Source organism: Natrix helvetica (assembly GCF_964273705.1).
Source record: "Natrix helvetica genome assembly, chromosome: 1".
In the NCBI taxonomy this organism is placed as follows: domain Eukaryota; kingdom Metazoa; phylum Chordata; class Lepidosauria; order Squamata; family Natricidae; genus Natrix; species Natrix helvetica.
In genome coordinates this window covers 258,176,646-258,320,824 of record NC_138548.1, presented here as the reverse complement: position 1 = coordinate 258,320,824, position 144,179 = coordinate 258,176,646, and the positions used below count along the sequence as shown (strand labels likewise).

The following is a 144,179-nucleotide window of genomic DNA, read 5'->3' as shown; positions in this document are numbered from 1 at the left end:
CGAACAGCCCAGACTTGGGCAGATAACAGTACTCGATGTTTTTGGTTCCCACTCCTTTCTACTCTTTCCCCACGGGACCTAACCAGTTGGAGAAAGGATGATGTTAAAAATAAAGGAGAATGGAAGAAAAGGTCAGAAGGGAGCAATGCCCCAAGTCGTGGGACGCAAATAAACGAGAGGACCAGTAAGGGAATAACGCCGAACGGTATAAATAGCTCTGAAATGCAGACGGTTCCCAGCATTTCAGTCCGTTCTTGTACCCACTACTGAAGGCTTCCGGTTAAGCTCACACCAGTACACCCCACCGGGTCAAGTTCATGGCATGGCCCCAATAACAGCATTCCTTTCACTTCTGGCAAGAGATTCAGGATAAAAGGTCTCCTCCCCCACCCCCCCTCCTGGTAGGTCTCACAATTTAAAAAGACGTACGCAGAGCTAAACCTTAGGAGACCACAGCATGGGTTGTGAAGTTCTCATCGTCAGTGAAATTCTAAGATTGATGTCTTAATTCTGTGGCCTTGTTCTATTATATGACTTGACTTTGCCTGGACCCTTTCACCCCTTCTTCAGTCTAGAATTTGTGATTTCCAGCTCCCAAGGTCTGTGCCTATATGCGCAAGCCTGTGTCTACAGAGGTGGGTTGCTACCGGGCGAACCGGTAGTTGAAATTGGGACTGGGTCGCCAAACTGGTAGGGAAGCAGACTGGCCACGCCCCCGAACCGGTTCCCTGGTCACCCAGGCCATTGCTGGCAGATTTTTTTTAGTAATTTTATAACAGGCAACTGCGCATGCACAAGCAATGTGCAGCACACACATGCACGAAGCAGACTGGCAGTAATGCCAACAGCAACCCACCCCTGTATATCTAAGTATAAGCATGCATGCACACATTCTTTTCCTAATACCAGTGAGTGAAAATATTTATTTTAATATTTTGTCCTTAGAAGATGAGTATTGGTTATAGCACACCAAATATGTTATACAGGTAGTCCTCAACTTCTGACCAGCAAAGTCAAAGGGGAAGTCAGATTCAGTTAACAACCATGTTACTAACTTAACAACTGAAATGATAGCACACCAAATATGTTATACAGGTAGTCCTCAACTTCTGACCAGCAAAGTCAAAGGGGAAGTCAGATTCAGTTAACAACCATGTTACTAACTTAACAACTGAAATGATTCACTTAACAACTGTGGCAAGAAAGGTTGTAAAATTGGGCAAAACTCACTTAACAAATTTCTTGCTGAGATTTTCTGTGGCTGATAGAAATTTTGGGCTCAATTGTGGTTGTACATTGAGGACTACCTGTGCACATACAAATGTATAAAGGATAAAAATGTTATTGAATTTATTTCAGATCCTAGTGACTGATACATTCATGAAGTTTTCTTGACAAAAGGATACAAATATTGTCGTCTTTTCATTTTTTTAAACTTTCAATGTAATCTATCAACTTGGACCATAGATCTGGATGACTCTCATCCAAGTGCTGGCCAGTCCCACTCCAGGTTAACCTTTGAACCCATAACAAAAGGCATATCACTCTCAGATAAGCTCTTGCGCAGCTACTGCAAATCAGGTGGAGGGAAAGGTACAAATATTTCTGAAGATACAAAAGGCCAGTTAGCCTTCTCTGAATATGGAGAGAAAGCACAGCAGTTAACCATTGCTAGAGGAAACAACTTGGAGCAAACTACTTGTAACTATACAGAATACAAATTGGTAATTTTTCAGGAATATAACTAAGATAAGAAATTGCAGTATTTAAGAGCCAGTTATTAATTAAGGAATGTGGTTTCTTGGGCATGTGTTGAAATTGTTTTAAATTGTTGTTTCCTAGTCATTTTTGTGATTTGGGTTCTTTCCTTGGGCCATTGCTGTGCCAGTTGCTGGATTTCCATTCTTGTGTAGATGAATTAAATTCACGGATAGGGAAGCCCTTTTTTTTCTAAAAAAAAGAGAAGGTTCAGTGTTATCACTTTGGATACGCTGGTCTTTTACACCTAAGTGGACATCCTATGACCCTAAATCAACTATCAACTAAATGTAACTCCTGGCCTAGATTGAAAAACCTGGGGAAGCATTCATCTGCAGACCTTTGGGGAGAACAATCTGTATTTTCTTCTAACAGACAGCGAGAAGGGGAAGGAGTTTCAAAGGAGAAAAAAGTCACGACTTGACTTGAGCCACATTGTGAGTGGTTTTCCACATCCTGTTTATTTCAGCCCATTCCATCACCAGTGGGTGACTCTCAGAACATTATATTCAAGGGAGTAGACTGCAGTAACAAAAAATGGCCAACCCTGTTCTAAATCCTGACTGCGTGGGTGGACCATTGATGGCCTTATGTCTGATCATTTTCTTAGTTACCTGGTAAGTGCACCCACCTCTTGGACTAGCTACCTGGCCTCTATTTGCAAGGCACACTGTGTATCCATCAAGGGATCACCCTTACCACTCCCTGACTAAAGCCCAATGGTCAGGAGTAGTGTGGAATCTGCTTTCTCTTGCTAACAAGATGGTAACAAGGTATGGAAAAAATCCTACCTGTTTTTCATGCACTGGCAAATGTAGAAAAGGCAGATTGAGCATAGCTGGGTGAATTGCACAACCCAGCTGGATCCTGTAAAGCAGGGGTGTCCAAACTTGGGAACTTTAAGACTTGTGGACTTCAACTCCCAGAATTCCCCAGCCAGCCATGCTGGCTGGGGAATTCTGGAAGTTGAAGTCCACAAGTCTTAAAGTTCCCAAGTTTGGACACCCCTGCTGTAAAGCAAAGATGGCTGACCAAACCTTTCAGTAAGGCCCTTGTGCCACTGGCAACACCATAATACCATGTTTCCCCAAAAATAAGGCCGTGTCGTTTTCTTTTAGGCTTGAAAATAAGCATTTGGGCTTATTTTGGGGGAGGTCTTTTTTTTTAGCTGTAGGAGGCGGCAACAGTCACCCCATGGCTGCTGAGCCCCTGAACCGTGGCCCCCAAATCAGCTGATCCAGTGAGGGCTGGGAGTTCTGTCTCTCTAGGTGCCTGGATATATTTCAGCGCACTCTTGCTAGCCCATGGCACCAGGCAACCTTGCAGCTGAGGGCCCCTCTTTTCCACACCTCACCTTGTGGCTATGTAACAGGCAGCGAGCATGGTTTGCGCTCCGCCAGGCCTGGAGATTGGGTGTTGCTTAGGCGGCTGTTGAGGTAGAAAGCCATGCGGCCTGTCGGAATTGGCTTCCCCCCGCCTCTACCCTGCTGCTGTTGAGAAAAGGGCAGGCAATTGTGGAAGATAGTGGGAAGTGTGTGCCTACCATAGAAGCAAAACCCAGCCTGTCCCTTTCAAGCGATCAAATGTCTCTGTATTTGTGAGTGAGAATGAGAGAGAGAAAGAGAAATGACGGATGGGAATTGCAGACAACGCTGTGTGAAAGGATTTCCTCTCCACCGTTTTTCTTCTCCTCTCCACCAGCCTGCTCACCCACCACACCTGGGCCTGCCGGGGAGGGGTAGGCACTGTCTTCCCAAAACCTAGTGCCCATTGCCCGCTCGGGTGTGGCCTATACAAGAAGTGTGAGTACGGGTTGAGTTTCGCATTTCACCTTCCTGCTTTTTGCGAACTTTGGCTGCATGAAACGAAAGCAGCAGAAGCAGCAGATGTCTTTCTTTCTCACCCTCAAACTCCACCAGAAATTAGTCTTTGTGAGACTCATCATGCCGCCACAGCCTCTTGGAGCAGGACCCTGCAAGGCTTGTTGTGCTGTTGCATGAACGGCAGCACCACCGCGAGGTTCAACGTACCAGCGCAGCTGAGAACAGCAGGACACCGGCTGCGCCGGTGTGCTGCTGTTCAGCTGATCTGTGGGCCACAGTTAAGGGGCCCAGCAGCCATGAGGTGACCTGGGAAGGGAAGGGCTGCCTCCTGTGCTCACCACACCCACCCTTTTCGCCAGGGCTTATTTTGTGGGGGTAGGGCATATTGTCAGGAAAACACGGTAGGAGAAAGAGGAAAGGTGTGTGTCTCACAGGGGTAGAGACTATATGGTTTGCTTGCTTGTTATGGAGCTTGGCAGGATGCAAAAATAAGAGTTGAACCCTGGCAATTTGGGAACAGCAAATCTCAGGCCTGACATAACCTAAACATTAAACAAACTGACATAATTGCTACCTAAACGTTAAAAAATCCAGATGTCTCCTATTCTCAAAACTGTGAAAAGAATAGACAAAAGTTCATTCATTCATGAAAATAGAAGGCAAAGCCCAGAACTTAAATCTTGCAGGGGAGACACACGAACACTGAATGTTGTTTTTTTTCCAGCAGGCAGATCTTATGATTCATTTGTTTTCTGCAGCAAAAAGTGATGGATGCATTAGTTGGAACCTGACACCCACTTACCGAACTGAAATTTCATCTGTAAGGAAGTTGCTGAGCAGAGACCCTCAACTGAAAAAAGTAGATCCTACAGGTAGAAACCAGTGGTGGGATTCAATTTTTTTTACTACCAGTTCTATGGGCATGACATGGCTTTGTAGCCGTGGCTTTGTGGGCATGGCAGGGGAAGGATACTGCAAAATCCCCACTCCCTCCCCGCCCCACTAACCTGCTTTCCAGCTCCATTCTCCTGTTCAGGGCAACAAAAGAAGATTGGTTGGGAGGCAGTGAGGGCGGGACCAGCCTATTTACCGGTTCTCCGAACTACTCAAAATTTCCTCTACCGGTTCTCTAGAACCTGTCAGAACTGACAGAATACTACCTCTGGTAGAAATCCTGCAGAAATATGTCAGAAGGTGAAAAAAAAGGGCGAAGAAGTAATTATAACTACTACCAGCTTCCCCCATGAAACCAGTCTGTGAGAAAGTCTGTGCTGGTATACAGCTAATTTTTGTTTTTCAATTCTCTTCAGTGCCTTCCAAAAGCGTGTTAGAGTAGAAGCCAGTCTAATGTCTAACGTAATATAAATATATTAATAGTATTTAAGAGATTGTTTTTAATAGTTGCTGTGCATATTTTATTCTTTATTTGTATTTTTTTAATGTTTCTTTGGGAGAATAACACAGTTTAAAATGATAAAACTTTTATTTTTGTATACTGCTTCCAAAAGAAAACATTTAATATTCACCTGGACTTCAAAACATAATATAAAGTTGAATAAAGCAGATTATTTCCACATCTAATTCCATGAAATTATATATTTAACTAATCCTGAGGTAAATGCTCCCCCTACTGGACAAAATGTATCATTGTCCAGCCAAACACCATTGTTGGTAAGCTGATCTTGTCTGAACTCCAAAAACTAGCTAGGGTCAAATTGTCTTAGTACACGGATTGGAGACCACCAAGGCTTACTCGGTCTCTAGACTAACTTGGAAAATTTAAAAAACATAATGTTGAATCATTTCTGTATTAATACTCAATAAATGACATAATGTGCCCATGAGGAAAAAAAAACATGGAGCAAAATAGCTGTAGTGGAAGTAGAAGATAGAAACTGGTTGTTTGCTTGTCATTAACCATGGTTGATTGAATCACATAGGACTCAGCCCAATTTCTGTACACTTTGAACTCTAAATTATTTGCATGAATTAATTCATGAAATTGAAAATCATGCTAGACTTGGTTAATCAGTTTGCAGTTCAGAGTGGTTACCATACTGTGGTTGCAAAAATATTGAGTTTTTTTAGATGTTTGCCGCCAAGAATGGTAACAGATATGTAAAGAACAAATTCTTTGCTGTCATTTCATGGTTGAGTAGCGTTTGAGCAGCCCAGATATATGTGTGCCTAGTTCAGGAAACATGACTGTGTATTCATTTTGTTTATTTGTTATATTACTTTCTTCCAGGTACCACCCTTTCCAACTGCTGTTTCTTATCTTAAAGACAAATTTCCTTGGTTTTCCATATTTGGACAAAATATGGGAGCCACTGAGTTAACAGACAAACTTTGAGGGCAATGTATTAATAGAGTCAGTGACTTTTTCCTCCCTTGTTTTCTTATATATTTTAAATGGCTTGCTAGCCTTGTGAAGAGTATGGTTTCCTAGGATTTTAGACTTAATCTTGGATTCCATATCCTACTAAGCAGTAGTCTATGTTATTATGGTATATAATAAAGCACAACTGACTAGGTGTGCGCAAGTAAACCCTAAACCCTAATAGCTATGTTTATGTAACATGATGATCATATTGTCTGTTTGAGTAATGTGGGACAAAGTCTTAGAGGTTGCTGTCCCCCCAAAATTAGTTGATAACAAATCTAATATTTGATGCCATTTGACTCTAGAAGATCCTCAGTCTTTCAAAGAAGCCTGGAAGGGAGAGACATACATCCTAGATATAAGCTCTAGAAGTTTCTTCATTTGTGAGGTAGATCCTGCACCTCTCAGCTATCCAACTGTTGGTCATGCTGGTTGACACTAATAACAACGGAAGCCCAGCAAACATTTGTAGGGGGTAAAAAAATACCATTTTTTGAAAACTAAAGAGGTCTGTAAAAGAAAAAACTCCTCTGGAAATTCCAAACAACTGCTTCATAGGCTGTCCCCCATTGTTGGTGTATTGGGTGTACACAGCCGCCTCATTGGAGTCCAGTTATCAGTACACACAATTATCAGGTGTTTTTGAAATATCAACTCAGAAAAGTCACTTTCACCACAATTCTGTTCTAATTTTTTTCTGCTTCTATGGTCCTGGCTTCTCTCTTCAATCTAATTGTCTGTACCACATATCTACTTACAACAACCTGTTTCTTAGGTCACAATCTGATTCAACAGTAGAACCAGGGGTGAAATTCAACAGGTTCTGGAGAACAGGTAGCGGAAATTTTGAGTAATTCAAAGAACCAGCAAATACCACCTCTGGCTGGCCCCCGAGTGGGTAGGAATGGAGATTTTGCAGTATCCTTCCTCTGCCACACACCCCAAACCATGCCCACGGAACTGGTAGTAAAAAAATATGAATTTCACCACTGAATAGAACCCTCCATTGAGGAAAGCAGAGCTGTAAATAAGAAAGTAGGAAGTCCACTTGGGTCCTGGAGATTCCCTTGGCAGCCAAAGAGTGTGTTGGGCCATTTTGGAATAATATTGACTAGGATTACGACTGAAGAAAAGAGTGTGCTTTTCTTGTTGTGTCTTTATAAGGACCAGAGTCATGAATAACACCGCTGAGTTGATAAAGAAGTATCCATTACTTCAAAGTCCTGAGATGCGAGAATCAGTTGAAACTAAGCTGCATTTTCACTCTGGTCTCCACCCTGAACTCAGGCTGATTCCTGCATTTGATGCCTTGCATTGTAGCAAAAAGCCTTACGCAGATAACACATTTTTCTCATTCTGAAGCCCTTCCACAGATCTAGGCCTTCGGAGACAGAATGCTGTCCGTAGGCAAATATTTCCTTCTTGACAATGTACATCTCCAGTCACCGAGCTAACACAGGCTTCTTTTAGACCTCTGGGCAATGGGTGTGCCTCTCCCAAACCAAGTTACTCTCCCCTCTTTCAGTTTAAAAGGGAGGGGGGCTTTTCTCATACAGGATCAGGCCTAAGTCATCCATTCCTAAGGCTAGACCCTCCTGCCATATGCTAAGTGTTAGAGCCAAGCATTTCCGGTGCCTGAGGAAGATTGCATTCCCACAGTGGAACAAACTGGGGGAAGGGAGCTGGCAAAGAGCCAAGCAAGCAGAGATAAGGCTCCATTTGGCTTAAGGCCAGTCTTCCAGGAGTTTAATTCACAGCATCCTCTGGCCTGGCTCTTTGAAACAAGGGCACAATTTTGACCGTCATTTTATTTATAGAGAGGGGTAAAGCTGCCCCTGCTCCTTCACCATCTCCAGGGAGCCTTTGGCAATACTGCTTCCTGAGCAGTCCTCTTTTACCTAATTCCCAGGCTCCGACTTGTCCTTGGCCCTGTCAGCAGAGGTGGGTTGCTGCTGGTTCGGCCTGGATCGGCCGAACCAGTAGTAGTGGCGGTGGGAGGCTCCGCCCACCCGCCCCGATGCTTCTGCGCATGCGCAGAAGTGTCACACGTGCACGCAAACGCACGCAGGAGGGCACCTGAACCAGTAGTAAAAAAATTAGCAACCCACCTCTGTCTATCAGTGCTCCTTTCAAAGTCCCGGATGAAAAAGTGCATATTAGGAGCTTCAGGGGATGGGTTGACATGAAATTCTGCATAATTAGATCCTCCTTGATTGTATGATCAGGCTTTCCACTTCTTCAGGGAAGCCAAAAAGCCAAAGAGGCTTGTAGGAAAACAACTGCTTGGGAAATACCCCCTTTGCCCATATGTATGGGACATACTCAATTTCTGCCCCAGGCGTTATCTCTTATCCCTGCAACTGAGGGTAAGAATACCAGATAGCTGAACAGGCAAAAGAGAACATAGAGAATTGGAAAGGAGGACAAACAGGGGCAAAAAGGGGACACTCACTGTTTAACTTTCTTGGCACCCACAACAAAAAATACAGCAAAGAGCTGCAGAAAATGTACTTGGGGCTACATGTATTTGAAATTACTTTTCCCTGCATCAATCAGAAAGACATCTGTTTTTTTAATTTGCAATATTTTTCCCATAAGTCTTTACTTTTCGGAAAATGTCCTAGAGATAATATAAAATCAACATGCTTTTCAAACTTTGCCATAGAAACATATGATAGTTCAATATGATCTCCAGACTACAGGATAGTAGATTTGAAGGGGGTGGATTGTAGCTGATTATTGGAAACAGGAAATGAATTAAACAACATAAATATTGGGAAGTGAAATCAGTCAAGGGATAAAGGAAAGGAAGAAGCAAACTATTTTAAAAGTCACAAAACATGAAAGTTTCCATGATTGCTGATGCGAAAACACTCCAGAAAAGTAACCAAGACTCTGAAAAAGGTGGACAATACTTGATTTTAAGATTGTGTCTGCCAAATGGAGGACATGAGGACAATTTGGCTGGACATCTCATAACCCTAAATGAGGCCATTGCTGCACTGTGTGCCTATTCCTCTGACGCAGGAGCTGCGCCTGCTCCAAAAAACAGAAGAGTAGCTCAGTTTCACTTCTCACTTTAATCTACAAGGCAACCTAAGCAGTTTTCCTACATCTGGCATGAATATCAGTGCCACTCTTGCAAAAAGTGTTATATCCCCTTCATAAGACTCAAAGCTACTTGGTAGACACAACCAGATGGCACTTTCCTCTCATTTTGTTATTGTTGTTAGTTGTGAAGTCGTGTCTGACCCATTGGGACCCCATGGAAAACGTTCCTGCAGGCCTCCCTGTCCTCTACCATCCTCTGGAGTCCATTTAAGCTCATGCCTACTGCTTCAGTGACTCCATCCAGCCACTTCATTCTCTGGCGTCCCCTTCTTCTTTTGCCCTCAATCGTTTCCAGCATTAGGCTCTTCTCCAGTGAGTCCTTCCTTCTCATTAGGTGGCCAAAGTATTTGAATTTCCTCTTCAGGATCTGGCCTTCTAAAGAGCAGTCGGGGTTGATCTCCCTTCATGCCAATTGTAAAATATGGCTCAAAAGCAGATGTGAAGGAGTTACAGGAAAACATAATCAAGATTTGAAGGAGAGCAGGCAAGAAAAGGGTTTGTATGACAGAAGCCAGCCAGTTCCGTTTTTGTTTTTGAAAAGTCAAACATTTATATCACCATGGAGAGTGGCAGATTATCAGATTCTTTAAGGAGGAAGCGTATTATAAATCTTAGAGGAGGAGAAGTGCAAAAAGCCATGCTGGTGAGAATGGAATTTAGGTGGCCAGTACAGTATGGGCAAAAAGGAAGGTGGAAAGAAGTGGCCTCTATTGGGAAACTCGGGGATCATTGCAGATGTAGCTCCTGTATCCATATCCAAGCAGTGGAATTCTTCATATAGCATGGACTATTCCCAGTGCCAAATTGAGGATGAGCAGTATCTGACCACTATCAACCATTCTAATCCATTCTTTCTTCTCCCTGGTACCATCATTTTATGAATGGTAATGCTGAAGTCTAGGAAGAATCAATCTGAACTCAACTGTTCATTCCTTTCAAAGGAAGCGTTCAGAGTAAGCAACCTATTGGCAAATGCCATCAAAGTACGAAATCAAAATAATTTCTCATTAACAGATGGATGCCACAAGCAACATGCCACAAGCGAGTAAGGTCCATCACAAACGTTTAGGTTTCTACATCACTGAAGGGCCATGTCTTTGGTCTCACGTAAAGAATCATGGCAAGAACCTCCTTCAGGAAACTTGCAGGACAGTTGAGAAGTAGAGGTATTGATAACATAATAGATGTGACGGCTAGATAGTGAGACAGAAAAGGAAGAGGTAACTTGCACAGAAAACCAAAGGGATCCAGTAATCGTGTGCCTGTACATAGATCTACATTATTACTATTAATCACATCCATAAAACATTGCATTTAGGTCCACAGCTGGAAAAAATTTCACTTTTGCTTGTTTTAAATAGTATGTAATCTGGGGAAAGTTATATGATTAAGTTACAAAGTAGACTTCAAGAGAAAAATCAATTAAGTGTTCTTCCTCTCTTCCTTTTTCTTTTGCTCTCTTTAATCAGAATTATTTTAAAGTTGTAGGCTGTATCAGATTCTTAGTATGTGTAATGGCTTGAATTTTGCTGAAACACTGCCTCCTCGTAGCATGTCAAAAGCAGAATAACTTTAAAATAGATAACTAATAAAAACCAAGTTTATAATATAAAAAACACTCAGTGGCAATATCTATTGCTTTACAAAAATAAAAAGCCAAATAAGGAAGGTAAAAGATAAACGTGTGGCAACGAGAACCATCTTTGAGAACCCCTAGGGTGGCCCATATTACACCTTTCCTCTCCGAACTTCGCTGGGTTTCAGTCTGCTACTAAATGCAGTTCAAGGTGCGTTTATGACTTTTAAAGCCCTTAATGGAAATAGTTCAAGGCTACTGATGAACTGCCTCATGCCATTAAGACAAGCCCATCTTACTAGTGCCAGCAGAGAGAGCCTACTAGGGATCTTGTCGTCAAAGAACTCTTGATTATTGGGATCTAGAAGAAGAGCCTTCTCTGCTGCAGCACCTGCCTTTAGAATATCTTACCCCCTAAGGAAAGATGTTCCCCCATCCTCAACGCCATGACGACGTTGCTAAGATTATTCACTGTAAATTGTGCCAAAAGTTTGGATTTGAGTACAGTAAAAACCACTGGGACCATCAGGTTGAGAAGGTTTTAGAGAATGAGAAAGTCAAGATCTTGTGGGACTTCAGAATCCAGACTGACAGGCACTTGGCCTACAACACACCTGACATAACAATAATTGAAAAGAAAAAAAGTATCGTTCATTGACATTGCAATACCTGGTGATGCACGAATTGAAGATAAACAGCAAGAAAAAATTACAAAATACCGGGACTTGCAAATTGAGGTTGAGCGACTGTGGAAAAAGAAATCATGTGTTGTCCGAATTCTAATTGGAGTCCTTGGAGCAATACCAAAAGGGCTACTTTGCTATTTGAAAATTCTAAATTTACGTGACTTGAACATTCTGACTCTACAAAAAACCACCCTACTTGGAACAACTTATATCCTCCGACGTTACCTTAACAGTTCCCAGGTCCTAGGTTAGGACTCGAGCTGTTGAGCTACCAACCAGTCCGAAAGGCTGTGAATCTCACCAAAGATTAATCACATAATAATAACAACAACAACAACAATAATAATAACCCCTCCGAGGAGCTTTACCTTGTCATGGTGGAGGGGTTTGCACGCTCTAGTGATCCTAAGGGCTATGCTGAACAGGTGCAACCGTATCAGACAGGTTTTAGGTGAAGGGCCAGACAAAATTTGCTCCACAACCCATTCAAACATGGTGAATATGAGAAAAATGAAATTTATGCTGGCTGAACCGTCGCCCGGATTAACAAGGGTTCCGTTGGATGTTATGGCATTCTGCGCAAAGTGAGCTAAGGGCTCATCTCCCTCTGCTAGGCAACCAGGGCATGGAATTGACAAGCTACTGGAAGGAAAAGCAAAAAAGCAAAAAATGTGGACTAGGGAAGAAAACATCTCTATTATGGAAGCTTAATATCAGTCTGAGCCAGAAAAACATGGATTTCAAAAACAAATGTATCAGATTTGGAAGGTGAACCACACGGACTGTGATATCAGTGAACAAAGGCTAATGGACCAATGACGTGTAAATCTGAGCCACAAATTTTTCACTATAGCAGAATTAACAGGAATCAAAGAGAAAGCAACTGAGTATACCAACAAAGAAGAGTAACATCAAGAATGATTTGCAGACTCAAAAGCAAACTGAGGAAGAAAGGGAGGAAGAGGCTGCTGAAATGGATGAAGATAAAGAACAAGGAAGCACTGAAGAGCAAGCACCAACAGATAGTGCTCAATTAGCTGAGAAAATAAAGCATCAAATGGAAGATGCTGAAAGAATACGTTTGCCAAAGCTGAACCAAGTGAACCGGAAAGAATTGAGAAATGTACTAAAAAAGGTCAATGAGGCTGGGCAAACCATTCAAACCATTACATTAGCTGAAACAAACCAGCTGATGTATGCAGCAGCCTTCATAACCACCAAAGAATTGGGTTTGAAAATACAAAGGAACCAAAGAGGCAAGAAGGGGAAGCCTAAGTGGAAAATTCAGTTGGAATTAAAGATCAAAAAATTTTGTGGAGACTTGAGCAACTTGAAGAACTTAAGGCAAGGTCAGCTAAAGAACAAGCAGGTGAAAAACAGCCTGGAAGCAAGATACGATTTGAAGAATAAGGAGATTGCGGTAGTAACTGAAGAGCTGAAGCAGAGGGTTGTTGCCATTGCTGAAAAGATTAAACGTATGAAAATCGAGTAACTCAGTTCAAGGAAAACTCACAGTTCAGAGCAAATCAGCACCAGTTTTATAAGTGCTTAGAAAGTGGAGATGGAGGAACAACAAATGAAAAGCCTGATAAAGAGAAAGCTCTGAAATTCTGGAAGAATTTGTGGGAAAACAGCAAGAAGCACAACATAAATGAAACATAGATCAAGCAGGTTGAGGATTCTATTAAAGTGCATAAAATGGAAGATGTGAAAATAACAAAAGAAATGGTGCAAAGGCAGTCAAGAAAAGTAAAGAATTGGAGTGCACCTGGACCAGATGAGCTACATGGTTTCTGGCTAAAGGCACTTACAAGTATGCACAAAAGATTGGCAGCCCAAATGAACCAGATCTTAAAAACACCTGACAATGATGAATGGATGACAACTGAAAGCACATTTTTGATCCAAAAAGATAAAGAAAAAGGAAAGGACCCTGGAAACTATAGGCCAATCACCTGTTTGCCAACAACATACAAGCTCCTTGCTGGTATCATTGCAAACCAAATTTACAGATACTTGGAAAGAAATGACTTGCTTCCTGTAGAATAGAAAGGATGCTACAAAAATTCAAGAGGAACAAAGGACCAACTGCTGATTGACAAGCTAATCCTAAATAATTCAAAGAAAAGATGAACCAAGCTGTTCATGGCTTGGCTAGACTATAAGAAAGCATTTGATTCAGTTCCCCACAGCTGGATCAAGAAATGCCTGAAAATCTTTGGCATTAGCAGCAACATACAAAAATTCATGGAAACTTCAATGAACCTCTGGAAAACGAAGCTTATGGCTAATGGAGAAGAACTGGGTGAAGTTGAAATTAAGCGAGGCATTTTACAGGGTGATTCCCTTTCACCCCTACTTTTTATACTCTCAATGCTACCACTGACAATCATTTTGAAGAAGGTGAACTGTGGATACGAACTTGCAAAGAAAGGACTGAAAATTTCACACTTGGTGTACATGGATGATTTGAAGATATTTGGTAAAACAAAAGCTGAACTGAATTTATTAATTGAAAGCACAAAATAATTTAGCCACGACATTGGTATGCAGTTTGGAATTGACGAATGTGCAACAATGACAACCAAGACAGGCAAGGTCCTAGAAGATGATGGAATACAACTTGAGAATGAAGAAATGATAAAGGCAGTAAAACCAGGCTACAAGTACTTGGCAATTTTACAGGCCTCTGACTTAATGCATAATAAAGTCAAGGAATTAACCTCAGCCAAGTACATTCAACGGATTCACAATATATTAAAGTCCAAATTGAGTGGAGGAAACATCATAAAAACCATAAATACCTGGGCTATACCTGTAATTCGATACTCTGCAGGAATAATTGACTGGACCCAGACGGAATTGGACCATTTGGACAGAAAAACAAGGAAGCTTATGACAATGAATCATGCTTTGCACCCTAAAAGTGATGTTGACCTATTGTATCTACCAAGAGCAGAAGGTGATCGAGGACTCCTACAAATAAAGCAGACTGGAAGAAGAAAGACACAGTTTCAATGATTACATCCAGAAAAGTGAAGAACCAATGATTAAGAAAGTAAATAAAGGAGGCCTCTTGAAGACAACTAAGTTAAAAGCTGAATATAAGAAAGAAGTAATTAAGAAGCGAGCTTAAAATTGGAAAAGCAAAGCTATGCATGGCCAATATTTGAAAAGTATTGAAGGCAAAGCTGACCAAAAACTAACTTGGAACTGGTTAAGATCAGGAGTACTAAAAAAAGAAACAGAAGGCTTTATGGCAGCTCAAGAACAAGCCTTAGCCACAAACTGCATGAAGGCAAAAATTCAACATGTTACCACCAACAGCAAATGTTGCCTCTGTAATGAGAAAGATGAGACAGTCGACCACTTGATCAGCGGGTGCAGCAAAATTTCACAAACTGACTACCTACAACGCCATGACCACGTTGCTAAGATTATTCACTGGAAATTGTGCCAAAAGTTTGGATTTCAATATAGCAAAAACCACTGGGACCATCAGGTTGAGAAGGTTTTAGAGAATGAGAAAGTCAAGATCTTGTGGGACTTCATGAATCCAGACTGACAGGCACTTGGCCTACAACACACCTGATATAACAATAATTGAAAAGAAAAAAGTATCGTTCATTGACATTGCAATACCTGGTGATGCACGAATTGAAGATAAACAGCAAGAAAAAATTACAAAATACCGGGACTTGCAAATTGAGGTTGAGCGACTGTGGAAAAAGAAATCATGTGTTGTCCCAATTGTAATTGGAGTCCTTGGAGCAATACCTAAAGGGCTACCTCACTATTTGAAAATTCTAAATTTACCTGACTTGAACATTCTGACTCTACAAAAAACCACCCTACTTGGAACAACTTATATCCTCCGACGTTACCTTAACAGTTCCTAGGTCCTTGGTTAGGACTCGAGCTGTTGAGCTACCAAACAGCTCCAAAGGCTGTGAATCTCACCAAAGATTAACATAATACCGTGTTTCCCTGAAAATAAGACAGGGTCTTATTTTCTTTTGACCGCCTGAAATAAGCACTTGGCCTTATTTTGGGGGAGGTCTTATTATTTTTGAGGTGCAGGAGGCGGCGAGGGTAGTCACCTCACGGCTGCTGCTGTGTTGCAATATTTTCAGGGAGGGCTTATTTTCGGGGGCGGGCTAATTTGAGTGCATGCGCTCAAAAGCCCGCTTGGGCTTATTATCCGGGGAGGTCTTATTTTCGGGGAAACAGGGTTGTTGTTGTTGTTGTTGTTGTTGTTGTTGTTGTTGTTGTTATTATTATTATTATTATTATTATTATTATTATTATTATTATTATTATTATTATTATTTGGACATTTTGGACTGAAAAACCAGGAAAATAATGACAATGCACTACAGTTTACATCCACGCGGTGACACTGATAGATTATACCTGCCCCGAAAATCAGGTGGCAGAGGATTATTACAAGTGAAGCAAATAGTTGAAGAAGAAAAACATGCACTGGCTGATTATTTAAAAGAAAGTCAAGAACATCTATTAATTGAAGTAAGACAAAACAACAGACAACAGACAAAACAAGAATACAGAAAAGATGTGATAAAATCAAGAATGGAAAGTTGGCAGAACAAAGCATTGCATGGTCAATTTCTGGAAAAAATAAAAGATAAAGTGAACAGTGAAAAAACTTGGTTATGGTTAACAACAGGTACATTAAAGAAAGAAACAGAGTCACTAATCCTGGCTGCGCAAGAACAAGCTATCCGAACAAATGCCATTAAGGCCAAAATTGAAAAATCCTCTGATGATGCCAAATGCAGACTTTGCAAAGAAGTTGATGAAACTGTTGACCACATACTCAGCTGCTGTAAAAAAATCACGCGGACTGATTATAAATTGCGGCACAATTCAGTAGCACAAATGATCCACTGGAATTTGTGCAAAAATTATAATATTAAAACAACAAACTGGTGGGAACATAAGCCTGAAAAAGTCACCGAAAATCAGATGGTCAAGATCCTATGGGATTTTCGTATACAAACAGACTGGTGCATAACACACCAGACATCACACCGGTTGAGAAAAATAAGTTTACAATCATAGATATCGCAATACCAGGTGATAGCAGGGTCGACGAGAAGGAACATGAAAAAATCGCGAAATACCAGGACCTAAAAATTGAAATTCAACGATTATGGCACAAACCAGCAGTGGTAATTCCAGTGGTAATCGGCACACTGGGAGCTATTCCAAAAGCACTGGAATTACATTTAAAACAGTTAAAACTTGACAAAATCATCATCAGTCAAATGCAAAAAGCTGCACTGCTTGGATCTGCACGTATATTACGAAAATACGTTACGACGTCCTAGGCCCCTGGGTGGGGCCTGACTAGTAATCAATGCCAAATCCGGCGAAACAACTGGCCATTGTGATACAATTGTACAATAATAATGTATTGCTCTTTATGCTTTATTGTCTCTGGCATTTATATTCTCTACGCATTGTGTGCAAATTGTGTCTCTTATGCAACATGGACTTACTTTCCAGCACAGTTCCTCTAACTTAAGGGGGATCAACATCAATTGAGCCCGGAGACTACATTGTGCTTTGCTGTTCTTTTATATGAGATTTTTTTAAAGTTGCAATCTGTGATTTGAATGTTATTTCCCCATTATCTCACTTAAACCTTTAAATGCAACTGCCTAAAGGTTGTTATATGTTCTTTCCTTTTTTAAAACGACTAAGTCTATTTCTTGTAACATTGGTCTATCAATCCATCCAAGAAGTTGCTCAGGAGCCACATAGCCTTAGCTGTCTGCACTGTCTACAGTATGTCAACAGGTGGCAGCATAAGGAAGGAGCATAGGCTGTGTGCCTTTTCTTATATGCCTTGACAAGGAAGAAGTGCTCCCTGAAAAAAGACTACTAAACCACAACGTGGAATTAGTATGTGTCAATCCCAAAGGCTTCTGGAAAAGAAAGATTGGGGCTTCCAACCTTGCATTCTCCAGATTCAGCCCTGCACCAGAGCCTGCTGACCCAAACAATCTATCAACTCAACCTTTTAAATATCAGGTCCAAAATATGAGGATAAATAAAATTTCAACAACTCAAAAATATTTTATCACAATTGCAGGCAACAATTATATTACCCAAATCTTGCAGAGGGAGCATTTATATTACACTAAAATACACACATCATCCTTTTATATACTGAATAGTCTCTTTTCCCCCAATTTATCATATATACATATAGTATATTTGACATTTCCTGCTACAGAAACAGTCTTCGTTTTTTCTTTGTTTAGATTAATGGAGTGTCCAATATTTTTGCAAATAAGCTCTCAGGTAATTTTAGGATATCTGCCAGCACAATCATTCCTCCAAGTCCTTCATGGGTCATGAAGCAAATTCTTCATGAGGCATTGGTAGTACATCCCAGGTTCATAGTTCAACAAGAGGTTGACTTCGTCATGAGAACTTTGATTTCAATATGATTCAAGCCAACAATTTCTTGTCTTTCAATGTTAGGCAGTAAGGAGGAGTTCAAGATTCAGCCACAGCAAGGCATGTCAACAAATATAGCTGAGACTTGCTTTTCTATTGTATTTTAACCCCACGGCTGTGCAAAATAGGAAGCGGAGTCTGGGGAAATGCCAATTAAATGCTACCTGAGATTTGGATTCCAATACAATGCAGCCATCCCACATAAACAAGGATCATAAAATCCAGAGTCAGGCCAAGTGGCTGCTATTTCTTCACGCCAAGTAGTACAGATGCCTTTACTTTACAGAACAGTTACTTTATCTCTTTATCACTTTTCTTCCCTTGAAGGAAATTCCATATCACTTGATTGACCTTGTCAGGCTGCTCCTCGGGTAGCCAATGGCTCGTGTCTGGGAAGAAATGTATGCAATAGCTGCCTTGGAAATAAGGCAGTATCTGATTCACCAGCCCTTCTTCCATGTATGCATCCTTCTGGCCCCAGAGCAGCAGAGTGGGCACCAAAATATCTTTGCGCTTTGGCGGTATCCAGCTGTAAAGGCAGGCACATGTTGTTAATCATTAAAATGAGCCCTGGGTAATTAATAGCTTGCTGCTTTTACATGCTAAAATGCTTTTACATGATTACAACACCCACCCACCCAGGTTTCATGCACACCAATCACTAAGAAGAAGCTAGGAGGATTTGTTAAAGACAACATGTGCATATTTTAGCATCATGAATGAAGGGAACTATACATATCCCGGGATAATGTTATAGGATCCAATCTGGGTCAGTCACTGGGACCAGAAGTTTGTTCTTCTGAGATTTCAGACTCGTGCTGGAGCCTATCCTCGGGGAACTTCTCTCTCAGCAGAATGTGTACTTTAGCATCAGCCTACCACCCAATAATTCCCAATTTTACTAGAAATGAAGGTCTGTCAGACTGCCTTTCAGAAAGATCGCAGGATTTTCTCAATCTCTGGCCTGACATATTAAAAGAAACTGGGTTTTAGTTCAGACAATCCCAAGGGAGGGAAGAAAGGCTGATACTACCCAAGACCAGAGCCCAGGTGGAGTGTTCTCCCACCTGAGAATATTCCTGTAGTAGTTAATGGGTGGAGTTAAGGCATTAGGCCTTGACAAATTATACAAAGTAGGGCTGCAATTCATCTGTGAATCAACATTCTGGATTCTTGTCTTCTCGCATATTGTGCCCACTTTTATTATCTAGAAATAAGAGAAAACATGTAGTTACGGGTCAGACACATATCCCTCTTGCATAACACCAGGTCTTTTGAGACAGAGCAAACCACTGAAAATGCTTTTGAGAGTTTAAACATTTATGCATAACATTTATAGCCCCCTTTTTCTTTCTGTAAGGAGTGTAAGTAGAATTTGCACATCCATTTGTCCCATGGGGTAGTTTAACTGAGAGACTGTGACTGGCTCAAAGTGAGCTTCTATGATTGAAGATACTGTAGATCCGAACCTAAGATTTCCTGCAGCCCTAGTCCAACACCTTCATGATTAACACCGCACTGGAACTCTTGAAGCAATATGAACTTGTCTGATGTGTTTATCTTCCTGAATTCTGGTTTAAAGGGACTAGATACCTGACAAAGCTGCTTCACTCTTTTGCCTCTGTGACTTAATCCAGAAGTATGGTTGCGTTGGCTGCAATTAAAGATTTCTTAACACCCAATAAAACAAGGAAAGACTGCAGAGTCTTGCTTCTAGAATGGTTCTACTGTAAGCCTTCTACCCACAGCAGCCACATGCTTCCATGAAATAAAACTATATGTTACCTGCATTTCTGTCTTCCCCACCTGTACTACCTGTAAGTGTCTGTACACTGGGAAGCACAGAGGAAGCTGTATATACTCTTCAGTGGGTTGCATGACCAGCAAGTATCAGCCAAGGGGACTGAACAGAATGGGATTTTTGTTTTCTCTACATTCGCATTTTGAACTCAAACTTCCTTTTGCCAGCTTCTCCCTTTATCTGTTGTGGCCCGGCAGCAGAGCTGGCAGCAGACTCAGACAGTGAGGAGGTTGGGGAGGAACATGGGCCAGTCCTGGAGTCTGGAGAAGGCTCTGATGAGGGCTCTGTGTCAGAGGTAGAGACGGGGCTAGGGCCATCTGACAGTTATTGGCTACCTTCAGAATCGGAGATAAGTGGGACTGAAGAACAGTTGGAGTCTGTTCTCGTTGTGCACATGGGCAGAGCTGTCAGGAGAAGGGAACAATTAAGGAACAGAGGTCGACTTGGCAATAAAGGCACAAGGAGACACTGAATGGCCCCTCCCATAGGGAATAAATAGGAGCTATAGACAAGTGCTGTTTGCAGGAGACAATTAGTTCGTTAGTGTGAAGATTTGCTTATTTGAGAGACTCCTTGCCAAATATTTCCTTGTACAGCATTGCATCTAGAAGCTATTGGCCTGGCAACTATCCAAGGACTGATAAGGTCTGTGGTTGCAATTGATCCTTGAAAGACTGTTTGCCACGACTTTGCTGGATGTGAATGCTAGGAATTCACATAAGCCAAATAAAAAGGGTTTTTTTTTTCGCGACAAGGAGTCTGTTTTGTGATTTGGGTGAAGCCTAAGTCATAACACTCTCTGTCCCCACCAAACCTGGTCCCATCCTGTTCAGTTTCTAGAGTCATCCTGCTGACAGATGGACAGGCAGGCCTGTCCATCTGTCATTCTGTTGTATTGGAAAGACTACTGAGGATCAGAGCAACACAACTCTAGGCAGAAATCCAGGAAAATACACAGCAGGCTCCTCCTTCTATTTCTAGACATATCAGAATCTAAGCATTTCATAACATCTTTCAGGTAATTAGAGCTGTTGTTTGTTTATCCCCAAGTCCTTCATGAAACAAATTAACCTTTGCCTCACATTCCATGGAGTTCTTTTATCACTGAAAAATCCTCTCTTCACTCCACTCTTGTCTGCTCTGTGGAGACAAACTTAAAACATGGAACAGCTTCATGGGAAGCACCATGGAGGGAAGGAGTCTGATTTTTTAAAAAGAAAAGCAGATGGCATCAAAGGGTTCAGATGAAACCAGGAAACCTGGCAGAGGGACCAAAAGAAGAAAACCACCACCAATGCAGTATGACAAACCCAGGCTTAAAGAAATTACCCATAGTTTCTCCCAGCAATTACTAGATGTTTAATTTAAGCTTACTCTTTTAGGAGAGTAAGACCAAGGCTCTTTAGACCAAGAGGTTACACATTTTCAGGCTATTCCCTAATCTTTACTCACATGGAAGTCATCCAAGGAGCACAGCCATTCCGGTATCTTTGGTAGTTGGAACAGGAATATGTACATGGATTTAATAATTTGGGTGAGATTTTGGGGGAAATAATCTGCAAGATTGAAAAGGAAAATAATCTGAGGCAAACAAGCAATGCTTAATATATATAAAACATCTAAAAAAGGCCATCCTGAAGAGCTAAGAAGCCTCACTGGAGTTATTTAAGATAATTTTCAGATTATGTTTCTCTTGATGCCCTCTGGATACAAACATCTTTAAAACAGTTGAAAAGTCAAATATTCAGTTTGGATTTCTATTCTTAGCATTTGGATCAGCTGCCAACCCAAGCAAGGGAAACAACTGATATTTTACAATGAATTCTGGGCCAACGTGCTATACAATTAAAGCTTCCATCAAGACCGAGAACCTTTTTTTCAGCCCAGCAACACAACTCGATGTTGAAGAAGCACAAGTCACTTTAAAGAGGGTGGCTGACCCACAGGGTCAGGATTTTTGTCCTTTTTGGGTAGATTGTTCTCTTTTTTTTGGTATAGAAGAATTTTCATCATTTTAAACAGGCCCATCCTATTTTAGGGCTCACTCTATAAAACCCCTTGCTGGAGATGAAAGTCAGCAAACCTCAAAACTTCCTCCCTCTTCTTACTCCAAGTTCTTTACCAAGAAAGATTGGCAATCCTGAATGTGATGGCATTGCTATTTGGCCTCCACTTCACTTCCCTTTGGCCTTTATTCTCATTCTAAACCGGGTTTAGCACTGTCTCAAATCCCTCATGCCCAGTTCCTGAATTAAAGTGCTGCCAAGGTGAACCAATATCTGTATCTATTGTCTCCTAGCTACTTACTCTGAGCCACAGCTACTTTGTCATATGTAAATGTGCCACACTCATCTGGTGCATTTTTAGTAACTTGGACCAGAGGCCTCTCTAGACATGACAAACAGATCGGTCTGGGGTCTCAAGTTGCCCAGCTCTAGCTTACTGAGATAGAATACCTGATTCAGAAAAGGCTTCCTTCCTCTATAACAGCGGTTCTCAACCTGTGGGTCGGGACCCCTTTGGGGGTCGAACGACCCTTTCACAGGGGTTGCCTAAGATCATCGGACAACACATATTTTCGAAAAAATACGGAAAACATAAAATAATTTTATGGTTGGGAGTCACCCCAATATGAGGAACTGCATTAAAGGGTCGCGGCATTAGGAAGATCGAGACCCACTGCTCTATAAATAGTCATGCTGTGGAATAGTCCAGCCAGATCCCAAAACCACTCACTATACAATTCCAATGGCCACTGAACCCTGAATAAGGAATCCCTTATGGTAATCCCAAAGACACAGAAGATTAGCCTTACCGAAGAGAACATGTGCTGGAACACCATTCATAAAAATCAGCTTCTCCACCATGTTAGGATAATTGGCTGCAAATTCACAAACAATTGCTGCTCCCCAGTCATGACCTACCAGGATGCACTTGGGATCCCCTAAAGAACAAAAGAGGAACAACTTCCAGGAGGAAAGAAAGCCTGAACAAGTATCTTGGCCATCAATTCACTCTGTCACAAAAAGCTCCCTGAAGTAGTTTTGAAATATTTTTGAAAGCTTAGCCAGGAAAGCAACAGCAAGCGTGCCCTTCCCACTCCCACTCCCACTCCTCCCACACCCAAGAACAGGGAGCTATTATAGCCACTATTATAGCAGATCAGATTCTCCAAACGGGGGGGGGGGGGGGGACTTCTTACTGAACTCACCATCTTTTTCATTGGAGCCCAGGGCTTTGATGACATCTTGTATGTCTTCCAGAATAATATCCCTTTGATAGCACTCCCAAGCCAGTGGTGCATCCGAAAGGCCATAGCCCTTCAAATCAAGTGCCACCACCTTAAAGGCTTGGCTGAACTCCTTTAGTTGATGGCGCCATGAAAACCTGTATAATATATACCGAAACCACATAGAGGTAAGGAAAAAGGACAGGGAAAGATTCCCTTGCCATCACGTATTTTCTTAGCATGTTGATGTCATATTGACCTCCCAGTTCACTTGATTAGGAGTCATTATATTCCACCGGACATATATTTTACATTTCATTTGACATGTAGCTAACACTAAATAAATGTATTTTGCAATTGTACTTAAAATTGAATGCCTGACAATTATTTATAGTGGCTTTTAGGAATGTAATTCCAATTAGCTGAATATCAGTTCTCTCTTGGTAATTTCCTGTCCCAATTATGTCATGCATCTCTCCTACATTTCTAATATACCATGTGTATGATATCTTTGGACTTTTTTCTGGCTATGGACATGATTGCACAGTTATTCCAGAAATTCATTTCCTGAGTACAGATGCATTAACTTACATATGCTTAAATCTAAATTTGAAGTTCATTATTGTTCAAATCCAAGATGATTGCAATTTTGGATTCCTGCACATTGGGTTGTTAATGTATGCCAACCCTCAGTTTAAAACTGTCTGCATGACCGTGTTCTACCACTACCACAACAAAGTAAGACTTACCAGCTCTGGGGAAATCCATGCAAAAAAAGCATCAGGCAGGCCCCTTCTTCGCCAGCTGTAACGTAGTGGAGCCGTATCCCTGACTTCTCAAATGTGCCAAGACAAAGAAAGAAGTAAATAACACACCGTTATGCAAGAATCATGTGAGAAAGCACATTTTGCCTGCAGAGATTTGATCTACAGCTAGAAACTGGGTAAGAAGCGATGACAAAGTCCTCTTCTTGCATTCTTGACAGCAGCTGCCATTCAGAACAGAAATTATTATGCTAAACAGGCAGGTAATCAAGGCTTAAGACATGCCCCTCCCAGCCTTTGAAATATATTTCTTAGCACTATGCTCCAAGACCTTATCTTCACATCTGAAGTGAACTTTGATTAATGTGATCTCAGTAAACTCTACCTTTACTTAAGCAGACTCACCTTGAGGGTCAGATACTTGTGTTCACCATAACAGGAATCAGTGAGGATCTTTGGTGGGAGCCTTTCAATTTTCCGGAACACCCGAGTTGGGCCCTTAGTAAGTATCAGCCTGAACACCCACATAGAGTAGAAAAGAGCAGCAATACAACCACCACCGTACAAGGCCAACTGCATCACAATATTGGAGGCCTTCAGCATTAAGCGAGTGGGCACCAGTAAGGAGCGATAGAGAGATGCCATTTTTTGGATATAATCCTGGGTGAAAGGGAAGATTTTTTTTTCTTTTAGGTATTTTAGTTAAAACAACACAGTTTTAATTCCAAATAGCATTAGACACCAGCAAATACTTCAAGTTACATCAATTGCAAACGACTCCCAGAGAAAAGGGGATTCCTGTTTGCCTCTGTGGCTTAGGATGTGCAGGATGCTGAAACAACTGCTGAATAGAAAACAAAAATCCATATCCAAACTCACTCTGATCACACCCAACCCTTCATTTGAATGCTATGCAGCTTCATAAAGGGCAGCCAGGATAATAAGAATATACTTTAGATAAATTTGCGGATAACACCTCTAAAAGGGAATAGAGAGCATCACCTGGCTGGCAGGAGAAATAAATGTACATTAATTGACATTTTCCACAAGGACCATAGTTGCTTTCTTTCAGAGAAGGGGAGAGCTGTAAATTCAAAAATTAATAACGTTTCTATTTAGGTTTTGCAAAATGATACCTCTTATTCAACTTTGCAAAAGCCTTCGCGCTTTCCTAAATTCTTTTGTTTTCCTTCTCCACCTCGAAACGATCTGACAGATTTGCCGAAATTGCTTCTCTCGAACCTCTTTACCCACAGGGTAAAACCAGGGTTTCCTCGGGGAGCTAATACCACAGGACCGGTTGCATTCACATGAACTCCGACGTTAAAACGCGATTGGCTACATGGTGGAGCCGCGTGTCGTGCGAACGCGGACGTCCAGACTACCGAATGCCAGCCAGTGTCAAAGAGCTTGGGAGTTCGGCATGCCCCGACCCCAATCTACGAGACAGTTACCCGCACAAACCGCAGCACGAATCAACGAGGGTCAAATGCCCAAAGCTCAGACGTCGCCCCAAATCCCAGCTCCGACCTTCAGAGAAGCGGAAGCGCCGCGCTTCCTCCGTTTAAAGCCAACTTCGCAGCTCCGCCCCACCAAGCGAAGGCTGGCGAGGGCGGTGAGAGCGCCCACCGGCGGGCAATCTCCGTTGCCGCCGCAGGCTCCACCCGGCCGCCTCGAGGTTGGCAAAGACGGCGAGTTGGTCGCTGCTCCGGGGAAGATCAGCGATGGCGGCCGGGCCTGGATCTCGTCTCCAGAGCCCAATTGGGAGGGGTGGTGGTGGTGTGTGGGGATCGGCTGCTGCAAGAGGCCAGAGATCGGAGCGAGAGGCGTTTTGTTTTTAAGGCGGGAGCAGCACCCGCAGCCTCTCCAATTGCTGGCAGGTTTGGGGTAGACTCCAAAATATTCTTGACTCGGGACATGGTCAGGTTTTTTTTTTAAATGCTGGAATAACAGAATGACATAATAGCGGAGATGGACCTTGGAGGTCTTCTCTAATAGTATAGCCATGAGCTATTTATTTACTACTACTGGAGTGAGCAGCAGCTTTGAGCTTTGTTCTCCTTTTCTCTCTCTACATTTATCCTTGGGGAAAAAAATCTTTCTACTTTTAAATCAATTTTTTTAAAGGCGCAGGCCCGCCCTTCCAAAAGCCCCAGGAAGGCCCAGCTTCAAAGTTCATCTAACGCAGCCAATGTAGTCGAGCCTCTGGCATGCTGGGCAGCCGAGGCCTGTTTATTTTTGAAGGGGCAGCAAGCCGACCTGCTACTGGGTCCCTTTACCCTTGAGATGTAGTTAACTGGGCCCCGGTCTGTGAAGGCCAGCTTGCATAGCAGAGTAGACGGGAAGCCTCCAGGAGAAGGCAGCGGCAAGCTGCTTCGGAAAACTGCAACGGAGTTGAAGCCCACAGGCAGGTGACTTTTTGGGCCCTCTGGCTGCACTTCCTTAACAACAGCGGAAGAAGCGGCTCGGGGGATTCCCGCAATATTAAGGCTCCCCCTCTCCGCTTAATGGGAGAGCCACTCCAGAGGTTTCCCCTGCTGACCTCCGCATCCACCCTGTGTAACTGTAGGTAGTCCTCAACTTATGTTTGTGAAGGTTAAGAGCAGTGCAACGAATAGTGGCGGAAAACTGCACTTCATCTCAAGGGTAAAGGGGAAAAATACAATACAGCCAATCCTTGACTTGCGACCACAATTGAGCCCAAAATTTCAGTTGTTAAGTGAAACATTTGGTAAGTGAGTTTGCCTCATTTTATGAGCCTTCTTGCCACAGTTGTTAAGTGAATTGCTGTAGTTGTTAAATTAGTCAAACTAATTTAAGTGTTAAGTGAGTCTGACTTCCCCAATTACTTTGCCTGTCAGAAGGTCGCAAAAGGAGATCACATGATCCCGGGACACTGCAACGGTCATAAATATGAGTCAGTTACCAAGCGTCTGGATTTTGATCCTATGACCATGAAGATGCTACTATAGTCATAAGTGTGTGAAAACTGGTCATAAGTCACTTTTTCAGTGCCATTGTAACTTTGAATGGTCACTAAATGAACTGTTGTAAGTGGAGGACTACCTGTACAGGGTTAGTACAGGGTTAGCTAGCTACCTGTACAGGGTTAGTTAGCTAAGTTCTATTTCGACTTTGCACTGGACTATATAAACTATCAAATGAAGGCAGATATATGTGTTCCAGGATAATGTTGCAAGATCCAGTCTGAGTTGGTCACCAGAACCAGAGGTATGGATCTCCACATCCTGGTGATTGAGAAGCTCTCTGAGGATAGGCTCCAGCATGAGTCCGAAAGCTTGGAAGAACAAGCTGCTGGTCCCACTGAATGACTCAGATTGTATCCTGCTATACAAACTACGTTTGAAGCCGCCTTTAATTAGGAGATCCGTGGCTAAGCACAATGTATGAACTCAATCCCTGTGTGTATTGTTTATGGGATAGTAAGCCACTAGGCTCGAAATAAGGCATTTTTAGTTTCCTGGAAGAGAACCATCTACCTTTCAGTTGTGGCAAAAACCGAGAGATAGGCAGCTGATGTTAGATGAAATGCAATTCCAACAGTAATATAGAAATAAGAAACTCTAAAGTATGCACATGACTGATTGAAATTCCAACTGCTTTACAGTACATAAAACTGCAAGGATCTTGTTTGATTCATGCTCTGGCTACTTCCTAGGCAGCTGACCCTGGGGCCTAGTGCAAGCATGAAATCCTCTTCGCTACCGGTTCAGAACCAGGAGCATGTTTGTGTGCGTGCATGCTTCACTCATTCGTGGTGCTTCTGCGCATGTGCAGAGCATCTGATGACGTCTGGGTAGGTGGGCAGAGCCTCCCACAATCACCACTACCAGTTTGCCCAAATTGGGGCGAACTGGCAGAATATCATCTCTGGCCTAGTGGTGCAAAAGAACTTATTATTTACCATCAAGTAAGTGTTGAATCTTAGTGATCAAATAGATCTTTTTCCCCCTGAAGACTTGTCTCTAGCCTGGTCTTCAGGTCTTCCAGTAATGTATCCATCACCATTGTAATGTCCATCAAGCTTGCTATTGGTCATCCTCTTCCTCTTATTATTATTATTATTTATTTCTTAGCGCTTATAGACCGCCCCCTCTCCCAAAAGGGACTCGGGGCGGTGTACAGTCCATATCAAAAACATCATAAATAACTATAAAATTTAAACAATTAAAATTAATTAAGTGGATAGATACATAAATAAGAGGAGGATAAAAAAATATACAGAACTGTAATTGCTAAGTAAATAATTTAAAATATACAGAATTTAAAACCCCAATGTCCTATAAAATTAAGCCCCCTAAAAAACCAGTAGGAAATATATATGCCAGGAGCTAAACGTTAAAAATTATGCCAGGCCATCTTTTCCCAGCATTACAGAGTTCTCCAAAGATCTTTGCCTAATGTGTCCAAAATAGAATGAGTCTGGTCATTGGTGCCTTGAGTGGGAACTCTGGATTGACTTCGTCAATTATCTGTTTGTCTTCTTGACTGAGATCTTCTCCACCACCAACTTTCAAAAGCATCAGTGCTATTTATATCCTGCTTCTTCAAAATCCAACCTTCCATAGTGTCACAATGAATATTCATAGCACTGATGCTTTTGAAAGTGGGTGTTGGAGAAGATCCTGAGAATATTGTGGACATCAAATCACATGACTTGGGATTAAAGTTTAATATGGGAGCTGGGTTTGAACCTTAGCGTGCCCAATCCTAGCCAGTACAGCATACTAATACTGAGGAGCCACGAAGGGCATCAAATTCAACAAACCTTTTCATCAACTGAAAAACAACAATACAATTAGGGCAAGACCAACTACTTCAAGGTTACATAACCTTGCAGAATCAAGGGCATCTACCATGGGAGCTACAGCACATGCAAGGAAGATAGCAAGGGGAAATGACAAAATGCATGACAATGTCACACAACTAGTGCAACTTACTATTGCATTGGGAATGCATGAAGTAATGACATTTGGTTGATAACACCTTATGCGTGTGGCCTCATTTGGCTATCTGCAGTTTGACGAGCAAGGAGGAAGTATGTAGAAGAGAAAGGTAACTTTTAATAATTCAAATAATTTAAATTATTATTACACAGAGAGAGCTCTCTCTGCCAAGAAGGTTGGGAAAAGCTTTTGTGGTTCTTGGTCGTTTCCCAGAAAAGCAAGGAGCAATGTGGCTGTGGTTCATCCCACTCGGGAAGTTTGGCTTTTTACCTGTGCATTTTCATGAAGAGAAAAGGGTTTTCTCATTGGATTCCACATAAAGCAAGAACTGATATGTTTCCAACCCAGAACTAGTAGAATTTCACTTCCATTCAATTTTTTTTAAAAAAATCTCAGATAATCTTAACTAAGGATGTATGAGCTTGTTTATCCAACTGCTTTCACTCCATCGCAAAGAGGTTAAATACAGTGATTTGATTTTTCCCATTTTTACTCGGAATGCCACACGGTTGGCTAAGTTTATGTAGTATGTTTTGCCTCTGGGAAGCAGAGTTCCTATTCCTCTCCTTCAAATTCTGCCTCCTTCTCCCAGTGGCCAAACAATGGATGTGGTGAAAATATAGGTAGCCCTCCACTTACGACCATAATTGAGCCCCGAATTTCTGTTAAGTGAGACATTGCTAAGTGAGTGTTGCCCCATTTTACGACTCTGCTTGCTTCAGTTGTTAAGTGAATCACTCCAGTTGATAAGTTAGTAACTGTGGTTAAGTGAATCTGGCTTCCCCATTGTTTGTTAGAAAGTCATAAAAAGTGATTGTGTGACCTTGGGACACAGCAACGGTCATAGATATCAGCTAGTTGCCAAGCCGCTGAATTTTGATCACATGATCATGGAACTGCTGCAAAGGTTGTAACTGCGAAAAAGAGTCAGAAGCCCCCCTTTTTTCCAGGGCTGTTGTAACTGTGAACGGTCACTAAATGAACTGTTGTAGGTTGAGGATTGCCTGTAGGCTATAGCTATTTTAGTGAGGCCATATTTTCAACTATGGTTTCCTGCGGTCTTTGAGATAGTTAGGAAACAAATCAAAATCCAAATTACACTACAGTTTAACATGATGTATCAATTGACATAGTAATACTGTATGCGTAGCTCAAGATGGGCAATCAGTGACACCCCCCTCCCACCAAAAAACGGAATGGTCTCTTCTTTTGTTTATTTTCCTGTAGCACAAATCCAAAACATGAAATCCAATGAGGAAATAGTTTTTTTGGCATCCTCCCACAAAGGGAGATCTCTACAGAAATAAGAACTAAGTTAGCTATTAGTACACAGCAGCCTTCCTCAATGTGGTATCCACTTAGTATGTTAGGAATACAACTCCTTGAATTCCATCTAAAAAGCGGTGGAGGCCACATGAAGCACTGAGGAGCTTAAAACTACTGAGGAAATATTAAGGAGAGGATGATCCCTCCAGAGGTTTAGGATTAGTGGAAGATGTACACTAAAAGTTTATGCAAAACAGTGCTGCCCTGCTGGGAAGGCCAGCCAGGATGCAAGGTGGCCGGGAAAAAGGAAAAAGCTGGAAGCACAAGTTTATGTATACAGGCACTCCCCAATTTACAGCCGTTCATTTAATGACTGTTCAAAGTTACAATGGCGCTGAAAAAAGTGACATGATCATTTTTCACATGACTGTTGAAGCATCATGTCACATGATCAAAATTCAAATGCTTGGAAGTGTTTCATATTTATCATGGTTGCAGTGTCCCAGGGTCATGTGATCACCTTTTGCCACCTTTTGACAAAGTAAAGTCAATGGGGAACCATGTATTACTAACTTAATACATAGAATGACCGTTGACTTACCTGAACGGTCCTTCTATGTGCGCTGCGAGGGGAATCCAAGCATGGGTTAACTTTGTCCATTAGCCTAGAGACTAAGTTATGTAATTGTTGACCACGCCTCCTCTGATTGGGGTAATTCAGTTTTGTATGAAGTGTGAGTCACCAGTATCTACGAAAGGGCCGGTTGTTGGTGCCACGAAATGGCCGCCATGCCTGGGGCTGCTGCTGGTTCTGCTGCCGGCCCCTATCTCTGATCCCGGAATGGTCCTGGGCCCTATCCCGAGGTTGTGCATAGGACCTGTTATACTGGGAGTTATATGGGGTGATAGTGTACCCCGAATCCCCAGCCCAAAATGGCTGCCTTCTATTGTCGGGCTGTTGTCTCCTGTCTGTACGTCTACTGGTTGACGGGAGGACTTTACGTTTGTCCCTCGTCTCAATTAAGATAGGGTCTAATGCCGCGCCAAAAAGCGAACCACCTTTGAATAGGGTGGAGGCCAGGTGCCATTTGGAACGTAGGTCTGCCTGCCAATGGCAGAGCCAGAGAAGGTGACAGGAGGCAATATTGGACACTACTGCTCGAGACGCGAATTTGGCCGCTTTGAGGGTAGCATCAGAGGAAAACTCTAGCGCTGCCACCAGTTTGTTGACGTCTTGGTGGAGACGCATATCATCAGGTGCAAGCCTGGCCTGTAATTGCCTGAGCCACACGAGCGAAGTCTTGTTGAAGAACGAGGCTGCTGTGGCAGCTTGCAAAGCCCAGGCAGCTGCCTGGTGCATTTTGCAAATGACCAGCTCGGCCTTATGGTCCTCAGCCTTGAGGCCCTCCGAAATTTCGGATGGGATCAAGGCTGGAGAGCCAAGGCTGCAACTGGAGGATCCACCATAGGGAATTGGAGAATCCCATCCAGTTCAGGGGTGGAGGTGTAGAGCTTCCTGTCCCCATTGCTAGGTGGGGGAACAGCGGTTGGTTGGGCCCATTATTTTTGAACAATGTCTGAAAACAGTTTTGGAAAGGGAATGGCATCCTGTTCCTGTACCTGCTCAGCGAACAAGCGCTCTGGGATCAAGTCCTACCGCGGTACCTAGCCTAGGTGGAAGTGCCACTCATATTGGTCGTTGCTTTGGCCTTGTATAGAAGAGATTTAAATAAAGCAGGCCGGAACAAGCCGGAAAATGCCTGCTTGTCCTGCACTAGGCCCTCGTCATCAGAGAGTTCCAGGTCTGCCACCCCTTCCTCTTCACCTAACACCGATCCTTCACTGTAAACTGAGGGAAGTGGTGATGGGGGGGGGGTCAGCCTGGGAATTAAGGGTGTCCCTAGCTGAGGTTGCAACCCTGGGCCTCTGGGCCCTCCGATGCAACTCTGCATCCACGCCCTGTGTGATGGCTGCTGAGATCATGTTTTAAAATGCAGGGGGAAGGTTAAACTCAGAAACTTCCTCAAGTCTCAGCCCAGCAGCTGTGGGGGTAAATGTGGCTGTAGGCTCCGAACGCATGGGTGCTGAGGCTGGGCTGGCCTCAGAAGGACCGGGGGGAGATTGGGGCCCCAATTCCCCTTCCTCAGTTGCCAGTTCTAGCGGGATAGGGAGGTCCGGAGACCAACCCTGTATTCCAGTCAAATGAATGGGAGAACCGGGTGAGGGGCATTCGGCTACTAAAGCCGGAGGTGACCTGTTGGTGGCCACAGGGGCTTTTGATTTAGCCTTGTCTTTGTGCTTGGCGGCCCTAATCAGAGCCACGGATGAAGCGTGAGCCCTGTGACTAGTGGCCCTAGTGGTGGCTCTTCCTACCCTAGTACTGGCACCGGCGGCCTCGGAGTGCAGTGGAGAAGAGGTAGAAGCCCCAGCGCTGCCTCCGGAGATGGAATGATCAGCCATAGTTACTAACAAGGAATTGAAAGGCTCAGCTCACGACCCAAGATCAGAGGTTATTGCCGGGAAGCCGAATTGGAATGATTCTGAATACTTGCAAAGAAACCACGTGCGCTGGAGCGGCGAGATGGCGAACCGACCTCCTCAGCTCCCAGAACAAGCCGTTAGTGACATAGGTGCCGTTTGGGCGCGAAACGCTAAGCATGCCCCTTCTGGCTGTCCCCCGGCTCTCAAGAGAGGCGGTGTCAAAAATGGCCACCACGGCAGAAAGAAATGGCGCGAAATTCAAATGTCAAGAAAATGGCGACCGCTTGTCACTAAGCGCTGTATGAAGCGCAGCTGACACGACTGAAGTCAATACAAAGGGAACGGCAGCCCCGCAATCCTGAGGCGATGAGTCACGTTGGGCCGATCGCGCACTCTAAGTGGATCGTGGCCACTCAAACCGATGCGAGAGGTGAACCTACTCTCACCACGGCACCCGCGGGGCAGAGAACAGCAAACCGACTCACATCCGTGGCAGTTAGCTGCTGCAATTCTTCAAATGCGCTGTTCCCCCCCCCCCAGCCACGAAAGCCTTAAGGGGAACCGCTGAAACACCAACGGGACAAGTCTAGCTCAGCGTAATTGCTGCTCGTCGTAAAGAGCAGGCAACGCTGCTCACACTTGCTTGAACCACAATTCAGTCCAAATGCACGAAAAAAACCAGACGAAAGAAATCCAGAAAGAACAACTAATTGAATAAAAATAATAAGGAATTAACAAAAAGAAATAGGAAGTAATTTGTCTAATGTCCTAGAAGATAAATTTTTTACATCCCTTTAGGCTGGACTGAGTTAAAAAACGCAATTACCCCAGTCAGAGGAGGCATGGTCAACAATTACGTAACTCAGTCTCTAGGCTAATGGACAAAGTAGTGCACAGGAGAATTTCACTTAACTACTGTGGCAAGGAAGTTCATAAAATGGGGCAAACTCATTTGACAATTTTTTCACTCAGCAACATAAATTTTGGGCTCAATTGTGGCCATAACTACCTGTAATCAGGAACTCTTGAGATCAATAAATGGTGAAAGTGTCATGTTGAAGGAAGTGAGGGACCAGCTGAATGCGTTTAAAGTAATAAAACTGAAAATGTTAATTCTGCTCTCTCCAGTAACCTCACTATTGTCATAGATGTGTCCCTCAAAGACCTAACATTACAAAAATCCTTCAGTCCTTCAACTCATCCCTCTTCTACATTAGATACGTTGTGTGAATCCAGTTGCTGATGAGCATATAAGATTCAGAATGTGCACTAAATTCAGTTGTGCTTATTCAACGAATCAGTGTAGTAAATGATAACATAGCATGCTATGTGAGTATTCAAGGCATTGTGTCGATGCAACCCATTTTCAGCTACACAGAATGATGCACTGTTATTTGTTTGGATTTAAAATGTTGCCTGAATCCAGTCATTGGGGTTTGTAAAGGGAGGACAAAGTATAGATCAGTGATGGCTAACCTTTTTGGCCCTGTGTGAAAAGCGCACAGGGGGGTCATACGCAGGCGTGCCCACACTCATAATTCTATGCGCACGACCCCCCTTCGCATGCTACCCCCACCCTCCCCTGCTTTTGGTGTGTGATGGACCCGTTTTTCGCCTTCCCCAGGCTCCGGAGGCTTTCTAGGAGCCTAGGGAGGGCGAAAATGGTTCCCCTACCCCCGGCACCCTCCAGAAGCTTTAGGAGGCTTCACTGAAGCCTCCGGAGGGAGAGAAACAGCCCTACAGGCAACCCAGAAGTCCATTCCTGAACTTCCAGTTTGGATGTTGGGTTGTTTTTTGCCCCCGAGGCTTCAGGGGAAAATGGCCCAACACGCAAACCAGAAGTTTGGGACCGGAGTTCCGGGTTGCCTTTAGGGCCATTTTTCTCCCTATGGAGGCTTCAGGAGGCTTCCATAAAGCCTCTGGAGGGAGAAAAACGGCCCAACGCGCAAACTGGAAGTCTGTTCCCAAACTTCCAGTTTGCACGTTGGGTGGTTTTTCACCCTCTGGAGGCTTCAAGGAAGCCTCGGGAGAGCAAAAAACATCTGAAAACGAAGGCCGTAGTCAGCTGGCCAGCACCCGCATGAGCACTGGAGCTGACAGGACAACGCCTCGCATGCCCTAACAAATGGCTCCGCATGCCACCTGTGGCACGCTTGCCATACATTTGCCATCACGGGTATAATCAGTCTTCGACTACAACTGCAATTAGAACCAGAGTTTCCAATGATAAGCAAGGTTGTTAAATGAGTTGTGCCCAATTTTACAATATTTTTTTTGCTACAGTTGTTAAGCCAATCACTCTAGTTAAGTTACAATCATTAAGTGAATTTTGGCTTTTCCCATTGACTTTGCTTGTCAGAAGCCAGGTGGGAAGATCACAATTGATAATCATATGATTCCTGGGATGCTGCAACTGTCATAAATACATGCCAGTTGCCAAGTACCCAAATTTGATCGTGTGACTGCAGGGATGCCACGACAGTTGTAAGCACAAGGACCAGTTGTAAGTCACTATATTCACTGTCATTGCAATTTTGAACAATCGTTAAACGAATGGTTGTAAGTTAAGAACCACCCGTAATAGTTTTTCAAAGTTAAATTGACCACTCTTACCAATTACATCAATAATGATCTGCTTTTATACATTGGCTAATATAAGCCGCACAGCGTATTAATTCTGAAACATATGATTGATGCAATCACATTAATCATTGTATTTTCTTTCCTAATGTCATATCAGTCATATTGTTAGTTTGTTTATCTCTCTGTACTGTTGGTGCTCATTCACCATTTGAAAAACATGGGTTTGAATAGAATGTACTGTTAACGCATTTCCATTTTGCATATTGAAGGGCCCCAGACCTTAGTCTTGAAATGTGTGGCATTCCTGATGCAATGAATCTGAGCCTAGAATTGCAAATTTTCCCTACAGACTCATAAGATATTTTGATGGGCAATAAGCACTGCAATAATTATAATATAATGCCAGTAGATTTTGTGTAGCTGAAAGCGAACTGGGATTTTCACCTATTTTTTTATGGGCTTTATTTTCACTGCAGCTTTCTCATTTCCTATTTTTCAAGGAAGGGAAAACACAAGTTTTTTATGAATGGGAAGACTTGCAGCTTCAGGACCTGTTTGACCACTTGAGACTGGAACCTGAGATATTTCAGGCAAATTGCAGATACTTTTTTTATTCAATTTAGCCAGAAAGCCAACATATTAAATGGCATGATAGAAAAGTTTAGAGGGTTTATGGCTACATTTTACATTTTGTCACTTGATACGGATTATTTTATTTTGTGTATCAATTGACTGATACACCATGTTGCATCAAACACAAGATGCTATTTTTAAATCTAGCAGTTTTGTTGCATTCATCTGCTAATCTTCTCAGACAGGTATTGTTACTGTCTGGAATTTTAGATTTGGCCAGGTAGGTCTCTCTTTTAAATTAATTCTCAGTATGGCACGACCTGAAATGTTAGAAAAAGCTTCCGCAGCTTGACTTCCATCGCACTTTTAGAATAGAAGCTGGGATTAAAGCCTCTGGAAATGTTGGGACCCATAACTCAATACAGTCTTAGCCAAATCTTGCTGCTAAAGAATGAAAGATGAAAGGGAAAAAGTTTACTTCATATATTCAGTACAAATGTTTATTTTTGCAATGAGAACTGCACAAAAAACCTTTAGTATATAAGTGAAAACTCTATGAATTCCCTTCTACAAATGTCTAAAGTGTTTAATACAAGTTTCAAATTCACTGACATAATTATTTGCCAAGCGTTCCGTGCATTAAGTACAGTGGAATTGTACATTTCATTTATTTATTTGTACAGGACTGGAGGGAGAAAAAAAATAACCAAGGTTACATTATTTAGGCTAGACTCTGTAGTTATTAAACTTATACATGGAGGAGGGGGAAGAAGGGGAAATTAAATAGGTGTCAGTCTGAATGGTAACCATATTATAAATTCAAAACATTTTATAAAAACAAAAATAAATCACACATATAGCCAAAAGAAAGAAAGAAAAAGAATAGCAACCCTTTGGCAGAAAAAAAATGTCTCCAATTTAATGATACCATCTATGTTCATCATGTAGAAATGTATAAAAATCAAAGACCAAGTACAGTTTTAAAAAAAATTAAAGTAAATAAGCGAAGGCCTGTAAACATTTCAAAAAGTTTGTAAAACACAGAAATGATCAGAAGAGGAAAGCGAGGAAGAACAAGACAAGGGAGAAAGCCACCACGCTTAAAAAAACTGCTATCAGTTTCGAAACTCTCAACTACAGACAAGAAAGTTTGGCAAATGTTCAATGCAAAAAGGAGGTTAAACATTAAAATAAAAAAACAACTAATCTCGCTATTGACTAGATACAGGGAATGGGTTGTTGTTCATTGCATACATATAAATTATTTATTTTAAATTTTTTACAACAGAGGGTGCTCTCTTGATAGAAGTTGCAGCATCTCCACTTCGTTACGTTTTCATTTTTGTCAGTGTGGTGCAGTTGTGTTATGTACAATTTCAGTGAGCTCATATGTGATCAACTTTCACAGCGGATGTGCACTTAAAGTACCCCAAAAACCCTGAGCATAAAATTAATAAAGGAGGGAGATGTTCATCCAAAGTGCTTTGTAAAAGAGGTGAATGGGGAGAGGGGATGGATAGATGGAAGGCCAAGGAATACTGTGAGAAATGACTGGCAATGAAAATGAAAGAATCGGAACATGTTCAGAGGAAAACCAACATTCCTACTTCCTCATCAAGGATCTAAACAAGAGCTAAGAGAAGATTAAGGCTAGTTAATTAGCTCATGGTAAAAAGACATGTGCAGTAACACAGGGACAAGAAGGGGATGCAAGGGACTTATTTTCATTCAAGTCTGAGCCGTAGCCAGAGATAGAAGCCCCCTTTCCTGACAATTCCTGGGATTAAGTAGAAGACTATAAGGGCTAACCCAAACATTAAGCCTTCATGAAGAAATTGTATGAGCTGGTGATCTAACATTTCACCAATTCTGAAGTGTTAACACCCACACATAAGCTGATCAAGGGAGGAAACTAGTGTCCTATACAATCCAGCATATGGTAACTACCTTTATGTTGGTCCGGAAACAGAACATTTAGGTGTTCTGTACGAGAGGTAATCTGAGGCCCAAGTGTAGTCCTCAGGAATCCAGATTTTAAGACCACTCAACTGCATTTTAATGTTAGAGGTGGTTACTGGCCATGAGCCTAAGCCACTCCAGACACAAAATTACTGCTTGGAGGCAAAGCACAACATTTCATTGCCTTCTCAAGACTGGCAACTCCCTGATAGAAGGAAAGCACAGTCAACTTCTTGTAATAGAAAACCTGATCTGCACTTAATTGCACATTCTTTTCAGCAAGAAGCCTTCAGAAAAAGCTGTCTGATGGGTAATATTGCCCCTTCTAAACCTTCCTATTTATCTCTTTCAACAATCGAATACTTGATGGAAAAAGGCAGAGATCTTCTAATGTTGTAGAGTTAAAAGGCACCTTTAGGTAAAAATTCAGTGTGAGAACTGGCTGTTCACAAGACTGTCAAAGAAACAATTGCCTCTAGACCCAGTCTCATTTCATGGCTACTAACCTGAGTTACCTATATTAATATGTGTGACCGTGCTTAAAAGGCATGGAAATTTTAACTACACATTGGAAAGCCAAGGCCAAGTTAGATTGAAAATAGGCAACAAATGACCTATCACTTGATCTTGGTGTTGTATGGCAGGTCCTATTATTCAACTCCTAGAAAAAGACCTGAGAATGATGTTGAAGCAAATCGCAATGTTAAGGGCAATACTATTTGGAGACAATAAATGCTTTCTTAGATGCCCCATTTCTCCCGATACATAACTATAATCATTTCAGGAGGGACAATTCAGGGTTTTTTTCCAGGTCTAGGGACCTGGAAGTCGACTAACAGAAATAGCTATCTTCTTTTACTCCATCTGGGATCTCTGCTCTCTTAACGTGAGTGTCTCTCCACATTAGATTAGTCATAATTAAATTGGGCAGATGGTGTAGCTGTTGAAATCAGTAGTCCAATATGATGAAAATGAGGAGTTGAGACGTTGGCAGGACAAGAAGTTCTGTCATCAGGAAAAACAGAGATGTCTTTGGCCGAGGGTGCGAGTATAAAGTTGACGGAGCTGCCCAAAGAACAGTTGCCTTCTCTACAGCTGCTAACCATACCATTCTTGACCAAAATAAGCACTCTGAATAACTTTAATTCACAGTCCAAACCCACTACTTAGGCCAATTGACGTTTTGAAGCAAGCAGTCGTGTTTTTTCAAAAGAAATAGCAACAGAATGGCAATTTGCAAGCTCTGAACTAGAAAATCCATGTCCAGCAATTCATATTGGAACACTAATTTTGACCAACAGTGCAGAAAAGTGAAGTACTATATCTTTCTCTGGATCCTCACAGGGTCAACTACAATAGTTCAAGCACTCTTAATTTAGCCCAACACAGGAAGCTGGGCTAAATTTTATTGCTGGAAATTATGTTACATGTTGAGATTCGCCCCAAACGGGAACAAGACTGAAAACAATCAGTGTGCTGTTATCCTACTTTTGGCTTGATGCTACAGTGTGAAACCAGCCATGCTGAGAAAACACTAACTGCTTGATATTTGGTGTTCATCTTTCTACCATTTCTACAGAATGCTGTTGCTCCACTAGTACGGCTCCCAGGGTAAATATTAGCTAGCTTGCTGATAAGATGAAAATTGTATGAATTGGCTGGAGATTTCCCTGCCTGCTAGAGCAAGACAGATGAATGGAACAAGTCTCCTTACAGCCTTTCTCACTTAAGCCATTTTACCATAAGCAAGATTAAAAGAAATGTCAGTACGACACCAACTTTAAAAAAAAAGAGATGAGTTTATTCCATGATCAGTACAGACCAAATGCATATTCACCGTATTAAAGTAAAACCAATTAATTACTCCAGAGATTGGCCAATACTGACACACCAGTATTGTACTGTATAGTGGGTATTTATGGCACATAAACGTGGAACATTTGAAAGAGTAAAATGAAAAGAATATGCTAAAAGTGCTGAGAAAATGATTACTGCTAAAATGTGAAAGGACTTAATGGAAGACAACAGGAACAGGTCTTCCTTCCTGCCAATCCACATCCATTCCCACCTCCCTCCCCGGAGCTGCTCTGTTGTGTATAAAAACTAATTTTAACAGACTCCATGACATTTAAAACCAAAATGCAGTTTTCTGGTATTACAGTTAAAAATATAGACTAAAAGTCTGGAACTGAGCAAAATAGAAGCCGTGTCTTTACAGAGTATGGTGAGCTCACCATAAAACTCAAACAAATATATGCCAACTATATTCACTATACAATACAGCCACAGTCAAACACTATTGACAGGGTGGGAGCTTCCCCTGGTGTTAAGTTTTCCCCACTCCACTCCACTCTGTAATGAAGAGACAAGAATACCTACTCAAAGAGTTGAGCAGTGCCAATGTATCTGGAGGAAAAGAAACAGATTGAAAGAAACTGACTTTGGTTGGTAGTCTAGCTCAGATTCCTGTCATCCACACAATGCTAAAACAAAAACCTCACTCAAATGGCCAGTTACACTTAGTTGACACCTCCACTAAATTATTCCCTTTTTCACAAGCAAACACTTACAGAGAATGGCTCCCAGCTAAAGGCTTGTGGGAAGTTTAGTTAAAGGCAAAGCCAGTGATGAAAGGACCCAAAACAGCTTGTGTGTCTTCCCTGCTAAAACCCAGGCAGGGTCTTTCTGTACACAGCCTCTCAATGCAGAGTGTCTGGTGCTGCAGCATACAGCACGGTAGCATCAAAGACATTCTGGAATTCAGAATGCTTTTGAATAGAAAAAGGGTAAACAGCATCAAGTTCTGGATATACTGCAAGTAGGTTTGGCATAGAGAATATCAAGTGATAGGGGGCACCCTTCCCAGCAACTGCATGTCCACTGATGCAAACCTAGTACAGAGTTGACTCATCTTGGTCTCGCTTTCTTCAGTGAGGTTGGGGGATGGGGTGGGGGTGGGAATTAAGTCAAATCGTAAGGCAGACTCTGCTGATCCTTCTGAGGCCACAACCGTCACACATGCAGAAAGGCTGCAGGAATGCTCTCCTCCCAGCTGCCAACAACACTATGGAGAGTCAAAAATTTGCTGGGAAATTAAGGAGTTCAGGTGAAGAAAACCAGGTGCTATTAGAAAATATTCTCTTCAAATATTGCCAACAAATCACTCTGGAAATTCATGTCAATAGTAGATGCCATCTAAAGGGAAAGAGAAAAAGAATGCAACAGTCATCCTGGTTCACAGAAAAAAATGTATCAATAGATTAACAGCAATTACTTGATCTAGAACTCTAGTCTATAAAGTTTATCATGCAGATTAACATTAGCAGAGACCGAGGGGAAACCATATTCACTTATCAGAAATCATTTCCCTGTCTTATAAAAAAAAACCCAACAATACAAAAAACATTATACACAGAGGAATGCCTGTGAAGGGGTGAAAAAAGAAGAAGGTAAGGGCAAGAAACTAGAATGAGATTATAAAGTGATGACAGCAGAGGATTTAACTTGTGAGAACTGATGGTCCAGATGTGTGAGACAGAGTTAAAAGAAAAAGGGAGGGGAGGAAGGTCAACATTTTGGGAGAAAGAACTGACAAACTTCAAAGTATATATGTGGAAGGTATATATGTATTTATAGCATGAACAGCACGAGTTTTTCATGGAAGGCAAGTAGTTAAAAGAAATAAGAAACTGGGGATGGGGGGGGAGAGAAAAGGTAGATATCTGGAGAGGAAAAATCAGAAAGGTAAAAAAGGTAAAGGTCTTTCAATTGAACAGTACAATGTACTGTATTCTAATTTCCTCAGTATTACTGGTCTTGCTTCACAATGATTATTTCTTCCTAAATTCAATAAAATCCAATTCTAATCTCCAAATACACACTGTGATCTTTCTTCAAAAGGATCTAGGTACTCATTTTACTTTGCCTAATTTATATTAGGGATGGCATATGTATTTTGTTTTCCTGCAAAATTCCAATAATATTTCTTTTACAGAAAAGTTAAGTGCCATTCAGGTCTGTAGGATTGAGGTATGTTTACTGGAGACTAGCGTCACACTTGGGACAAAGGCTGGCATTTCTGGCACTTTGAAAACGACTTTGCGCTACAGGAACTGTGAACCTTTTCAAAGCCCAGAGGGCACCATTATCCTTCACTTACTGCCTCTCTGCGCCTTCGTTCCTGTTCTTGTTTTCTGAGTTCCTCTCTCTCTTGGTCCAGCATGGACTGCGAAGCCTGTGGCTGAGAGCTCTGTGACGGGGGAGCAGAGGCTGCCGCTGACACCTGCTGCTGAGCCTGGGGATGATGCTGGGGCTGCTGTTCCTGACGCCGCCGCGCTTCCTCGTGAACTCGACGTGCCTGCTCCAGAGCCTCCTCTTCTTCACGACTCCTGTTCATGGGTCAGGAACAACAGCAGAAATGATTATCTGGCCTCCGTTTCACAGCATTAGGGAAACTAGACATCCCACCCAGCCACAGGACGTTGATTGGAAGGTACTGGAAGACCCGACATCCCAGAGATACCTTGAACACATTGGCAGGAAGTGTAGCCTGCAATACAGGTAGACTTCATTTAGCTTTCACAATTGAGATTGACAACGTCGTTGCTAAATGGAATACTTGTGTCCACAACTGTGCTTATGATTTTATTTCAGCTTTCCTTTGCTTTATAGTGACAGGACATGGCCCCAAATTACTGGGTGAGCCCAAACAGTGGGAACATTTCCAAAACCTGACTCATGACGAAGCCGTGTAAAAGGGCAAATCTCCAAGCCCCTTTTCCCCACTCCTCCAAACCCTGGCATTGAGATAATTCTCAAGAAGAGAATTAGTGGATTACAAGAAAGAAAGCAGGCACATCATGGGGCATACACATACAAGAGAATGCCCTGCCACTAGTTGTATACCTAGCTGCTCATTGAACAGTGTAGGAGTTAAACAAAAAGCTGAAGATGTTAACCTAGTTAAAGTCTTGTCTGTTACAGGCAGCAGCTGGGAGCCAATTAATTAAGATGAAAGAGCTAAGCTTGTTAACTTACAATTAGCATTTTGGGGGGAAGTTATAGCAGCTCAGGAAGAGATTGGCTGTTTAGGCAATCTCTTCATTAACAGTGCAACGTGTACTGTCTGACCGTAATGGTGAACAATGGGACTGAAAATGATGCCATGAAGGCCATCAATGCTGATATTTAGGTGGCAAAGTTACTTTTTCATCATCACTGTAACTGCTGAGGCATCATTAAGTGAAGTCTACTTGTATGAAATTTCCCGTATGGCACTGAAAAGAAATAAGGCATGGAGGGCCAACAGAAAAGTGAAATGAACAAAATAAATAAATAAAGGGAAAGTACCAGTTGCCAATGATTTAACCAGTAGCAAATCCAAGGGCTTATGTTGTTGACTGCATTGTCTTTGAATAACATACTTTTCAAAAAGGATGAGGTCATGGCCAGAATATTTTGAGATTTTTTTAAAAAAATAAATTTATATGCAACCTGACTCCCAGAGACGCTGGTATTTTACAAATGATTTAAATAAAAAAGTAAAAAAAAACTGGACAATAAAAACAACAAGTAACAAGAGAAGTGTAAAGACGCCAGGAAAACAAACTGGATGGGGGGGGGGGGGAATAAAGCAAAGCAACCAAAATAAAAACAATCTAGGTTGAAAGGAAGTCTAGAGTCACCCTCATCAAAGCCCTAGTGAAAAGCTAGGTCTTCAGGTTCCTTTAAAATTCCAGCAGAGATATGTTTATATTAAAGTACTGTTTTAGTTTTTAATGTAACTGGCAATGTTTTTAAAATTAAATTAATAAGAAAAGAAGTATTGTAATCTTTAAGATCAATAGTTTCCCTTGATTCCTCCTTCCTGCAGCATCTTCTGCCAGTTATGCCTTTAATTTTTATCACCAAACTTCAAAAGCTATTATCTATAGTCCCTGTCCAATGACAAGGAAAGAATGAATTCTGTTCCAAACCTTCACATGTGTTAAATTAAATTGATATGCTGACTGACTCCCAGCTACTCTGGGTAAAAACATTAAAAAAAAAGCAGGACAAAAATCACAATGACAACATAAAACAAAAAGAACAAAGATGGCAGAGGAAGCAAACCCCGATAGCAATGAAGAAAAAGAAAAGAGCTTCAGTCAACTGCACCAAACACCTGGGCAAAGACCTTCTTCTTCATAGCCCTTTAAAGTGGCAGGGGGGAGGGGGAGGGTGTCTGTTTGAATCTCAGAGGGAATTCCCATTCCAGAGGGCAGGCACTGCTACAAATAAGGTGTTTTTCCAGATAGCATTGTTTAATCAAAGGAATCCTACCTCATCGGACCAGCTGGGCAGATGCTATGACCAGTAACCAGGCCTGATGTCATGAAAGGTGTTATAGATGGTAACCAGCATTGTGAATCACATCAGGAAACAAACTGGCAAGCAGTACTGCTTGCAAAGGTGAAGTATTACATGAGCATCCACCAAGGTATGCTCATCACTGCCTACATTGCTGTTGTGAATCAGCTGAAGCTTTCGGGTGATTTTCAAGGGTAGCTCTATAAACCTTTCAGTGTGTGTGTGTGTGTGAAAAGCTGTGACCATGGTACGAGCTGCACAGCCTTCAGGCACAGGGATAGAACCTCAATAGCCTCACTTAGTTAGCCTGGCATCAAAAGATATAATTATAAAAATATGATGATCATGAACCGCAAAGTGGCAGATGTCCTTACCCAGCGGTTTCATGTAGATGTTAAAAAGGAGGAGAGAGAAATAGCCTGCAAATATTAGCCTGCAACACACCATAAATGAGGAGTCTAGGGAATGATCTTCCCATCATCCAACACTGACTGGAACAAGGCTGAGAAAGACGAGAAATCAACCCACAAAGCCAGCTCACGAGACACCATGGTTGATGGCATCAAGAGCCACCAAAACATCAAGTAGCATAAGAATGGATCCAACATTGCCATCTCTGCTCCACCACAAGTCATCTATAAGCATGATCAAAGCAGTGTAGTACTAAATTATAGTCTGAAACCTGTCTGAGGTCTGTATCTAGAGTTCTCATCAGCTACGGAACAGCCACCTTCTCAACAACCTTTCCCAGAAAGAGAAAATTGGTCAATAGTTATCAAAGACCATAGGGTCCAAGGACTGCTTCTTGAGGAGGGAGCACACCAATAGCTCTTCCGGGCCTGGGAGCACCATAGCGTCTATATCAAAGAGGTTGACTCTATACCAAGGGTGTCAAACTGGATTTCTTCGAGGGCTGGATCAGCATTGTAGTTTTCCTCTGTGGGCTGGCGGGGGCGGGGGGACGACGACACACAGGATGGATGCCTCCTGCAGTACCCTGCTGGCCAAAACTATTTTGCTGTTGTCACGACAAAGTTTCCTTGTTTATTAGTTTTCTAGAGGGAAGACTCAGAATTAATCTTGAAATCTTCCCAAATGCTCACCTCCCATATCGTGTGTTTGCAAAGACTTTAAGGATAACATAAAGTACTTTCTCTCTCACACAAACACAATGGAAGAATACAAATACACACACACACCTATCTCAACTAATTATGTTTCTCACCTCATTCTTTCCTGTTCCCTCCTTTGCCTCTCCTTTTCCTTCTCTGCTTGTTCAGCTTGAGCTTTCAACGCTTTCTCACGCTCTTCCTTTTCCCGGGCGGCCCTCTTGAAATGCTCAAAGCTGTCACTGCTGGATTTTACTGTTGAAGATGGTGCGGTGGGATGTTTCTGCACTAAGCTTGCCCAAGATCCCATATTTTTTATTTTCAAATCCTGCGGAGAAAAGAAGTGAGGGATCAATAATTAACTTGTAACATGGTGTAATTGGTGCACATGAAAAACCAGAATCTTCCCTTGCCTTCAAGTAAGAGATAAAATAATTTAGCTGGAAGTCCCAATGACTGACAATCTCCATAGAAATTTAGCTGGTAACTTACAGAAAAAAAACCTCCAATCTAACCTAGACTGGAACCAACTGATTACAAATAATACCCATTTCTAAGGCACACAATAAAGGAGCTTGAATGCCAGTGGATTTTTCTGGATGTCTTTTGCATCAAAAATTGTGTGGTAGAGTTAAATTAGCTATTTCTTATGGGTGGTGAGGTTGGGAATATATTCACTACAGACAATCCTAGCCTTTTTTGTACATTAAAGGCTAAACTAAAATTGTAAGTGAATATAAGCAAGGAAAACAATGTCCCCCGATTTCCGCAACTATTAAAATCAAGTTTGGTGATACTTGAGACAGTATTTAGAAAACAAAAGATAAAAGTCAAATTGAAGCAAATATTTTCTTAGCTGACCCTCAAATATAACTGGGAATTAATCTAAGTATTATAAAATTGTACTTTAAGCAATGAATAATGAATGAAAGTCATTGAAAACTAACTACTGCTACTATTGTGTACTGTTCCACACCCAACTGATTGCAGTTAATCAATAGATAGTTAAATAGTAAGTCTAATCTATAACTCAGAGAAATTATAAACAACATGGGTTGGTAAAATGAGGACCCAGATTGTTGGGGGCAATATGCTGACTGTGTAAACTGCTTAAGAGAGGGTTGTAAAGTACTACGAAGGGCTATATAAATCTAAGTGCTGCTGTTATTACTAATATTTTTGTATTAAATATTTGAAATTGATCACTAGAGTTCTAAAGCCACACTAGAAATTTAGAAATACTAAAGCTGCTATGAGGGTTCATTATAACACAAAGTAGGCAAATTTTATCAACCATTTCTGCTTCTCTCCCCCCCCCCCCCCCATTGAGGAAAACAATATATAATTCAGTTACTTTTTTAGGTGCTACTGGCGTTTTTGGTTCCTGCTTCTGTCTCTCTTTGTCCTGGACTCCTGGTGGTGCATTTTGTTCTGAAGGTCTTATAACAGGCCGTCCACTGTCCACTGTCTTCATTTCTGTTCCTGAAATAAGAATTACAACTTTAACAATCTTTCTGTCTAGTCAGCATTATTGAAACAAACATCCTGAAAATGAACTAAATTGAAGAATTGGGTTGTCCCCCTTAATGTAAACTAAATCACAACAAAACACATGGGGTTTCTAGACAAAGTGATAAATCACTTACGTTGTTGGATATGTACAGGTGGCTTGATGCTCTCTGGGAGTTTGGTAGGATCTTGCCGCAAGGCAGGGCTAAAAGTCTCATTTCGAATGACTGGGGACTGCATCTTCTCCTCTTTGCCCAGAGGCTGCGACTGAACTACGGATGCTGCTCTCAGTTCCTGGCAAAGAAAGACAGACAAACAAAAGACCATAGTAATAATAATGTCTTTTCATGGCTTTCCCTGTATTGTCTGAGCCTCCCCACCAATAATAAAAGTTCTTGAAGGAATCTGCTTTCTAATGGATGCTGGAAAAATGTTTATGGAAACAAACATCTGAATAAACTTTTGTTTATAAGATGCCTTTACCTGCTTTTTTGGCTGAACATTTGATTGTGGTGGAGACTGGTGCGGCAACCCCTGGAACGGTGGCATCTGAGGGGAATGCATCATGAGAGGGGAAGGTGCTTCTCTCAAGTGGCCTGGAATAAGTCAGCACCAATGTTTTCAGAAAATAATAAAAAAAAACTTTGGAAAATGCACTTATGATATTCAGCTGACAACTTGGAGAAAAAAAAGCTTTTGAGATATCGGAGATTTGCTCATTTAAACACCTATTTACGCTCAGTAAATTTTCACTTGCAAAACTGTAAATGAGGAAATGTCAGTTTTACAGTTATTTGAAAAAGAGTGGTATAGAAATGACTATAATAGAATGCAAGGTCAAAAAGGCTATAGTCACTTTTGAATGGGACAAATTCCATCAAAAATATTCATGCATGGAATAAAAACAGGACTATATTGTGGCAGGCCTGGACTAAAATTCTAGTGTTCCAGGCAGTTGACTGGGCAGGAAGCGGGTAGAGAGAGAGAGCAAGCTGACAACACAGACAGTAGAGGCTGGGGGTAAAGCAAAAGAAACTGGGAAAATCTGGGGCGGACTATCCTGTTTTCCTGAAAATAAGACTTCCCCAGATAATAAGCCCAATCGAGCTTTTGAGCGCATGTGCTAAAATAAGCCCTCCCTGAAAATATTGCAACACAGTAGCAGCCATGAAGTGACCACATTTGCCGCCTCCTGTACCTCAAAAATAATAAGACCTCCCAGAAAATAAGGCCAAGCGCTTCTTTCGAGGGTCAAAAGAAAATGAGTCCCTGTCTTATTTTCAGGGAAACACAGTAAGCTGGTGGAATAAACCATTCTGGGAATCACAATTTACTGTGAAGATTACTGCAGTCAGGAACAAATGCACAGGATAGTACATTAACAGTGGGAGGGAGGGAGGGAAGAGCCTAGAAAGGTCAGGGTGGGGAGAATACATTGCATTGCCACATTAGCAGTGGATCAGAAGTGAAGGAAAGGGAAAGTGTTAGGACAGTGGAGACAGCAGGGGCTGAAGCCAAGCAAGGGAAGGGAAGTAATTGGAAATACCACATGTGGACCAGAGAAGTGGAATGTACCCACACTAGGGAGCTCCTAAGGGGAGGAAGAATGCACATCAGAATTTTCTACTTGTCAAATAAAATCATTCTAAGATTTCTCTAGATTCTGCTTCATTTGAAACTTAGAAGAATTTAAAAGTTCTGGGGCTTATCTCTGCCAAAATGTGCCTGACCCAAAAAAATTCAGCAGAAATTTCATACACCAAAGGCTTCAGAACAGAAATAAAACATGTTACATGAATATCCCTATTCCACATGAATATTTAAAAAAAAACAAGTTGTTTGACAATGGAATCAATTACCATGTAGTAAAGTTTCTTTCATCAGAGATGTTTATTAAATGCTGGATCATTTTGAATTGGACTACAGAATGAGGGGTAAAGTTAGTAGCCTAAACGGCCCCTTCCAGCAATTCAATTTTGTAATACCAGAGAGCAGGCAATTGAAGAGGCAAAAATATCACTTGTGTATATCTTTGACAGGTAGCTTTTCCAAATAAAGCGAGTGCACAAAGAGGGACAAGGCACTGAAATGAAATCTAAAAATCTAAGCCACTAAATCTATTGCTCTACAAACATAACTGGATGTAGACCTGCCATTTTTGGAATTTGTAAAGCAAGACCAAGGGGAGGATAGGGGAGAAACAAATGAAGGATATTTCACTGGACAAAGAACAGCAAGCACATTATTCCTCTTCAGGGATTTAGCTGAATGCATGGAAAACTAGAATAGAAAAGAGAATGGGGAGGAAAAGCTGCTCTGTCTTGTTCTGTCTCCAACTCCACCTCCAATTGAAGGTCTGAAACAAAAATACCGTTGCATTGGCTTGAATGCAAATGCAACTTTGTGCACAATGTACATCTCTTATTTTGGACTCTGGATTGCTTGTTGAACTCTACTTCTAGGAGGTTATGGAGAGGTAGCAAATAAAATGCATGTTAGCAAAATTTCAAATTTTTGGTTAAAATGAAATCAGCACAGAAAAAAAATATTGAAAGCCATGCCTTCAGCAAGTTTTTAGGTTTTGTATTTTATGAAGTCAGCCATCTTGAATGCTCCCTCTGAATACGAAAGTGGGACATAAACTGAATAAGCAAGCAAACAAACAGATGATCTTAAGAGAAAAGGGAGTAATGTCCATCAGAAAAACCCAGGTTCTTTTAACTTGCTTTACTACATTTCCTCTTTACAGAACTCTCTTAAAGGCAACAAGCAAATTTTTCACAAGTGTTAAATCACTGTTATGACTTTCCTGCACCTATCCAGATGGCAAGCATTTATAGACCCATCCGTTCAGCTGCCATGTTTCAGGCTCAAACAACTCACCTGCTGCGTAGGGGTCTGGCTTGTGATGTCTTGGTGGAGAGTGGTGCTGGATGACTTGCTGGGGTTTTGATGACTGCTGTGGGACTTGAGGCTGCTGAGGGGGCAGATGCGGCTGGGGTGGTGGAGGAGGCTGTGGGATATGGGGTGGAAATTGCATGGACTGCATATGGACTGGCCTCTGCTGGGACTGATGTGGTAATTGTTGCCCTGGAGGGTGAGGAGGAGGTTGCAGGGAGGGCTGAGGCTGCGACTGCACTTTCACTGAAGGGAGGAGAGAAGTCTGTGGTTGCACCTTCTGCAACTGCTGCAAGTAGATCTGCATCTGACTATTGCTCAGCGGCAGGGTGTGGTGAGGAGCAGGAGGCTCTTCATCCTCCAGAAGCACCTGGGGAGGCTGAGGGAGTGGGGGCTGGGGAAGCAGAGGCTGCTGGTTAAGAGCTGGTGACACAGCTGGAGGCCGAGAAGGTTTGGGGGGGAGTGCTGCAGCTCGATTACTGGGCCTTGACGGTTGTTGAGGCAGGGCATTGTGCAAAGCTGAAGAGAAAAGAGTAATGTTACATTAAATACTGCGCAACAGGACCTGTGATATTATTATTATTATTATTATTACTAATTTATTTTTAATTGTTCAATTAATCAGTTAAGATTATTGTTGCCTATTTCAAAAGACTCAAGACAAAATCTATACAAGCAGCTGAGAACTAGATAACTCACTCTGGAGTAAAACTGTAGGATATATTATAAACTATTTCAAAGAAGGAAACTCCTCCTTCCCACCATCCCCAACTACTCCCGTGAAACTTCTTTTCTAATTGAGTACATTTAACATAAAGTGACATTAACTAGACGTTAGTCTCCATTTGGAATAATGCAGTCCATTCTATCATCTCAAAATTTTGTCTTTGCTCCATTGATAGAATTGCAAACATAGGAATGATAGCCTTTATAACATTAGTTATGATTGTAAAATATGCAACCCTGATTGGCAAATTCCACCCTTTCCATCTGGTCTCTGTTTATGCGCTATTCTATATAAGATAAATTAGTTACTGTAATTTATCTTATATAGAATTATTATTAATAAGAATTATTATTATTATTAATTATTATTATTATTATTACTATTATTATTATTATTATTATTATTATTATTATTATTTCTTAATAATTCTTAATAATAATTCTTAATAATAATTCTTAATAATAATTCTTAATAATAATAATAATAATAATAATAATAATAATAATAATAATAATAATAATAATAATAATAATAATAATAATAATAATAATAATAATAATAATAATAATAATAATAATAATAGGATTTTAGTAAGTATATGCAAAACCTAATATTCTGGTAACATAATTTTCCAAACTAACTCTGGAATTTCAGCAGTAATTGGGCTCTCTTCGGAAAACTACCAGGCCCTATAGCGTTATGTCTCTTGGAAGAGACATAACATTATAGTCTGCAGAGAAATGGAAGCATTCTAGAGTTCTCTGGAATGTTCTTTTCCTTGAAGGAGGATTTTCAACATCCCCAGAGTTTGGTTTCAGTTAAACCAAGATTTAAATCACAGTTCTCTTTCCCAGGTAACAGGCAAATGTAGCCTCACAATCAAATCTGATATTACACTGGACTTAGTCAGCTGGAAATATTTACATCTAAAATTGTAGTGTGTCTCACTTTGAACTGCTACTTCGTTTATAGTAGCAGTTCTACTAAAAATGGTTTACCTGGAGGGGACACTACTGCATGTTGATTTAAGTGAGGAGGAGTGCTGTGCTCAGGCTGCTGGGGGAGATGAGGTGGCATCTCAGGTTGGGGAAGGTGCAGAATAGGCGTAGTGAAATGTGAAATAGTGTCAAACATGTTCCCTGGAAGTGGATGCTCCATAACCGGGATCTGCGTTGGAACAAAAGCTGGAGGAGAAGACTTGACTGCAGGGGCTACTTGCTGAGAGACAGGTGGAGGTGGTGGGGGTGGTAGCTGTGGTGGTTGCATCTGCTGCTGCTGCTGCTGCTGCACCTGTAGATGATGATGATGGTGATGCTGCAAGAAAAAAAGCCAGTCTTTCAATCAATGCAAAGCAGTTTTGGAACGAGCCATTTTTGCACAGGAAATTAATAGTGGAACTTCTCCCTTTTGCCAAGGGCTTTTTTTCTGTACATTTCCTCAACCTCTGCTGTTTTTGTAAATATGAATATTTTATAAAACTGAGTTAACTGTGTAATTACTTTTATTCGAGATAATCATATTAGTAGTTCTTGGGAAAAACTCAATATATAGGAAAGCCAACACCAGCTGAAGAACAGGCAATTGTGACCTCACATTGTTGTGAATAGATGATGATGATGATGATGATGATGATGATGATGATAAGAATAATAATAACAACAACAGTAATAATTAGGGTAAGGGGATTAGGGTAAGGGTGTCGAGAGGATTACCCTTATCCTAATACCTCGGCTCCTCGCTTCCTTTTAAGCGTCTTCTATTCGCGGAGTTTTTTTTTTTTTAAACCTGCGATCCTTAAGAAGACGCTTAAAAGGAAGCGAGGAGCCGAGGTATTAGGGTAAGGGGATTTAGGGTAAGGGTGTCGAGAGGATAAGGGTATTTTCGGACATACACCAAGCGACTATGTGAATGTCGACATTCACCAGTGAAGGTCCGAATGTAAAACAATGTAATGAAACATTCGGTCTTTCACCGGTGAATGTCGACATTCACCAGATTTCGATCTTTCACCGTAACATATATAATAAACAAATAGAACACCCTTGAACACTTTTCACATTGATCAAATGACCATCAGTCAATTGCAAAAGGCAGCTTTGCTTGGAACAGCTTGCATGCTGCGACAATACCTTTAACACCATCAAACGGCAACATCTCCCTATCTTGGATCCTCAGGAGTGACTCAATAGATGGGAAAAAATGCCAAATCCAGTTTAAACATCTGACTGACTGTGTGACCAGCTTTAATAAGAATACACCAACTGACTCTCAACTCTAGGCTGCTTATAACAAGCAAAAGAAATTACAGCAAAATCAATGAAAATAAAAGATGGCAGGAGTGATGAAACAAGGTGACTCAATCTCCTTTGCCACAAAGGTGAAGACCAAGGTTTTTGCAGGTCTTCTAAATGGCAGATGTTGCATTTTTTTTTAAAAAAAATTGATATTCCCTTTGTCTATTCTGTCAACGTAGTTGGTTAGTTCCAACAGTAAGCAAATTCTTGTCTGTGACCATGGCTAAGAGCAGAAATAATTAGAATAATTAGAAATTATTTAGAGCCAAAGCCCTGAATATAATGAAGGTAAACTATTCCTAATGCCAGGAAGCCTAAATAATTAAAACTCTTCCTTTTCCTTTCAGTAGGGCCTAAAAACAAATTGTCTAAAACAAATTGTTGAGCAAACAATTATCATTAATCAATGTGTTAATTTACCCCCTTAAAAATCTGTATTATAGCATACCTTCTTTTGTTCTCGACCAGGATGTCCTTTTTTCTTAATTTTGGGAGGAATTTCTATAGGAAAAGAACAATAAAAGATTACTGAATGGCAATGTTTTTGAACATGAATCATTTTATGATCAAGACACTGAAATCCAAAGGTACAACATTGATACTTCTAACATATACTGAACATTTGAATCTATTTGCTTACTTATTTTACAAAATATATTTTTTTTACAATTAACTTTATTAATTAGTGTAATTTGTTGAGGCAATGCCTCAATAATTCATTTCCCAGCATACCTCTCATTATGTCTACCTTCCATGTAATTTTAAAGGCAGTAAAAAAAATAACTGATTTTTTTGCATTTAATGGGTAACACCTGAATTTACTACATTATTTGCTCAGGTTTGTGCTTCACATAAATCATCCAAAGTGTTTTCATTCACACAAAAATTACATCTTGCTTTCATAACTTTGGCTGCTCTTTGGTACTTTATATACCAAAGTTTATAGAAAAGGTATTTTTCCCTTTGGGGGGAAAATTAAAAAGCTGAGGTAACACAACTGTTATCTGTTTCTGAAAGGATAGTTAGGGCTATTTTGCTTAAATTCTTAAGTAGATATGAATAACCTGAAAAAGCTGTACTGTATATGCCTCTTCTTCACCAGAAAATTTTACACAATCCTATTATAAAATAAGAAAAATGTGGTCTAATAAAAGATAGCAGTAATACTTGAAATTCATTTTGAAGATAAATTTCTTGTGAGAAAAGAAAAGCAAAATTTCCATCTCTACTCTCACAAACTAAAGATAGTAAATATAGCAAAACATTTTATTTATAGTTTATTTTAAAATAGCAGTCACTCTTTTTCTACAAACAGAAAGCATTAAACCAAAACACAAGATTTTGATAATTCAAACTATATTATTACTTTGCATATTGTCCTTTCAGTCCTTCTGTTTTAATTTCTCTTCAGGTGAATTTAACTCATTATTCACAACTTATTTCAGTTTATTTTTTAAAAAATATAGTGGCTAATTATATGAACTCAAAATATAGCATTAAGGTATTTTTTTTTGGCACTAATGACAGCAACTTGCCAAAACTAACGGATTATTAATCTATTGTTACCCATTTGCTTCACTACAGAAAATTCATTATTATCTCCCTTTACTCCTTCAATATCCTTGCAATTTGTACAGATGCTAAAAATTGTACTATTTGTCAAATCTTTATTGTGTCACATTTAGATAATTTATATCTGCGCAAAAAATGTGAAAAGTCACCACTGAAACAATTTACCCAGGAGGCAACAGCTATGTACTATGAGCCACAAAGTAAATTGAACAAAAGAACGGTAGACACTCAACACTGAAAACCTGAAACTGAGGGGAAAATAGTGTCACTAATTCAAACCAGACACCTTAAAAAAAAGTAATACTTGGGCTATTTGTTAAATTTTAAAATATGCCCAATACACATTAAACAGTAACGCTTTGACACACTAACATTATGAACATTAAGAAAATATTATGTTATACATTTTGTTGGATCAGAGTGTATAGGTTAAAAACATAAACATATGAATATGAGCAGCCTCTCCAAAATATATGCTTTGCTGGCACTATATATTCACCCAAACATAAGAGCTAAACCAAAGAGCTATACGGCAATCCCATTTTATGTAAGAGAACAAAGAGGAATAAAGATATAAAATAATGATTATGGTTTTGATACCAAAATATTGAATCTGTATTTGCATGGATCAATAGCTTTATTGTTGTATTTGGCAAGATAAGGTCCCCAATTAGTTCATATAAAGAAAAGTTTAAAAAAACTTGCCAAGAACTTTAAGCTCATAAGACCTATATCAAGATTTTCATAATCTAGTTCATGACATATTTAATACGTAATATAATCAAATATAGGTTAATTTCCCATCTGAAAACTCCACTCCTGTAAGAATAACACAGACTGCTTCAAGGGTTTTAATTATGAGATTTCTAAATATAGAATTACCTTGTTTAAAAAAGAAAACCTAACTTAAAAATAGTTGATGCTACTGTTCTATTGTACTGGGCAGACAAAATTAGGAAAAGCTTGGTGATGTGTTCAGCTTTTAAAAAGCAAAACGGCAGGCTCCTGATTTCTTCACAGAAATATCCAACAAGTTTTCTTGGCAACAAACATGGATAGATGATTTTCTGCTATCTTCTTCAAGTATTTTACTACCTCTCCCATTTTTAAAAATCCTGATCTAAATTGTAACCGTGATTCCTCAAAAGTCTCCTATTCAAATACTTATTTTGAGCCCCACATGGAAGTAGCTTTAGGGGATAAACAAGTTTGGACATGTGCTGCCATTTCTTGAGACATTAGGCATAGATGTAAATATTTAGTTTAAAATAAGAAAACATTATTGTAATGTAAGGCATTTTCAAGGTCAGTATGCCTTCCCCTGTAAAATCACTCTGCTGAGATTAAATCACCAGAGACTATTCCAATGTCTTCATAAATGGGAAGCTTTTAGTAGTATATACTTGTATTAATTTTAGTAATACACTTTCCTGTTTTTCCTTTAGGAGCTTCAAGATGAAACATAGGGGATAGTAACTGCTCAGAGTTATCCAGTGAGCTCTCCCTAGTAAAGTAAGAATTTGACCTAGATCTCTTGGGTCCTCAGTGCCATATCTTAATCTCAACATTTGCTTTCGCTGCATTTTATGTTCTCTAGTGCTGTATTTTACAATAGGGCACTATATTACTTTACATTATGTTATGTATTACTTGTTAGCATTTCAGATTTACTGTGCATTCTCAATTGGTTAAACCTCAGTAGAAGTACACAATAATATAGTCAAGATACATTAGTGCTGCATAAAACCTCTAGATCAGGGGTGTCCAAACTTGGGAACTTTAAGACTTGTGGACTTCAACTCCCAGAATTCCCCAGCCAGCTGGTAAGTTAGCTGGCTGGGGAATTCTGGGAGTTGAAGTCCACAAGTCTTAAAGTTCCCAAGTTTGGACACCCCTGATCTAGATGATTAAAAAAATTGGAATCATGTATGGTAGTACAAGTACCTTGGTACTCAACTGCTTTGAAACTCATCAAATTTAGTACTCAAGGAATTTTGACCTGAAAATGTTGTCCTGGTACTCATTGTTTGTTTGGCACTCAATGCATGAGCTAGAATTTGATAGTCTCAAGCTGCCTTGTGACTCACTACATTATTCCTTATGAGAAAAATTTGTTTGGTACTTATTTTTTGTGCTCATCGGAACTCCCGGAACCAATTAAGGATGAGTAGTGAGATACCACTGTATATTGGTTGAACAAAAATGTAGTTTGGGTTGGAGACAGTTGTTTGGTTTACAAGAATTGCATTAAAACATAAACCAAAGTAATTTATTTTAAAGTTAGATATAGCTGTTCTATGGGAAATACATTCTAATTGGACAGCACTATATTATTTTTGTGATTGCGTAACTCTGAAAAGTTACAAAATAACTTTTGTACAAAAAGGTTATTAAGAAAATATTTTATATAAGTTTATATAAAACCTATATAAGTTAACTTTGGTAGGGGCAAATCAAATGAATAGTTTTCAAAACAAAGCATTTTAGTTCTTCTCCTTCCCCTCTTCTAGTTGCACTCAATGTGCATGTCCATATTTGTTTTAGATGATCCATCCTGTAATCTTCCACAGAAGATTTGGAGAGGGGATTAATTTCCCCAGCAAACACCACTGGATTTAATTCTTAAAATATTTCTGGCATCATTTGACTGTAGTTCATTTCATGTAATGTGTAGTCATGCATTGCCTGAACTATTTCTCTTATATCCGAAGTATATTCCCCAAAGAATGCAACGTAAGCCAGAATTTCACATTTTTAGTGCAATCTAAATTACACTAAATTTATTTGTAGCAATTTAATAAAACTATCTACAACATCCTAAGTTGTTCTTCATTATAGGAACATGTAGCAACACTACCTAAACATAACTTTTGAAATTAAGGAGTAGGCCAAAACTGAAGTGTGTATTTTGTTTTAATTGTCTCAGTAGAAATCTTACTAAGGTAGTTCTCAATTTATGACCAAAATTGAGCTCAAAATTTCCACTGATAAGCAACAGTGAATTTTGCCCCAATTTTATGACTTTTCTTGCCACAATTGTTAAAAGAATCACTGCAGTTGTTAAGTTAGCAACATGGTTTTTAGTGGATCTGGCTTCCCTACCACTGACTTTGCTTATTAGAAGGAACACTGCAAGTGTCAATATATGCCAGTTGCCAAGTGTCCAAATAATGATCATGTGACCATGGGGATGCTACAATGGTAGTTAAGTGTGAAAAGGGGTCTTAAATCACTTTTTTCAGTGCCAGTGCAACTTCAAATAGGTAATAAATGAATGGTTGTAAATTGATAAGTATCCATAGCATAGGAGTTTAGACAAAGTAGTAACAAACATTTCAGAAATCTTCAAATCTGCTTAATCTCAGCTTTAAAGTAACTTTTAATTAACATAACATTATTGAACACACGTCACTGAGTAATTCAAGAATCCCATTTATCACGTTTGCCAATCCTTAACAACCCATTCTTAAGTGGATTGTCTTGAAAGTAGTGTATGGCTGCTCCTGTTTATATAGGTGAATCCTTCTACCAGCCACCTAACTATTATTCATAAGATACCTACAAAGACTGAAGATCTCTGTAAAATGCCTTTCCAGGGGGCATAAAATAGTCTTCCCTCAACTGTTTATGCAGAAGTACTCTCTACACATAAATAGGGAGGATGATCCAAGCCTTGTTTTTCCTGCACACTTCAAACAAGGAAAATAAAAATTTGAATTTCTATTTGATAATCACACAATAGAATATTTATGATGTAATGTTTAAAGAGTTGTTTATTTCTTGTTGAATGTTTAAAGATAGTGAGACTACTGTCTTATTTTAAAATGGGGACATAAATACTCATTTTCAGATGTCAAAATTAAGTGTTATTACAATGTTAGTTATAGAAAAAGTAGGTACATTTTTTCCAGAAAAAATAAATTCTTTATTTTTATTATTCAAACAAAAATATAGTAACTGTACAATGACAGCAGATACTCAATTCATGATTAATGCATATTGAACAGTCAAGGGAAAGAGGAATTACAGCTTTACTTAAACATGCAATTTATACATTCCAATAAAAAAGGTCAATTTTTATCCCATCCCTTAATAAAAATTAAAAACAAATGGTAGAAACAAATGCAAATGGAGAAAAAAATTAACAATATTAATAAAGACATTTATTTTAAATCCCCAAATACATATTTCTGTTTATAAATAACCTTCCCAAGTAAACTATATTTTTATGATGGATTTAGAGAATCAATATCTGGGTTTTTGAGTGACTAATTTCTTTGGAAGTTCTGTGTTTTCTTGAAACTGGAAGAATATAGCCACTACTCTCTCCAATATCAAAATTTATTATTACTAGATATGTAACCCAGTAAAACCGTGAAAGTTTGGATAGTAACAATTCATATATTATTCTTTTCACTGACTCTCAAGATTACTGTATGATTCTCCTCCAAACCATCATTAAATGTGGAACTTAATATTCAGATTTTTCTTACATGTTTATTTGGGTGTGTACAAAAAGGGCAGCCACATATTTCCATAAGTTTTGATGTATATCACAGATTCATTTTATAAAGTTGTGTAGCATAAAAACTCATTGTTTTTTTTAAAAAATTACCTGTTTAGAAATACATTTAATGCTATACCAAAACTTTGTATATAATTGACTAAGTGCTTCAAATCATGTCTATCTTTATATGATTTCCCATAAGCTAACACATCCTGTTAGCATTGTTATTTTCTAGTGTAACTTTTTGTTTCTTTCATGTTCTGATTACTGAGCTGCTTTTAATGGAAGAAATTTTTAAAAGTTTCCCCATATAACAATAAAAGCAGCTTTTGTATATAACAATAAAGTTTCTGAATAAATGCACACACACACAAAGGGGGGGGGGAGGGGGAGAGAGAGATAAAATTTCTATAAAAGCCTCCTAGGTCTGGGTAATTCTTAATCGGGATAAAAAGGATTGGTCTATTTTTTTCCTCAGGTCAGAAGTAATTAATAGGTTACAATACAAATTCAGATATAGAGACAGTAAATAAAAGAGTAACAGATCAAGCACTAAATTATGCCATGCATTTAATATACAACAGAAGCGAGTTGCTAAAAAACTTTTTTAAATATACAGTTTGTTTGCCATATATTAAAGCAGAGGCAACATTTTGAAGTGCACATTGTAACAGGTTGCCTTGCCTTGTGAAACAAGCCAGCCGATTTCTAGTCATTATTTAAAATTTCACAGCTGAATCATATTTCAACGAAAATGTTCCTCAGTGAATGCAATACACTAAGTTATGATGTAGATTTCAGGAGTAAAAGAGAATTTGAGAAAAACCATCCTAGTTTTTCAAAAAGGCCTTAGTTTTATTCAAATAAAAATATGAACTAGATATAGTCAAGGCCAGGACATGAACTTTCTTCTTCCTGAAGGGAGAATTATGCAAGAATCTAAACTATAATGCAGTAAAGCACAGCCTCATTTATTCACCTGACACTGTATATAAGTTCACAACTGATTCTCCTCCTTACTAAGTCACTATTAATTGCAGTTTGAAAAATCTGTGAAAGACTTATGTCACCTGCTTCTGGTGCAATCTACATTACATGCAAACCAAAGGTAAAAAAATCTTAGCTCCTATAGGAGGTCACCGACTTTAGGATCAATTGGGACCAGAATTTTGGTTGCTAAGCAATGCAGTTGCAAAGCATAATGTTACATGTCTGCATTGCTTAGCGACGGCAATCCTGACTCCTAATTTGCTATCCTAAATCCAGGTGTGCAGGTTGTTAAATGAGAAATGGAGGTGGTCCAAGGGTAGGAATACAGAGGATGAGGACTGCGTAGGCTGCCTTCAAGGGGGTGCTGCAGTGTGGCATAAGCTCAGGAAGGCTGGGGCACACACATGCCTGTGTACAAATGCAGGGAGGCCAGAAAAAGAATATGCTATAGCTCAGGGGCTTCTTGGAGCATTGCGGTTCTGGGTTTTCAAGAAACCCTTGAGCTGCATCAAATTGCAGCTGCCATTGAAAGCCTCAGCCTGTCCCAACAACATGGCATGCAGGGGCTTCTTGCCACACAGAATTCTGGGGTTGGGCTTTGTGTCATGGCTCAGGGGCTTCTTGTTGCCTCAGAGCTGTTGCGCTTCAAGAAGCTCTTTCTGCCAAGCTGCTGGGCCAGGCCTGTAGCTCTGAGGCTGAAAGAACCCCTAAACCACAGTGCAAAGCCTAACTCCAGCCCTGCCCAGCAACGTGGTATAAAGGAGCTTCTTGGCACACCACAGGTCTGGCACACTAAGGAGCCCCTAAACATCTTGCTGCTGAGCTGGGTCTCGACTCTGGGTTGCAAGAATCTCTGAGCCGCAACATAGTGCAAAACCTTTCACACAAAAAGCTCAGCTTCAGCCAAAGCACAAAGGGGCTTCTGGTGCGCCATGGGTCTGGGGCTGCAAGAAGCCTGGGTACACTATGTAGTCCAGCCCTAGCTGGGCCCACTACTGGCCACCCTGAGAAGCCACAGCTGCAGTTGTTCTGGCCACCTTGCATTCCATGGCTCCTGCTACCCTGCACTCTGCTGCCCCCACTTGACCTTTCTCCAGCTCCTGATGAGGCGGTCCAAGCCTGGTCCCTGGCAGCTGCTGACCACGTGAGGGCATTTTCCACAATTCTCACAAGAAAGCCATTGTGCACAACCTGGGGAAGAAAGTCTCATGTGTTCAGCAGCTGCCTTGCAAAGGGTCAGACTGGCATGCTTAGTCAGCTATGGAAGAAAGATGGTGAAGGTCATCTAGGGCTGCAGAGGCTGCATAATGCAGAGAACCAAAAGGACATAGATGGGGTGGGGTGAAAAGGTAAGTGGCTGAAGGGAATTGAAGCAATCCTGCAGGCGTTTAATTGCGGGCAGGCTGCCAAATGTCTGAATTTGGATGACATGACAGCAGGGCCATTGCCACAGGTGTAAGTTTGGGGACCAGTCTTAAGTCCCTTCATTCAGCACGGACATAGTTGTGAATGGTCGCTGAATGAAGGGTCATAAATCAAGAACTAACTCTATTCAAGCAGGTATGCAATACAGGTAAATATACAAAGTTACTGCATTATCATATTAATTAATCTGTTGAACTTCATTAACTGAATATTACTAATTTAAAATAAAAGAGTGATGGTAAAGGTTTCCGTATCCAGTCGTATCAGACTCTAGAACGCAATGCCAAGGGAGCCAGCATTGTCTGAAGACATTTTCTGTGGTATGTTACCAGCATGTTTACACACCAAAGGCGCACGTAACACTGTTACCTTCTCACCTAAGTGGTACCTATTAATCTACTCACATTTGCATGCTTTCAAACTACTCGGTGGGAAGAAACTGGGGCGGGACGGGAGTTCATCCTGTTGCACAGTGCTCGGGACTCTAATCTGAGTTCAGCTTTGCAGCTGACAAGCTCAGCGTCTCTAACCGCTAATATACAAAACAACTTGTATTCAAACTGGTTCAATTATTTTTGGAGAGTTTTAAATATCAAACAACAACATAGTGTACTGTTTCAAGCTTAAAACACTCCCAAAGGAATTGAAATAACCATTTTGCAACCGAAATGGCGCATTTCAAATTGGAGACATTTAGACTCAAAACATACTGCACATTCATATATACAAGATACACTTTCTATGTTATGTGAAAAAACAGAAATGGATGAAAAATTAAACTGTCTTTCTGCTTTATGCCCGGCTATCTAGAGAAGTGACATTGGGCACAGTTTAGTAATATATCTTTTTTTAATATTCAATCCATGAAGCCACGTTTGCATTTTAAAGTGAAATTTTATCCAACCATAGTTTTACCTATTGAAAACATACTTAGACCATGTGTGAAATGATCATTAGTACCCTTAACAACAAGCCCAGTTAAAACACAGAACAAGAGAAAGATCTCATTAAAAACCAATACTGAGAAAAGACCAATATTATCAGCTAAGATACTCAAGGTGGCACAAAAATTTATTTAAGCTGCTATCTGCCTGGTAAATACTACTAGCTTCTTTATATTCCACTTCTAGAATAAACCTCTTTAAGACACTTTAACAAAATACAATCCATGCTAAACCATCTAATAAACAAGCATGTCAAGCCAATAATTAAAAATAAGTATAAAAATACCATTTCACATTGGTAAAAAACAATAAAAACCTATTAGGAGATACTATAAAAATGCCCTTAAGGAATGACATGAACAAGGTAAGTCAACAGTCAAGTCATTTATGAAATAAATGAATAAATTCAATTGCTAACAAGGCTTTTAAGGTCTGATAATAAAGAGCAAGCCCTCCCTTTCATCTTTTTCTAAACAACAACAACAACAAAACCCTAAGATAAAAATGAATACTAAAGGAAAAAGCAAGGAACATCATCAGAGCTATCTTCTGTGCTGCTGATGAAAAATAACCTTGTTTTTGAAGGAAGACAAAATTAAAATGAGATTTTTCATTACACCAGTCTATTAGACTACTGAAACTCGAAAAATTGGAATATTGTGCAAAAGTTCATTTATTTCAGTAATGCAACTTAAAAGGTGAAATTAATATATGAGATAAGACTCATTACATGCAAAGCAAGATAGTTCAAGCTGTGATTTGTCATAATTGTGATGAAAACCCCAAATCCACCATCTCAGAAAATTAGAATATTACATGCAATCAATAAAACAAGGATTTTACATAGAACAATATTGGACCTCTGAAAAGTATAAGCATGCATATGTACTCAGTACTTGATTTGGGCCCTTTTTGCAACAATTACTGCCTCAATGCGGCATGGCATGGAAGTTTCAGCCTGTGGCACTGCTGAGGTGTTATGGAAGACCAAGATGCTTCAATAGCGGCCTTCAGCTCTTCTGCATTGTTCGGTCTCATGTCATTCATCTTTCTCTTGGCAATGCCCCATAGATTCTCTATGAGGCTCAGGTCAGGTGAGTTTGCTGGCCAATCAAGCACAGTAATCCCACGGTCATTGAACCAGGTTTTGGTGCTTTTGGCAGTGTGGGCAGCTGGAAAATGAAGTCAGCATCCCCATAAAGCTCGTCTGCGGAAGGAAGTATAAAGTGCTCCAAAATCTCCTGGTAGACGGCTGCGTTGACCCTGGTCTTAATGAAGCACAGTGGTCCAAAGTCTTGTTGCTCAGTGGTCCAAAGTCCTCTTTTCTGATGAGAGCAACTTTTGCATCTCATTTGGAAACCAAGGACCCAGAGTATGGAAGAAGAATGGAGAGGCCAATCAAGCACAGTAATCCCACGGTCATTGAGCCAGGTTTTGGTGCTTTTGGCAAAAGTTGCTCTCATCAGAAAAGAGGACTTTCCATAACACCTCAGCAGTGCCACAGGCTGATAGCTTCCATTGCCACGCCGCATTGAGGCAGTAATTGCTGAAAAAGGGGCCCAAACCAAGTACTGAGTCCATATGCATGCTTATACTTTTCAGAGGTCCGATATTGTTCTATGTACAATCCTTGTTTTATTGATTGCATGTAATATTCTAATTTTCTGAGATGGTGGATTTGGGGTTTTCGTTAGCTGTACGCCATAATCATCACAATTATGACAAATCACGGCTTGAACTATCTTGCTTTGCATGTAATGAGTCTTATCTCATATATTAGTTTCACCTTTTAAGTTGCATTACTGAAATAAATGAACTTTTGCACAATATTCTAATTTATCGAGTTTCATCTGTATGTAAGGATTTGTGTCTCAGATCTAGTCAAAAGCTGGTAATCTTTGTCTAGTATCATGGTTTCAATCAAGATGTCTTCAAAATTTATAAACGGAGGTTTAGTGCAGAAATATAATCAAAGTCAGCACTATTAATAAAAGCAGCACATAATATTGTTATACTCCTCTACACAGAAAGCTTCATTGCAGAATTGTGATTCTAAAGAACCTGTTTTTGAAATATATGGTAGCTTGAAGAAGAAAGGAAACATGAAATGATACCATGTTTTCCCGAAAATAAGACAGGGTCTTATTTTCTTTTGATCCCCAAAATAAGCACTTGGCTTTATTTTCAGGGAAGTCTTATTATTTTTGAGGTGCAGGAGGTGGCGAGCGTGGTCACCTCATGGCTGTTGCTGTGTTGCAATATTTTCAGGGAGGGCTTATTTTCAGGGAAACAGGGTATCTATATCTGGAATTAATTTTAAAACAAAAAAAGCCTTTGTAAATTCCCTATCACTTCAGCCAACATAATTTTAAAAAGTCTATTTGTATTATTTCCCTTTCCCTTTTACGAACCAACACCAACAGAAGCCTTTTTACAAGCAATATAAATAAAAAGAAATAAAGCTGCTTGTTTTTACGTGAAATCCCAATATATTAAACCTATTATTTTTTAAGTAAAAATTGGGCATACTGTACAGCAAAATTCCATTTATTAATTCCACTAATTTTAGATCTATTTCCTTTCATGCAGCTGTTTTATTCTGACATAGTGTATATTGTGCTGGAAAGCAGCCAATTCCTCAACTTTCTGGAGAAGGTTCAGGCAATGAAAAAGAGGTAAAGGGGAAAAATGGTTGTTTGAACAGCCTTCCATTTTAAAAATTCAGACTCAATTAAATATGTCTATTCAGAAAACTAGTTTGGTATAATGTTTAAGGCACCATGCTAGAAACTGGGAGTCTTTTGAGTTCTAGTCCCACCTTAGGCATGAAGCTAACTCAATAACCTTGGGGCCAGTCACTCTTACTCAGCACTGGAAAGAAGCAATGGTAGGACACTTCTGAACATTGCCAAGAGAACTGCAGAGACTTGTGCAGATAGTCACCAGGAGTCAAAAATGGACTTGAAGGCACAATCACATTTGGAATAGTAGCTCAATGGATAAAACTATTCTTTGAATTGGCCAATACTTTAAAATGCTGTAAATGCCAAACATCTACAAAATTAACTGTACAAAATTTTATGTATTGGAAATACTTGTTCATTAAATTGTAAAAACTGTTGCCTCTGAGAGGATTAAATAACCATGTATGTTTTGAATTATGCAAATATCAAACTTTCAATTTAAAAAGAAAATAACACATACAAGTATAATCCTAATGTTATTTTACAAACAATGTTTGTATTTTGAATTATGCAAAACTGGTAAAACCTCTCATAGCTAATATAAGTTAATATAAAGATTCTATCTGGCAATACAAATATAATTGCCCTGCTTCGCTTATTTTCCTCAAAAATCTTATTTTCTCTACATTATTTTTCTTACATACACACATATGCAGGCATTTATCTATTTGTTTTTTCTTTAAAACTAGTTTGATGTTCTGTACAAAAAGTGTGATTTTAGGCGATAAATCATTGTTTTCTCTTAGCTTGTGAATTTAATTCATTACATATAAAACTGTATTGGCATAAATTATAAAAAGGTTCTGTCAGATTAAATTAATTACAATGTATAATGTAGTTCATATCAATTATATGGCACTTGTTCAACATATTATTTGATCCAAACTGGAAGATTCCACATACATATACATACATATTACTTTAAATACAAATACCAAAATTAAAAATTAAAAGACCAAGCCAGTACTAAAAATACATTTATTTATACAGGAAACAGGTATGGAACTGAGTCTTTAAATAATCTGCATCTAACCTGTTTCTGAATCTTCACTGTCGGAGGAGCTGGACTCACTGGTGCTCTCAGATTCTGAAGAGGAGAATCCCTTCATTTTAGAGGAACCAGCAATTACATCCACTTTCTCTGCTGCAACAAGGTAATAGCATTGTCATTGGATCAGACAATAATCCAGAATCTATTCTTGTGCCGCAAAATATTCCTATTAAATATCAGATGTTTCAGTATCTGCTCATACAGTGGGACTTTATCTTGCTTATCTCCCCCTACCCCAATAGCTCTTCTTTTTACTTGCTCCCCTATCTAGAGGGCCCCTAATCTTTCAGATATAGGTCACTATGAGACCCTCCCTCATAGTATCCTATAACTGAAAGATTGGGGGCCCTCTAGATTGGGGAGCAAGTAAAAACAGAAGAATTCATCCCACTGGCAAATGTAGTCTGTCAGAACATAGATGCTCTTTGAATATCACGCAGAGAACTATTTTTCACATAAAAGATTTGTACAAATTGGTATGTTTTAATTAGGTTAAGGAAACACTGATTCAGAAGAACAGAAAATATGTTCTAATGCTTCTATTTTCTTGAAAGCATAAGAACAATTCAGTTTGCTATCTTCTGCTTTAGAAAATAAGGGAACAGGAGTTTGAAATTCTCAAATAATGTAGCATTTTCATGCTCTTACTATTTTGAAATCTAGCTCTCCCAGTTCTGGTCATCAACTGATTGCACAAGTCATTAAATGGAGAACTGGGGCAAGGACCCTCTCTCTGCCCTGGTATGCCTGGGAAGTCCAGATCCTCTCCCCATCCCACCATGTCCAGGAAGCCCAGGACTGTCCCCCCCCCCCTCACCATACCCGGGTCCACTTACCTTGGATCTTTTCTGCAGCAGGCTTCATTTTTGCCATTGCTGGAAAGTTTCTCCTCCAAACCACACAGTTTGGAGAAGGGGCTTCCAAAGTATTATGGGGAAAGATTAAAAAAATATTTCTAGTCTTTAGAACAATGGCATTTGCTAGTTTTCCAACACTCTTCCATGTGCAGAAGAGGACCCTTCTGCCAAGCTGCAGAAATGGATGCTCGGATCTTCAAGATCCGAGCACCATTTCTGCAGCTCAGCAGAGGGGCTGTGCAATCCACCGTGCGTGGAAAGGAACTCCTTTGCCAGGCTGCCGAAATGGGATCAGATCTTCAAATTCTGAGCAATGTTTCCACAAACTGGCAGAGGGAGTGAACTCCATTTGGCAGGCAGTACTTTCCAGTCATACTCCAAGAGACTAGTTGTCTCAGCAGTTGATGGTAACTTGCAATCTTCCCTGCTGGTTTCCTATTGACTTTCTGGAGAAGACAGGAGGGAAGATTGCAAATGATAATCACCTGATTGCAGGGCACTTGGCAATCTGTCATAAATGTGAACAGGTTGCAAAGCACCCAGAGTTCAGTCATGTGATCATGTGAGGGTGCACATCTTACAATAGCCAGAAGTGTTTTTCAGATCATAAAGTGACCTTTCCGAGGCTGTTGTAACAACAACCTGTTATATGTCAAAAACTACTGTTTACTGTTCTGGAAAAAAATAATGTATTAATTGCTGGAAAGGGTACAATTTCAAAATGAACGACTCTTGCATAAAGTTTAGCATGCTCCAATATTAGTATGTTTTCTATCTCTGCACCATAGAAAGTGATTTAGTATACGCGGCTGACATTTGAAACAACTATTCTGAACTTGAAAAATACCTTGAGGTTTCCTTTTTTTCCGTAAACAAGATGTTACATATCGCTCCAGCTCCCGCAAAGTGGATGCCTTTAATGTTTCAAAGTCAATTTCAATCTCATCAGGATTGGAGTTTTTGAGCGAGGGTTCTCTTGATTGGATGATATGGACAACCCGGCCTAATTTTTCACCAGGGAGCTTGTTAATGTCCAGGCTCAATTGTCTTTTTTCTTCATAAGACATTGGCTTACATTTCTCCTCCTCCTCAGACTCATAAACCGGAGGCGGCTTGGTATTCTTCACAGTCACAGGCTCCTTCTTATTACTTTAAAGAACAATTATAATACATTATTATATGGAACAAAATGATTCCCTAGTTTCATACAAAGATGTTATTCTAGAATGCATTTAAATTTATTAGCATGATGTTCTACATTTGCAGAGCCACGGTAATGTCTTTTTCAATGAGCTGTAGCTTTAAAATCCAAAGTTTAACTTTCAAAAATTATTAGGTAGCCCTTCATAAGCAATTATAACAGCAATGCAAATCATATAGGAGGCAATCCATATTTAAATATCTTCTGAGCATTGACACAGATATACTTAAGAGGATCAGAAAAGACTTTGAAGTAGCTGAACTGAAGTTGTAAGGATTGTGCTCACTTTTATATTTCAAACTGCAGATTCAGAAGGTTCTTTTTTGAAATTCCTGTATAGATGACTAGGCTGAGCCCAAGGGCAGGGTCAAATGACTAACGATCAAGGCAAATTGGCACTACATAAAAGCCAACTGAATTCATGGAGTGGGGACACACTGAACTTTGGGTCTCTTGTGGAAACGTAGTGACTCCAAACTGATGGAATTTCCTGACAGTGATAACAAATAATCAGTGGAACAACTTGCCTCCAGACATTCTGGGTGCTCCAACACTGGATGTTCATAAGAAGATACGGGACAAATATCTGAGATAGTATAGGCCGGGTCTCCTGCTTCAGCAGAGGGTTGGACTAGAAAACCTCTAAGGTCCCTTCCAACTCTGTTATTTTGTTATTAAATTTGACCCTGTCCTTGAGCCCAGCCTGGTCATCTCCTACAATTTCCTTCTAAAAACCTCTGGCAACTCTAACTATTTAACAGACATACAATTTAAAAATACTGGTCTCATCTACACAGCTTTGGTGAGATGCTACAGCACCTTTAAATGTAAAATCTTTAATATGAGTTCCATTTTCTAGAAGCACAAAAAGTGAATAGAGCTACCTGAATTAAAACAGAATACCTGCTTCTTATGCAATACCCTGCATTTTGTTATACATTATGAAGGTTAAAATAATAGAAATACTTCAGCCTGAAAAACATGATCCAACTGTTTCATCACTAGAAATGTATTCCTAGTAGGATCAAAATTATTCTCAAGGTAAGTGCTGCCATATTTATCCAATAATATAATCACAGGAGAATAATTTACACTTATAGTATCTAGTTTTAAATTTGTTTGTAAAGCCAATGTAAAACCTGTTTTTTGTGTTGTGATGTTCAAGCACTGAATTAGGAGGTGGATGGCTGGATAGAAAGGAACAACAATAATTTTCCTGCATGTATTTCTATTTATTAAACAGGCAGAAGAATATTCCCTACTTATAGGGAATTCCCTAATAGGGTAACCCCATTCAATAGGGGTTGTCCCTTGAACCTCTTTAAAATGAATGAAACACTCATGGATAAACCTTCCAGACTACAACTTTCAAAAAGTGGTATTGCTGAGGTAAAACTAACACTGAGATTGTAATTCCCAAAGGTATGCAATAGACCAGTGATGGCTAACCTTTTTTGGATCCCGTGCCAAAAGGGGGAAAGTGCAGGGGGGCGTCGTGCACGGGCATGCCCACACCCATAATGCTATGGGTATGACCCACCACGCATGCGTGCTCGACCCAGCGCAGATGCACGCTTGACCAGCGCTCCCCCTCCCGCTTTTGGTGCGGTTTTTTCGCCCTCCCAACGCCCCAGAGGCTTTCTAGGAGCCTGGGGAGGGCGAAAACAGCCTCCCCCACCCCCCTGGAGGCCCTCTGAAATCTCCGGAGGGCGAAAAACAGCCCTATGGGCAACCCAGAAGTTTGGGAACTGTGACTTTCAGTTTATCTGTAGGGTTGTTTTTCGCTAAAATGTCACTAAGGACAAACCGGAAGTCTGTTCCTGAATTTCCGGTTTGCCTGTAGGGCCGATTTTGCCCATACGGCCTCATACTATACATAAAACTGTAAAAAAAAACCACCACCCTACAGATTAGCATATACATGGATATAAAGAGGGAACTGACCTTGAGCTATTGCTATTGCCATTATTCTTCTTAACCTTCTTAGTTGGTGGGTCCTTGGCTTTATTTTTTTTATTTTCTTCTACTTCTTCTTTCTTTTTGTGCTTCTCTTTTTTCTTTTCTTTCTTGTCTTTCTCTTTTTTCTTTGGTTTATTCTGTTGTGGCTGTGACAGGGCAGCCAACTGTTCATGCACTGCTTTAAGCTAAGGAGCAGACACACAGATCAATACAATTTTGTTTTTTAAAAAAATATTGTTTTATCCCCTGTCCTATGCTGTGATGACCCCACACTCACTTTAGTGTGCAACTAATTGCTTTTCCACAAACATCTGAGCTATATGTTCCTTAATCCTGTGCATGCTTCAAAAATGACCTGCAGTTGATTTGGACCCACACCAAGCAGCCAAAGTGTTTCCAGGTTTCTATGCAAGCCTACAAAGTTTCCACACCTTCAAGTGTTGCACAAATTTCAATATGTCCATACTTTAAAGCAGTGCCATTTTTTCCAGTCAAAAACCTGAAAAAATGGCCTGCTTTAAATGAAGCAGGTGCTGTGTTCATATAAGACCAAAGGTTCTTTTTCCAAATCATTTTCCAAGAATGCACACCTCCGTTTGTGCATGTGCATACATACAGACATGTGAGAGAAAGAAGAAAAAGTGCAAAACAGCACATATGAGCAGGAATATATTCAAACAGCTATCAATAATGCTGCTTAATGATCAAATGGCAGTAATTTGCTGGCCTTTCCTGGGACTGGAAGCAACAGAGTCAAGCTTCTATGATAGATTGGATGGCAGAAATTGTATTGCTGCCAAGAAAACAAAATGTACATATCCGTATGATCACTAGTGACTTCAGCTCGGCTTAAGGGCATCTTTATCTTTTTCTGTAGTACTGAGTGGGTTATGATACTGAAAGTTTTCCCTAGCATTTTAAATGTTGAAAGGAGAGCCTAGTGGCTACTATATCCCCAGCACAGGCAATAAATAAGCTTCTGCTAGTCTAATACTATCTGGTGAGCTTCTGTCTTGGAATTTCTTCCCTTACCCAATCAAGATAGGATAGATAAAAAAAGACTCAGGCACAGGCCCAACCAACTCCTCTTGTTATTTATGTATGTAGTGAAATATTAAAAACTGGAAGATGTGGGCTAGAACAGGGGTCGCCAGCCCCTGATCTGTGGACCGGCACTGGTCTGCATCATGCCAGAAACTGGGCTGCACAAACAAGCGAAGCCCCATCTGCAGGATGCCGACAGCACAAAAAACAATGTCCATCCCCCAGGTCCATGGAAAAACCTTTCTCCATGGAACCATCCGTGGTGCCCAAAAGATTGGGGACCACTGGGCTAGAACATGTGTAGTGGGTATGGAGGAAACCAAGCAAAACCTGATCTCCATCTAAAAACTAGAATTACGGAAGTAACTGTAAAAAAGAGGATACAGTCAGAATCAAAAGCAGGATACACAAACGTTTTACCTGTTCCTGGAGCTCTGCTAGCCGCTGAGCTCGTTCTTCTTCAGAATCATCTGATGAACTGTCACTATCAGAAGAACTATCACTGCTGCTGTCACTGGATGATGGTGGGGGCACTTTGGGTTGTGGCTGCACTACTACTGGAGATGAAGCCGGAATCACAGGTTCTTCAGGTTCATCTGGCATTTTAGCAAACCGCATTTCAAAGACATCCTGGCAAAATACATGGGCATATGAATGCTATGCTTGTAACAATAGCATTATTCTGAAGAAGTTTTCTTGTGGCACACACCAAAATATTGGTATCTTCAAACAGAATTAATTCAGAAAAATGCTCTGATTTGTTCTTATCCTGAATACCCCCCTGCAGTTTATCAACCTAGACACTTTCTGATCAAAATCAACTTAATCTTGAGGTCCCATTATTTGTAAGAATAGGTGAAAGGTGTTATCCTATTCATTTGGCCACTGCGGAATGCAAGAGGCATGATCAGCAACATAATAACATGATTGAGGATGGGATTTCAAGGATTCCAGAAGTGTTGTTTGGATATTAAACATGCTTATTAATGTTGACACAAGTTTAATTTTTTCATGACTATTCCTATTAAAAAATTAGGCCAAAGTATATGAGTGTTTTGCTCCTACATTTCATTGGTGTTTGAAGAGGGGAATCAGTAAACATCAAAGTAAGGTACAAAGGCCTTTACCTCTGACATTTGGGATACATATTTTAAAGATTGAGTAACAAAAAGAATTGAAATTCCCAAAAATATAAAACATTTGTAAATTACTCTGAAAATTATTCTATGACTTATTAAAAATTATACATTTATGCATTTAAAGTAGGACGTGGTTTCAAATGAATTTTAAGTTACCTGTAGTTTCCGTGCCATGGCCACTACCTCATGATCTGGAGGGTTATATTTGTAACAATTGGAAAACATCAATCGGACATCAGCTGAAAATTCCTGAGCATCTCTGTAATCCCGGTTCTCCAATTTCGACTGAAGATTAAACAAAGAACTTTAATTATAAATAAATTTTAAATCATTTTAAAATACCATGGGTATTATTTCCTATAAATAGAGCAAAATATTTTGGCATTTCAGAGATAAGATTATCAATTCTCTATAGAAATACTCTGCATGTTTTCTGAATGTATATAAAAATAATATTATTTTCAAACCAAATAATATTTAAAAAATGACAGGGTATCTCTTTTGTTGATAATCCCGTTGGGTTTTCTGTTTTAGTTTGTATACTCCATAAGAGTACAAAGAAACAGAAGTATCTACCCTGGTAGAATAGTAAAAAGATGGAAATTAGCTCCACTTTTCGAATTGCTTTATTTTGTAAGAACAGAACGTGAACAATAAACTAATATAAAATGGGCACTTTTTTAGCCAGACATTTTGTTTCTCTTATTTTTTCTCTTAAATTCCATTACAATAAACCAGGGAATTATAATCCATACTCCAGAATGCATACAGCAGAGAATACAGGAAACCTACCCTATAGATAAAAAACTCTCAACGTCAGTGACTATAAAATGACAACTTTAGAAGACAAATCAAGGCAGATTTAAATATTGTGCTATGCCATGCTTTTTTCCCCTTAAGCAGGCTTGGTGAATAAATCCAAACAGTGTAGTTCTCCCATAAATCTAGATCAAAATAGGGAAAAGATATTTATTGCTCAATCAAAAGTGGTTCTTAGTTCTTTCTAGCAACAAAGAAACTTCTAAACAGGAAATGGATTGGGATAAACAGTAGGTTTCATTTAAACTACTTGTTGTCAAAATTATTTTGTCTACAGCAAGGATATGTAAAGTACATATGACATTCATTCAGGAGAAATAAAACTATATGATCACCAAGACCACAAGCTTGACTTAGGGGAGTTACCAGCACAAAGTGATTCACTATGAAGGCAGCTTTCATTAATATAGGAGTTGTTCATAAATTCTCAACCTATAGCAATATTTCCCAAGTACATCCATCTCACATTTCCACATCTACACCAAAAACAAATCTTGTATTTGAAATGAGAAATATTGCTTTAACAATAATTCTAACATAGAATGTTACAATCTGTGCAACTGCTTTCTTAACAGTTGATCCCTGATTTACCACTATTGTCTCAAAACATTAGGTACATGACTAATTATTTACTAAATAATCCTAAAGTGTTTTTGATGAGAAATAATGTCTATAAACCATATTTACCCAATTTGGGGTAATTTACTCAGGTTTGGGAAACATTGCTATAAGGATAAAAGAGAATTCCTGTGAGGAAATGACTCTTACTACTTCTGCAAAAGAAAGAATAAAATACTCTGCAAATATATTGTCAAACTTGTATGTTAGATTTCTACCTTCTGTCAATGTTTTAAATCTGCCTAAAAGGGTTTTTGTTTTATATTAGCCTCTATAAATTAAATCAAATTGAATTGAATTAGAAGTACGACTAAAGCCAACCTATTATATAAGGCAAGGAAGATGCAGAAAAGACAGGGTAAGCATTGCCACATATATTGATACTCTGTTTCAGGCTTGCACAATTCAGAGGGGAAAGGGCCATATTGATAATTAAAAACAATTGCCACAAAGACCAGATGCACACAGACCAGTTGTTTGGCAGCTAGTAGCTTGGCAACAGTGATGGAGCTGACAGTGTCAATGAAGTCTGGAGGCTCTCAACCAAAGAACTTCAGGACCACAACAGTGTTCCTTTTTGACATTAGCAACATTTGGCAGAAGTAGATTTATGGTGGGCCACAGAGAAGGCTACTTTTCAGGGTGTAAGAGATCCATGGATGTTGTATAGACTTGCTCTATTTGGTACTGTAACAGAGTAGATCCAAATATTTATTTCCAAAAGGAAACTGGACTTTGATTTTTTTTTCTTTGAAAACATTTCTTCAATGAACTGAAGAAACTTCCTCAAATGAAGTAAAGAAGCTTCTTGGATGAGAAATGAAACATTTTCAAAGAAAAAACCAAGAAAGTCTCATTGTCTTTTGAAAAAAGGACCTTTGGGACAACCATTTTTTCCCCAATTTTATTAACATGTAAAATACACACACACAAAACTTAGACGTACAATACATTTACACAATGCAATACAAACAGGAGCTTCCTGTTCTTTCTAGTAGCAATTATCAATCGATAGCGCTCACCTTATATTATTTTCCATTCAATTGTATTTCATTTGGGTTTCACCATTCTAAACTTTCATATTTTACTCATAACTATTATTTTTGAGTTTTGTTATATTCCTTCATTGATTCTTGTTTCTTTCCTCCAACAACCTATACCATTTATCCCATATCTGGTAGAATTCTGATTCTTCTTTTCCCTGAATTTCTTTAGTTAGTTGGGACAACCATATTTTTAACATATGTATTTATACCACATGAGAGTTGAAAAAAGACACCCACGCTTACTTTAATTGTACTCAGGTCCATGGGATGCTTAATGATATCACGATAATCATGGAGTCCAAGAGCGTCCACATCCACAGGTTTGTAGAAGGGCCATGCATATGCAGCATGTTTCTTAGCAAACATCTCCTTTATGATGCCACCACAATACTTTAATTGCTCTGACACTTTGCTATTGTTACTTTTTTCTATGACATGTTGCTGAGAATCTGGAACATCCTTCTTTGGAGGTTTCACAGGTCGGCTTTCCCTTCGTGGACCTGTCTTGACAGACTTGGGTTCAGCTGGCAATGATGATGATTCATGAACTGGGTCTATTGTAGTAGGAGTTGTAGTGTCTGCTTTCCTCTTCACTCCCTTTTTTGTCTACCAAAGCAAACAGACATTCTATGTAGCCTTCTGTTCTTTATTTGCCACAATGTATACGTGTACATGAGGTTATGATTCCTTGGCATAGGAATATGTTATTATCTATATTTTTAATTGTTGATTACTTTTGTTATCTTAACCTTGTTTATGCATGGTGGGAATGTAAGCCGCTTGGAATCAGTTGACAATTGTAGCGGCATATAAGCCTATTAAAATAAATAAAATAAATGAATGTACCATGGAATTCTCATAACTAAGCAAACACTCCATATATATGAAAATAACCAGACATCATGTATAAGTATCTAAAATACCATATAAGGAACAGAAAACAATCAGAAAATCTGGCATGGAACTTGTAGTGAAGCTGAATTTGATAAAAAATCTGTGTCATGACTTCACTTAATAGTTTAAGAAATTCAGAATATTTTCAATTTTTTTTGCTGCTATTACTTTTATATTATTGTTGTTTGTGTTATTATTATTTCAGGGATGATGATGATGATGATTATTATCATTATCATCATCATCATTATTATGCATCTCAATGAATAAAAAGATTCCTTCCCCTGGTAAAGAAAGCAAAGACCAATAGGAAATCTTGCTGAGGGAAGAACTTGGAATAGTTACCGTATTTTCAGAATATAAAACGCACCAAGATTTTGAAGAGGCAAATTTAAAAAAAAAGATTTTGCCCTTTGCAGACTTCAATAAAACGGGCCCCTTTTTTTTGTCAAAAAAAGGGCATGCGTAGCCTTTAGGAGGCTTGTAAAGTGCTCCTGAGGATTGGGGGCAAAAACCAGCCTGTTTTTCGCTCATTTTTGCTCTCCCCAGCCCCCAGGAGCACTCTGGAAGCCTCCTAAAGGCACAGCCATTTTGGTGAAGGGGCGGGGTTTCAGAAGGCCAAAAATGCTGTATTCAGTGTATAAGACGCACCCAGATTTTCAGCCTCTTTTTTGAGGAAAAAAGGTGCGTCTTATACTCTGAAAAATACAATATTTCATGATCATTCTACTATTCAAAGTAGATTTTTCACAGATTTTCTATATTCCACAGAAGACAAATAATTTAAAACGTGTAAATAGGAGTGGAATTCCAAAATTGAAATGTTTTACATATCTATTATATCAGTGCTATATGACTTTATTTCAAGGTTAAAATTGGATGTTTGCAATGACTCTCTGAACAAAAATGTACTATAGAAAAACTTCAGATTTAAGAATAAAGGCTATTTTAACTTCAGCCAAATAAATTTGGTGATCCTTCTACCCTACACATTTAAATGTTCATACCCTAATAAGGAACACATTATTCATCCACATAATTCAATTTTATCTACCATGTTTCCCTGAAAATAAGACAAGGTCTTATTTTCTTTTTGAACCCCCCCGCCCCCCAATAAGTGCTTGGTCTTATTATCTTTGAGGTGGAGGATGCGGCAAGTGTGGTCACCTCGTGGCTGCTGCTGTGTTGCAATATTTTCAGGGAGGGCTTATTTTCAGGGGAGGGTTTATTTTAGCGCATGCGCTCAATAGCCCGATTGGGTTTATTATCCGGGGAGGTCTTATTTTCAGGGAAGCAGCAACTACACATAATTTCAACACTTTTTCTTATCTGCCTAGAAGTTATAACAGTGAATCTTATAATTTTATAAGCTAGGGTTTCTTGTCCAAGGGTTTCTGCAATAATAATTAATCTTAATAAACCCTTGGTGTTAAGAGTCCCTAAAATAATAAATGTCTTGCTGAGTTAACATTTTCATTTAAGATTTTCTTTGAGCAACATTTAAAAATTGAATTTCTTGACAGCATACAAACTGTGCCAGTTATTGGGAGCCATGCAGAAATAGAGCATTGCAGTGTCATAACATATTCCTGCTTCCTAACCTTCAAAAACAGAAGAATAAAAGTTAAGAATTTAATGAAGCAGTCTTAAGGAAAGCTATAAAGTACCTGAGCACGGTTTTGTATGACTTACGGCAAGTTTTTCCATTAGGTGAACAATTAATAGAAGAGGAGTTCTAATGTACGCACCTTCATGGGTTGTGCAGATGTTGGGATAATCGGGGTGTGTGTCTGAGAGGGCTGAGGAGCTGAGGCTGAAGGTGGGAGGGGAGGAGGCAGTGCTGCAGGAGGCTGGGGTGGCACCACTGTCATTACTGGTGTCTGAACAATTAGGTCAGGGGCTAGAGAGGGAAAGGAATGAGTTGTTTGCACCGGCTGAGAATTTTGGGGTGGAGCCTGCGTCTGTGGTGGGGATGATGCTTGAGTTGCATTCTGTACCGCTGCTGCTCCTGGCTTTGATGTCACTGTAAGAGAGTCAATGTATATCAAGTCTCTAAAAATACAAATTAACATTTCATTTTTTTTCATTACAGACTTTTTCGTCTGAGAACTCATATTTGTATTTGAATTACAACACCATTTCTCAATGACTACATACTAATAGACTTTATTCCATTAAAGATAGACCATCCATCGTATTCTTCCTTTTTTCCTTTCTCCATTCAATTTTTGTTAATTATGCCCATTTCGCAACTTTCAAACTAAACTGTCAGGGTAAAGCTTTACTTTCTGGAAATATATACCGTTTCCCTAGATTTAATAATGAGTCAGCTTTCAGGCTGCACTAATCTGCACTAATCTATGGGTTACTTGAACATGACTTATACAATATAAAATATAATTGGCTGGATTCACACATGCAGAGCAGTTTATACCCACAATGCTTGGATTCACACTACACATTAAGTCAAAACCAAACAAATTGTATTACAACTGAGTACAATGTACAAAACTATCTTTTATCTGAAAGATTATTTTTCAAGTACAATTACAAACATACATACACATAATAGCATTTGCTAGTTCAAACAAAGTACAAAAACTGAAAGTACAGAATGCAGCAAATTAAATATCTATACCTGTTTCCTTTCTACCACGTCCTCTCCCTTTTGTTTGGACTACAACGATTTCTGTTTCTTCCTGGGTCATTTCAGAGATTTTTTGTAGGAAGAGTTTTTCTAGAGCTTCTGCCATCAAAACAATATCATCCCCTGGCTGAACAAACAAACAAACAAACAAACAAACAAATAAATAAATATATAAAAATAATCACACATATTAGGAGTCATCAATCTGAAGACAGACCAGCCATATTTTTGCCATTACATGACATTGTAGAAATATAGCATGAAATATAGAGGTTACAATGTAATCTGCATGTGATCTTTGTAAGTAACTTAGAACTCACAGTGTGATGCAGTTGTTGCTTAATTCATATGTCCTCTGCATTAAGTGAGTAAAGTTTTACTATGTTGCTGTTTTATGCATTGCATCTTAAGCTGTATATATTTTGATTTTTTCATTTATGTCTTTTGTCATTAACAGATAAAAAACTGCAATCATTTTAGCTATCAACCATAGAGGACCATTCAACATACAGAATTATACATTTACTCTATTTTCATGGTTACAATTACTAAAAGAGATATATTTTGTGTGTGACCAAGTGAGAGACAGATATCCTGCACAACTAATTTACAAAGGCTTTTTGTTGTTGTTGTAAAATGTAACAGTGTTCTGGATAGAAATTTAGGAGACTTCAAAGCACCTTTTCCCATTATATACTTATTATCTCTAAATATGAAAAACTGTGGTGGACAGATTCATGAAAAATTTGGAAAAACCTGGATCTGACCCTTTTTTTAAACTGGCAACTCTACAAATTCTTTGTTTCTTGGTTATATGTCACTCTTTCTTTATATTAATTTTTGCAAGGAGAAAACTATGGTCTTCTGGATGATCATCCCCACTTACAAGGAAAACCGATGCCCCTGACTGATAGCTTTCCTAATGTAATGCTCAGGAACATAGCATTTTAAATATAACAAAATAATGATTCAGCAATCACGAAAAATTTCAAACCATTTTCATTCTACCATCATTCTACCATTTTACCATGTAAAATATGCAGTTGTAATTGGCTCTTTCAAGGAAACAGTGTGAAATCAAAATTTGGAAGCATTATTTTCTATTTTTCATCAGTATAGCATATTAATATTATACTCTTGAAAGGTTTATTTAAAATATTTAAGATTTGTATTAAGGAAAACTATTGTTTTAAAAATGCTTACAATAATAAACTGCACATGTAAAGTAACAGAAGTCATGGCTAGTGAAACTCTTAAGCAAAGTAGCATTGATAAGTGTGGAATTCTTAGGTTTTGTCTAAAGTTTGAATTTTAAAATAAATTGTATTTATGTAAACTAAGAAGTGTGTAACCTGTTACCCAGGGGTTACATAAGAACCTTTTGTTACATTCATGCATCTGTCACCAATTTCAGACCTCCTTTGGAAGAGACTGTTTCAAATATCAGGCAAGAACAATCTGTTTCCTTCCTGTAACCTGCTCTCAATAGAGGTGGTACATTCAAGGTTGTTAGACAGAAAACATAACTTTTCTCATTTCAGTCCAACAGGTCATCCCTTTGACACTATCGCCTTTTGAGTGAGTGAGGCGGGGGGGGAATGGAGAGAGAAAACTGTCCACAACTGAAATAAATACACCATTTTACTAAGGAAGGAAAGAAGGAAAAGAGCAACTAGCATACCCAGATTTAAGTCCATTCTTAACCACAAAACTCAATTATTTATTTATTTATGTGATGATGAGCCAGTCACACACTATTAGTCCAATATAGGTCACATGATTGCTGCTAGAGAAAATGGGGGGAGAAAGAGGAGCAGCACGCACCAACTTCAGCTCCTTTAATTTAATAAATTTATTTAAAATTTAAATTTAATAAATACATATGTACAAACTAAAAAACTGACATCTCAAATTGGAAATACATAGATGATACATCATTTGAAAGTCCAATTTATGAGAAAACTAACCTTATTATAGATGTAACAATTTGTAAACATTGTATTGAAGTCCTGGATACATTCTTGAGCATTCCAGTAGTAGTTATTCTCCAAACGTTTCCTTATTGTTCCCATGTCCATAGGAGTTTTAATAATTTTGTAATAATCCTATGGGAAAATAAATATGGCCAATAAAAATTCCTTGAAGTGGCAACATATTTTCAAAAAACAAAATTTAAAACATTTTTCATATCTATTATGAGTTGTTGATACAAATTATTTCATGACTGAGAAGCAAGCAGTTAGTCCTCAATTTACAAACATAATTTGAGACCAAAATCTCTGGTCATTGAGTGAAACGGTTATTAACAAATAACAATGTGACTGCTTCATTCAATAATTGCAATCTCAGCACTCCAACTTGTAGTTGTTAAGTGATCTCCTGTGTTGTTAAAAATGACAAAGCACAAAAGTTGTATGCTAGAGGAACACGGAAACCCTCAAGCAGGCAGCCTTTTCACTCTCAAAGAGGTTGGCTGAAAAAGATCCATCTCAATATTCAAGCAGGATTTTGGTACACAGTGCTTGTAGCATGGGGTATTTGCAACCAGTCTGGAAAGACAAGAGGGAATTCTCTTGTTTATAGATATAGCATGCCATGTAAATAAAACATGTGTTTAATAATGAAGGTTTATGGTGTAAATTACATTAATCTAGCCACTGTTGCATTTAACTGGGTGAAGAAAGGATTTAGTGAGTTGTGCACATTCATTCAATCATCCTGACAATTATTGTAATTGAGGGGGAGTCAATTTTAATTTTAAAACATTTTTAGCACTGTCTGAAGCTAAACACACAGTCAACTACATCACATAATCAACCAGTATCAATATAAACCAAAGGAAATCCTTTAGGCAAGTGGCAGCAGCTTCTGACATTCTCTGGTAGTGTCCCTTGGGGAAGATGGAGAGAAAATCACAAATGGAGATCATATTTGTGAGGTGCTTGGAACTTATTGTACCATATTTTCCCGAAAATAAGACCTACCCTGAAAATAAACCCTAGCCTGATTTTTTAAGCCCTACTCAAAAAATAAACCATAGTGAAGATCATCATCAGCCTTGGGGTGGGGTGTGTGTGGCCAGCACCAGAGGCAGCGAGGGTGCAGAGGCCGACATAGTCCAACAGCAGCCACAGCCTGCATAGAAATGAGTTGATTACCTGTCCAAGCAGCAGATGAAGGCAGAGGTGGGGGAGGGGAAGGCAGGTGATCCCAATGCACCATGTGGGCCGCAGGCAAGCCAAGAGATGTGAAGATGAGTCTCCTGTGGTTGGCTGCCCACTCCATCCCACCATCTCTTGGCTTGCCTGCTCATTGCAGCCGCAAGCAGCAGTGGGTCGGCGGCCATGCGGGGGTTTTGCTGGATAGAGCTGCTGGAGCCACTGCTGCAAGGATGGCTTGGCTGCAGGGCTCTCAGATGGGGCAGCGCCACATCCCCATCTTGTGGTAGCAGCACTGGCACGCCGTGTGGCCTCTTGGCCCATAGAGGCCACGAGCAAGCAGAAGTGGGCCTCCCCATATATGAGGGAAAAAAATTAAGGCATCCCTGAAAATAAGCTCTGGTGCTTATTTTGGACCCCCCCCAATATAAGACCGGGTCTTATTTTCGGGGAAACATGGGTAAGTGTGAATAGGTTGCCAAGGGCTCAGATCACAATCAGGTGATCTTGGGGGCCTGCAATGGCTGTAATTTCTGGCACTGCTCTAAATGCCTTCAGTCAGTGTCACTGTAATTGTGAACAATCACTGAGCAAATGGTTGTTAGGCAACAACTGCCTATATCTTGTTCATCCATAGTCCTACTTAGACAAAGTATGGAATCTGTACCTAAAAAGCCATCAAACCAGAATTTTAATTATACTGACTAGACTGGGCGTGGCCAAAAATTTTCAGCTATTTTCCTAAACCAATAATTGAATATGCTGATTATTATCATGCCTATTGGCAGTTCATAACAATAGGTCAATTTTTTTTCTTACTACTACCTTACTGTATCTATTTTTCTTTTGAGTTCACTTAATGCAACTTTACCATAATCAAGTTATAGACAAGTTCTGTAACTTTTAGGTTAGAATACTTCCACAAACAAAACAAAGTAATAAGCAATATCTGTACTATAAGATTTACTCCAGGCAATTATACTCTCAAATACAAATGAAGGCCAAGAAGCCTTAGGGTGTATGTGTATATATGTATATACATAACTTTAATTCACTAATTTAAGAAAGATAAAGAAGCAAAGAAAAGTAGGGAAGGTATCTTTTCCAAAACTTCAAAAACACATAAATGAACCCTTTTCCAAGTAAAAAGCAGGTAGTCCTTGCTTAGTGATTGCCTGGACATCAGTTACTATGGTGATGAAAAAGTAATTCTCCAACCAATGTCCTCATTTACAACTTTTTCACCATCTCTTTTGATCACATGTCTACCATTAATCAATTAATGCGTATTGGCCTGAGTAAGATCATAAGCATAGTTGCAGTCATGATTTTTCACTTAGCAAATGCTTCACTTAACAATTTGTGTTCTTGGCCCCAATTGCAATTGCTAAATAAGGATTACCTGTATTCCCATTCAAAAACTGTTCATTTGTCTAGAATTGGACAATGACTAAATCAAATGCATTTTTCCCTCTGCAGTAATCTTTAGTAAGATCACAGCTTGAGCAGGACAGGAAAAAGAATGGTCATGTCCCGTCAAGTCATAATAGAAACAGATTTCTAGTTGGAGAATACAAATCATATATGGCTGTTACTATGACTTTAAATACACTTTACACATCTTTCTGTTAAGACAATATTGTGCTTATAATAAATATTTATTTAACACTGTTTATTCAGAGTGTAGAATGATATAACTTCTACTCAAGAAATTATGTTTCTAAATTAGACAGACTTGGTCGAAGAACTGAGGAATTGCATATTCCTGTACCTACTATGGCAACTAATATAATCTATGCATATTACTATCCTTATTTTACTATGATCCTCTTTTGCTTCATATTCATATTTTTAAAAAGTAGCCCACAGCATGTTTTTGATGGTTTCCAATTTATCAGGAACTCTGAAGAAAAAGTAACACATATTTTCTTTTTCATCCTCATAAAACAGCATATTTATAGTTTGTGGTTGTTATATCTCCAAAACAAACCCATTCTTTGTTTGCTGTCCACAAATGTTTTTTTTTAAATTCACTTACGTTTAAATTTTCTTTCCTCATGTTAGGTGTACTTACAGGGAGGTTTAGCTTGACAGCATCCACAGGCTGCTGGAAAGGCCATGAAAACTGATGTTTCCATAGTGTCCTGAGCACCACTTTGAGTAGGTACTGTAGTTGGTTGGTCATGCGCTTGGGTTTACTAGGATTTGAGGTCTCAGGTGGAGATGGGTTAATGGATGAAGGATTGCCTTGTTGGGGTTGGGTCTGTGCCTGTGTTGTAGACATTTGTGTAGCTTCTAGTCCATCCCCCATTACTGACAAATTTCTCAGTCTTGTCCCAGGGCCACTCTCTGAAGACATGCTATCGATCCCATTGCATTCTGTACCAGTCACTCTGCAAAGCAAATTCATAAATTAATTAATTGTATATGCTGCCCAACTCCCAATGTTACAAATTATTAATACATTTTAAACAATGAACAATATAAAAAGCACACAAAATAAACAATGGTAGCAGAGAAAACAAAGGTAGATAGGAATAAAGAAAATATGGCTTTAATCACCTTTGCTTGGGGAAATAAGGGAAAATTGATGAGTGGCTGACAGTTGTCAGAAACACAGGCTCTAATACTAAGCAATAATATGGCTGAGTGCAATTTTGAACCAAGGTGAAGTCAATCACTAAAACATCTCAAGGATGTTAAGTACTATATCACTTAGAACTCATCACAAAAAATATTAATATAGAAAAGTGTTCTGGTTTTCAATAAAAAGAAAACCAGAGCAAGCCAATATGCATTCATTTTTCTTCTAAAGAATATGGGAATATTAAGCAGATGGCTGATGGTCTAACACTTATAAAGGTACATTTAAAAGTTAAATCTTGACTGTTTTATCTAGAAATATTAGTATATCCTTAACCTTCATTCTTGCCCTTTTTTCCCAGTGTCCCTTTCAGAAACATACCTGAACCTAAGATTCTTTTTAATAATTTACCAAACTGAAAATATTATTTTAATAGTAGAATAATAAATATACTTTGAAAAAAAAAGCAGAGACATCAGTTGTGTTGCGGCTATCCTAAATTCCACATTTATTCATTTTACATCCCTCTAATCCAGTGGTTCTCAACCTTCCCAATGCTGTGACCCTTTAATACAGTTCCTCATGTTGTGATGACCCCCAACCATAAAATTATTTTCCTTGCTACTTCAAAACTGTAATTTTGCTACTGTTATGAATTGTAATGTAAATTATCTGATATGCAGGATGTATTTTCATTATTACAAATTAAAGCATAGTGATTAATCACAAAAAGAATATGTAATTATATATTGTGAAATTGTTTGCTAATGAAAATAATATATATAATATAATATAACCTCTAACCTTGTTACAAAAAGTCCATGAAACATTTCAGTTGGTAACAAAATAAAAATAAAATGGAAAAAAACAGACAGAAAAAAAATGGGTCAAAAAGAAATACAGTACTAGGTTGGATATCCCCTCCTATTTTTCATCTTATCCTACTGGTTCTTTATCAATTGTTGTTTGTAACTAAGGATTGTAACTATTATTATGACCTATGACCTATTCTTGCTGTTTATATGTACACTGTGATTTGGTGCACTGGAGACAAATTCCTTGTGTGTCTTATCACACTTCACCAATAAACATTTCTATTTCATTCTATTCCTATTTCATTCTATTCTATCCTATCCTATTCCTATTTTATTCCTATTCCCATTCCATTTTCCTATTCCCATTCTCATTCCATTCCATTTTCCTATTTCATTCCATTCTATTCTAAACATGGAAGCTTAAAACTTAAAACTAAAAAGATGTAGTGCTTTATTTTTTTTCAAAGCAGCTGCTGAAGATATTTTGTGATGGCTACCTTTTCCCCCCTCCGCTCCTAAACTCCTAGAATCTTCTCGCTGCCAAGTTTTCCAACCACTCATTCATTCATAGATATCGCGGGAAGGACAGAAGTTTTTACAGAAAAGGGAAAAGCTGAACATCTGGAGCCAGCTGCTGCAGAGTGCTCGCGTGAACTTATGAGTCTCTGAGGAGGCGGAAGGGACATCGTTGCCATCCTTCCCGCTTCGGTTCTCGGCTCCTTCTTCCCGGCGTCCCCTCCCCTCACTGCTGGGACACCGAACTCAGCCTGGCCACGTCTCAGGGCGCTGCCTCGCCGGCGCTCAGGCACTCCATTCTCCCCCTCATCAAGCACAGCCATCCGATCCGCCCACCGGTGCCTCTTGTGTCGCAATTGGCTGGGCGCCAGTTGTCCTCGCGCCGCCGCTCCTGTCAGGTAGCCCCACCCTTTCGCAAGGCAGCACCCGCTGCTGCCACTCCCCTGGCTCCAAACACTGGCATGCAGGTGTCTCGGTTCCTAAGACCATCAAAAATATATCTTTTCTTAGGCAACCTCTGTGAAAGGGTTGTTTGACCCCCAAAGGGGTCGTGACCCACAGGTTGAGAACCGCTGCTCTAATCCCTTTTAACAGTGGAGTCAGGGTGACTGAAAAGAGCTGAGCGCTTACTGCCTGGATGCCCTTCTTGACACCTACGCAGAGTTCGCAGCAGATATTTACTCTTTATTCCCTGATAGAAAAACATCTGTTGCTGCCTAGGATTGAACTCTCAGCCTCCTGAGTATGAGGCGACATCTTCACCTCTAGGCCACTGTGTCGCTCATCCTAAATTTCACATATATCTAAAATACATTTTTAGAAAACAAAACTATAGTGATCTGCAATTCAGTATGAAGTTTTATTCATAAATGCATGGCACAACATAGAAAAAGAAACCCATCAGGACTAGATTCAGCAGTCCATCTGCATTTTAAAAAATGGGGCCGCTGGTTTGAAACAGGGGTCAAAGAGGCCATATATGTCAAAACTGAACAACCCTCTCTCAATATAGGGGGAGGGATAATGACATCAGCTGTCTCCAGTCTAAAACACAGTCCATTCAACAGTTCCAAGAATGCTCCACACTCATTTGCATCATTCAGGTGACCCTGAGGACACAGATAAACCTCCTTGTGGCCTTAATGACTCTCTAAAAAGAATGTAAATGACCAGCTGTCTGCAAGGAGTATAAATCATTCTGTTCCCCACCATCCAGTCAGAGTTGAAGAAGCTTCTTGGATGAAAAGCTAAATGTTTTCAAAGAAAAACCAGAAAGTTCAGTTGCCTCTTGAAAAAGCACCTTTGGAATACTTTGATAAGAGGTGCATGGGTTTTTAAAAAATGTTATACTCAACTTTCAATGAGAAAACTAAACAATTCAATGCTTGTAATATTGCCATCCTAAAATAAACATTGATAGAATTCGAGTATTTTATTTGTATAATCTCAATAATCTATGCTACTTAAGAATAGATGTTAATACATTTAAACATATTATACAAACATACTTTTCAGAACATTGCTTTTAGAGATGCATTACTGGTATGACTAGTATATTGATTTTTATTCATTAGTCATTTTATTCATTATTTTGTTATGAGTCCTAATTGGTCATGTTTTAAAAGCTGGGGGGGGGGGGAATTCTGAAATGCTAAAATCATGAACTTAAATTTGTTAGCAGTTTATGGAAAGTGATTTTTTTTCTCTTTCCTATGCTTTAGTCTTGCATCCCAAAACAATATTCTGTACTATAAGAAATTGCAGTGAATACTCTTCTTACAAAGCACTGCAGTATAGAAGACACCCAGGAGAGGGTGCCAAAGCAATAGAAAACATTACCAAGGACATTCAAGTTCACAGTTCATAATTCTGTGTCTGCTAGCTACAATTTACAGATACCACTTTAAATGTTTCAGTATACTGTTGGGCCTTAACAATAAAGCAATAAAATAATAAGCAATAAAACAAAATCAAACTAGTGTTTAGACTTTAAGAGAGCCGATTTCAATGAATTTAGGAATGGGAAGGATTCCATGAATGAAAATCTTAAAGGAGAAAATAAATGAAAAGGCTTGGGAGATTCTGAAAAATGGGATTATAAAAGCCCAGTCCAACAAAATACTCCTGAAAAAATAAAAGAGTCAAGAAAAAACCAGCGTGGTGGCATCAACAACACCCTATAAACTGAAAGTCAAAAAGGATAAGTACAAAAAATGGAGAGAGGGGCACATAACTAAGGCAGAATACCAACAAATAGGCAGAAAGCCAGGAGAAAGCCAGGAAAAACTAAGGGTCAGAACAAAGTAAGACTTGCAACAAATGTCTAATAATAGTTTCTTTCAACTTGTAAAAAACAAGAAAAAAGTAAGAAAGGAAATGACCACAGCAGGGAGAAAGTAGAACTGCTTAATTCATTCTTTGCATCTGTCTTCATGCAAGAGGAAAAAATAGACCAATCTGACAAAAACAGACTAGAAATATAAATTAAAATAGGCAAGAAAATGGTAAAATAACACGTCTATCTTAAACAACTTCAAATCACCAGGACCAGATGGATTAGATCCCAGAGTTCTGAAAGAGATGGCAGAGGTGATCCCGAAACCACTGAACAATATCTTTCAAATATCCAGGAGCACTGGGAACTACAAGAGGTCTGGAAAAGAGCTGATGTGGTTCCTATCTTTAAAAAAAACGGAGAATAAAATGGATCCAGGAAACAGATCTATCAGTTTGACATCAATCCCTAGGAAGATTCTGGAAAAGATAATCAAGCAATGGATCTGTGAACACCTGGAATCATAGCTATTACTAGAAGCCAACATGGGTTCTAGTAACATATCACATGAAACAGATCTTATTACAAGGCTCCCTTCCTAAAACTGGGGACTAAGTTTATAAAGTATAGTCAAATGTGCTTACTTGGAAGTAAAGCTTAATGACTAGATTTGTTTAACTATGGAGGGTAGGCAAACACTCCAATCATAACCACAAAAATGATGGCATGATTTTCCAGAATTTTGATTGAAAAATACCTTAACACTGCACTGTACCATAGATTTAATAAACATTAAAAGTGAACAAACAAAACTCCCCTCCTTTTTCAAGAGGAAAAATTGAAAATAGTATCTTCCAGAAGTTTCCTGGTCTCAATTTCAATTGTAAACAAAAGTATCACCGAAAACTAAACTGTACTACCATATTAAAACATAACTGATTTGATTTGTTTGAGCACAGCGTAGGAGTTGTGTAATTATAGTTGGGTGAAAAGTTTCTTACAATGCAAGTGAATAATTAATCTATGAACATTCCTATGCCTCCCGCCAGCTCTAGTAAAAAAAAAGCTGCATTGCCAGCACATGCAAGAGAAATTCAGCAACTCAAGTAACATATAAATGTTCTTAAGCTAGGTGGGTAATGGGGAAGAGAAATGAACATGTTTTAATAGTTCTGCAAAACCATGGCTTTGTTGTTTTCTATTGCATCATGTCATGGTTTAGAAGTACCAATATGTGTGCGGGAGGGGAAACCTTCCCAGAAATAATGCATTTTTGTTGTGTTAAACATGTGAAGAAGTCACAGAAATAAATGAATTAAAGATCATGCCTGGCATTCAACTAAAACACTTTGGAGGTTAATGCATTTTGTGCATTTACCCAACTGCGTAACTTGTTAAACAAGGCGTGGTTTAAATAGATGTGTTTTACAAAAACAACAATTACCACAGTTCATTGTTTGGCTTAAAAATATAAACACTTACCCAGAAAAACAATGCATTTTAAACATTTACAAATAATCTGGGGTAAACTGTATCCTGGAGACTAGAGATGAAAAAGGGAAATATCCTCATTAGTTTGCTGTTCTGGTACAACAATCCATATCATGTTAAGTGCCAACAATATGCTCTTAAGGCAGGGGTCCCCAACCTATGGCCCACAGCCCACTAGTGCCATGAGGAAATTGCAACTGGGCCACAGAAACGGCCAGCAAACACAGGCAATCTCACTTGTGTTAGTAGTGATCACATGTGCTGCATTTTAGCTGAAGCAGAGCCAGTTAGCACAGAGAAGAAAACATGACCATGGGATGCTGAAACAGGTTGTAAATGTGGATCATCACCAAATACTCAAATTATGCAGGGGTACTGCAACACCAGGAATTTTTTGAGAAGTTGTAACTATCATTTGTCCAGTGTGGTTGTAACCCTGAATTGTTACTGAACAGATGGTTGTATCTCAATGACTACTTCTAAGTTGTCTAGTAACATAAATAAACCATGCAGAACTGAGAAAGAGAACAAAGCAAAGGAAAAACAATAGACAGCTACTGTAGTGGCTAAGATGCTGGCCTAAAAACCAGGAAACTGTTGATTGTAAGCTTCTCTTAAGCCTAAAAGGCAGCTGAGTGACCTTGAACCAGTCATTAACTCTTGGCCCAACCCAACTCACAATGACTCTCCCCCCCCCCCCCGACCGCTTCTAGACATGCTGTTCAGGAAAGACCAACTGACAGTCTCTGAAGCGAGGCATGGGAGGAGTCACATGTGGGACATACCAAAGCTAGATGTCCATGGGAGGAAATCATTGGGCCTGATCCCCCCGAGTGTCCAACACACCTTGGAGAACCCTCCTACCAAAGGATGCCTCCGCAGAGGCATAGGCACGTCTTTGGTTGTTCGGGTTTTCTCCCGCGTAGAATTGGAAGTATCTTCACGACGTTTCGATGAAGTCTCATTCATCATCTTCAGGCTGGTGCTTCATTGCTCCTGGAAGCACCAAGTCGGAAGCACCAGCCTGAAGATGATGAATGAGACTTCATCGAAACGTCGTGAAGATACTTCCAATTCTACGCGGGAGAAAACCCGAACAACCAAAGACGTACATACAAACACCCGCGAAAACCTCAGAAAACATATACATACATACATACATACATACATACATACATACATACATACATACATACATACATATATATATGCTGGTTTTGTTGTATTCAGATCTTTTCCCGTGTAAGATTGCGATTGTCTTGGCAACGTTTCTTCTGAAGATGGCAAGTGACATCTTGCTGAAACATTGCCAATATATATATACTGTATATACAACAATCTAATAATAATTCGGATGTCTGAAGTAGGAAAAAAATTCACATTTTGGAATGATTGAGAGAAAACTCCTAACCTTAGTTGAACTGGCTGCTGTGGCATGAGCTGAACAGAGCAGTTCATACAAGACAGCTAAAATACCATATTTTTCGGAGTATAAGATGCACCTTTTTCCTCAAAAAAGAGGCTGAAAATCTGGGTGCGTCTTATACATCGAATGTCAGTTGGTCTTACCTGGACTGCATGTCTAGAAGCGGACATGGGAGGAGTCACATGTGGGTATTAACACGGCCCATTTGCCCGGAGACTGAGGTAAATTTGAAGCCACTCCCTCTGCTTCCTCCTCATGACTCCCCAGATTAACCGACGGTCCAGTCCAAGAAGAGCCTGTGAGGGAAGGGAACAAGAACAAGGGACAACAACTCCCTCCCCCCCAGGCCTGACTGACCGACTTCTAAGCTCTCTCAGGCCTCCCCTGCGCAGCTGCCAACAGTACGGGCGGGAAATGACTCCTCCCACGACCGCTTCTAGACATGCTGTTCAGGAAAGACCAACTGACAGTCTCTGAAGCGAGGCGTGGGAGGAGTCACATGTGGGACATACCAAAGCTAGATGTCCATGGGAGGAAATCATTGGGCCTGATCCCCCCGAGTGTCCAACACACCTTGGAGAACCCTCCTACCAAAGGATGCCTCCGCAGAGGCATAGGCATCCAGCCGGTAGTGCCTAATGGAAGGAGAAGGCGAAGCCCAAACAGCCGCCCTGCATATATCCTCAATGGGCACCTGGGTAGCCCAGGCCGCAGCCCAAAGAGCTTATCTGACTCAGTCCAATCAATGAGAGTACAAGGTTAACCCAGTCTGGATACTCCTCCCCCTCACTATGGAGAAAGCCGCACTCCTGGTAGAGTGTGCTGTGATGCCTTCAGGGACTGGAATCCCCCATGCCTCGTAGGCCTTGGTGATGGCTAACCTGATCCACCTGCTGATGGTAGCGGGTGATACCTTCGGCCCCCTAGAAGAAGGTTGGAAGGATACAAAGAGCGCCTCCGGCCTCCTGAAAGCAGCCGTGCGCCTGAGGTAGATGCGCAGGGCCCTATGGACGTCCAGGCTGTGCCAGGACTTCTCCCTTTCTCTGGAAGGTGCCGGACAGAAGTCCGGAAACACCACCTCCTGAGCCCTATGGAAAGGGGTATTGACCTTGGGCAGGAAAGTGGGGTCTAACCTGAATACCACCCTGTTGTCATGAAAGGTGCATAAGTCCGCCCTGGTAGATAAAGCGTTGATCTCAGACACCCGCCTGGCCGAGGTGATGGCCACTAGAAACACCACCTTGAGAGTCAGGAGCTGAAAGGATACCTCCCTCAGAGGCTCGAAGGGTGCCTCCATGAGAGCCTGGAGCACCATGGGCAGATCCCAAGTGGGAAACCTATGGATGACCGGAGGCCGAAGGTTAGCAGCGCCTCTGAGGAATCTCTTTAGCACCAGATGTTGGGATAGGGATCTAGATACCACCTCCCCAATGACTGTGGCTAAGGCTGATATCTGTCTCCTGAGGGTATTGGGAGCCAGCCCCTTCTCCAACCTGTCCTGGAGGAACTCTAAAACCTGCGGCGCTGAAGCAGAGGCCGGGTCTACCTGGGCTGACCTGCACCAGCTTACGAAGGAACTCCAGGTCGCATCGTAAATGCGCGCATGAGGAACGTTTCGCCGGATTCCTGGAGAAAAGGAAGAGACGGAACCTATTCGAGGGATGGGAACGAAACTCTAACTGTAACCCAAACTCAACTGTGTGAAGAACCCATGCATCAGTAGTCATGTGCTTCCAGCGATCTGCAAACAAGGTAAGGCGGCCGCCGATCGGGTGATCCGACCCTGAATCACTTGTTTCTGTGGAAGGGATGACCACCACCCCCTCGAAAAGGACGTCTACTGGGCTGTTGGTGCCTGTATCTGTCCCTAGAAAAATTCCTATCCCCCTGCCTGGGATATCTAGTTGCAGAGTACCTCGGCGGTTGGAAGTCCTTTCAGAAGTTCGGTATGAGGACCTCCTGGGGTAGGGCGCCAGGTCAGAGTGCTTAGTCGTGGAGGGGAAGACCTTGCACTTATTCTTATCCTTGATCAGGATAGGGTCAATGGATGCAGTTCCGATATGTGTCTGGTCGACGTCACTGCGACCAAAAAGGCCACCTTCAGGGACAACAATCTAAGGTGGACTGTTCGCAAGGGTTCAAATGGAACTCCCATTAAGGCCCTGAGGACAAGGGGTAGGTCCCAAGTGGGAAATCTATGTACTTGGGGAGGCCTGAGATTTGCCACCCCCTTTAGGAACCGCTTCATCAGGGGGAGGTGAGAGAGAGTGGAATTACCCTCCCACCCGAGAACAGAGGACAATGCAGCCACTTGGCAATGCAAGGTGGGAGAGGCCCCCATCTAATCCCTTCTGTAGGAATTCGAGAATCTGAGCCACCGAGGCTTTGGTTGGACAGATACCAAGTGGATAGCACCATTTGACAAACGCCGACCACGTGGAGTTGTAGATCCGAGTGGTTGACAGGTGCATCGAGGCCTCGATGGTTGCTATGACCTTGGAGGACAGGTTAGTGCTCCTCAAGCATCAAGAGATGCTGCTTAAGTGCCAGGCGGTCAAGTGGAGCCACTGGGGCTCCGGGTGGATGAGAGCCCCCGGGCACAAGGCGATTTCCTCTCGAGGTATCCTCCACGGGGGGGGGGGGGGGACGGATAGCTGGACGGGGTCTGCAAACCAGGGCTGTCTGGGCCAATATGGGGCCAGCATGATGATGTGTGCCTTCTCTGTCACTACCTTCCTGAAGGTGTCCGGGATATGGGGAATAGGGGGAAAGACGTAAAGGAGGCCATCTGCTCCTGAAGGTGTCTGTCCCCTCCGCAGTTCAGGTCTGGAAGCGGGAGAAGAATCTTGGCATTTGAGTTGGGTAGCAAATAGGTCTACTAGTGGGGTGCCAAACGGCCGGCAGATCTTCTGGAATAACTTGGGAAGGAGTTGCCACTCGCCGTTGTCGAGTGTTGCTCGGCTCAGCCAGTCGGCCCGATGGTTGAACGTGCCCGAGATGTGCTCTGACACCAGTGATGACAAATGTCTCTCCGCCCAGGAACCGAGTTTCAGGGCCTCTAGCCAAAGACTCCGGGAGTTGGTGACCCCCTGATGGCTTATGTGGGCTTTCGTGGTTACATTGTCTGTCAGGAGAAGTACGTGATGTCCTACGATCGAGTCTTTGAAGTGTGAGAGGTCCAGGCGGGCCACCTTCAGCTCCAGCCAGTTGATGTTGTGGCGGAGGTCCGAGGCTGTCCAATGACCTTGCACCAGCTTGTAGTCCCTCAAGGCCCCCCAACTGAACAAACTCGCGTCTGTAGTCACTGTCACTTGGTCTGGTTCCCAGAATATGCAACCCCGTCTCAGAGCCGGGGAAAGCCACCACTGGAGGGGGCAGCCGTACGTCCGCCAGGAGACGAATGGATCGGAGGGAGTTGCTCATCCGCTTCCTCTGTAAGGGGATGAGAGTCCACTGGAGGGATTGTGAGTGTAGACGGGCCCAGGGCACTATCCATATGCACGACACTATCTTGCCAAGAAACTGAGACAAGTTCAGGATGGAAACTGACCGACTTCTGCGAACCCTGATTGCGAGCTTTCGGAGGCTGACCAGGCGGTCTGGAGAGAGATGGACCACCCCCGCTACTGAATCGATCACTGTCCCCAGGTGTAGTATCCGCGTGGAGGGGGAGAGATGACTTTTGGGAAAGTTGATGGAGAACCCCAGGGACTGAAGGGACCAGATGGTAAGATGGAGGTTGATGACTGCCTGAGAGTGGGACCCTGCCTGAACTAACACGTCGTCCAGGTAACTTTGGAGTCTCACCGGGGTGGAGTGAAGGTGAGCCGCCAATGTTGTGAGGACCTTTGTAAAGGTACGAGGAGCGGAGGCCAGGCCGAAAGGAAGGGCGCAGTACTGATAATGGAGGTTCCTGTGTGAGAACCTCAGGTACCTGCAGTGGGCTGGCAGGATCAGGAAGAAATCAGGCCAAGAAATCCCCCCCACGGATCCCCAGAAGAATGGACCTGAGGGACGACATTTTGAAGCATCTGCAAACTACATATTGGTTTAGACACTTGAGATCCAGAATCGCCCTCCAGCCCCCCCCCCCGAGCTCTTCGGTACCAATGGCCCAACCCGTGTTCCGCCAACGGAACCGCTTCCACCGCCTGAATGTCGAGAAGATGTTTTATAGCTAGATCCATCAGGCGTCGTCGTTCCAGGTCCCGTGAGGGAGGGAACACCCTGAACAGCGTCGGGGGGGGGGTTGGAGAGGAAGCCGTGGCCATTCCTAAGGCTCTCAGCAGCGCTATCGGAGGCTCCGGTGGCCATTTTGAAGCAGCCACATGGAGGCAGCCATTTACAGAAGCCTCGTGGTTGGCTTCTCCGCTTCCTGCATCGCAGCCATTGATCGAGGCCGGCAGGTCCTTATCTAAAATGTGGCCCACAGCTCCTGAAGGCCCAGGCACCGGCGGGACCTACAGGGGCCTTGATACTCTGACACGTGAGTGGCTACAATGGCAGCAATAAGATCCGAGCTCCTGCAGGCCCCATTAGAGGCTCCAAGTGAAGTCAGAGAAGGGCAATTAGACAGGCTCAGAACAAGGGCTGCGGCTTCTAAGCCCTCGGCTGACCAACGCCCTTCCAGAGCCACCACTAGGGATGAGCTTAGACGACAGAGGGCGCTGGAGAAAACAATCACCAGGGCAGAAAAGCAGGCCCAGTCCACTAGGCCCAACTCTGCCAGCAGATCCAGATCTCCTATCAGGCCCTTATCTCTCCACTCGGGTTCACCTCCTAGAGGTTTCAGCCCATCTTCCCCTTCAGTCTCTTCCAGGCAGTATGTTTCTCCTTGCCCTCCATCTCCCCAAGAGCCATTGGGGGTGGAGATGTGGATCCCTTGGAGGGTCCCTCTAGGTCCTACCATACCTCTTCAGGGATAGCTCCTCAGGAACCTCCGGTCCTGGGTCCATCGCAGGATGACCTTGAGGACCTGGATCTCCTTCCTGAAAGTATTAGGAGGCTCATTTCTACAGCTATCACACGGTGCATTGCCACCGGTATGTCCCAGACAGAAAAGGGATCATAATCTGGCAGGGCCGCAGTGGCTCATCACAGACAGCACCACGTTAGGTCCCCCTCCCCCTACATGGTTAGTGAAGTCTCCATTTTAGGGGAGGACATCCATCAAGACATGGGGTTTTCGGAGGATGAGTACTCAGTTCCTCCTGATCCTCCAGCATTTCCTGGCCTTTTTCCACCGGTCATGTTCAAGACACTTTTACACAAGGCCAGGAAGACCACTAAGATTGGAACTGGGGATCCAACGGTCCCTCAACCTAGGGATACAAATCTGGCAATGTTTTCTAACACCGCCACAAACGAGATTCCTGCCGCGACTCGAGTTAGGGCAAGTTCGAGCGGCGGGAAGGTAGCATGTTCGGGCAAGTTCGGAGCAGCAGGAAGACAGTGCGATCAATGGAAGTGCTGCTCACCGCAAGGAGACTCCCGGCGCCGGAAAAAAAAGCCTCGGTTTGCCTTTCAAATTATGCAGCTCGATTGTTCTTCTGCCAAACTCACAATCTAGCTCCCGGAAAGCTGCGCCTTGAAGCCTGTCACCCCCGCTGGCCCAGGAATCGGACAGGGCCCCTGGCCCCGCAGTGTAGGAGGCACGGCGCCACAAAGGGCTCTCCTATCCCGCGCGAAACAAACGACTGTCCCTAGGGGCCGCAGCTGAAATAAATTTAGTAAGTTAGATATCCAATTAATCCAATCAAATCAATGAATTTTAGCAAGTTTTACAATATTTGAAGGTTTCCTACCTAGGAGCCAAAGCAGTGCTTGGACCAAAAGACTGAGAGGAAACTGGGAGCCAATGGGAAATGGAGGAATATTATAGAAATTTCCCTCAGTCTATGGACCAATCAGGCTGTGACAAAACCCATGAGTAACCCCTACCTCGATTCTACTAGAAAAAATGGGCCGTTCCCTGCCCCCCCAGCAGCACTCTATAAGCCTCCATAAGGCTATGCATGCAATTTTTTTTGACAAAAAACAGGCTGATTTTTGCTCATTTTTGCCCCCCGACCCCCCAGGAGCACTCTGCAAGCCCCCCCAAGGCTATTCATGCCTTTTATTTGAAAAAAAGGGGCCTTTTTGCAAAAAAACGGGCTGCTTTTGTTCATCCCCCCCCCACCCTCCAGGAGCACTCTGCAAGCCTCCCCCAAGGCTATTCATGCCTTTCATTTGAAGGAAAGGAGCCTTTTTGCAAAAAATGGGTCGTTTTTCAAAGGTTTGCAGAGTGCAAAACTTTTTTCCCCTTTTGGAAAGCTCTTTAACTGATGAGAATTACATTGATCAAGTGCTGTGCCAGCAGAAAAAAAGTCTTAAGGTTTGTCAGCGATTTCCTTCTCCAGCACATGGATAAATACACCTGGAAACACCTACCTACCTACCTACTCTCTCCCTCTCTCCCCACCTATCTACTGTATTTCTCTCTCTCTCTTTCTCTACCTGCCTACTTACCTACCTACTCTCTCCCCGCCTATCTATTGTATTTCTCTATCTCATTTCTCTCTCTCTATCCCTCTACCTACCTACCTACACACTCTCCCTACCTACCTACTGTATTTCTCTATCTCTATCTCTCTATCCCTTTATCTACCTTCCTACCTACCCTCTCTCTCTACCTACCTACCTACTGTATTTCTCTTTCCTTTTCTCCCTCTCTATCCCTCTATCTACCTACCTACTTTTTAAAAATTTGCCTCTTCAAAACCTTGGTGCGTCTTATACTCTGAAAAATATAGTATATCAATGAATTGATGCAGTTCTGTAAAGAGCAATGGGCCAAAATGCTTCCTAGTCAATATGTGAAACTGATGAGGTAAAGGAAACATCTGATTGAAATTGCTCATTAAAGGAGATACGAAATCTTACGAGAACAGTAATAGTACTTTGTATGTAATGCCACAATTTTCAAATCTGGTGAAGTTCTTTGCTTACTTATCTAGTCTGATTGTGAGAACGTATAAGTAGAACATAATGCAGAGTGCATTAAACATTTATAAAAGATATCCCATGATTTCTTAACTTGAAGATATTTATAGTTGGTTCTGTTTTACTGACTATTCATTTAATAACTGTTTAAACTTACAATGGTACTGAAAAAAATAACTGTACAGCTCATTTACAACCTTCAGTCCCTCAGAGAAAATCTCTGTGGCAGCCTGGGACTGGGAACTGCAGCAATTACGAAAATAGCTTACTCTCCTGAAATCTCTTTCTCTTCAATCTTTCTGCTCTGCAGAGGCAGGGGGAGAAAAAAAGCAAGCAATTTCTGTAGACAATCTCTCCTTTGCATGACCTTTTCCCACTATCAGCATGATCACAATGCTTTCACTGTGCAGAAGAGCAAACAGCTTACTCATTCTCCAATCTCCCTGCTCTGCAAGGGAGATGGAAGATCAAGCAAGAGAGAGATTCTCTCTAAAAATCTCCTGGTATCCGATCCACCCCTGCAGAGTACAGACATTTGAGAGAAAGAAATTTCAAGAAAATAAGCTATTTGCTCTTCTATGCATTTAAAGCAATGTGATCATGCCGGCAGTTGGGAAAGAATCAAAGAAAGGATTCTTCCCACTCTCTTGCAGAGCAGAGAGACTGGAGAAAAGAGATTTTAAGTTTTTATGGAGATTCTCAGTCATCCAGGTCATGTTGTCTGAAAGGTGCTTTTTCAAGAGGCAACTGGACTTTCTGATTTTTCTTTGAAGATGTTTCGCTTCTCATCCAAGAAGCTTCTTCAAGATTTCAAGAGAGTAAGACACTTGCTCTTTTAAACTTTGAGAGCATGTGTTTATGCTGACAGTAGAAAAGTCAAGCAAAGGAAAGATTATCTATAGAAATTGCTTGGTTTTTTTCTCCCCAACCCCCTTGCAAAGTGGAGAGATTGGAGAGCAAAAGATTTCAAAAGAGTACTGTAGCTATTTACGTAGCATGCCCATGGCTCCCAAATGCAATATGATTGCATTGCTTTAGTTTAAGACAGTAAACAGATACTCAAGTGTTCCAAAGGGTGGGAGAGTGGTTAGGGGGCAGACTTAAGTCAAAGGTGTGAATCTGACTAACTTTGTCTCTTTGGGAATGGAAAACACACAATTTTCCATTTAGCAACTGCTTCGTGTTGCAGGGGAGTTGCCAGTCCAAATTAATCCTCATATTTTGCATTGTCACTTAGTGTTCCATTTATCCCCCCCTCCAGAAAACCTTACTTTAAGAATGAGATAATTATTTGTACATACTTGTTTAATTCTGGCATTCAGATTGGTGATTTCTCAATTTCTACAACCAGCAGTATGAAATAATGGAGTGGCATACAGAAGTAGCAGCATGAAGTTGAAGAAAGGATATATGCATTAAATAAATATAAGTTGTTATTATGAAAAGGCAAAATAATTGAAAAATATTTAGCTGATGTGTTTAACTTGAATTATATTTTGGTCAATTCTAAGAAGTATGCAGATACAACTTGGTAATGTGCTTTTAAAGCAATTAATGACATCTATTGATAATCAAAATGAAGAGTTGAACAAACTTAAAATTCGCTCTGAAGATAATTTTTTTCCTTACAATAATTAAATTATTGAAATAATTCTGATAATTTAACATAAAACTGTTGATGATGCATCAGTCTCAGTTGATGTAAACAGTAAATGGCCATATCTATGCAATTAAACCACTTCCAGAATTAAATTGATATTTTTACAGACTACTTCATGATCAAATTGCCAGAATGACCTTATTATCCGGGTGGATAATGCATAAGTCCTCCCTTACTGATAGCGCCAACTCTGAAAATCTCTTGGCCGATGTGATAGCTATGAGAAAGGCGGTCTTAAAAATCAGACGATGGAGGCTAGAGGATCTCAATGGTTCAAACGGAGCAGAAGTGAGCGCTTGTAAAACAATGGAAAGCTCCCAGGTTGGCTATCGATGGACTTTAGGAGGCCTCAGGTTAGTGTGCAACCTGTGCAACCTGTGGTGCTGACTAAGTGACTGGTGCTTGCCACTTGCTAGTACCATGGACAAAGCTGCTACTTGCCTCTGGAGGGTGTTGGGAGCTAACTCTCTGTCGAGATCATCCTGCAAGAATTCCAGGACCTGTGGAATTGACGCCTTGATGGAATTGATGTGCTTCCTGGAACACCACTGACAGAAGGCAGACCAAGTCGCGTCATAGATCCTAATGGTAAAAGGTCGTCTGGAAGCTTGGATCGTTTGGATGACCTTGCCAGAGAAACCGTCCTTCCTCAGAGGTCCCTCTCAACTGCCAGACAGTCAACTGGAGCCACTGATGTTCTGGATGGAATAAGACCCCCTGGCTGAGAGAGACCTTGTCCTTTGTTATTCTCCAGGGCCTTGCCACCGATAGGCTGATGAGGTCGGCATATCAGGACTGCCTGGGCCAATGGGGAGCGATTAGAAGAACTTCTACTCCCTGTGCTGAGATCTTTCTGATCACCCTGGGGAGAAGAGGGAGCGGCAGAAAGGTGTACAGGAGACCCTAAGACCAAGGGCAGCAGGGGCCATTGACACCCTCTGCTCTGGGTGACTGGAACCTGGAAAAAATCCAGGGAAGATGGGTGTTCTCCGGCCACGCAAATAGGTTGACTATTGGTTGGCCGAACCTCAACAACAGCTGCTGGAAAAGGTCCGGATGCAGGCACCACTCTGAGTGATTAATGGTGGTCCTGCTCAGCCAATCCGCTTGGGTATTATCTACTCCAGAGATGTGCTCTGCTCTCACAGATCTGACATGCTTCTCTGCCCACAGTCCTAGGGCCTCTGCCTCCTCCATGAGGGACTTGGATCAAGTGCCCCCTTGATGATTGACATGAGCTTTGGTTGCTACATTGTCTGTCAATAAAAGAACATGGCGATCTTGTATCTCCTTCTGGGAGTGGCGAAGAGCCAACCGCGCTGCCCTCAGTTCCAGCCAATCAATGTTGGGTGACAGGTCCTCTGAGGACCACCTGCCCTGAGTTACCCGAGTCTGTAGATGGGCACCCTGGTTGAATAGGCTGGCATCTGATGTGATGACCAGGTGGTTGGGCGCTTTGAAGAGGCAGCCCTTCTTCATAGCCAGAGACTGCCACCATCTGAGGGAGCGGATGACCTTTGGTGGAACACGAACTGTTGCGATGGAGCTGCTAGTGCTGGCTCTCTGCTGTGGTAGGAGGAACCACTGGAGGGTTCTTGCGTGTGGCCAAAGAACTACTGCGATACACAAGATCATCTTCCCCAGAAGGTGAGAAAGAAGGATCACTGTCACAGTTTGTGACCTCCGAACTAGGGTCACAAGAGTTCTGATACTTACGTTCCAAGGAGAGAAAAACCTTGCAGCCCAAGGTGTTTATCACTGCTCCCAGGTGGAGCAGTCTGGTGGTGGAAGTCAGATGACTTTTCTCCAGGTTTACGGAGAAACCGTGGGCTTGGAGTGTTTGCATTGTAATCCGGGAGGTCTTGTGATGCTTGTGGTAGGGACGATGACTGGATGATGATGTCATCCAAGTAGTATTGAAATCTTACTGGCCTTGCCCTGAGGTGAGCTGCCACTGCGGCTAACAATTTAGTGAACGTCTTGGGGCCTGATGACAGGCCGAACAGCAGGGCCTTGTATTGATAATGGTGCCCTGCGTAGTAGAACCTCAGGAACCTTCTTTGGGACAGGTGAATTGGAACAATAGAGCTAACATTTTAGATCTATTGATGTCAAGAGGTTGCTCTCTCGAATGCATTCCAGGATTGTTTAAAGGAATTGCATTTTGAAACGTTTGTACGCCAGGTGAACGTTGAGCTTTTTCAGATCTAGGATTGCTCTACACACACTCACACCGAATTCTGTGGAACTAGAAAGAGGATGGAGTAGAAGCCCCTCCTGTCCTGCTCTACAGGGATTGGTTTTATGGCCCTGATCTCTAGCAGATGCCGAATTTTGGTTTCCATGACGCCGTTTTTGGAAAGCCAGGTGGGGGTGGGACAACGGAAAAAGTGCCTTGAGGGCAAGGAGTTGAACTCCAAGGTAAGACCCAGCTTTATGTAAATCCCACACATTTGTGGTGATCATCTCCCATTGGGCGGCGAAAAGCTGTAACTGCCCTCCAATGAGAGGAGACTGTTGGTGGTCACTGATTTCTATGGAAGGGTCTGTTGCCTGACCATCCATGAAATGGCTGTCTTGTGGCAGGCTCCTGCCTGCCTCTGTCTCAAAATGGCTGTCGGTTCTGAGGACGATCAGTTCCTTGGAGGTAGGATCATTGAAATGAAGGGACATTGATATTTGTGTCAGGTACCCAAAAGGATTGCCTACAAAAGTAAGTTGGAGTTCTGCGCTCCACCCTTCTGTTCATGTAGGGCAAAACCTTCCTCTTTTCCTTGGTCTCGATTGGAATGGGATCAAATGAGTCCCCAAAGAGGTTACCTCCCTTGAAGGGAGCAGACATGAGCATTTTGACCTCATGTCCGCGTGCCAATGGTGAACCACCGAAGGCGACGCGAAGTAACGGACGCTAGGGCCCTGGATGTGAACTTAAGAGTAGCATCTGCAGAAAACTCAGCTGCAGCTATCAACTTGCTAATGTCCTGGAACAGTCTGGTATCCTCTGGGAGCAACCTAGCCTGCATTTGGCGAAGCCAGAGAAGGGAAACTATTGAAAAATGAGGCAGCAGTGGTCACCTTGATGGCCCAGGCAGCTGTCTGATGTGTTTTATGGAATGATTTTTCTTCCTTCTTATCCTCTGCCTTCAAACCCTCCATCAGATCTGAAGGGAGAATAGATACTGAAGTCAGAGATGCCACAGGAGCATCTACAGAGGGCAACTGCAGAAGCTCTTCTAGGCTAGGATTGACTGTATAGAGCTTCTTATCACTGTCACTGGGGGCTGCTAGGGAGCTGGGCTGCGACCACTGAAGCTGGATCACGTCTTCAAACAGCTTAGGAGATGGAATAATCTGCTGTGCTGAACAGGTTCATTAAATAGTCCCTCAATGGGATCCTGAAGATCCGTGGTTATCTGTTCAGGGGTGACCCAGACACCATGAGTGGTGGTTTTAGCCTTGTACAAAAGAGACTTGAACAAGCCTGGCTTAAAGAGCCCCGTGAAGGCAGGCTTGTCCGGAGTAAGACCTTTGTCCTCCGATAGGTCTTGGTCAGCCTGGTCTTCCTACCCCCACATGGATTCCTCACTGCCTAAGGAGGGACGAGGGGACAAAGGTCCGCTATAGAAGCGCCCTATCACTAAGGCCCTGTGGAAGTAGCCGTTTGGGAGTGAGTCTGACAGGACGTTGGTTCCTTTGTTGGAGCCCCTGAGCGATTCATTGGGAAATGGCCTGAGAGATGACATTGCACATCTCCTCAGAAAAGGCAAGTCCCTGGTCTTCCACTGGACGGAACGCTGCTGCAGTGGATGTGAACATGGCCTCTGGGGTGACCGTCTGATTGGGCCCGTTGCCTCCCTATCTGCAGGGACATTGCAGTCAAAGGGTGCAAACTCCTCCTCAATGGAGGGAGCTGGGGAACCTAGGGCTCCTGTGGTGCCATATAGAGACAAATCTTGATGTTCCTTCTCTAAAATGGGGGGAGAATGTTCCAGTTGCAAGAGAACTTCCATATTCACCTCTCCAGGTAGGCTGTTACCTTGGCCTCCAGCTGAGATCTGTATCTGCACCTGAGCAAATTGTTTCTCTAACGCCCTCTGGTGTCTAGCAGGATCCTTGTCTGGGCCCCTGGCTCCCTTCCTAATGGGGGAATGTTGTGGCCTAACTCCCCTCAAGGCCTCTCTCACTGAAGCGCTAGCCTTCCTAAGGCCAGGCCTGCATTGGTGGCTAATTGAGGACTCCGCCTGGTCGCTGTTCCCTGCTAGGTCTCTCTCTGTAATCCTGGAATAAGTCCAACTGTTTCACTATCTGACTACGAGGGAAAAGTGGCTGAATACAGCACGTCTTAAAGTCCAGAAGGGTCCTGCGCCAACTGTCAGGGGACAGAGTCCGCAGAAAGAGAGGTCCTGGAGGTCGAAGACCACTCACTGATGGCTGCAAAAATGGATACTAAAATCGCACAAACCTCAATAGCTCCGCGGCACTCAGGTTAATCAGTGGGCTGACTGCAATAAAGAAAAAGAGTGCAAACCACCAACGGCAAAGATCTGCGCCAAAGCAGATCTGTAACTCACAGAGTATGACCAGTGTTGGCCAAGAATCCGACGCTGCTGCGGTGATAAAAGGTGGTGGCGATCCACTCAGCAACCCGAACAGGATCCATGCACTCACACGTGGCGATCTGCAAGGGAAAACAGGTGAGCGACAATCTGGCAGCCAAAAGCGCACAAAGGAAAAAGAATTTGCCGCTCTCATTGCAAGGGAAAAGCCTGCTGCTATGTCTGCAACGTGGTCCGAAGTTCAGAACCAACACCAAGGCTACCCAACCAAATTGGCGGTCGGCGATGGTGACAGTCCACTGGCAACCCAGCAGCTGAGGTGGTTTTGCCCAAACCACACACAGCAGAAGGGTTAGGGTTGCATTGATGGAGAACCCATGTGACCAGAGAGCTTGAATTGTGAGGGAAAGATCAAAGCCTGCCCGTTCCCTCGAGACTGATTGTTACTAGATGTCAGGATTGGTATGTTTGACCTTAGCAGTCGCCTTCAAGCTCTTTTGCAGCTTAGAGGTCTTGCTGGCCTTGGAAGCCTTATTGTGGGCTCTGATTCCCTCACCAACCTGAGAGGTAGATGGTCTTGCTGGAGAGAAGGGAGCCTGTGCTGTTGCTATGAAACCTGGACTAGCTTCCTGGTGGTCCCTGACAACGTCAGGGAATGGCACAGACATGCTGCTGTCCGCCATTGTGGGGAGATTCTGAGTGCTTGACAAAATGACGGCCGCACGTCTCTTGCTGCTTAAAATGGCATTTCCCGTCCTTTCCGACCGTCTCCCATTGTGCCTTGGGGTGCAGAGAACAAAATGGTGCCTCTCTCTCTCTGCCGCCTGGCTGCAGTCAAAAATGGCACTTTGCACCCTTTTCAATTTCCCGTTGCTCTCAGAAGCCTCAGAAGCGGCGCAAAGGACTGCCTGGGCGAAGGCATATTGTGCGCTTGCTTTGGTGCTCCTCCAACAGCACAATCAGGCTGATAAGCCCTATCGCGCAGCGCGACTGCAAGGGATCCAGAGGAGAGGGATCGAGCTGTACACACCTCTGTTCGTCTTCTCGTGAGCAGCCATGGCTCAAAACGCTTGACAGAAGACAGCGTGGTCCACGCATGCAGAAAAGTCTCGTAGCTATCGCTACAGCAGCGGCCATCAAAGAAGACGGTGGGGAAACAGGTCACTCGTTACTGCCAATGATCGTCTGAGGCTGATAAAACTCCGTTCTTCCCCCACCAATAGACCCGAAGCTGGTGCCTCAGCGAGGCGTGAGTCTGACAGGCCTAGGCCTTTGTCGCCCAACACGGCCAGAAGGACCGCCGGAGATATTAGACCTTTATGATAAGATATATCAGCTGTACTCACAGAAGGTTTACTGCAATTTTGAGATAATTTTGAATAAATTGAGGTGAAGACAAAACATACTAGAGCAATAACACAACCATCCTCAGAGTGGACTGAGTCGAAAGCTGGGTGAAGCTACCCACAGGGGCGGGTTATAAAGGGTATTAATTATTAATCAGACTCAGAGCGGACAGTGCTAACCCATGCCTGGATGGTATCTCCATCTCCATTGAGAATTCTTTGGATACGTCCTTACTGGGATAGACTGAGATGAAAACTAGAGAGCAGGAGGCATGGCGAAAGAATTTATACTCAGTCTCTGGGCAGATAGACAGAAGTTAACCCATGCTTGGACTCTCCAAGCAGCGCACAGGAGGTGGCCAAATAGCTCTCCCTTCCACAGATGAAGAAAAACTATAAATTGTTGATACTACTGTTTCTTCCCGAAATTACGACATGTCCTGATAATAAGGCATGCCATATTTTTCCTGTGGGCAAAAATATAGACCCTCCCCCAATAATAAGCCCCCTGGACAACCCCCCCCTCCAGCCAGGCAGAGCACCACTCACCAACCTAGCAATATCCCGAAGGCACAAAGCCAGAAGAGCTGGGGGGGGGGAGCCGCCCGGCAACACCCCTTTCCAGTTTGGCAGAGCGCCACTCGCCGATCCAGTAATATCCCAAAGGCGCTAAGCCGCATGGCGCTCTGCCCGGCTGGAAAGAGAGGTTTGCAGACATGACAACAGTAAAGATAGTCTTCAGCTTACAAAAGTGTGTATAGTGACAGTTCAAAGTTACAACAGGACTGAAAAGTTTTTCATACAACAGTTGTAGTCTCACCATGGTCACATGATCAGAATTCGGCCATTTGGCAACTTACTCATATTTGTGAGGCTTGCAGAGTCCTCGGTCATATGACCACTTTTTATGACTTTCTGACAAGCAAAGACAACTGGAAAGCCAGAATCACTTAACAACGTCACTAACTTAACTAGTACAATTGGTATTACATTTAACTGGCAAGAAAGGTCGTAAAATGGGGCAAAATTCACTTACAAATGTCTGACTTACTGTGCTTCTCCGAAAATAAGACAGGGTCTTATTTTCTTTTGACCCACAAAATATGCCTTGGGCCTTAATATCAGGGGAGGGCTTATTGTTTTGGGGTTGCCGGGCAGCTGCTCTGCGAGCTCCCAAAGAGCCTGGTACAGCCTCAGGGGCAAATGGCTGTGTTGCGCTGTCGCAGCAGCGCAACACAGCAGCCATGAAGTGACCACGCTCACGAGCAGCCACCCAGCAAACCCCCTTTACAGCCGGGGACAGCGCCATTCACTGACCTACAGGTATTGCCAAGCCACGTGAGTGCCTGTATCCCGAAGGCACCGAGCAACGCGATCACCTTCTCCCCCCCCCCCGATTCCCGTGGCTTGGCACTTTCAGGATACCACTAGGTTGATGAGCGGCGCTCTGCCTGGCCGGAGGGGGGGTGTTGTCCAGGGGGCTTATTTGAGTGGGAGAGCTTATATTTTTTCCCAGCAGAAAAATGTGGCATGGCCTTATTATCAGGACATGTCATATTTTCAGGAAAACACGGTAGTAACAGAAAATTTGGGCTCAATTGTGGTTGTAAATAGAGGTCTACGTGTATTAAGTAGCATATTATGATGCATATTATGATGCGCATCATATCACAATAGAATGCCTATGTTTATGTGTATTTCTGGTTAGTGTAGTTATTTAGAAGATGTTCCAGTTCAGTCAAGTTTGTTGCCAGTTTATACTATGATCAGGCAAATGCTCCTGCCCAGTTGATTCCCTCCTGCAGTCCTGTCGCTGCCTTTAATTGGACTGTAGTAAGGAAAGAGAAAATAGATGACTCACACAATATACAAGTTCCCAGCATCCCCTTGTTAATGAGATGGCAAGTAGAAAGGAATTGTAGATATTTTGAAGGAAACTTTGCAAGCTAATCTTTCTGCACCATTTATCTATTTTGCTGCTTCAAGTGGTAATTCCATCAGAGGACTGAAACTATGCCACATGGATGGGTGGAGGGGGCCTCTATAATCTGGAACCAGATATTCATACCGTGTTTCCCCCAAAATAAGACAGGGTCTTATTTTCTTTTGACGCCTTATTATCGGGGGGGGGGGGCTTATTGGTTTGGGGTTGCCGGGTAGCTGCTCTCTTGCAAGCGGGCGCCCGAAGAGCCAGGCACAGCCTCAGAGGCAAACGGCTGTGTTGCGCTATTGCAGCAGCGCAACAAAGCCGCCATGAGGTGACCACGCTCATTAGCAGCCGCCCGGCAATCCCCCTTTCCAGCCGGGCAGAGCGCCACTCATCGACCCAGTAATATCCCAAAGGCGCTAAGCCGCGTGGCGCTCTACCTGGCTGGAAAGAGAGGTTGCGTGAGCACTTGTTCTGCCTCCAGCTCGCGTGGCTCCCAGCCTCAACATGCCCATCTCTCCCTGCAGGTCTGCTCTGTTTGCAGACATGAACAAATAAACAAAATAATCCTGATTTACTGTACATTATGCAACTTTTACAAAAACCTCTGATAATTCAGCCCTAAGCAAGAAGTGCTACAAAAGCTAAATAATTTTTTTCCAAAGTATTGCATTTGAGTCCAGATGAAAATATTAAGGAGATCTGGATATGTTATTTCCTATTACTTTTCTCAACGGAAACTTTCATCAAATGCAGAAGTTTTTGACCAGTTAAGCATTACCAAAGAAGAAAGACATCAAGCAAATAAGGGTACAAATATCATATAGATAAAAGTTGTCTTATATGCCAGCATTACTTTGCTGTGCATTATTGTCATATGCATGACCATTTTGCACACGCTGGTTGCAAAATTAATACTTGATTACCATCATATTTGCAAATAGTTGCTAACGGAGGTACTGTAATTGTTAAACAAGAACAAGTGCACTTCATTTAAAGGTGTATCCATAGGAAAAATAAAGCAGAAGAACATTCTGGCAAGTATTCTAGAAATCTAAAGATAATGGTAGTAAGTAACTGCACTACTGCAGTCTGGCCACATTCATTAGGCCAGTCATTTAGTGAATATACCCTTAATATGCTCCCAAATCTCAAACATGTCTATTAGTTAATTCATGCTATTTATTTAAACTATGGGTGGCCAACTCCAGGCCACAATGATTGAAAAGGAATTGTCTTGGGCTACATATAAATATATACAAGTAATCCACGGGTTACGAGCATTCCCTTGGTGACTGTTCGAAGTTATGCAATAAGCATCCCTTAGCACCGTGATGGCGAACCTATGGCACACGGAGCCATTTCTTAGGGCACACGAGGCGTTGTCGTCAGTTCCAGTGTGCATGCGCAGTAGCCAGCTGACTTTGGCCTTCATTTTTGGCCATTTTTTTGCCCTTCGGGAGCTTCAACCTCCTAAGGGCAAAAAACAACCCAACGCACAAACCGGACATTCGGGAACGGACTTCCAATTTGCATGTTGGGTTGTGCTTTGCAACAGCCGGCTGGGCCGGAGCGACGCCGGTGGGGTTGGAGGGAGGCGTAGCCCAAGCTTTCTGGGACAGGTAAGCAAGTATGGGGAGGCGAAGGGGAGATAGAAGAGAGAGAGCTGGGCAGGAGCCCCAGGAGGGGTAAAGCGGCAGCCAAGGGGGCGAGGAGATCCCAGCTTGCACGCAGGAGCGAGGGCGCCTTTAGGCTTGCAGCTTTCTCAGCGCTGTTACAAACCGTGCAGGGACTGCGGCCCCGATGCCCAGCACCTACCACCCACAGCAGCTGCACCCCGCCGCCTTTGGAGGCAACAGAGGCAACCGCTTTTCTTGGTGGGGTGGCTTGTGACCCCCCCCCCTCTGCTGGGCCAAGAGCAGCTTACCTGCGAGGGTGCTATTTCTCGCCATCATTTGTGGGCCTAAAATCTGCATGAAAACAGTCTCTCCCACCCCGGCTTGCCTGTCTCTTTAATTCTCGCCTCTTTGTCTCCTTCTGAAATGACCTCATCCTCAGTAGAAAGCAATTGGGAAAGATGTGTGTGTGTGTGTATGTGTGTGTTTGGGGGTAAGGGAAATAAGGTAAGGAGGAAGAACAGAGGCTTCTCGGCTTGCTCTCACCTCCCTGATAGCAGACGTTCCTGTGTTGGGATGCCCCGCCTTTTCCTCCCTTTCCCATGTTGGGGGGAGGGAGGAACCTCTGAACTGGTGCTGGAGGCTAGGAATCTGATGTCTGGGCTGATGAGCCCAGAAGCAGCGCACTCAGGAAGCCCAGCTGGGCGGAGGGACACAGGGTCTTGGAGGCTAAAGCGAGCCAAAATGCCTCTGTTCTTCCTCCTCATCTTATTATCCCCCCCCCCCCCGTCACACACACACACAAATCCTTTCCCAATTGCTTTGTCCCGCTCTGACCCTTTAGGCAAAGAGGCATGATTTAAAGAGACAGGAGAGCCGGGTTGGGGGGGAGGGAAGCGGCAACAGCCCCGGCACATATTCTTCCTCGCCCATCGTGGCTGCCAGGGCTTCTCCTTCATAATGGGCTCCAGGAGGAGGAGGGAACCCCATCTCCCCCATTTGGAGCTCTGCCAGAAAAGCCATCTGGGAGGCGAGAGCAAGCACGCACTCTCCCTCCCTCTTTCTCAAGTCCATGGAGGGAGATTTCAGAGAAGCTCCACGGCCAGTGGGGCGCCTCAGCCCAGCGCTGCTCCTTCAGTGGAAAGAAAGTCCCCCGTAATGCCAAACTGGTTCATCATCACTGCTCTAGCATTTATGAATGAGTCCCCAAACTACAAATTTTACAGCAACGCGGCAGTTGTTCGCCTTTACGAACAGCATTCATCCAGCATGTTGCATGTCAAAATGGAGCTTCCAAGCCCCCCCCCCACCCCGGCCCATTGCAGGCTGAAATGGAGTTTCTGGGGGTGTATTTCCCCCTTCAATGCTCCATTCAAGCCTGTGCGGACCGCCTGAAAGCTCCATTTCGATCTGCAATGGGCCAGGGGACGCCTCTAGAAGCCTGAACAACGGATCGGAGGGGTGCACACAGCTGTGAGACTAGAGAGGAGATTGCTTGCTAGATCTTCACAAGGACAGTGACCGGGTACAGTAAGTTGGGTGGGTGGGGGAAGCAATTGTGGGGAGCATGAGGTATTTCAGTGGGTTGGGGAAACCTTGGATGGCCTTAGGCAGGTGGCCTGTTCCATCACTAGGCTCCCCCATGGCCTTCCCCACCCTGAAATACCTCATGTGCACTTAAACAAGCCTCACATTTGATTAGAGAATGCGTGGGCGAAAGGATGGAGTGATCCCATTCAAAGTACGAGGTTCACTCCCAAGAATCTTCTGGTTACAAATGGAATGGTCACTCCATTCGTAACTCAAGGACTACCTGTACAATATAATCAGGGGTGGGTTGCTGCCGGGGTTATTGCCGGTTTGGCGCACGCTCTGCACGTGTGCACAGTTACCTGTAACATGTGCAGAACATTAAAAAACGGCAAAAAAAAATACAAAGGGGGGGGGCTGGGAACCAATTTGGAGGTGTGGCCAGCCTGGACTGCTGCCAGTTCTGCGACCCAGGCCAACATTCCACTACTGGTTCACCCAAACCGGTAGCAACCCACCTCTGAATATAATTAATAGTATATAAATAACTTCCTTTATTTTTAAATATGTTTAATGATCTTGTGGAGTCAGATTACTAGCTATCCAGGACCGCATGCCACCCATTGGCCATGAGTTGGACATGCCTAATTTAAATTACAAGTAGTCAATGTAACGTCCAGAAGATGATTTGAATGGTCATCTAAGTAAGCAGTAAGTAGTCCTCGCTTAAATCATTCAGCAACCATTCAAACTTCTGATGGCACCCCACAGTTACATGATCAAAATTGACAAGCAGCTCACTTTTATAACTACAGTGTGCACTTCATCTGCTCCCTCCCTCATCTCATTCCTTTTGGGCCAAAAATCTCTAGGTCATGCAATGGTTTTGTTTCAGAAACGATATCATATCACATGAGTAAAAAACAATTCTGTAAAGTCTAATTTATATAAGTTGTCTGAGCTTAATTGTTTTAACCATCTAAAACAGGGATTGATAGGCCACATGTCTCCTCCGGCCACCAGCTATCTCTCTTAGTGCCTAACAAGTACCCTAACATGATTTTTTTTTAAAGTTGAAAATAGATTTGCTACAAACCTGAGCCCCATCTATTTACAAAGGGGATTGACAGTATGTGATTTCAAGCTACTCCTTAAGTTGTAACTTTGTTGACTGCAATGTTTCCACCACCATTACTCCAAAATCAAAGATATAATGTAAAATATGAAATGTTTAGCTGGAAGAAAATTATATATTTTTTGTATTTTTTTGCTGTTTTCTGAAGGGATTCCCTGGAAATTACTTTAAGGATTCTCTGGGGTTAAAGGTTGAGAAAGGCTAAACCAGAAGCTCACTTATTTCTCAACATCTTTCACAAAGCAATGGCACTGGGATCTATGGTTCAGCAACACTGGAAATAAAGTTTATCCTTGGAAGGAAGCCAAACAAACTATTAACTTTGGTTAAAAGTTTCTTTTTGATTAATCCTAACCATCACATTATTTATCAAATGTTTATACCACTCTTCTCATTATCTAAGTGACTCTGGGCAGTTAATAGATTAGAACCATAAAACTTTATAAAAAAGACATAATGAAAGACATTTGGAACAGGAAACTCTTATGGAACTAAAACATATTTTCAAATCAGCTTTCTCTGATAAAAGACTGGATATAATCGATCAACACAAAAAAGCCCAAGATACACACAATTACCAAGCCAAACCTTCCAATGCAAAAAAGAAAGAAATATTACCTTGAAGCAGAGCTTATCACTGATTATTTCCCTCTAGTAATTATGCTCTAATATCCATTTCTGGCATAGAACGATGAAGTACAACTCTGTAAAAACAATGAATTAGATCAGTATCAAAATAAAGATGTGAAAAAGAAAAATATTCTATTCCTAACATTTAAATTTGGATAATGAATCTAAACTTGATTTTTCAGCCCTAATTCCAGTTTTGCTAAATACATGCCTTAAAAGACCTGATTTTTTAAAAGTTGAAGGTTTATGATAAACTAGTAATTTATTTAGATCAAAGATTTTATTCTCAACAAATACTTCTTAAAGCTTACAAGCAGGCATTAATAAGTTGTTAAACTCACAAGCATTGAAATACAACCTTAGTAGCTAATTCAAGTAATCCGACTATAGCTGTAGATAGATCTCTTCATGACTTTTGTCTTTTAAGCTCCTTGTTTATTTACGCATTTGGGTCATTCCATATCAAGTGGTATGGGGGTCCCTGCTCGACAATCATGGATTTTGATGAAATTTTGTGTGAACATGCACACATGTTCCCAATGAAGATTGGTAAAGTGTTACATGTGCCGATGCAATACTTGCAGAGATGAAAGTAACCTTCCCCTTCATCCCAGGAAGTGAAAATAATTTTAATAACTTATTACCATCTCTTAATACAACAGATACTATCTTCTCCCCATAATTCATCATTTAGTTAAAAAGCAAAAAGTGTAATGCTTTTCACTTGTTTTTTATTAGCAAAAGTCTTGTTTCTCTCAACAAAATATTGCCAGAGATATTGCTGGAACCTCAGAGTCATACTGTAGAAGGCTCTGGTATGCGGTCAAACAAATGACCATTTCTCCCTCCCCTTTGAAACTTGCTTTCTTTTTCTCCTATTTTTTTGTAGTTTTTATACTCTTATTTGTAAAGTGTAAAAGTATCTGGAAAAAGAATAAACCAGTAAATCTGACATAAAATAAGGCACTGTAATTATTGTTAGCTGTTTCCGATAATGCTGACACTACAGGGCTATGAATAAATGAAGTAAAATGAGTCAATTAAAACTCATGCCCTAGTCACCTGGCAGCTCTCTACACTTCTGCACACAGAAGTAGCACTTCTGCTTCATGAGCTGCACTAGCTGCCAATTTATTCCAAGTGTGATTTTAAGGTCTGGTTGTTACCTATAAGGCCTACATGACATAGGGCTGTCTCCCATAACCTAGTTGATTCAATCCTGCAGCACTGGTGCATTCAGGTTCCTTCAATTAAAGAGTGTCATCTTTTAGGGCCCTAGACGCACAACTTCTCTGTAGCAGCACCTGCACTCTGTACCTGGGTTCACCCCAAGATCTGGATAGCTTCCACTCTACTGTTATTTAGAAGACTCGTGAAGATTTGACTCTTCACAGAAGCCTTAGCCAAAGGAGAGTGAGACTCCTTACTTCATGCTTGCCATTTTTTAAAAAATGCATATATTTGATTATTGTGAGCTGCCCAGAGCCATTGAGAATTAATACAAGCTTAGTGTATCACTATTATTATTCTAGCAAAACCAGCCCATAGACATTAAAAGAAAATTATTACCCAGCATACTTGCATATAATGTGTGATAAAGTATACAACTTCCTTCATGCTATGTAGTAGGGAGTTATGTAATCTTTTTGACTATTTCTGATCCCCAAGGCACAACAGAAATCATCATACATTTGTCCCAATCTTAATTAAGAGTTAATTTCATTTTTATGTACATGACTTGTTCACATATTACCCAAATTTTCATGCTAAAGCAAGTCTGATACATATCATCTGATTACTCCAGCTTTTCCTCTTTTTTCACACTGGTGTGTTGAATAAACAGCTGAACTAGGTTTCCTAGTTTGTTACTCTTAATGCAACAAGAAACAGCTCAAAGGGACCATCCAGAGTACAGTACTAATCTCATAGAAAATCTTTTCCAGATCTTTTCAAACAAGTATTTAAGAATTATATTAAGAATTCTTAGGTCACATTCAGTGCTCAATAAAAAGATATACTTAATGCGAAACCACAAGTACTTCTCAAATCTGCTTTGTAAGATTGAGAGTCCATGGATCAAGTTTAAAAATAAAAATTTAAATACTATGAAAATATTTCATGATTTCCATTATCAATGATCAATCCCAGAAATTATAAAATAGGCTATAAAAATTAACTACAGTACCAACATTAAACTTTTAAAACTGCAAGTGATTTTATTCTAGTCTATCTCCTTATACTGAAAGACTGTCACTATCAGAACAAAAAACTCCTAATAATTATTGCCTAACAAAAATGTATTACAACCCAACAACATTTATTCCACTTATCGCATATATAATAAAACATTTAAAAACAAAATTGATCCTTTAAAGATTTTAAAATAATTTACAGAATGATATTTTGGTGCATGAGATACAATAAAGCATTGTTTGTTGTTGCAGATTTTAAGCAAAACTTGGCATCAAATGTCTGATGTTACTATTAACATTATATCATTTATTAAGTTTTAATAAACTTACAAAGAGCAGGATGAGAAATTGGGCTTGTTGCAAAACCATGTTTTTATTGCATAGAGATCTTCAATCATACTGTTAAAGACTGAATGCTATGCAACTTGTTTTCCATACTAATACTATTGCTGTGTATTTCATCATCTCGGTATCAATTCGTAGTGTTAAAAGGACAATTGAGAATCCCAAGATATCTCTGCATTGTTAAATGGGGAAAAAACTAAATTTAAGCATTCTGTGTGAATCTCTAAAACCAGAGAAAACTGCACTTCAGAGTTCCCATGGCGAATCACAATAGCCCATATTTTTTTGAATTATGAACCATCTAGAGTCAGCCTAGAGTTGGATGGAACCAAAATAGAAATGAACAAATAGAATCCTGGTTCTTTTACATATAATTGGAACTGTCCACAAGCTTTCATTTCTTCATCAATAATCAGAGATGCAGCAACCCTAAGAGATTCAATTAGTTATGGTTTTAATTATTAAAAAAGATAAATAAAATAAAATAAAGCCTTGCTGGATCATAATACAATACTCTAGCAATGACTAATCAGAAATAAATCACTGGGTCCTTTTTTTTGTTTTGATACAGCACTGTTTAGTTCCCTTCCCTGTGACAAATATGCTTCATGCTTTATTTGTGAAACAGGGTAAAAAGGAGCGGTGGGGGGAACATATCAACATCCACCTCACATAAGGATATTAGGGAACTTAGCAAGTTGCAAGAAAAAGATAAACAAGACAATGATAAGAATCAGACTCATACAATAGCATTCTTCAGGCTGAATAAATTATAAGAGATAGGGTCACACATAATTACCAATTGTCTCAAAGAAATAGGTTCCAATCAGTCTACAGAACATCTTTGAAAAAGATACTTATTTGAAACATATCAGGTGTCAATCCTGAAGCTGGCCTGACTGAAGCCATTTTGGAGCTTCAGTGCTGCCACCATTGGTCTGGTGACATCAGGTTTGATTAATCAAATTTTCCTTTACTAGTATTTGAGGAAGACCCGAATGTCTGCCGAATCTTGCTATACTGAGCAGGCACTAGGGTATTAGGATAGAGATCAAGTGCATACTGTTATACTATTATGTATGATTAAGATAGCCTATTCAGCTGAATAAGATCACAACAGCATACAATTTCCAACTATGTTGGAATGTTTTAACCTTTCTTCTTTTATGTCAGCTCTGTCTGTAATAAAGGTTTCCTCATCCATGATTTTGATTATAGATGACAGGGCAAACCAGTTATATGTAACTGATTAGCTGTAGAACTGGTGTAGTTTAGAATAACAAATGCTGCTGACAAGTCTATTAAGATTTCATACATGAAATGAAGAATCAAATAGAGCTTCTTCACTAAACACAAATTTGTGGGTCTGAATCAGAAAAGCTAGAATGCCAAAATTATGCCAGAATGCCAATTATTTTCTATTCTAGCAAAAGCTCATTTAAGAAATTTCTCCAGTTTCTCCAGTATATTGCACTGGTCCTTATTTTAGACTTCAATGATTGACATATTTTTTTACAACCACAACAGATGGCAACATAATAAAATGCCAAAATTATACCGTTTGGAAAAACTAATCTCTATGATTACATCATCTCATTTCAGCAGAGTTGCAACAGGCCAAACCATATCAGCATCAGCCCCTTACTGACTCTTTCTTTCTGCCTCTTCTTCAAGCATAAAAATAAACTACGCAAGTAAGAAAAGGCGGTAGTTATTGCTCATCTCCTAATGAATTGAGTCTTGGATTTATATTGACATTGCTGGGGAAAGCCTGGTTTGGGTTACCAACATTAGAAAAGTGCCTTCAGAGCATTGGAAGGGGTGTTGGTCTTACCTGATACGCTCCTTCTCGCTGTGCTGAGAGAGAATCCAAGGAATGGGTTAACTTTCTGCTTAGAAACTGATTCTAACTTCTGGCCACGTCTCCTTTGCCTGTGCGTATCTCTGCTTTTCTCTTGATGTTGGTGCGTAGGACCCTCCTAATATCCAGGGTTGCCACTTTTTCTCCAGGGCATGGGTCGGGTCTGGACAGAGTTGCCTGTGCCCTGGGGAACTAGAAATTCATTTTGAGAAGGAAGGAGGACTCCAATCACAGCAACACCCTGTTTGAATGGAATATGCATAGATGCTCTCTCGCAGAGAGGGCCACTTATGAACCTGGCCTAGGTGATGGCCACTAGGAAGGCTACCTTAAGAATAAGGAAGCATAGGCTGGCTGACCATGATGGCTCAAGCGGGCTGAGTATAGTATAGGGGGACAGTGGATGGCTTTCAAGAGGCTTGGGTCGTATGTATGACTGTTGGAAAAATTGACCTTTCTCAGAGCTCTCCGTTCAAGTACCAGGTGGCCAGTTGGAGCCATTGCGACTGGAAAAACTATGGCCTCCTGACTAAGGGAGATTCTGTCCTGCAGAATCCTCCAGGGCCTGAACATCAACAAATTTACTAGGTCGGCAAACTATGGTCACCTGGGCCAGTGCTGAGTCAGAAGGATGACCTCTGCTCTCTCTGACAGCACTTTCCTAATTACCCCTGAGATGAGGGGAAGAGGAGGGAAGGCATAAAGTAGTTCTTGGGGCCATGGACTGCGGATTACATTGACCACTTCTGCCCCCGATGTTGTGAATCTGGAGAAAAACCAGGGCAACTGGCTGTACAATGGGGTGGCAAACAGGTCCAGGATTGGGGAGCCGAACTGCTCTGAGATTTCCCTGAATAAGGTAGGATGTAGGTGCCACTCTGAGTGGTCAATTGTGGTTCTGCTGAGCCAGTATGCCTGCATAATCTTCACTCTCAAGATGTGTTCTTTCTTGAGGGGCAGATGTTTTTCTGCCCAGAGGCCCAACTGTTCGGCCTCTTGCATGGGGGACCTGAGATGGGAGCCCCCTTGGCGGTTGATATGTGCTTTGGTGGCCACATTGTCTATCAGGATGAGTGTATGTCAGCCACATACCTTGTCCTGGAATCTGTTGAAGGCCAGGTAGGCTGCCCTGAGCACCAGTCAATTGATGTTGTGTTCCAGGTCTGCCATAGTCCACTGACCTTGTGTCATTAGGGACTGGTGGGGCGCACCCCAGCCAAAGAGGCTGGCGTCTGTGGTGATGGTTAGGTGTCTGTGGTCCCTGAAGGAGTATCCCCTGGCAATCGCCTGGGACATCCACTATCTTTCTGGTTAATATTTGGCTGTACTGGGCCCCCCTTCTCTTCCCCACTCACATAAGCACCTCATGGTTCTCTGAGGCAGCAGCATCCTCCGTCCTTTGTTTCTCCTGCTGTATTGGAGGCTTTTTTGGTCCCCTGCTGGGGAGGCACCAGGGTATCTGCCACAGAAAAGCGCACCAAACGCTGGCTCTGTTTGAATGAGTTGGAAGATGGCGGTGGTGCTGGGTGGAACAAAGACACCAGCTATGTTGCTGTATCAGCTATGCCTGTCTCAGAGCTTAGTCGTTGCATAGGCTGTTCCGATCAAACAGGAAGTCAGCTGAGTCATTGCAGCGGCTGTAGCAATTGAATGGGAAGCCAGCCGGGCCGTTGCAATGACTGTGCCATTCAGACCGGGGTAGTCAGCTGAGTCGTTGGGTGGCTCATTTTCCCAAAATTAGCTGATCACTACGACGGTAATATTGTTTGCTTGCTCTGTTAAGATATGGTTCGCCAGGGCCTGTAAGCTTGTCTGGCATTCCTGCGGCAGGGCGACCTCACAAAACATAGTATCTATGACCACCTCTGGGTATTGCAATCTGTTGGTCGGAGCCAGGTGGCTCTTTTCAAAGTTGATGGATAACCCTTGATCCAGAAGGACCTGGACTGACTTGAAGATCCTCTATCACCTGGAGGGGAGAAGAGGACTGTAACTATATATTGTGCAGGTAAAACTGGATGTGCACTAGAATCGTCCTGAGGTGTGCCACCAGCAATTTGGTGAGAGTCCTGGGCCCTGAGGATAAGCCAAATGGTGGGGCCTTGTACTGATATTGTTGGCCCGCGTAGTGGAACCATAGGAACCGCCGGTGGGATGGCAGGGTAGGCGTGGAGGTATGCCTCTGTCAGATCTACAGATGGAAGTCGCCTTTTCGGATGCTCTCCAATATTGACTGGAGAGACTGCATCTTGAATCTCCTGTAATTAGATGTCTGTTCAATCTTTTCAGGTTCAGAATTGCTTTCCACCCCGACCTCCGAGGTCTTTGGGACTATGAACAGGATGGAGTAGACCCCCTGTCCCTGTTGGCCCTTTGGGACCAGTTTAATGGCTTGGATGTCGAGCAAGTGTTGGGTTGCTGTTTCCATGAGGCCTTTTTTTGCCTTGTCCTTTGATATGGAGAAATGTATGAAGAAACTCTGGGTGTGGAGAGTAATTTACTAGTCTCACCGTATTCAGGACTCAGGTATCCTTCGTGGTTCCCTCCCATTGATTGGCGAATAGGCTTAGTCGGCTACCAATGGGATGGTTGGATCAGTCGTCACTTGAAGCAGTGGAAGGGGCGACTTCTTGTGCCCCGAAATGGCCACTTGCCTTGGAATTGTTGTCTACTTATATCCCTGAATCTGGATCTGTCTGGTTGTGGTCTTGTCTGCAGGACTACACCCTCTGGGGGTGAGGGGTGTAAACCCCCATGTCTGTAGACCAAAAGGAAGGCCTACAGAAATAGAGTGAGGGACGGAGGTCAGCTTGCCTGTATAGGGAAAGCAGGTCCTTTCTCCTGTCCTTAGTGTTCACCAGAATAGGATCGAGGGCCTCTCCAAGCAGCTTACTACCTGTAAGGAAAGGAGCAGAGGCCAGCTTCCACTTATACTTCATGTCTGCCTGTCAGCGGCGAAGCCACAGCAGGCGATGGACTGCCAACGAGGAGGCAATGGCCCTGGAAGCAAATGTTGCGGCATTCAAGGTGGCGTCAGCCAAGAATTCCGTGGTTGCTATTAACTTGTTAAAGTCCTGGTTGGAGCGGAGGACACCAGGCAGAACCTTTGCTTGCATCAGGCGAAGCCAGAGCAAGGAGGCTCTATTGAAGAATGAGGCAGCTGTTGCTGCCTTGACTGCCCAGGCAGCTCCACCTTTCTATCTTCTATCTTCAGGGTGTCATTCCTGCTTGGAATTATTTCCTGGCATAGCTTAGAGGAGGGGATTCATCACTCTCTGCGGTTGGCTTTGAAAGAGCAACTCACTTGGGTCCACTAGATCTAATGCTGGCTCAGTTTTAGCTGGGTCAGTTCCAAGTGCACTGTTGCTTTGGCGATCCCACTTGAGTGTCTATTGCTTTGCATAGATTGGCTGATTTAACTGCTGGGCTGGTAAGCGTGGGAAATTTGAGCCATTTCCACTCCCAAGGGATTCCCTCCCCTTCGCTCTGCTTCCCTCTCAGCCCTGGCAATTCTTTTGTCTAGGGCCTTCTGACACCATCAGACGTCCTTCTCCTTGGCTTTTGAAGCTCTTGGGGGAAAAGGCTTTTGCATTTATTCTGTCCACCACTCCTTTAGTGGCCAATTTTGGCTCTGCAGAGCTTTTTGGGTGAGTCTGGGGCTGGTCCTCCCCACATACTTCTGAAATTCCTCGTTACAGGATCCACCATTTTTGGCTTACTACCCTTCTGGGCAAGGCAAGCTTGTTCCTAAAAGGAACTCTGCTGCTGGAGTTTTTTCCTCTCAGCTGCTTTTGAGTATGCATCAGGATTAGATGGGCAGTGACTCCAGTCCCCTCCGCTGCTGCGGGTCTCAGTGAGGGACTTCGGCTCTATCCTGGAGCCGGAACAAGGAGGTTATGCCGGACGGACAAGAGGAACCAGTCTAGCTATTCGCTCCCTTGCAAAGGTTTACACAGAGCCGGAGACCTTAATTGAAATTTCCAGAATCCAAGGAAAAACTCTGTCCTTCTGTTCTAAGAGCACTTTTCTACACATCTCTTCTGAGCGCAGACTGAGTTGAAAACTGGGGATATGGACAAGCAAAGGAGGCATGGCTGGAAGTTTGGTAGACTCAGTCTCCAAGCAGAAAGGCAGAATTAACCCATACCTTGGATTCTCTACTCAGCACACTGGATACTCATTTCTGGAATCATCTGTGCCAAGAAATAGTGTTATGAAAATCTGCAAAACACTCTTCACCCTATATAACCTGCCTCACCTTAAGTCAGAAAATCATTTTTATATCCTAGAGATTAACTCTAAAAGCAATTTCCTGCCAATCCTTTTGTGTGTGTGTATGTCTGTGTGCGCGCGCATGCTTACGCATAGTTCCAATGTTCTGAAGGTGATTTTTTAATGTTAGTAACCAAAAGCAGGCTTTCTTCAAAAGTGTTTCATTATTCTGACACTGTTTTTACCCTTCTTTTCATTTCTCTATTTTTTGCTGTAAACTGCCCAAAGATGGCAGTAAATAAATGTAACAAGTAAATAACCAATGATAGAATGAATAATTAAATATTTCCATTTGTAAGACATGCTATGCAAAATTAATTAGCAATATAAAAATATTACAAATTAATTACCAGAAGATTCAAAATTAATAGGAATCAGTGCAACATTAATTTAATCTAAAAATTTCTTTGATTAATAATCAGAAATTAAAAATAGATAATTTATAGACTGATATTTAAAATAATCAGAATAATTCAGAAATAAATACACAAAATGAAGTTATAAAGCAAATCATTAAAATCATACAAAAGCCAACACATTCAGGAATAGCTAATACATCAAATAGAATAAGTATGCCATATATGATTTAACCACCTGGAGCAAATCACCTCCAAACTGCATTTCTAAAGGCAGGTAAACCCTCCCCCCCCCCCACATTGTAATTACAATGAATTTGTCCCCATTTGAGATTTCAAATAAGAAAATGTTTTTATAGTTACAAGTTATTTCATTAAAAATGATGTCTAAATGCTTTTTTTTGTTCAAGATAAAATCTATAAAGTTAATATATTTTTTATCAATTTCAGCTATTTTAAAGACACTCAGAAATATGTAAATTTAACATTATATTTGAGGAACAAAGGTGAAAGTCAAACAAGCATATACTATATACTAAATAATATCCCAGTTGAAATATAACAGCACCAAACCAATGTTTTTTTAAAATCAAATGCACGTTTATGATGCCATTAAAATTACAATAATCAAGATTTAAAGCATTAGTAAAAATATATTAAAATTTCATACAAAACAAGAAAAGATAAACAAAAACAGAAAATGAAAACAGCAATAAAAATCAGAGCAACATAAACTACAAACAAATCTCTGCCTGGAGCAAAAAAGTCAGTTAAGGACAGCAACTGGTACACTTACTGACTTTCTGAAGTTAAAGGGCTACCTCTGAAAATGCCCACTCTACTTAACTATATGTTGCACAGATCAATTCAGGGAATATGCAGGAACACATGGAAAGTTGTGTTCTATTAGATACTGTTATTCCAAGCTTTGAAGAACTCTATATGTTAACACCAGAACTTCTATGTTAAATTGGAACCCAAAATTACCTGGGAACCAGGAAAGATAATTATGAACTGGTGAGATGTACTCCAGTCACCCAGTGGCAGTCAAATACTTTTCCTGCAGCATTCTGTCCCAAATAAAAGTTTCTAAACTACATTCAATCGCAGTCCCACATTTTGCAACAGTAATATAAATGAAATTATATCATGGCATAGATTATTACAATAATGGTATGCAGAATGTGAGCGAAGGTGATGCATGCACGCAGCCATCACCCGATGGTGGCTGAAGAGACCTTGCGGCCCTGGGATGCTGGTTGAAAGGATACGAAGAGCAATTCGGCCGTACGTTTGATGTATTTTCATAGCGCCCTATGAACGTCGAGCATATGCCATTTTTTTCTCTTGGATGTTTGGGGCGCAGATAAAAATCCGGGAGGATGACCTCCAGGGCCCGGTGAAACCAGAAGTTGATCTTGGGAATAAAGGCCGGATCCAAGCGGAGGATCACTCTGTCAGGATGAATGAGGCATAGATCCTCCCTAACCGACAGGGCCTCCAACTCCGAGATTCGGCGTGCAGTGGTGATGGCAATTAAGAAGGCATGTTTGATACTGGCGGACCGCAACGGTTCAAATGGTGGACTGATAAGCACTTGTAGAACGACTTCAAGCTCCCATGTTGGGTATCTGTGGACAACCGGGGGCTTCAAGTTGATGGCTCCTCTGAGAAAACTATGAATAGTTGGATGACGTTCTAGGGATGAGTGCTCTTCAGGGGACAGGATCATGGACAGGCCACCACCTGGCATCTGAGCGTGTTGGGGCGCCAAGCCCTGATCCAGTCCGTCCTGCAAATAGTCCAAGATTTGAAGAACAGTAGCCGAAATCGCCTCCACTTGGTTCCTTGCGCACCATTTTGAAAAGGACACCCAGGTGGTTGTAGATCCTGGTCATGGACGGCCTTCTGGAATCGTCTGGATGACCTTGTTGGGGAGCCTGGCCCTCTTCAGGAGGTCCCTCTCAAGTGCCAGACGGCCAACTGTAGCCACTGGGGCTCCGGGTGGTGGAGAGCCCCCTGGCTGAGAGAGACCTCATTCTGTGGAATTTGCCAGGGTGGGATGACCGAGAGGCTCCCAAGGTCGGCGAACAAGGCTCATCTGGGCCAGAAGAGCCACGAGTAGGATATCTGCTTCCTCTGTCAAGATCTTTCGAATTACCCTGGGGAGAAGAGACAGCGGAGGAAATGTATATAGCAGACCTGGTGGCCAATGACAGTGAAGTGTGTTGACCCCTTCAGCTTGTGGGGTTTGAAATCTGGAAAAGAACCTGGGAAGGTGTGTGTTTTTGTGGGTGGTGAATAGATCAACTAGCGGTCGGCCTAACCTCTGCGACAGTTGGTGGAACAGATCCAGATGCAGGCGCCACTCCGAGTGGCCGACTGTGGCCCTGCTTAGCCAATCCGCTTGGGTGTTGTTTACCTCGGAGACGTCTTCCGCCCAAATCGAGCACATGTGTCTTTCTGCCTTCCCAGGGAGTCCGCTTCCGCCATCAGGGACCTGGAACGGGCTCCTCCTTGGCTTTTTATGTGCACTTTGGTCACTACATTGTCCGTGAGAATCATCATGTGGTGGCCCTGTATGCTACTTTGGAAGTGAAGGACAAGTCTGACTGCTCTCAACTCTAGCCAGTTGATGCTGTATGTTACTTTGGATGCTGACCACCTGCCCTGTGCTATTTGGTTGTGCAGGTGCGCCCCACAGCCAAAGAGGCTGGCATCAGTCATGATGGTCAGATGATCTGGTTTCTTGAAGACTGCCTTTCGCCAGAGCGGGGGGGAGCCACCACCTGAGGGATTGACGAACCTGTGGGGGAACCAGAATCAAGACTGGTGAGTTCCTTGCGTTGGCACGTTGGTGTGGTAAGAGATGCCACTGGAGCTGGCGAGAGTGAAGACTTGCCGAAAGTATGACGTAGAGACAGGAAATCATTTCGCCTAAGAGCTAGAGCTAGGACAACTGCACAATTGAGGCTTGATGTGACTGCTGAACCAGGTCCTTGATGCTTGCCATCCATTCCAGAGACAGGGAGACCTGACAGTTCACAGTGTCTATGATGGTGCCAAGATATAGCAACCTGGTGGTTGGGACCAGATGACTTTTCTCTAGGTTGACAGAGAACCCGTGATCTTGAAAGGTTCTCATTATGTATTGAAAATCTTGTGTCACGTTTAGGCGGAACGATGACTGGATGAGTATGTCGTCCAGGTAGCATTGAAGCCGCACTGGACGAGATCTGAGGAAGGCTGCTACTGCTGCGAGGATCTTTGTAAACGTCCTGGGGGCCGATGACACGCCGAATGGCAAGGCCCTGTACTGATAATGTTGGCCCGCATAGAAGAACCTCAGAAATCTCCGGTGAGCCTTGCGGATTGGGATGTGGAGATATGCTTCCTTGAGATCTATAGACGTTAACAGATCTCCTGGCCTGATGCAGCCCAAAATTGACTGCAGGGACTGCATCTTGAATCTCTTGTATGCTAGATGGTAATTTAGCTTTTTTAAGTCTAGTATTCCCCTCCAGCCCCCCCCCCCCCCGAGTTCTTTGGAATGAGGAATAGTATGGAGTAAAATCCTGTCCCTTCCTGACCGGACAGTACTGGTTCTATGGCCCTGATGTTCCTTAGATCAAGGCTCTCCTGTTCCACGAGTGCCTGCTTGACTGGGCAGGAGAGGGTGGGGCAACTAATGAAGTGGTGAGGTGAAGGTGAGATGAATTCTAGGGTCAGACCTATGAAAATCGTTTGCAGAACCCACTGGTCTGATGTAATTCGCTCCCATTGGGCGTGCAACAGTTGAAGACGCCCTCCGATGGAGCCATCTGATGGTGGTCACTTATAGTGCCGGAAGAGTCTGGAGCCAGACAAACCCCCCTCCCCGTGGAAAGGATGCTTGGAAAAGGCCTGTTGGCGGCCTCTGTCATGAAAGGGCTGACGGTCCTGTCCATACTCTGGGAATAGAGGGGCTGAAAGGAGCCTGTGTTGGAGGTCGGCTCTGTGCCCCAAAAGGACTGCTTCCTGTAGAAGGTGGAACCCCTACGTTCAGGATTCTTAGTGAGCAAAGGCATGACTTTTTTCTTGTCCTTATTTTCAATAAGGACCAGGTCTAGAGCCTCCCCAAAGAGCTTGCCTCCCTTAAACGGGGCAGAGGCCAGCTTATACTTGGACCTAATGTCCGCGTTCCAATGTCTAAGCCATAAAAGGTGACAGGTGGTGAAGTTGGAAGCTAAAGCCCTGGATGCAAACTTAGCAGCGTTTAAAGTGGTGTCAGCTGTGTATTCTGTCACCGCTATAATCTTATTGACATCCTGTCTTAATCCGCCTTCCCCAGCCGGAAGTTTGGTAAGCAACTAAGCCATAGGAGAGAGGCTCTGGAAAGGAAGGATAAAGAGGCGGCCGTCTTAATCGCTCAAGCCGCTGCCTGATGTGTTTTCTGGCAGGCTTTCTCTGCTCTCTTGTCCTCTGACTTCAGGAGATTAGGGGGAAGAACTGAGAATGATGTGAGCGCACTGAGAACAGGAGCGCCCACAGGAGGTAACTTCAGTAAGTCCTCCAAACTCGCATCTACGGTATACAGCTTCCTGTCGCTACCACTGAGAGTGGTCAGGGTGCCTGGCTGTGCCCATTGCCTCTGCATTACATTGAGGAATAGTTTGGGAATAGGAACAATTTCTTGAGCCTGGACCGGTTCCTCGAAGTGGCCCTCACTGAGATCTGAGGGATCAGGAACTGCCTGTTCGGGGGTGGATGAACCCAAATGGGTAGAGGCCTTTGCCTTATTTAAGATAGTCTTGAAGGTGGCATGTTTGAACAACCAGCTGTTGCATACCTGCTTCGATCCGCTGAGAAATGGCCTGGCAATGCCATCAGTGGAGAAATTGGGTGCCTGATTCTCTGCAGGGCGAGTCCTGGCGGAGGGTTGAATTAAAGGCTGTTGAGGTGCTAGGCATACCACGGGAGCTAGCTCCTCCTCCGCCTCCGATTGACATTCAAAAAGGTCAGCATGGTCAGCCATTGAGGGCCCGGAAGATCCTGTCACAGCCAGCGAAGCATCAGGGGACAACTCCCGCCCTTCTCCTTCACTTTCAGAAATGGGATGTCTGCTTGGATGGGACCTTGGGCGAAGAATCCCTAGGGAAAACTTGCCTGGTAACCTGGGCCTGTTGTTGGGCCTTGTTAAATTGCTTCTCCAGTGCCTTCTGGCGACCGAGAGCATCCCTATCCAGGCCTGACGCCTGCTTCTTTCCCTGACTAGAATAGGGTTTGCTTCACTTGATGGCCTCCCTGGCTGCCTTGCCAGCCTGCCTGGAAAAAGCCCTGCTGGTAGAGAGGCCTGGCTGTATCAGCTCTTCAGGGGCCTGGTCTGCCCTCCCAGCGATCCTTGGGGAGTACTTGAATGAGGCAGGGTATCCTCCACTTACCAGCTGTGGAGAGAAATGCCGTAGTGCTCCCAAGGCAGAGACAGTGAGGGCAGCAGATTGAGGCTTGCCAAGTTGAGGAGAAAAATTCTGGTGTGAGCCGGATCACTCCCAGCACCCACGCAGATCTAATCACCAGGAATATGACCCAGGGAAGCCAAAGACTCTGTTGCCACTATCCTCGATGACAAGGAAAAACCAAGGAGCAGACCCGCCGGAAGACCGGACAGGAAGGCTCCAAGCGGCGATCTGCGGAGATGAAGGCAGTTCAGGCAGCTGCAGGTAAGAAATCATGGGAAAATGCAAAAACAAAATGGCGGCCGCAACAACAATCCTCACAAAATAGCTGCTGGAATGCAAAGCGATGCTTGCTGAGGGTCCGCACCACCCGCCAGTGATTCCTGACAGGCACGGAGACTGCGGAGTCCTCAACCATGAGTCCGATCGCAGCGGGGATCACTGCGATTGCGTGGACATCGGCGCTCCAACCCACATGCCTCAACTGACAGCTGCCTCCGACCTCTGAGACACCCGGGTGAGCCCAGGACACCGTGGAGGCTAAAGAGGTGAAAGAAGGGGAAAAGACAAAAAATGTGGAAAAGCTCACCAAGCCTGCTCTCCGAGAGAAAAAAGGGAGGAAAAAATTAAAAGAAAAGGTTAGAAAAAGCAATGGAGAATCCAAGCTATCTGCAAAGACTATAGGAAAAAACTTTAAACACATCCACTGGGTTAGACTGAATTAAAAAAACTGGAGTCGAGTCAGCATCAGAGGCGTGGCTAACGTTTCAATTCAGTCCTGGGCAGATAGGCTGAGTTTAACCCATGTTTGGACTCTCCAAGCAATGCAAAGGAGAACTGATAAATTCTAACCTCAGAGTATCTTGTCAACATATCTCAGGGAACTACCTCCTGAATAATCTCCAATTAGGTGAAGTCACTAATGGTCCTGAATGACTTACAGACATTCTGCTGGGTATTACTGAAAGAATTAAATGATGGAAGGATAAAAAGCTTTTTGCCTCCATCACAACAAAGTAGTCTCAGTAATGAGTTCTTACCATATAAAATTAACTCAACCACCTTCTAAATCTACCATTGTTAAGATATATACTAAAAGATGGAATGGCCTACATTGTAACCAGCTCGTAATCTGTTCCAGAACCAACCCTTTGCCATGTTTTTGTCATTATATCTAAAATTCTGTGCTTCCTTCTATCAATTTGATTTCTATGCATTCATCTGGAGTCTATGTATCTACTGGCTTCATTCTGACTGTTTGAAGACTGAGTTAGCAGTGAAAAGATCACTGGTTTAGCAGAAACTGGTACAAAATTCTACTGCTTTATTTCTGTTTCCTAGGTCATACAATCTTACTAGGTTTTCCTTCCTACTATTTCCAATTTGGCATTTCAATCTCCAGCCATAAGCAGAATATCTTGCTGGCGTTAGGTTGCTGGCGCTAGGTTGATTTTGTATTGAACTTGATCATAAAACTCATCAACCTCTTCTTCTTGATCAATAGCTAAAGCATTAATTTGTGTAATTTATTTATTTTATTTATTTGATTTGTTAGCTGCTCCCTCTCCACAAGGGACTCGGGGCGGCGTACAATAAATAAAAACACACATATATATATATATATATTACATTACACGGAGGAGGTAACAACCATTACAATACATAAAAAGAACGTTGGTCTTACCTGAACGTTTTTTTCTGGAGTAGTGGAGGGAGGGGTCACAGCAGGGTTAACACAGCCTGATTGGTCCATTTGACTGAGAGAAAACTTCTTAACCTTCGCCTTCTCCCGTTGGTTCCCAGTTTCCGCGATGTCACGGCCAGCAACTGCAAGTCAAACACAAACAAGAACAAGCCCCCCCGGGGCCTCCCGATTCTACACTTCCCGGACCCTGTCTAACTAACTAACTAGGGCGGGAAATGTGACCCCTCCCTCCACTACTCCAGAAAAAAACGTTCAGGTAAGACCAACGTTCTTTTTCCAGTAGAGTGGAGGGAGGGGTCACAGCAGGGACATACCCACGCTACGTCCCCGGGCGGGCCGACTGGGTCCCAGGTGAAGAATCGGCCACCACCCTCTGAAGGACCCTCCGGCCAAAGGATGCCTCAGCCGAGGCATAAGTATCCAAACGATAGTGCCTAATAAAAGGTGTGGGGGAAGCCCAGGCCGCCGCCCTACAAATATCCTCGAAAGGTGCCCTGGTGGCCCAAGCCGCCGAAGTAGCCGCACTGCGGGTGGAGTGCGCAGTAATCCCCGATGGGGGAGTCTTCCCAGAAGCCCCGTAAGCCTCAACTATGGCCAACCTAATCCATCGTCCGATGGTGGAAGAAGACACCTTACATCCTAACGAGCCCGGACGAAAGGAAACAAATAACGCTTCCGTCCTCCTAATGCCCTCAGTTCGCTTTAGGTAAATGCGAACAGCCCGGCGAACGTCCAGCTTATGCCACACCAACTCCCGCTCTCTCGAGGGATTGGGACAAAAATTCGGGAGCACGACCTCCTGGGCCCTGTGAAACTGTGAATTCACCTTCGGAATGAACGAAGGATCCAAGCGAAGGACCACCCTGTCCTGGTGTATTACACACAGGTCACTGCGTGAAGAAAGGGCCCCCAACTCTGAAATGCGCCTGGCCGATGTAATGGCCACTAAAAACACCACCTTAAGGGTAAGCAGACGCATGTGTACCGTCCTAAGTGGTTCGAACGGGGAGCTCGTCAGAGCCTGGAGAACCAGGGTCAGATCCCAGGTTGGAAACCTATGAACCGGAGGCGGCCGGATGTTAGCCGCCCCCTTCAGAAAAACGCTTAATCAGTGGAGACCGGGAAAGGACGGGGGAACCCTCCCCCCCCAGAATGGTGGCCAAAGCCGCCACTTGACGCCGGAGCGTATTATGCGACAAGCCATCCTCCAACCCCTTCTGGAGGAACTCCAACACGTTTGGGACGGTAGCCCTAGAAGGATCCAACCCCAAAGGAATGCACCACTTCGCAAACGCTTTCCATGTGGCATTGTAAATTCTAACCGTGGACGGCCTCCTAGACGCCTCTAAGGTGGCTATGACTCCTGCCGAAAGTCTCTGCCCCCTCAGGATCCTCCGTTCAAGAGCCAGGCGGTCAGATGGAGCCACTGAGGCCCTGGGTGATGTAAAGCCCCCTGACTCAGAACGACCTCCCCCGGGGGAATCCTCCAGGGGTCTGCTACCGACAGCTGGACCAGGTCCGCGAACCAGGGTCTCCTCGGCCAGTATGGTGCTAACAGAATAACGAGAGCCCTCTCTGTGACTATCTTCCCTATCGTACGGGGAACGAGGGGAAGGGGAGGAAAGGCATAAAGGAGACCCGGGGGCCATCGGCTCCTGAGAGCATCCGCTCCTTCCGCCGACGGAGACTGGAACCGGGTAAAGAACCGGGGCAGCTGAGCGTTGTCGGGGGAGGCGAACAGATCCACCCGAGGTGTGCCGAACCTGCTGCATATCTTCCGAAACAACGCCGGGCCCAGTTGCCACTCGCCATCGTCTAGGGTTGTGCGACTCAGCCAATCCGCCTGAAGATTGGACACTCCTGAGATGTGCTCCGCCACTATGGAGGCCAAGTGTCTCTCCGCCCACAAGCCCAACGACTGCGCCTCTCGCCAGAGAGAACGTGAGTGGGTGCCCCCTTGGCGATTGACATGGGCCTTCGTTGCCACATTGTCCGTAAGCAGGAGGACATGGCGCCCCCGCAGGTGATGACGAAAAGTCCTTAGGGCAAGCCGCGCGGCTTTTAGCTCCAGCCAATTGATGTTGTGGCGGAGATCCGAGGCAGACCAACGTCCCTGGGTCATGTCGGAGTCCATCACGGCCCCCCAGCCGAAGAGGCTGGCATCCGTCGTCACTGTGACTCTCTCGGGCTCCCAAAAACAAGCCCCTTGTTGCAGCGCTGGGGACAACCACCACCGAAACGAGAGTCTCACCTCCACCGGTAGAGGAACTGGACGCAAGGAGTTGCTCATCATCCTTCTCTGGACCGGGATCAAGGCCCACTGGAGAGGTCGCAGGTGGAGCCGGGCCCAGGGCACTATCCCTATGCAAGAGACCATCTTCCCCAGAAGTTGAGACAAGGTCAGGATGGAAACAGACCGTCTTTCTTGTACAGAGGAGACCAGCTGGCGAAGGCTGGACAAGCGCTCTGGAGACAGGCGGACCCTCCCTGACTCGGAGTCTATCACTGTCCCTAGGTGTAGAATCTGCCTGGATGGGGACAGGTGGCTCTTGGGAAAGTTCACTGAAAACCCCAACGCCTGAAGCCACCGGATCGTCAGCCGAAGATCCGACTTGGCCCTGGGGAGGGACCCTGCCTGAACTAGGACGTCGTCCAAGTAGCACTGAAGTCTCACCGGAATGGAACGCAGATAAGCCGCCAGAGCTGCCAGGACCTTGGTGAACGTCCGCGGAGCTGAGGCCAGACCAAACGGGAGAGCCCGGTACTGGTAATGCCTGCCCCGGTGAGAGAACCTGAGATAACACCGGTGAGACTGAAGGATGGGGACGTGGAGGTAGGCCTCCGTCAAATCTACTGAGGCCATGTAATCCCCCTTCCGAATGCCCTGCAGAATGGATTTCAGGGACGCCATCTTGAACCGCCTGTATACTAGGTAGCGGTTTAGGCGTTTCAGGTTGAGGATTGCCCTCCAACCCCCCGAGGATTTTGGAACTACGAACAGATGGGAGTAGTAGCCCAGACCCCTCTCCGGCTCCGGAACGACCTCCACTGCCCTGATTTCTAGAAGATGGGCGACCGCGAGGTCCATGAGACGACGCCGCGCCGGGTCCCGAGCCGGGGGAAAAACTTTGAAAAAACTTGGGGGTTTGGAGAGGAATTCTAACCTTAGGCCGTGGCGAACGGTCGCCCTGACCCAACCGTCTGACGTGATCCGATCCCACTCGTCCGCATACAGTGCCAGGCGGCCTCCGATGGGATGACTCGGGTTCGAGTCATTTCCCTCTGCGGAAGGGGCGGCCGCCCCCCCCACGAAAGGGCCGCTTGGACTGCGGCTGATATCTAGAACGGTCCTGAAAACTCTGTCTATGAAATGACCTGTCCTGTCTGTATGATTGGTATCGCTGGTCCTGATCCCTGTCATAAGACTTGAACTGGGGCCTGCGATAGGGATGACTACGGGACTCCGCCTTCTTGGTGGATGTAGGCATAACTTTCTTTTTATCTTTGTTTTCCACCAAAATCGGGTCTAAGGAAGCCCCGAACAAATTTGGACCCTCAAAAGGGGCAGCTACTAGGTCCCACTTGGCTTTATAGTCCATCTGCCAGTTCCTGAGCCACAAAAGTCTACGAGAGGCCACAGAGGTGGCCAAAGCACTTGAACCAAATCTAACTGCGTCTAGGGTCGCATCAGCCGAATACTGACACGCTGCCATTATTTTAGCCAAATCCTGGTGTGCGCGCTCCTCCTGGATCGGAATGCGCTCCTGGAGCCGGCGGAGCCACATGACCGTAGTACGGTTAAAGTACGAGGCAGCAGCCGCTGCCCGCACCGCCCATGCTGAGGCTTTAAAATTTTTACGTAAAGTGAGCTCCGCCCTCTTGTCCTCTGCCTTAAGTTTGTCAGCCGCGTCCCCTGAAACTACTGGAGAGGAGGAGACTAAAGCTGCTATGGGCTGATCTATAACTGGAAGCTGAATAGCTTGCACAAAAGACTTTTCCATGTTGTAGGCGCGACGGTCGTTGCTGCCAGGTGGGGAAAAGTTAGAAGGACGGGCCCATTGGCTAGTAGCTACCTCTAAGAAAAGAGGAGGGGCAGGAATCTCCTCCTTATTGGTGGCCGTCGCTGAGAACATGACCATGTCCGGATCCGTGGGCGGTGGGACCGTGGGGTCCCCCGTGCCCACCTTGGTGGTCCTCCTAGCCTTCTTAAGCAATGGTTTGAACATGGCCTGGAGGAAAAGATTGGAAGAGCGAGGCGGCTCAGGAGCCGCATCCTCCTCCTCAGAGAACCCCCAATCGTCCCTCCGTGCCTCCCCCCTAGAGGAGACCTCACTCATGAGGGAAGGCGAAGAAGCCCTAGATCTGGACCTACTAAAGGGAGTAACTCGACTGTGGTGGTAAGGTCTGTCCCTTTGGGAAATGCCCCTAGAAATGGCTGCAGAAATAAGCCTTTTGAGATTCTCAGGGAGGTTTTCGAGATCCTCCTCATCTCCTTCTGAATCATAGTCTGGTGCCACATAGGCCCTGCTGGATCTCCTACCCCTAACTGGACCTGCAGAGGTACCTTCCAATGGATCCCCCCTATCTTCTTCCCTAATCCCCGGGAAAGCAGAAGGAGAGCGAGGCGCCCCCCGCTCCTGACTCCTAACAGATCTGCATGGGGAAGCAGAGGAAGAGGAAGAGGAAGGGCTGAACCCCCTAGCCACCGGTGGGGGAGGGCATGAAGCCGCCACGTGTGGGGATCTGGATCTGGGCCTAGGATCCCTGGCCTGTCTCTTCTCAGCCCTTTCAATGACCTTCTCAATGGCCCTGGATCGCCTGAGCTCATCCCTTTGCAGAGCTCTCGAAGGCCTGTCCTCAGCTGAAGGCCTAGAAACCCGAGGCCTAACTGGGGGAGTGGGCTCAACCTGATCTTCGCCTGCCTGAGCTGGCGCGGCCTGCTGGGACTCAGTTCTATCTGCCATCCCCACTCACGTGCTCCAGAACGAGGTTTTTTGGTAGGAATTGCCCTTCAGCTGGTGAGAATCGCCTGCTCCGGGCCTCCGGTAAAGTTGCAAACAGCACAGCCACGTTTTTCACAGCCTCTCCGTGTTGCAAGCCCCAAACACGTGACTCAAAATGGCCCCCGGCTTCTTTTGGGCGGTGCTTTCAAAAGCGCGCCTAAAAATGGCCGCTCACCTCGCCCTTAATTGCCAATGCCTGCAGCTGCAAGCTCGCCTTTCCCAAAACGCTCTCTAAATCATCGCTGAGCTCCTAAGCCCCTAGGAGCCTTCCAACACCAAGAAAAACGATTCCGCGCTGCTGCCGTGGGCTGTAACCGGCCCGGGAAGCTAGCGGTTCAAATTTGAAGCCGAAAAGCCGCTTTCGCGCCGAAAAGCCCCAGCGCGCTGCGAGCCTCACCGGAAAGTTTTAAGAAGACAAATTAAAGCACGTAGGATCGCCCGGCACACCCGAGACCCCAGGCACCAGTCCGGAGCGATCCCTTAAGAGAGGGGGAGGAAGCGCCCCCCCCCACTGACTATCTCAGCCTCCTGAGGGCAGTCGAACAACAGCCCTGCAAGGCGGACCATTAGAAAAAAATTTTTAAATAAAAAACTCCAAATTCAAGGTGCCAACAACACTAATACTGACTAATAAAACCCACTAAAACTCTACTACTAGGAACCAAACCTGTGTCTTGGACCTTGACTGAGAGGAAACTGGGAACCAACGGGAGAAGGCGAAGGTTAAGAAGTTTTCTCTCAGTCAAATGGACCAATCAGGCTGTGTTAACCCTGCTGTGACCCCTCCCTCCACTCTACTGGAAAATAATAATAATGAAATTAGGAATTAAAATACCCCAGTTTAAAATTACTAATTTAAAAAGACTGTCAGGAGGAATAAGATGGAATTATGGTTGAGCCAGGCCAGATAATTGAAAAAGGTGGGTCTTGAGTTTTGAACGGAAGGAGCGGAGGTCGGTGGTAATCCTAATGTCGAGGGGGAGGTCATTCCAAAGGGCTGGGCCCATCACAGAGAAGGCCCTACTCCTGGGTGTCGCCCTCTGGCATTGTTTAGTGGACGGCACCCGGAGAAGTCCCTCTCTATGAGAGCGGATTGGTCGTAGGGATGTATGGGGCAGGATGCGATCCCGCAGGTAGCTAGGTCCTGTGCCATGGAGCGCTTTGAAGATGGTAATCAAAACCTTGAAACGCACCCAATAGGCCACAGGAAGCCAGTGCAGCTCGCGCAGGAGAGGTGTTACATGGGAGTATCTAGTACTCCCCATAATCACCCGCGCGGCCGCATTCTGGACCAACTGTAGTCTTCGAGTGCATCTCAAGGGAAGCCCCATGTAGAGAGCATTGCAGTAGTCTAGGCGGGTCGTCACCAGCGCATGGGTGACTGTGCGTAAGGCATCCCGGTCCAATAGGGGGCGCAATTGGCGCACCAGGCGAACCTGGTGGAACGCCCCCCTTGCCACGGCTGTTACATGGTCATCCATGGACAGCCGGGAGGACACCCAAATTGCGCGCCCGCTCCATGGGGGCCAGTTGCTCGCCCCCGATGGCCAGAGATGGAAGCAACTGGTTGAACCGGGGGGCCGGAAGCCACAGCCACTCCGTCTTGGAGTGGTTGAGTTTGAGTCTGTTGTCACCCATTGTCATATTAAACAACTGCCTATGAAGTACAATTGATTTGCCCAGTCATTGACTGACTGCATTATATTCAGGTAGTGATTCTATTATATCTTTCATGACTAAGCAAAGCTGCTCTTTGCTTTTCCTCTCTTAAGTAGTAATATGTATGATCTTCTTACTGAAAATGTCCAACTCCAGACTATTTCAATTGGCTAATGCTTAAAATATCAATGTGTGCTAGATTCATTTCAACTCTGTGTGAAGCTTTTCCAAGTCCATGAGTCTTATATTCCATGTTTCCTAGTGACTGTCTTTGCAACTTTGGATTTTTTTACTTGTCTGACAATATTAGCAACTTAAGACATCCACAAGGCTTTAAATCAAGTTACATCAAAAACACCATTCCAGGTAGTCCTGACTTATGACCATATTGGAGTCTGCCCATTACAATTTAAGTCATTGACAGTCATAAAGCAAGTCATGTCATAACCAGACCTATTTTTACAAGCTTTTTTGTGGTAGTCGTTAAGCGAATACCATGGTTAAGCAAACTTTAGTTGCTAGGCTTGGTTTGGGTAATTTCTTGCCCCAAAAAACTAAATGTGGGCGGGATGCCAAGTGCCCAAAATAATAGTGTGGCCATTATAACTTCAGAACTGGATCATAACTTCTTTTGGGGCTGTCTGTCATAAGTCTGAATGGATGCTAAAGCAACTAGTCATAAGTCAAAGATACCTATAGGTTCTCTGAAAGCTTCTCAGCTCTCTCTCAATAGTATGTTGAATGTCACCTGACTTGAGGGGATTCATCATCCAGCACTGTATTATCAATTATTATCAAGGCTATATACATGGTTTACTTGGGAAAATACAAGGATAATCTACCATTGTGTTCTGTTATGTTCAAGTGGGTCTTGCTTAACAACTATTTCAACAACCATCTGAAGTTACAACAGTGCTAAACAAGTTGTTATTCATGACCAGTCTTTGAAGTCCCAGCCATCCATGTTCCCAGTCACATGTACAGAATACAGCCAATTAGCAACCAGCCTGCAATTACAGCATCAGGGCCCTGTAGTCACAATTGCCATTTATGACCTTCACTGCAAGCAAAGTCATTGGAGAAGCTGGCGGGAGGTTGCAAATGGCAATCACATGATGTTACGCTTAATCACAGAAACTCACTAAGCAGTGCAGTCACTAAGCAGTGCAGTCATGTGACATCATACTTTATGATATGGTCAGTAATCTGCACAATTCCAGTCCCAATTACTAGCATAAATTGAGGACTGCCTATATTAAATGATGCCTTTGTCATTAATGTGATAATCTGACTCTATTATCTCCCATATTGATGCTGCCCAGTAGAGATATGCCTGCTTGTTTTAGTTGAAATTTGTGATGATCTTCCTACATAGATGGCCCTCATGAGAGTACATACTTTTGCCATATGTTCCTGGCATTCTTTGTTCCTTCCCAGGAACACTACCCACCACTACTCTACAATGAAGCAGCACTGCAGTTACCAGGGTTGATCTAAAATTAATTTTTTCCCAGTTTAAAACAAATCTTGTTTCTGCTTTGTGCACTTATATTGTGAAGTGAATATGAAATATGAAGTGTGATGCAGTAATAATTCTATAACAAATGTTGCATCTTGACTACATTTAAGAAACTGAGAATTGTAACCTCTAAACTATCCTCAACGTATCAACTATATTCATCGTAAAGGCCATGAAAGGAATTCTGATTGGAGATTCAGAGGGAATCCAATTAAGTTTAGACAGTTAATTTTAGGAAAATCTAATAAGCCTGGTGGTGGTGTGGTCATTTCTGTTCTGAAAGCAAATAGTGAAAGCATATGGAATCATGTACAGGTAGCCCTTGATTTATGACCAGCTGCATAGTGACTACTCAGTTACAATGGGCCCTGAAAATGGGACATGATCGGGATTTGGAGTTCTGATATCTTGCAATTACCTGACCACAACTTATGTTTTTGCCAGAAACCAGTGTTTACTTCCAGTCTCCAGGAAAAAAACTCATCATAGCTAACAATAGGTTTACTTAATGACCACAGTGTTTGCTTAAAATGTCATAAGCAGGCACAGTCACATGATAATCCACTATATCACCATCGTAACGTATTACCAAAATTGTGCACTCGATTACGGTCATAGTACTACCTGTAACTACAAGGTTAAGTAATGAACAATGTATTGACATGTTATGTATTAGCTACTTCTTAAGGAAAACAGAAAGCAGTTTGTCAATAATTTTTTTCAATGCAAAACCCAAATTCTAGTACATTGAATGACAATGAATATTTTTTTTGCCTCCTGAAACCCTGCCCCCTTCACCAAAATGGCTGTGCATAGCTTTTAGGAACCTTGCAGAGTGCTGCTGGAGGCTGGGGAGGGCAGAAATGAGCAAAAAACAGCCCGTTTTTTGCTCAGTTTTGCCCCCCCCAGGAGCACTCTGCAAGCTACCTAATGTCCTTTTTTGGATGAAAAATGGGCCGTTTTTTGCTCATTTTTGCCCCCCTTCCCCCAGACTCTACAAGCCTTCTAAGAGCTATTCATGCCCCTTTTTTGAAAAAAAATGGGCTGTATTGGAAGGTTTGCAGAGTGCAATTTTTTTTAAAATTAGCCTCTTCAAAACCTTGGTGCGTCTTATACTCCAGTGCATCTTATACTCCGAAAAATGCAGTAACTAAAATTTTCTGCTCCCCAAAGTTTGAAATGAGAGACAAGGAATTTCTCCACATTACCATACTCATTTTTAGTTTTTATTTGACATTTTATCACCAAGCCCTCTCTTGTATTTCAATATATTTATCTCTTTTTCAGCCAAGAACTTCACTCAAGCAGAGTGGACAATTATTATTTAAAAATTGAGAGAAGCAAGTATTAAGTATATTTAGAAAGTCAGAGGTCATTCAAATCAAAGGAATCTCTAAATGTTCATCTTCAAAACCTAATGGATATAAACTTTTAGATAACTGAATCACAAGAACTCAATTTTTTAACCAAATGTTGAAAAAGTAGCCTATTTTGTATTCTTGAATAATCTATTTATTCTAGCTTGATTTTCTTCCTCTAACAGAGCAGAGATAAAAGAACTGATAATTAATTTAAATAAGAGTAATAAAGTATCAACTGCCATCTAGAAAACTTTAAATTGGTAAGATTTACAGCACTCATTTTTCTTCTGCAAGCACCCCAAATGAAATTCAATTTTTAAAATCCTGCTGATTCTGTCAGTTGCTGCGATGCTTTTTTTTTTCTTTTCTTAAAACTTTTTCAATTTTCTTGGAGCTCCAGGATGGCAAACCCTCCAGTTGAGGACTGAGTCGATAACGGGGCGGTGCCTGGTGGGCCAGGGGGGTGTCCCAAGAGCTTATCTGACTCAGTCCAATCAGCTGGAGGATAAGGTCAACCCATCCTGGATACTCCTCCCCCTTCACTATGGAGAACAATGAGAAACACAATCTGAGATTTTCTTAAAGAATATCACTATCCAGAAAGCTCTTGGGGGTGTGGAGGAGCAACTGTGGGAACCTCTTAAACTCATGCTTTTTGATTAAATGGACAGGTGGAGATCATAGTCAGGGAGACTTTTGCACAGGTAAGGTTATGCTGATGTGCCTACTGCAATCTATCTTGAGTGAAAGGTTTTTATGATTGTAGCTCATGTCCTCATAAGGATTTACCTAATTTACTGCAATACCTTTTAGATGGTGCTGCATTTGAGGACTACTGAGAAATTTCAATTGATCCAAAATGCAGCAGCGTAATTCTTGGCAAGTACTTTTTGACATGACATCCATGTTTCACACCCTATAATATGTATCATTTTACTTGTTGAAAAGTTCCCAAACTCAAAAACACTGCATGTTATTAATGCTAGTTTGTTTGGACTGAATGGTGGCAGGGTCTTCTGCAGAAGCTGGCAGCTGGACCAAAGCAGCCACCACCTGGTTTTCTCCTGCAATGTAAGCATTAATCATGGACACTGAGATCTAAAGTAAACAATTCCCACAGACTAAATACAATTAAAAACCACAATAATAGCTGCTGTCTAATCAATTAACTATACAACCTAGACTGATATTAAGAGATACTAGAGGCATCTGCTATAGCATCAGCTACACTTCATACAATAGAAGTGACACCGTTTCTAAAAAAAAAACATTTTCACTTTTAAAATCCTAGAACTGCAAACTTTCCATATTGCCACAAATGCCAGGGCTACCTACTTTTCATCCTGAACAAGAGAAATTGATGATGTCTATTAAAAGTTACCCTGTTTCCCTGAAAATAAGACCTCCCCGGATAATAAGCCCAATCGGGCTTTTGAGTGCATTCGCTAAAATAAGCCCTCCTGAAAATAAGCCCTTCCCAAAAATATTGCAACACAGCAGTGCCATGAAGTTACTATGCTTGCCATCTCCTGCACCTCAAAAATAACAAAACCTCCCCTGAAAATAAGGCCAAGTGCTTATTCCGTGGGTCAAAAGAAAATAAGACCCTGTCTTATTTTCAGGGAAACACGGTATACTGTTTGGACATGAATTGAAATGAGTATCTCTGGGAATTTCAAAGATAACCTCTCATAGTATTAGAAGACTCAAGACATTTTAAAATCTGACTCATAAGACAGGAATGGGGGAAAAAATCTATGCATCTGAAATATTGCCGACTGAAAAAATGATGCCCTTTACCAGCACAGAATGAGCAAGAGCAGCCACAATGAAAGGGGGTGGGGAATGACACCATAAAAACATGTCCTGAATCATCTTCATATTCTATGATAAGGATAGGAAAGTTGATGGATGTAAAATGTATTGGACCACATGCATCATGTGTTTGCTCCACCTCCGCCCAGTTTAGTGAAGAGGGAAAAAATCACAATGCCACGTGATGATACCATGATGATGTGAGTTTAACACCCGTGTTGGACAATAACAGCAACAATCCCCGATCATGTCACACTGCTACACAGGTTCTACACTGCTGCTCTTAGGAACAATTGGTTCAAAACATATATATGGCTCTAAGTCCAAGATCTCAAATCAGCAAATCAAATACCACTACTAAATCCTTCCATTTATGTAGCAATTAAAATGTGAAATAAATTCAAATTTTACTGCAACAGATATTTCCAAAAAATCAAGCAGGAACTTCCAGAGCAAATTGTCCTTATAAAGACATATTCTAGACCAGTGTTTCTCAATCATGGCAACTTTAAAATGGGTTGATTTCAACTGCCAGAATTCCCTCTCAGGGGTTCCCAACCTTTGCTATACCCAGCATCCCTAAAACGCTTTTGATATATTCTTGCACCCCTTACAAAAGTAAATAATTATATACATATAATTATGAATATACATTATAATTTTGAAACTTCTAAATCCAAGTTTTCGCACCCCCTGGAATATCCTCTCGCACCCCTGGTTGGGAACCCCTGCCCTAACTAGTATGTCAGCTGGGGAATTTTTAAGAATTGAAGTCCATGTGTCTTAAAGTTGCCAAGGTTCAGAAACAGTATCCTAGGTTCTCTTCTCATTTTCCATCTATTCCCCCATACAAACAACTGAAATACTATAAACTTCCAAGTATTGATCCCAGAGTTCTAAATATAGTGAAATCACTATTAGCATCAATTACATCACTGCTACTTCTTTTACTATAGGTAGTCCTCAACTTATAACCCTTTATTTAACACCTGCTCAAAGTTACAATGACACTGAAAAAAAATGATTTACCACTGATCCTTGCTCTAACTACCATGGCCATGTGATCAAAATTGAGGTGCTTAGTAACCAGTATGTATTTACAACTGTTGCATGACCCCATGGTCATATGAACATCATCTGCCACCTTCCAAGTTTGTTTCTGTTGATGAGGAAAGCTGGATTCACTTAGCAACAGCAATAATTCATTTAACAACCATGGAAAAAAGTTGTAGCATCAGGCAAGACTCATTTAACCACAGCTTTCCTTAGCAACAGAAATTGTAGTCTCAATTTGTGTTTGTAAGTCAAGGACTTTCTGTGCTAAGCTACTGAATTTTGATGAGTTATTTGACAGGTTGGATTTTAACTCTCATCTGTTGCCACATAGCAATATATTTTAAGAACTGCATATGTGGGCCCACCTCCATCAGAATGAAATTCATATAAACATCAGATGAATTTGTGAATATTGACTACTTAATGCTAAGCAGTCAACCTTATAATGATATGCTTAGGGCACTTAGGACTTGATTATTCATTTGAGGAAAAGAATACTCCACTGATACCAGATATGATTCATATATTTCATATGTGGAAGTGCAGTCTCATATATTGCCCTGTGTAAATCTCATTAAGGGTTTAGCATAGTTTTCAAAAATATAATGCAAAGGAAATTTTAACCTATACTCAAAGCAAATGAAAGGCAGAATTCTCTCCCCAAATATCATCTTTGCCTACATGACCCATACAGTCTTTGTGACTTTTTTTGCCCAGAAAATGATTTATTAAAATCCAAGAGAAGGGGTAGCTATGATACAGGCAAATCTGCAATGAAAATGGAAAATGTTCATGTATGACAAGCTAAATTGTAATTGTAACACCTCTGGCAATCCTAAAAGTTTCTGATGACAATTTTAATAGTTTAGTTTTCAATTTGCACAACTGGAGTATTTAAACACTTCTAATTGAATATTTTCATCAAAATGGGGTATTTCTTTTTGAGTAGCAGCTCCTTTTTTAGTAATCTGCAACTATTTATCCTTCAATATAGCATACAAACTAACTATATCAGATAATATTGATGACAGAAAGCTAATTTAAGTAAGACTCTTTAATCTCTATTATCTTTGGTTGGGGTGATGTAATTGAGAAAGGAGAAAAACAAAGTACTTTCTTCTGCAGAAATATTTCCTCAAGAACATATCTAAATTAAATTTCAGAACTATCACATATCAGCTGCTGGGATCAAACAAAATTCCTAAAATAACATGACATAAGCTGAGTTGTCCATTTCTAAGTCTTCTACATAAGTTGCAAACAAGTTCTTACATATACAATGTACTAAAATGAAGATGAAAAAAGTAAATTAACTACTTTCATACAAGGTGAGTAACTGCACGGTCAGGGAGATACCTGATTGGGTCACTATAAGTATATATATAACCAGTGAAAGCTTGAGTGATTGTAATACAAACGTACATATAATAATTGACTGAATCACTTTGATAGTTGGCCAGGATTTCCAAGTTTTATTTTGTTACTTACAAAAAAAAAACACCACTCTTTACTCCAAACCAACCTGTCAGTTTAGAGGCTGATTAATAATACGGAACAAAATCTTTGATATTGTAAATTTTATTAGCCACCTAAATCTGCAACATACCTCTAAACAAAAAACAGGCGCCCTTTATGGCATAGCATAGTGAACATTATGCGGTTTACAGAATCCAATATGTTAAATAAAATTATTTCTAACTATCTAGGTAACTATTTATACAAGAATTAGTGACAGTTATCTCTGGTTTATAAAAAGGGGAATATTTCACGTTTTGAAACTGCTGTCGAAGGTGAGACAACCTATTAAGAATCCCATTCATGGAAGTTTTATTTTGAAAGCCCTACTAGGAAAGGTATCCTTCAGAAATTAAGTAACAAGATGCAATAGTCCCTTTCTACTTTTTCCAAACAAATACTTGGATTCCAATCCATGCTTACATTTAAGACCACACAGAACTTTTCGCCTCGTGCTACGCGTTTTATTTGACCACCTGGGAAAAGGACGGTAGAAAAGAGAGAACGGTAAGGTGTAAGAGAACATTTGAAGGGAAGAGAAAGTTTAGGGGAATCACCAGGTAGGCAGCTGAGTTTTAAAAGGAGCCGTTAAGGGGTCAACGCCCGGCAGCGCGGACCATCCGGTCACAAGCTGCTACCGAGCTCGACACGGAGACCAACTGAGGCCTGGCTAGTCAGGATGCCGCTCCCCCCGCGCCACTTCAGTCTTCCCGGTCTGGTTACAAAACACGAGAAAGGCTGTGCCTTGGGAGCCAAGAAAGGCGCCAGTCCCCAGCCAAAGGAAACAGCCAGCAAAGGCCTCCGCTCTCGGGGAGTCTCTGGAAGCCAAGGCACACAACCCCCGAGCTCTCCTGAAATGCCAGGTGGGGGCGGCGCTAGGAGAGGAGCAGCGCCAGGCCGGGCCTACGGGAACCGCCGCCTTCAGCAGGCGGGCACGGCGCGAAAGGCGGAGCGGCCCAGAGGCGCTCCTTCCTCCAGAGCCAGCCAGCCTTCCCGTTCCCCCTCCAACAACTATCGCTGCCTACCAGCCGGCTGCCCTCCAGGCGCGGGCCGCAGCCGCTACCACCACCGCCGCTTCCCCCTCCTGCTCGACGACAAAATGGCGGCGGCAGGAAGTATCATCAGCACCCGCCCCGCCCAGGCTCCCTCACTGCGCCACCCGCGCACTAAGACCGGATTCCCCGGGCGCAGAGAGTCTCCTCTCTTTCGGCGCACGGACGGAGATCTACCCCGGCGCGCAGCCATCGGGATCAGCCAGCAAAGGCGGGAAGCGCCCTGGAAACGGGAGTCCGACTTCCTAGCGGTACGCGCTGAGGACACAGACACGCTTACGACAATCACGTATCCTACGGGGGGGGGGGGAACGACGCTTTTACGCAAACTCCGCATCCTCTCCAAGCCCTCCTCAGCACCTACCGCAATCCGCGTAACCGTGCAAAATACCAAATCGACTACCACGCAATTGTTCCCGCAGACAATATGTATGGTAGCTGCGAAATATGCATAAAGACAGACGGAGAAAATGCTCCTTCCACTCTCGGAAAACCCCCATCAACCAACGGCGCAGATTCAAAAGACCTTTGCGCAATAGGCCCCGGCGCAAAATACGTAATCCGCCTGACGCAACGGTCACATTACGCAATGCGGGTTACGCCGGCAAGGCAACGTAATTACCCAAGGAGAATACCAACCTCCGCAGCCTCTCCCGGCCCGGCCCAGCTCTTACCTGATAGCAAACGATAAGCCGCAAGCAGGCTGTGTTGCCAGCAATCTTCTTATCGGGGCAAATACCGTATAACCCCGGCCGCAGACAAAGCTCCACAGTCCTCCTGGAGGGCCAAGTACCTCAAGAAAAAACCCGACTAAAGCAGACCGAGCGACGGGCAGCGGGACCAGCAACGGCGGCACTACGCTGACCTCACCGCGCAGCGCGTTACGTCATCACGCAGCAAGTCCCGCCTCGCGTAAAACAGAGGACTTCGAATTCTCAGGCACGCCTCTTGAATCGAACGGCGGTGGGACTGGCGAGGAGAGTGAAATTGCCTTCATTTCTGCGACAGGACTCGGGAGCGAGCGGGAAGCGGAGTGGATGACGCCTCCGTTTTTAAGAGATCCCTATTGCTAAGGACGCTGCCTTTCCTTCAATAATGTCGCAGTTTCGAGAGGGTTTTTCCTCCCTTGTCATTGCCTCTTAGCTTTCTCTCCAGCACGATACCAGCACCAAGAAGCCGGGTGATCAAGGTCCCTCTCCTGCTTGCCAAGAGGCAGCATTCCAGATCGGTCCATTAGGCAGGGCCACTGTCAGATCGACATCCGAATTCACGTGCCGCCGCTTTGTCTGAAGGGTTTTAACGTGACACCACACCTCTCTGCTGCTCCCGAGCTCAAAAAACGGTGACTTCTTCGATTGAGTTCTCCGTGATGATTCACTTTCCTCCCACAAAGCGAGGCTCCCAGCTCCGACCTGCAAAAAAAATCAGGATGACCGCTAGATGGATTCGCGGGTGTTTTATTTTTTAATATCTGTGATGCCTTCATTTTTGTTTTGCTCTCCACCTCTGAAGATCGGACCGAATATAAGCCACGAAAGGCGTCGCTAATGCACATAGACCCAAACAAGCTTTTCCGCCGTGCAAATGTACTGATTT

General features: G+C 42.3%; 2 protein-coding genes across 11 annotated transcripts; both read right to left on the bottom strand.

Annotated features, from left to right (window-relative positions):
* Nucleotides 1-17,406: 17,406 nt before the first annotated feature.
* Nucleotides 17,407-25,388, bottom strand: EPHX3 (epoxide hydrolase 3). Of its 3 annotated transcripts, none has more exons than XM_081957797.1 (8): nucleotides 24,757-25,388; nucleotides 24,026-24,280; nucleotides 23,606-23,688; nucleotides 22,839-23,014; nucleotides 22,443-22,571; nucleotides 21,080-21,183; nucleotides 18,894-19,033; nucleotides 17,407-18,355 (listed from the first exon to the last, which is right to left on the bottom strand). In XM_081957797.1, the coding sequence occupies exons 2-8, from the start codon at nucleotides 24,263-24,265 to the stop codon at nucleotides 18,118-18,120; spliced, it is 1,110 nt and encodes a 369-aa protein (XP_081813923.1). In that variant the 5' UTR covers nucleotides 24,266-24,280; nucleotides 24,757-25,388; the 3' UTR covers nucleotides 17,407-18,117. The 3 variants fall into 3 exon arrangements, with proteins under 3 accessions (XP_081813923.1, XP_081813921.1, XP_081813922.1); XM_081957795.1 differs by having other exon boundaries at nucleotides 25,075-25,388; XM_081957796.1 differs by having other exon boundaries at nucleotides 24,026-25,388.
* A 13,840-nt stretch (nucleotides 25,389-39,228) lies between these two features.
* BRD4 (bromodomain containing 4) lies at nucleotides 39,229-143,462 on the bottom strand. 8 transcript variants are annotated; one of them, XM_081970186.1, is made up of 22 exons: nucleotides 143,258-143,462; nucleotides 111,426-111,511; nucleotides 103,269-103,375; nucleotides 83,024-83,342; nucleotides 79,759-79,896; nucleotides 77,783-77,918; nucleotides 76,893-77,167; nucleotides 74,494-74,856; nucleotides 71,924-72,052; nucleotides 71,049-71,258; nucleotides 69,570-69,769; nucleotides 67,272-67,573; nucleotides 65,550-65,660; nucleotides 52,783-52,835; nucleotides 51,039-51,354; nucleotides 49,299-49,832; nucleotides 46,899-47,011; nucleotides 46,553-46,709; nucleotides 46,261-46,388; nucleotides 45,023-45,234; nucleotides 41,609-41,837; nucleotides 39,229-40,644 (listed from the first exon to the last, which is right to left on the bottom strand). In XM_081970186.1, the coding sequence occupies exons 3-22, from the start codon at nucleotides 103,355-103,357 to the stop codon at nucleotides 40,576-40,578; spliced, it is 4,083 nt and encodes a 1,360-aa protein (XP_081826312.1). In that variant the 5' UTR covers nucleotides 103,358-103,375; nucleotides 111,426-111,511; nucleotides 143,258-143,462; the 3' UTR covers nucleotides 39,229-40,575. The 8 variants fall into 8 exon arrangements, with proteins under 8 accessions (XP_081826312.1, XP_081826314.1, XP_081826313.1 ...); XM_081970188.1 differs by lacking the exon at nucleotides 143,258-143,462 and adding an exon at nucleotides 142,948-143,097; XM_081970187.1 differs by lacking the exon at nucleotides 143,258-143,462 and adding an exon at nucleotides 142,557-142,634.
* Nucleotides 143,463-144,179: the final 717 nt, after the last annotated feature.

Excerpts from the sequence above, each read along its gene's own strand:
- EPHX3 (XM_081957796.1), bottom strand. The coding sequence starts at position 24,265 with ATGGCATCTCTCTATCGCTCCTTACTGGTGCCCACTCGCTTAATGCTG. Across the intron at positions 21,184-22,442 it reads TCCAGCACATGTTCTCTTCG|ATTATTTCCCCCAAAATCTC; the intron begins GTAAGGCTAATC and ends TCAATCTTGCAG. Across the intron at positions 18,356-18,893 it reads TACTACAGGAATATTCTCAG|CTGGATACCGCCAAAGCGCA; the intron begins GTGGGAGAACAC and ends CTGCCTTTACAG.
- BRD4 (XM_081970186.1), bottom strand. The coding sequence starts at position 103,357 with ATGGATCCTGTTCGGGTTGCTGAGTGGATCGCCACCACCTTTTATCAC. Across the intron at positions 79,897-83,023 it reads CTGTCAAGCTAAACCTCCCT|GATTATTACAAAATTATTAA; the intron begins GTAAGTACACCT and ends ATTTTCCCATAG. Across the intron at positions 74,857-76,892 it reads CATCTGCACAACCCATGAAG|ACAAAAAAGGGAGTGAAGAG; the intron begins GTGCGTACATTA and ends TTGCTTTGGTAG.